At 38.6% G+C, this 144,179-nt stretch overlaps 4 protein-coding genes and 1 long non-coding RNA gene across 11 annotated transcripts in view; 3 read left to right on the forward strand and 2 right to left on the reverse strand.

The window, feature by feature from the left end:
- Window positions 1-529: 529 nt before the first annotated feature.
- Window positions 530-4,090, forward strand: cnr1 (cannabinoid receptor 1). The gene is made up of 2 exons (XM_084090146.1): window positions 530-643; window positions 1,429-4,090. Exon 2 carries the CDS (start codon window positions 1,453-1,455, stop codon window positions 2,881-2,883), a length of 1,431 nt encoding a protein of 476 aa, XP_083946272.1. The 5' UTR covers window positions 530-643; window positions 1,429-1,452; the 3' UTR covers window positions 2,884-4,090.
- Window positions 4,091-8,845: 4,755 nt separating this feature from the next.
- Window positions 8,846-61,891, forward strand: snx14 (sorting nexin 14). 7 transcript variants are annotated; one of them, XM_084092001.1, is made up of 31 exons: window positions 8,846-8,981; window positions 9,369-9,510; window positions 9,715-9,835; window positions 15,679-15,755; window positions 18,019-18,097; window positions 18,192-18,235; window positions 18,346-18,433; window positions 18,523-18,607; window positions 19,227-19,383; window positions 20,343-20,418; window positions 20,622-20,666; window positions 20,776-20,856; window positions 21,003-21,117; window positions 23,626-23,781; window positions 23,854-23,978; window positions 24,065-24,123; window positions 26,161-26,184; window positions 29,168-29,278; window positions 29,609-29,741; window positions 31,869-32,061; window positions 32,165-32,248; window positions 32,335-32,435; window positions 34,961-35,069; window positions 49,912-49,952; window positions 53,286-53,405; window positions 54,799-54,922; window positions 56,908-57,072; window positions 58,583-58,678; window positions 61,084-61,175; window positions 61,281-61,337; window positions 61,427-61,891. In XM_084092001.1, the coding sequence occupies exons 2-31, from the start codon at window positions 9,374-9,376 to the stop codon at window positions 61,466-61,468; spliced, it is 2,937 nt and encodes a 978-aa protein (XP_083948127.1). In that variant the 5' UTR covers window positions 8,846-8,981; window positions 9,369-9,373; the 3' UTR covers window positions 61,469-61,891. The 7 variants fall into 7 exon arrangements, with proteins under 7 accessions (XP_083948127.1, XP_083948128.1, XP_083948129.1 ...); XM_084092002.1 differs by having other exon boundaries at window positions 61,281-61,332; XM_084092003.1 differs by having other exon boundaries at window positions 29,198-29,278.
- On the forward strand, window positions 44,973-47,277 carry LOC311069078. The gene is made up of 2 exons (XR_014603471.1): window positions 44,973-45,376; window positions 46,712-47,277. It is a non-coding gene; the product is annotated as an uncharacterized lncRNA (long non-coding RNA).
- A 2,824-nt stretch (window positions 61,892-64,715) lies between the features above and the next one.
- On the reverse strand, window positions 64,716-88,658 carry nt5e (5'-nucleotidase, ecto (CD73)). Its single transcript, XM_084091593.1, has 9 exons — window positions 88,293-88,658; window positions 78,620-78,842; window positions 76,384-76,572; window positions 73,564-73,761; window positions 69,518-69,672; window positions 67,987-68,095; window positions 67,763-67,912; window positions 67,395-67,595; window positions 64,716-65,454 (listed from the first exon to the last, which is right to left on the reverse strand). The coding sequence occupies exons 1-9, from the start codon at window positions 88,617-88,619 to the stop codon at window positions 65,294-65,296; spliced, it is 1,713 nt and encodes a 570-aa protein (XP_083947719.1). The 5' UTR covers window positions 88,620-88,658; the 3' UTR covers window positions 64,716-65,293.
- Window positions 88,659-131,146: 42,488 nt separating this feature from the next.
- mei4 (meiosis-specific, MEI4 homolog) overlaps window positions 131,147-144,179 on the reverse strand; it is an 18,716-nt gene continuing 5,683 nt past the window's right edge. Inside the window, exons 4-5 of the mRNA XM_084090130.1 lie at window positions 134,071-134,202; window positions 131,147-131,409 (exon numbers count right to left, since the gene is read on the reverse strand). Coding sequence (XP_083946256.1) covers window positions 131,185-131,409; window positions 134,071-134,202 — 357 coding nt within the window. The 3' untranslated portion in view covers window positions 131,147-131,184. The remainder of the gene's footprint in view (window positions 131,410-134,070; window positions 134,203-144,179) is intronic.

Here is a 144,179-nt window from a genome sequence, read left to right on the forward strand (position 1 = left end):
TTCCATAATGGGTGGAGTCATTGAATTATGGGTTATATGTATCTTTGGAATAGACTGCTAATGTACTCCTTGCATACTGCACTAGGCAAAATGTTAGATATGAACTGCACAAAAACAATTAGTGATCTAATCCTACACTAATCCTTGAGGGCAGTCAAAAATTCACATGTTCATGTATGGTTTCATAAATAAATGAAACCATTTATTCATTAATACAATCATTCATAAATGAATGATTCAGAAAGAAAGTCATAATTCTGCATGTTAATTTGCAATAATAAAGAGTTCTGCACAGGAGACCAAATGATTAAAACCATTTATGCAGTCAATATTCTATGATATTGCAACATGAACAATTAGAAACTAGAAAAACAGGAGGTATGCCGAAAAAAACTAACCACCTCTCAACACACATACATTACACTTTTGAGTTATTTTCATTTTTGACATTAAAGATGCTCGTGTATGTGGGTGGTCATGTGACTCGGGATGCGTCATATAGGCTCTGATGCGCACTGAGGAGAAAAGCATCTCATTTCCACAAACCCAGAGCATCTGAACTCTCACTCACTCACTGGATCACTGCGAGATCATCTCATCTCTTCATACAGCGAGGAACACAGTCTGCGCGAACTATGTGAAGGTAAAACGGCATTTCTCAACTCTATCAACTTGATGAATTTGATCTTTTATTATGCGGTATTATAACGCTGGATAATAAGACATCTATGACATCGCTTATTTCAGCACAAACAGAAAAAGTTAGCTGTTTTTAAGCAAATGCGCCTCGCAGTGAGTATGTGCGATAGCCTATTAAAACTTAAATACACTAATTTGACAATAAATGAATCGTGATTCACGTGTTGCGATACACAGTGAATCCAGATCCGGAATTTAAACTTCTTTCATGGTCTGATCCAGCGCAATGATTCAAAACACAGTGAAATGAGCACACAGGTGATAGTGTGCATTACTATTAAATATTTGCAGTCTAAATATGTTTGAGTTTATAATGTATTCGAAATTCTAACTATATTTTTAATACTTTTATTTCATTTTCAATTGCATATTAATTTTTATTTTTATTTTTAATATTTTTTTTTTAGCTGTTTTCTCCCAAATATAAAGTTGCATCTTAAGTTGTTATCTGCTTTATGACTATGGTGCTTTAGATTGAGTCTGTCAGCTGCAGGAATCAATTATTCAAAGCCTGTCTCTTAGTGTAATAATCCCTAGGTGCTCATCCATGCAAGGAAAACAACAAGCGCAAAATACAAGAGCCGTATGAGAGGGCATTTATTTCTGTGCTCAGTGAAGCATCGATCGAGCTTTTGAGAGCTCAATATTCTGTTATCTTGAAATAATGAGGATCCATGTGCCTCAGTCAGTCATGTTTGAACAAAACATTCTCTCAATTCAATCCAATAGGTTTCCTTTAGAGCATCTTTGACCATGCTGTTCCCTGCCTCAAAGTCCGATGTTAAATCCGTTCTGGATGGAGTGGCAGAAACCACGTTCAGAACCATCACTTCTGGACTTCAGTACATCGGGTCGAACGACATCAGCCTAGATGACCACGTCATCGACGGCGACTACGCCAAAAGCGGATACCCGCTGCCGAAGCCGTTTGCCGCATACCGAAGAAGCCCTTTCGCAGGCAAAGTGGGACCGGATGAGGAGCTCATCGTGAAAGGTCTCCCCTTTTACCCCACTAACAGCTCTGATGTGTTCGGGAACTGGAGCCTGGGAGAAGATGGGAGTAGCCTTCAGTGCGGGGAGAACTTTATGGACATGGAGTGTTTCATGATACTGACTCCTAGCCAACAGCTGGCCATAGCAGTGCTGTCTCTCACGCTGGGGACGTTTACGGTGTTGGAGAACCTCGTGGTCTTGTGCGTGATACTGCAGTCCCGTACGCTGCGCTGCAGGCCCTCGTACCATTTCATCGGGAGCCTGGCCATCGCAGACCTGCTCGGCAGCGTGATCTTCGTCTACAGCTTCTTGGACTTTCACATCTTTCACCGCAAAGACAGTCCGAACATTTTTCTGTTCAAGCTGGCCGGCGTGACGGCCTCGTTCACCGCGTCTGTGGGAAGCCTGTTCCTCACCGCCATCGACCGATACATTTCCATCCACCGCCCGCTGTCGTACAGGCGTATCGTGACACGCACCAAAGCCGTGATTGCTTTCTGCGTGATGTGGGTGATCTCGATTATCATCGCCGTGCTGCCGCTGCTGGGCTGGAACTGCAAACGCCTCAACTCCGTTTGCTCCGACATCTTCCCGCTGATCGACGAGAACTACCTGATGTTCTGGATCGGCGTGACCAGCGTTCTGGTCTTGTTCATCATCTACGCCTACATGTACATCCTCTGGAAGGCCCACCACCACGCGGTGAGGATGCTGAGGCGCACGTCGCAGAAGAGCCTGGTCGTACACTCCTCCGACGGCACCAAGGTCCAGACCACCAGACCCGATCAGGTCCGCATGGACATCCGCCTGGCCAAAACCCTGGTTCTCATCCTGGTGGTGCTGGTGATCTGTTGGGGGCCTCTTCTGGCCATCATGGTGTACGATCTGTTCTGGCGGATGGACGACAACATTAAGACAGTGTTTGCGTTCTGCAGCATGCTGTGCCTGCTCAACTCCACGGTGAACCCGATCATCTACGCCCTGAGGAGTAAAGACCTGCGGAGAGCGTTCCTCACCACCTGCCAGGCCTGCAGGAGCTCCTCCAGCACGACCCTGACGCTGGACAACAGCCTGGAGTCCGACTGCCAGAGGAACACGCACCGCGCCGCCGAGAGCTGCGTCAAGACCACTGTGAAAATAGCCAAACTGACCATGTCCGTGTCGGCGGAGACCTCGGCGGAAGCCGTTTGATTGTACATTGCTGGTCATGGAAAGTTACGTGCAGAAAGTTCAAAACACAAAGCTGCTTAAGTTACCACTGGTTTGACGAAGTGTTGACTATGACGTTTCATTGCTTAAGTGCCAATCCCCCCCCCCCCCCCCTCCTTAAAAATAAGAGGTTCTCACTGAGTAATTCTGTTGGGGCTTTTTTGTTGTTGTTCTCCCTTATATTTAAGTGTAATATGTGTGGATATTGTGTGTGTGTGTGGTTTATGAAAGTTGACTATATTTTTATACTTTGAATTTTTGGTTTTTGAACTATGATATCTTCTCACATGGGAATAAGGGGCTAATGATCTTTCTAATATGAAAACCGTGTAAGAATGAATTCAAATGTGTGTGTGTGTGTGTGTGTGTACACACATTGTTATCTATGTAAATATGTTGTAAAGCTCTGTGGTGATTTAGTGTATCCAACATCCTTGTGATGAGCGATAAAAGATAAAAGTCTCTCTGTTTTTGAGATGTCTTGTTTTTCCAATGAAATAAATGGAAATGATAGTATTATAAGAGAGGAGGATGTTTTGTTGCTCCTCAAGGACATAAATAATGAAAGCAAGAAAAGTGTTAACGAATGCATTGAATCTTGTTTTTAGATATATTGTATCTGGTCCACATGATACTTTTCTGTTAATGTCGTGAGGATCAGAAAAAAAGACTATTTTCAATTATTATTTTTTACAAGATGGCCTGTAATCGTCACAGATAATACAGTGACAGAAATAACCGTGGTGGATTTAAGCCTTTTATTTTGTCATTCTGCTTATGTATTTCTCTGAGATGTGAAGTGAAACAGATTTTTACAACATGCACAAAGCCCAGAGAAAAAAACGCAGCGTGTTCATAAAAATTAGTATTTAATCTTGTAGTTAATTAACAAGCAGTTGAAGTGTAAATATCATAACTGTTCAGTGATATTCCTTAAACCGTGATATGGTGTGGTGGTGCTTTTTGTTTGCACTTTTCAAAAGTATAGGTATACATTTTACCTGAAATGAATCTACTTAAGTATTGAAGCATAAAAATCATAAAACGTCACAGTGGCTTTTGTCCCATAGTTTCTAAAAGTCTGTCTCGAAGTGAAGCTGCTTGCACACCTATGTATCTCAATTTCCATTGCAAGCTTTTTTCTTTCAATTTTCTTTTTAAAATAAAGTCAGTTCTGACCTAAACTGTGTATGCCGGGATACTTTTATTTAAAACTACATGTCACATCATTATGGAATCAAAGGGCACCTGATTTCACCAACATGCAACATGCTCCTGATCTAAATCAGATTTAAGGGACAAATTTACAGTTTATGTCAAGTTTAGTCTTCCAACCAGGGTCATGTGTTGATCTCATGAAAATGCGTCTCTATTGCACGCATTGTGTTTATCGTGCAATTTATACGCGAAAATGAGTTTTTGATACGCAGTTTTCGCGTGCATTTGATACGCACTTTATTGCGTGTAATACACACGCACCCCACACGACTAATCCTACCCATGCAGTGGCACCTCACTGCGCACGTACCCTACACCTACCCATGCGTATTCATATGCACGTAAAAACTCATTTTGGCGTATAAATTGCACGAAAAACATAATGCGTGCTATAGAGACGCATTTAGTGTGATCATTTCTCTCTGATTTTAAGGATAACTTATGGGTAGGGTTAGAGTTATGGTTAGGATTACATTTTTAGACAGGAATGTTGTGCCAGGATAAATTAATTATGTTGACCCAGGGACATCTTACTTGGCAAAATCACAGAGTGAAAGTCTGGCCAAATTGCACATGTTGGTGATGTCTGTTTCCCTCTTGTGGATAGTTACATTTTCATAGAGTCATTTTCTAGAACGGAAAGCAATTAACTTCTGAGGCAACACATTTCTATGAATAATTTTAACTTTCTATATGTAAGGGATAATGTATGATTACTTGATCTGGCACATTATCCCACTTTAACAGCATTAAGACAGCAATGAACACATTTTAAGATGAACATTTTAAACTTTCATCATGATTGCGGTTCTTTTTATTCACTGGAATCTGAGAGATGTGTAGTCTTATGATATACTATAGCAAGTAAAAACATTCATATTCATCTCATGAAGCTTCAGTCCATGTAACAGCAGGGTGTTCTTGGCTCCATGGCCAGTGATGGAGGACATACTAAACACCTCGGTTGGAAAACACTAACGTGACTTCATGTTTAATGTACCAGAACAACCACCGGGAGAAGCAAATTTCCCTCACAGTTGTCATAAACACATCCACTGCCACTATCTGCGAACGGATGACATAACCCAAGGTGGTTCTCTCTCTCTCTCTCTCTCTCTCTCTCTCTCTCTCTCTCTCTCTCTCTCTTTCTCAAAAACCATGGTAAGAAAACAGCCAAACGTGGCTTAATGTTCTGAGCAATAGCCTTGGAACACAAAATTTCTCTCAAACCTTAGTGGTCATAAACACTATCTACAGTTAGATACTACAAAATGCAATATTTGAAGTCCCCCCCCCACCCCCCCCCCCCCCCTCCCAAAAAAAAAACCAAACAAACAAATTGGACCATATATTTTCATCATTGAGAAATACCTCAAGGTAAACTTTCTCATTGGACTATGGTGTTTTTGCTTTGACAGATAGATATAAATATAAAACATAAAGCGATGTAAGTTCATACTCCATCACCTTGGCTGTCAGTTTAAATTTTTATCTAATAATGATGTATCTAAAATATCTAATACCTCTGCAGAATTTAGACAGACATCAGGCAAGTTATGGGCTGTCAATGATCATCAAGAGGATGGTCAATAGCACTTTCCAAATATATGGTAAGTGGTATATTATTATTATTATTATTAAGATGCACTGTGCATCTTAGCATATTCTGTTACATTTCAATATAACTGAATTGAAATGATTTGAACTCAATCCTCCTTGGTTTGCTGATGCCCCCTTGTGGGGTTATTGAGAATCTCCAGCCTACAGCACCCTTAAAGCAGAAGACAGAAATATACAATGTTCTTTGCTGAAGAAACAGAAAAGGAAAAACAACGTTAGATATGTAAGACTATTATTTAATATTAAATTAACATAGGCCTACCTTGACAGGTTAATTCAGGCTAAATCTGCAACCCTGTTACCTAGAACCTTGTTACATATTCTGGTGTATTTCTATTTTTAAGTACGTCATTAAATTTATTTCATAGTGTGCTACAAAATATCCAAATTACACAGATTGGGCTTTTAAAATTAATTCACACATGTCTCAAATATCCGTAACAGGGTTTGTAAGAATCCTCAAAAACGGCATATACAGTGAGGTGGGAAAATTAGATTTTCTGATGTGAATAAGCATCTCCGTTCATTTGAAAAAAATACTGAAAAATGGTGATGAATTCTTCATATATGTAGATATATTGAGTGTGGGAGTGTGACTGGAAGTGGTTCAAAGAAACAGTCTGATGAAGAGGTGGATGCTTTTATGGCTCGACCCACAGCGGGAACTTTACCAGAGTCAGATTTATGAGTTATGACCACTTTATGGATTATGGTCACTGATTCTTGAGATAAGGGACAAAACACATCTTACACACTAAAGCCCTCTTTATGTTAAAAATAAAAGAAATTCATCAAAATAAAAATACTTAAAAAGTAAAGGAAATTCTAAAGGAAATCTGGACACTCAGGACATTCATTGCTTTTATTTTTAGACAGTTTCTTTAGTTTTATTTTAAATACATGCTCTGTGTTTGGGAAACCTGTCCTCAGCATGAGGTCACAATGTAAAACTGCCATAAAGTGTTTAAAAATGCAACAAATTAAAAAATATGCATTTAAAATTGAAATGCAGAGATCTGTAATATATCAAACAATACAAAAAGTAACTCTTGAATTATATTTTCCATTAAAAACAAAAGCCAATTGAAGTTTCCTATGTGTCCTCAACTCCATCAGGATTTGTTATAATTCTGAATAAATCAGGCAATGTCATGGTCATCTTTAACTCTGAGGACCCCTTTCCTATTTCCTTAACACACTGAGTAACTACGTCTTAGATGTATAAATGTACATTTAAATAGTTTATTAATCATTCGTATGAACAACTGAGAACTCATAAATAACTGGTTTGTAAATAATGTAATACATAATTTAGAAATGATAAATTGATCATAAAGTTTGAAAATACAATTATTAAACACAATGTAGATATGCTTATAAATCAATAATGAAGCATTTATAGATGTATTTATAAACTGCTTATTATTAATGTTTTATAAATGATAAATTAACTATTTACTAATGCTTAAATAATTATTTATAGCATGCAGTTATTATAAGTGTTACCCATGTACTTACTATAGTAATAACAGTAAATTATGCATTACAAGTAGGCTACTGTAACTAACCCTAAACCAAACCCAATCCCTTACCATTACTCTATAGTTAGTATATAGTTAATTAATATTACTCAGTACAATGTAACCACGTCACCTTAAAATAAAATGTAACCTTTTTTTTTTTTTTTTTTTGCATATGGCAAATTATTCTAATGTTTTTTCATAATTTTATTTACATATTTGGCCTGATGTACATGCCTTATAATCTTACATCTACTATCACCATGAATTCAAAAATGATGATCCTTATTTTTTATGGAATATTGCAGTTCTTATTATAAATAATAATTTGTATTTCTTTACAACCTGTCACTCACATGAGATCACTGCAATAGCAAACCCTGATTAATGGACTAGATAATGGATAGAAAGCAAACATCAGTTTCCCACTGCTTAAGTCATGCAGGGCGGCACAAATGAAATGTACGTAACTAATGAAGTTAAAGACAGCCACAGATCCTTTACATTCACAGTGGGAACATTTCTGTTGTTCAACAGGGCGGCACATAATGCTCAGCTATTCCATTACACTCATACGCAGAATGAGATGGACCGCTAAAAGGAGAAACAAAGCACTGGAAGGATTGTTGTATTAAATGTAATATTATTTAAAAATGAGTTAGTTGTCTTAATTTGTTATCTTGTCAATCAGTTATTGTTACCTTCAGTTGGAACTTTGTCAACTCCGTCAGTTTTTGTCAATTCCCTCAGTATTTAACACCGTCAGATGAAGGTTTCTGTTAAATTTGAAAGAAATATTTATTCCTTTTTATTGTGTTAAAATATTAAAACATCAACTGAACTAGCCTATATGATACTATGTCTGATTTACCGAAGAACATTTATATATGTCTAATATTAAAAAGGATGGTAGAGAATTAAGGAATTTGAACTGGATTGTTCATAGATAATGTATTTCCTCACTATATAATTGTTATGTCTGTACTGGAAAGATTTCAATAAAAAAATAAAAAAAATAAATCCTCACTTAGCTGTAGGCCTACTAAACACCATTATTACATAATTGAAGACTTTACACTGTTGTTGGATGGACCAAATAAAATAGCATGCTTTTTAATGCGACTGACGGAGTTGACACAAATTGTTATGAGGTGAATAAATGTAGGCTACATTTTTAGAAAAAAATATTTTCAGAAAAACATGTTCAAATGGTTCATTAGCTGAGACCTTTTTCTACAAATATATCAGTCACTACTAATAATGTAGTATTAAATAATAAAAACTAACTTCTAAACATGTGGTGTCTCATATCTCAAGAATCAGTGGTCTGTTTTAATATTAGTCTTTTTGTTTTATACAGAGAGGAATAAAACCCAGTCCCACGAGAGGGACGCAATAACACACACAAGATCACAGTTTACCCTTTTCCTTTCCCAAAATATGTACCACACTACTTACCCCATATTAATGTATTATGATAATACAGCAACACTAACGTTAGTAACTGGTATTTTAATGGAAACAGTGTTAACTTGCGTTATTTTGTAAGGGTTGTCGTTCAACAGGACTTTTATTTTGAAACGGAATTTCGGGATGACGCCTTCATGTTAAACCCGGTAGTGCAGCTCAATAATCTGATCATGTGAAACGATCAAAACATTAGTGTCAGGATGTGTTGACATGTTTCTAGAGTTTATATCAGACCTGCGCATCATCTGTGAGGTGAGAGATCTACAACATCGCACTAAACTGACATTTAAGAGCAAATGTTTTCGTGTTATTGACACTGTTTACACATTTGCAGGTTAGCTGAGATTATCAGACTATCATCATCATCCACTGTAGTTTAACATCTGATATTATTGTCTTGATTTGACAGTAACAAAAAGTAAAAGTACCATGGCACTGTATGTGTGAATACCATATTACATTTTAAATTAAACTATTCATTTTAGTGTGTAACGTTATATAAAATATAGATGTATCGTGTGTTATTACAATGTTTTGGAAATGGCGTAGCCTAATTGTTTTGGAATTATACCATGTAAATTCATGAATCACCAATATGAATATGGAAATCATTCAGTATAGATGTATTCTCTTGTTTAGATATAATGTCGGACCCTCACTCATTTCTGGGGTGTGTGAGAAGAGGTCTGCGCTTAGATGTGTTTAAGGATGTTGCTCGTCAATATCCTGTCATCTTCTGTATCTTCACCTTTATGATCTCCTCCACCATCATCCTCAACCAGTGAGTAGCTTTCTGGAGCATGTTATCCCCCCCACTTATAATGTCAATCAAGGTTTTTGCTCCAAAAATTAATTTTGTACCAGTTTAGCTTTTAATAACAATTTTCCAGGAGCTCTATATGCAACTGATCCATTAAGTTTGGTGATTAACAAATATATCCAAATGCTTACAGTAAACATGCTTGCATCCTCACACTTTTTCCAGGTATCTCCATATTCTCATGGTTTTCTGGTCGTTTCTGGCTGGAGTGATCACATTCTACTGCTCCCTCAGCCCAGAATACCTGCTGCCGAATATCCTCATCTCTGTAAGGTCCAAGAGGAAAGTAAGTGTGTCCATTAGGATTTGAGAAGTGTCTAGTCAGGAGTGCAATAATTGAGAGATTGTTCAGTTCCACAAAGTGATAAACCTGAGTGAGATAAAAGGTTGCAGAGTGGTAGCCTTACTCTGGTGTTCTGTTTCAAGCATTATGTGAACAATAAGCAGCCCAAACAACCAAAATGTGGTATTGGTAAACAACCACAGAATACTGTATACACACTACATCTCCCTGCTCTTGATAATGCTTTATTATCACAGCATAGGCGTCGATTACGGTGGGGAAGATTTCATCATGAGTAATTTTGTACCCACCACTTTTTTGGTATTAAGTGTTACCTATTATTACTCATGTACATATTATTATGCATATTATTGCTCATCATAACCACTTAAAACTGTCAAAAAATCTAACCAGAAATTCGGTGATCACTGATCGTTGTTTAGGTAGCCTACATTAAACCGTTAAGCTTTTTCCTACAAGCCTCAATGAAGCAGAAACGCTTAATGTCAGATAACGTCCATAATAATTGGACTTTGGGTTAGATTTTTTGACGGTTTTCAGTGGTAATGAGGAGCAATATGAGAGAGAAAATTTGGTGATCGTTGTTTAGGTACATTAAACCACGTAAAGCTTTTTCACGTTAAGGACTTATATAAAGACCATGAGAACCGCGTGGAGTCAACCCACCGCCGCTCCGTTGCCCTGCTGAAATGTGAAGCAGAAACGCTTAATGTCAGATTACGTCCATAATAATTTGACTTTTGGTTCGATTTTTTGACTGTTTTCAGTGGTTATGAGGAACAAAATGAGAGAGAAATTTGGTAATCATTGTTTAGGTACATTAAAGGGATAGTTCACCCTAAAATGAAAATTCTGTCATCATTTACTCACCCTCAAGTTGTTTCAAACCTGTATGAATTTCTTTTTTCTGCTGAACACAAAAGAAGATATTTTGAAAAATGTCTGTAACCAAACAGTTGATGGACCCCATTGACTTCCATAGTATTTTTTTTCCTACTATGGAAGTTCATTTTTGGGTGAACTATCCCTTTAAACCACGTCATGTCATTGTCAACATGGTACTTATGAAGCAGAATAGTGGGTCATATGTCTAATGCTTTTGGAAAACTTAAGGCTTTCTTCTTCATAAAACGAGTCGGACATCATCACATTTTTGTATGCATTTTTATATATTTACATTAGTAAGCTACAGGACATCGTCTTTCAAAACATGACCTGCGCGAAAGAGAAAAAAAATGAATGTGTCATTGTACCGAGCACTTCTGAAAATGCACTTCCGACTGCGTCTCTGTCCCCAGCACATTTCAAACCAAACTGACGCCCATGTATCACAGAAGTCCAGGAAATGCCATTACAAGTTATAAAACGGATAGTTCCGGTCCTTGATTCTGATTGGTTGAGCCGCGTTTGAAGCCGTTGTAAATTACTCAACAAACACACACCTGTGACCGCATTACATTAGTATTAATTCACTGTAAATCACGGCTTCACAGGGCTTATTGCTTTAATAACCAACATTTTATGGAGTTTTCTTTTCATATGTGACATATACCTTGGTTTTTTTTTTTTTACTGAACTCATTTGGGTTTTAATAAAGCAATAAGCCCACTGAAGCCATGTTTTACAGTGAATTTAGAAGAGCTAAGGGGTGTTGTTAGCTACGACGCGGAGCGGAGCACTCATCTTTTCCTTTCTTGAACTTAGGAGGACATTATACAGGCTTTCCCATTTGTCCTTTTTTCCTAGCACTTTAATGTAGAGTCACTGCCCTGGAGCATATATATGAGTCATTCTTTCACTGCTCCCTGTTCTGCAGCTTCACTTCAATCCACAGACTAAAAACCTCTGCTTCTAGTAGAACAACAGAGAATATTGCATATGGGTCTGCAACAACAGGGATCAATTTGCCAATACACTAATAACCCAGTAATCTACAGAGAGCCATCAGGTACCATGAGAGTTTCTCATTGTCCACATGATGGCTGGCACAGTTCCTTTCTCCGCCTCTGTAATTGGTGGGTATTTTCGATTGCACAATGGGGAAGTGCCTGTAAATTACAGATGCAATATCTCTGTTCTGAGATAAACACCCAGAGGAGTTGTCTCTTGAGTTGGGATTTTTCACAGATTTTTGACCTTGCTTCTTTTTCTTCCTACAGACCTCCTCCCATTTCTCCTTTTTCTCACAATACAGGCTCTCACAGGGCTCTCACAGGGCTCTCTGACTAGCAGGGGTCCCCCTGAGTGCTGTAAGGCTATGCATCTGGATAAACTGACCTGCTTGTCTCTCACATAGGGTTCAAGTCACCACTGACACTAGTGCTTTTTTCAGATCATGGCTTAGGCCTTCTAGCCATATCCCAACAAGTGGTCCCTTGTTACCCTGCTCATCGAGGTCAGTGTCATTTCCATCCCAGAGTGCTTAATGTATGCTGACATCAGCCTCTCTGTTCAGTCCGCCGCGTCTTCTCCAGCCTTCTACTTAACAGAATTTACCTCGGACCAATCAGTTTTACTTTTGTTAAGGTCTTTCAGCAACTTTGAGATCACTTACTATACATTTATATACCAACTCCCAGATATCATTTTGCGTCATGGTCAATGAGCAAATGGATCTATCATCTCTCCAAGACAACCCATAGTCTCTTATGTAACTTCTCTTTTGCCTGGTGTCACTGAGTAGCACTGTCACCTCACGGCAATAAGGTCCCTGGTTTGAGTCCTGGCTGAGTCAGGAGGCCTTACTGTGTGGAGTTTACATGCTATCCTGTGTTGGCATTGGTTTCCTCCAAGTGCTTCAGGTTCTCCCACAATCCAAAGATTATCAGCAGTGAGTGTTAACACTCTAATGGACTGGCCATCTGTCCAGGCTACTCCCTTCCTTCAGGCCGAGACATCTCCTGCATCGCAGTGACCCTACATAGCACAATCTGTTCAGAGGATGGATGGATGCTATTTTGCTTGTTGTGGATTTATTTTTTTACACAATCACCTCCATCCTTAGCTCTTATGAAGAGTTCAGATGCAAAAGCCGCTAAACGCCTCCTTTGTCAAAAATGAGATCATGATATCAAGCGAATGTTCATTGGTTCATTGGCAGAAACCACTAAACGCCACTTCCCTTTGCCAACAAAATCCTCTAAGTCCACAGAAACGAATCAGAAGACGCGAATCAAATCATAAGATTTCATGATGAATCACGGTGTGCGAATGAGAAGGCTTTCAATTGCCGAGCTTGATTTCACGAGTAGCAAGTAAAACTCAACAGTGTTCCTTGTGCTGCTGTAAAACTCTGACAGAAATGGACGTGGCAGTCACATGCATCACAGCTGTGTGGATCAGTTTACATTTTGAATTCTGCTTTCATCATTTGCAATGTTTCCAGTTGCATCTTTAGTGATTTTGCCACTTTTTAATATGTCTTGTTGTTCAAAGAGGTCGACTTGGAGGTTTTTGCAAAAAAAAGCACACATGGACTTTTAGTTTAAGTTTAAATACCAATGAATAGACTAAAGTGACATTTTTTTTAAAAATAAGGCATTTCAATAACTTTTCATAGCCATTAAAATGGAATTACTGAACCTAAACATTGGAGCCTGATAAAAAAAAAGAAGCTCATTTCAAAGAAAACATATCAGACGGTCTTAGAGGTTTTTGCATCTGAACTCTTCATATATTGCGTGAGTTTAGGTCTGGTAATTAGTTGTAATAGATCTTAGCTTCCTCTCCATCCTCACACTTTTTAGTACTGCTACTAACCACGAGTGGGCGCTGTCGAGTTCCTCCTCTCACTCCTGGGCCATCAGACCCCCAGATGATCTCAGGCAGGAAGGCAGAGGCGTCCTTGTCCTCTTGCTGGTCAGCGTCTGTATCTGAGTTTGGCTTAGACTGCACATGCATGGGGGCTGGTTGTAAAAACTGCCAAGACTAGTCTTACAAGTTAGTCACATTTGTTCATAACTATTTTAAGTCAAGTATGTAAAAACGTGGATTGGTTTAATTTGAAACCAAGAAGTAACACTGATTTCCCCTTGACTAATCGTTAGTTGGTCGTACTAGTACTTAAGACACAGACACATACTGGCACATATTATGCAACTGGCAGCTGGATACTGAGAGGAAACTGGGGGAGCATTTCACACAGTAACTGAGCTAACTTAGCTCACTCACAAATGTTGTCCCTTGAGAGTCTGCATCTTTTTACGGCACAAGTGTAAGATTTGTGCTTGCAACATTAAAGCAGAGAGACTACTCACCCGCCTCCAGCTCTTCACAAAAACAACTGAGAGTACATTAAAAAGATCACCTCCCTTCCCTAACTCCCATGCTAATCCCAAAAAAACTTTTGAGCAACAACTTCAACAAAACCAGAAGCAAACAATGTGGAAAATGCAACATCTTAAGGCAGGAGAAAGGAGTTTGTTTGTATGCAGTCTCCACTGTCTTTATAATAAATATAATATATTATATAATACAAGTACTTACTGTTCTTGCTGCGGGTGATTTACGAGGACACATGGTGCACGTAAATCACTCGCAGCAAGAACAGTAATTGCTTGTATTATCTGAGCTGTTGAGGCATGTGAAATTCACACAATGGTAGCAGAAATCCTAAAACACACCATCTTGACACAAACACAACAAATAAATAAATAAAACTACATAATTATACATCCTTGGACTTAACATATAACATACAATTTACATCCTTGCTAACTCCTTTTTTTTTTCTGCTGACAGCTCTTTCAGTTTATCAGTAAGCCTCTTAATACGCCCCTTAAATTGGGACTTTTCAGGCATATCCTGGTCTTTCTTTTCTTTGTCTGTGTGTCTACGACACTTCCACCAAACTATAAAAGCCTACCTATGTTTTTTGCACTCAATCAACCAACCATAATTTTAAACATCTCTGTTGACCATTAGATCCCCCCACGTCACACGTGAACCCACCATTGGTATGATCTCAGCTTGCATCTTATCCATAACCGTAAAATCTATAATTTGGCTACCATACACCTTTTATTAATCTCTTCTACAGAAAGCTCAGACTCGAGATGACCTTCAGCCACTTTTTATCCTTATTAAGATGTAACATAAGTCACTGCACACTTATTTTGATGTGACACAACTCACATTTCTGTAGCTAGACTGAATTCATAGTTTCTTCATGCTGGCTTGGCATTGGAACTCTATAGAGATTTCATTCTCATTCTGTACTTGCAGGAACAGTGAAGATAATGTGGGACAAATATAATGTAATGCAATAAAAAAACTCCATGAGTGGAGCTCTGTGGCATGATGGGACTTTGAGCTGGCTTGGAAGTCTTAGCTGGGCTCCACCAACAGATCCCGAATATAATAAATAGCGATAAATGGGCAATATGACACTGGTAGAATATCAGCACATTTGTGAGGCCTCTCAGCTAATCAGATTCGAGGACCGGAACTATATATTGGATATATTGTGGACTGATATATTGGCCTGGGCAATACTTGACCAATTGGATAAGTGTTACCGCTGCTCAGTCAATTTCAAAATCTTCCTCTTTTTTTGTGAATTTGGAGCATTTATTGTCTAAAATAAGTGTTTATTTTTCATTTCATCAATATTGTGTACAATGCTGGTCTGCATTATATCGAATGACCTGCTCTCCTGATTTCAGCCAAAAACCTCTATTGACCGCTAATTTAAAGTAATGTAATTCCAAGTCAATGTAAATTCCAAGCACTTGGATAATATTGTTCTACCTCAGATGTCACTGGAGACTCTTTTAATGTCTGTACTGTATTTATGAATAATATACTGTATATCTGTGTATCTTTAGCCACAGGAACAGCAGGAATTATTCCCTCTGGGTCACAGCTGTGCAGTATGTGGGAAAAACCAGTGCAAACGCCACAGGTATGATAATAAATTATGTTTAGAATAAAAAAAATGAAAGTTTTATTTTTTGGACCATTAATATGCTTTTGGTTCACATTGTTACATTATTTCCCTCCTGATGATAATGAATTTTAAAAACTTTCTTTCAAGTTTTGCGATTTACACTATGGACCCTTTTCACATTTCTGGGGTTCTCGTAAGTGGAAGTCATCATAGTTTGGTAAACTTTTATAGTGGTGAATGAGATGACAGCAAATATAACTTTTTGTATTCCCGTTTGCTCCAATAGCAAAATATGGCGTTTCCATGACTTTCCAATAGAGGAAAAAATATAGAGAGATTGATTACTGCGGTCAGAAGAGAGAAAGATGTCAAATTTGCCGTCACTCCCTCCGTTGTATTAGAAACGCCCTCACAGCAGTGTTAATTAGTTTTTTTGTGACTTTCTGCCAAGGTGAAAGAACACAAATGTAGCGTTATAAATGTATATTATTATTATTTTTTAAATGAAAAAAATTTAAAACTTTGGAAACGTGTCTTCACAGTCTATCAAAAGCTTAAAATGCAAGAAAAGACAGTTCAACAGTAAAATTCTACAGCAAAAATGAAAGGACAATGTAATACCGTTCGTAGTGTGGGGAAGAAGGAGGTGAGAACCAGCTGAACTTTAACATAAATAATCTCGGGAACTTGGGTAGCAAAATTATGCTGCATTCACATGCAATCAGAATTATCATAAATACCAAATTCCTAGTTAAAAATTGGACATGGAAAAACTGGAATGCCTTCTCAAGTCGTATTTACCACTGGGAAGCTCAGGGATAATTTTCAAACCCAAGTTCCCGAGTTGGGCGGGCCATAAACCTTAAACATGGCGAAGAAGAGAATGATTGCTGCTGTGACTGCATGGTATTCTTTATTAGGTTTTTCCACAACCGCTGCATCACCTGGTCTTGTCGTTAAAGTAGTGCATGTTTACATATATAAATAATCATTTGAAGCGTATTGTTTGTTTTACATACAGCAAAAATAGCCTGTATTTGACCGAAATTCCAGAATCGTCTGCAAGCTGACTATATATAGCGCAAGGCAAGGCAAGGCAAGTTTACTTATATAGCACATTTCATACACTATGGCAATTCAAAGTGCTTTACATAGAGAGGAATAAAAATAATCACAAAATAAAAGCAAGGAAAATTCAAACAGTTATTCAAAAGCTTTACATAGAAAGGTATGATAATAATCACACTATAGCAATTCATAGAGCTTTGCATAGAAAATAGACACAAAATAAAAGCAGGGGAAATTAAAACAGTTATAAAAGGAATTAAAAGAGATAAATGATCAGTGAATCAACATTCACTTATTACAACTATCTATTACAACATTACGGGGACGCTAAATATTATTTTGGCTTTATTAAGATTTTCCCAATCAATAGGCAAGAATAAACCTGGTGTCCTCCATGATTCCTGTTATTTGCGACAACAAAGCACTTGAATGCGATGATCTTGTAATAACTTCAGAAGTGGGAAGTAGGAAATCTCCGATTGCACGTGAATGCATCATTATCCCCGAGCTTCCCAGTGGTAAATATGACTTCAGAGGGCATTCATGTCCAATTTTTAACTTGGAAACTCGCAGGTACGATAATTGCGATAGCACCTGAAGGCAGAATAATTGTGCGTTCAAGTCATGCTGGAAAGATCGTATTTACGAGTTGAATGCACATGAAATCATAAATACGAATGTGAAAATTGGGATTTGTAAGCTAAGTTAATGGCGTCACAGTGAGAAACATGGTGGAATACCACAATACTTACAGGTATCTAGCAGTGACATTGTCAGGCTTTTTTATTTATAATAATAAAAAAATAAAAAAACTGATTTGCTGCACAAAATATGATAGCATTGTAATATAACAATACGATAAAGTTAAAAGTGGCTTCTTTATTTAAAAACATAATAAAGCGAACACACACCTGATGCACATTATTAGTTCTTCATTTTCTTGAAGTAGAGTTTTAAAATGCTTGCTGTATTCTTGTGTAGTTAATTAAGGGGTTTTCACACTGGAAGTTTAGTTCGAAACGGGGTTTAGGTTGCATGAAAAATTGGTTCTGTGAGACCGGTGTTCTTAACCCAGCCTCGCTCTGTTCCCACGGCTCTCAGCCCCACCCTGCTCGCCACAGACAACATCAATCTTGCTTGTGAAACTTTTTTATTGAATAATGAAGATGTAATTGTAACTATATAAAGGATTTGTGTTTTTCTTCCAAAGACCGACCCTTCTGCTGGAGAACTATCAGCCATGGCTGGACTTAAAGGTGTCGTCCAAAGTGGATGCCAGTATTTCAGAGGTAGAGCCATAACTCCAGTCATAAGTACAATTATATATTATATAAGCAAATTCATAAATCTAACTACTAAATACTTCGCTTGACTGATCTTCAGGTTTTGGAGTTAGTTCTCGAGAACTTTGTGTACCCATGGTACAGGTATGGCTGCTTTTAATGCAAAAGTTGCTTTTATCACAATGTTTTAGCTGGGGAAATTAAAGAAGTTTTCAACTCACCTTTTTTCCTCTTTTTTGATGATCTGCAATCAGAGATATTACAGATGACGAAGCATGTGTGGATGAACTGAGACAAACAATCCGTTTCTTTGCTGCAGTTCTGGCTCACCGAGCACAAAGAGTACATACACCTTTACACAATCTATTGACACAGACATCACAATTGGCATACATCTGTAAAGTGGCACACTGACTAAAATTGTCTTGCAGGTGGATGTGCCCTCACTTGTGATGGACAAAATGATGAAAGCGGCTATGAAGCACATTGAGATCATGGCAAAAGCACAGCAGAAAGGTGCGTCCTGTGATGAAATCATAAAATATAAGAGATTAGGTCTAGAATTAAAACTAAACAAATAAATGAAAACGAAAAAAACAACCAAAAAGACGGTTCTTTAAACTTCTATTCCTATAGTCGCCTATGGAGCATCTCTGTCGTAACTCATGGTATAAACTTAGGAGTATAAATGACGTTTTCCATCATTTCAATTAGTTATTTTTCATAATATGTGACCCTGGACCACAAAACCAGTCACATGGGTCAGTTTTTTTAAATTGAGATTTATACATCATGAAAAAGCTGAATAAATAAGCTTTCCATTAATGTATGGTTTGTTAGGATAAGACGAGATACAGCTATTTGAAAATCTGGAATCTGAGGGTGCAAAAAAATCGAATCTCCTTTAAAGTTGTCCATTTATGTTCACGATTGTGCTGTATTCACTCACAAAAATAAATGTTTTATATTTTTACGGTAGGAAATTTATCTAAATATCTTAATATCCTAATGATTTTTGACATAAAAGAAAAATCGATAATTTTGACCCATACAGTGTATCACAAATATACCCGTGCGACTTGTGACTGGTTTTGTGATGCAGGGTCACATATGTTGTGTGTGTTTGTGTGATCAGTGAAGAACACCGAGAGCCTCCAGCAGGCAGCACTAGCCGAGTACGGTGCCGATCTGCACGTGGCCCTGCGGAGCCGCAAAGATGAGCTGCTGTACTTGAGGAAACTCACAGAACTGCTGTTTCCTTACGTCATGCCGCCGAGAGCCACAGACTGCAGGTACACCTCACACCAAATACAATATCCTTCAAACGTTTCGGGTCAGTGAGATTTTTAAAACGTTTTTGGGAGAAGTTTTTCTCTTATGCTTATCAAGGCTGCATTTAATCAGAAATTCTGTAAAATATTACTACAATTTTAAATAACTTTTTATATTCAAATATATTTTAAAATTCAACATATTTCAATGATGGCAAAGCTAAATTTTCTGAAGAAGTAATGCTGTTTTATTTTGCAAACGCGTTTCAGTGCACAGGCCTTCATCAGGGTTAAAAGGTGAACATTGGTTCCTTTAAATACAAACAAGGACAAAATTAAAACTTGCAAACAACCACAATGAAAAAATAAGGGATGCACCGAAATGAAAAATTTGGCCGATAACCGATAATTCTTGATATTTGAAAGCTGATAACCAATATATTGGCTGATAAATCTGAATCCAAATTTGTATATAATTTTTAAGAGCCTCTTTACAACAACAAAAGTCTCACCATTAAAAGCCATGTCCAAAGCACACAATTATATATTATATCTCATTATAATGTTATGTAGCCTATATGTTGCACTTTACTGTATTTTCCTTTTTCAATGTTGAAAACAGTTGTGCTGCTTCATATTTATGTGGAAACTGATAAATGTTTTTCCAAGATTCTTTGATGAATAGAAAGTTAATCAAATGACAGCATTTACTGGAAAGAGTTTTTTTGTAACCATGTAAAAGTCTAGTTACTGTCACTTTTGATTCAATTAAATAATTAATTTCTTTAAGATATTGTACTGACTCTAAATGTTTGAACAGCAATGTATAACAAAGACACGGCCATTTATAGTGATTTGAGAACCATCTTAATGATTTTACCACTAATGTTTCTAGGCGTGAATTACTGTGTGAAAAGTGTGATGAGGATCATTTGATGTTCCTCTGCTAAACTCATTTAAGCTCTGTGATTCACTCTCAGATCTTTGGCCCTGCTGATTCGAGAGGTCATGACAGGTTCTGTGTTTCTGCCAATAATGGACTTTGTGGCTGATCCTGTGAGTGTAACAGGTTACCTTAAAGAAGGACATTAAACCATAAATATTTTCTGGTTACAACTGTCCAAATTTTGCTTGTATGTTTTATGCAATAGCTGCATTTGTTATACATATAAACATATAAATGCAAATAAAAGTTGTTTTTTCTGTGTGTGAATCTTGTAGTTGTTTATCCAGTCTATAAATCACACATTTTTCCACAGGACACAGTAAATCACATGGTGCTCATCTTCATTGATGATAGTCCAGTGAGTGATTCAAACAAATCAATTACAAACTGTTCAGTCAGCCTTTCCTGCCAAGTGTGTTTTAATAATGTTTTTTTTTCTTCATATTTGTATGTTATTTTTCTGCTAGCCTGAGCCAATCTACGATCCTCCATCTGCACTGGTGCCCTTCCTGGAGAAGTTTGCAGATCCACGCAACAAGAAATCCTCGGTATGTACAGCTTATGTTATCTTAACATGGCCCTTTCATGTTTATCAAGACGTCTAAAGAAAAGGGATGTATGATAAGGTTGATGAATTTGAGTTTAGTAATTTCTTAACCCCACAGGTTAATGATTTTGTTTGTTATTCTGCCAGGTGTTGAAGTTGGATTTGAAGGAGATCAGAGAGCAACAGGATTTGTTGTTCCGCTTCATGAGTTTCCTGAAGGAAGAAGGAGCGGTACACGTCCTGCAGTTCTGCCTGACTGTGGGTGAGGACATGTACTTCACTGCTAACATCAACGCAACTCATGACTGTGCCATCACTAACTAAAAGGGGAGGTGTGGGTTTCTGTTACCAAAAGATGTGCCAGTACATCATTCATTAAGATAACAATAATAATTAACCCCTTAGATGGTGTTAATTTAACTAAATTGATTATAGATTAATCAACTTCAGCACAAATGTTTTCAGTAATCATACATGTAGATGGCAAAATCACAATATCTGCTAGCATGAAAAATACAAAGAGAGATCGGAGAATGAATTTCTGGGCATACTTTTGAATCTACACCTATTTCTTATTTGTTGTCTCTTGTTTTTTGGTTAAGAAAAAGTCACGACTCATCACTGGCGTCCAGGGCTGTGTAGATGTCGCTGCCTTTTATATTCAGGTCTGGTTGGGTTAAAAAAATGCGGTTCGGTCAGAATCGGGTCTAGTTTTATCGGATCTGTCTCTGGTCAGGTTTTTGTCCCAGCCAAAAGCGATGCGAGGCGACACTGCAGTCGGTTTTCGATGCTGCTAGTTCTTTGCTAGTTTGGTACTATGCATCTTCTTGCCCTCTAGAGGTGTCTGGCAGCGTTATCCGCTGGACATTTCTTTATGTTAGTCCACCAAGATCCATTCAAAAACCTTTCTCGCACTGTGCCCAGGAATGTCCTAGTGAACGCTGCCCACTACATATGCTGCTTTAATTCAAATTTGTGCATTTTAAATGTATTAGTTAATTTATTCTTTGACAGTCATAATTATCATAGTTATGATAAGATCAGTGCAGTTCGTTTGGCAGGATTTTATTCATTGCATCGGAAAAATGAACAACTTTTTAAGGATTAGTTCACTTCAAAATGAAAATTCTGTCCTCATTTCCTCACCCTCAAGTTGTTCCAAACCTGTTTGAGTTTCTTTCTTCTGCTGAACACAAAAGAAAATATTTTGAAGAATGTCTGTAATAGGGATGTCCCGATCCGATCACGTGATCGGAAATCGGGCCCGATCACGTGTTTTCAGACTCGATCGGAATCGGACGTTACCTCCCGATCAGGACTCGGATATATATGTATATATATTCTCATTATTTTTTAACACATCTATAGTTATGCGGTGGCACAGAGTTACGCCGGTTTCACACTGCACGCGTTAGCAGAGAGTAAGCAGCGCAGGAGCAGTGCATAGGGTGAGCAGGAGCAGGACACGCGCGTTTTGCTTTCACACTGGCAGCGTTTGTCACGCGCGGCTGAACCGCGGGTTGTGTACAGACAGAGTAGCCTACTCTATAATGGATAAGTTGGCATTGCTTTTTTTCGTTTTCAAATACATTTAAGAGAAAAGACTTGTCAAGAAGCTTATTTTATTAATAATTTCATATAACTTTTGGTTCATCTTTTTATTGTTATGGCAACAAGTTTGTTTTTGGACATTTGTTTTCTTTTTAAATTGCTGTTGGTCATTTGATTGACTGTTTAAAACACAATAGATATCATCAATGCACTTTTTGGATAAAACTGCGGTGTATTTTGGCCATGATCAATGTATTGTCACTTTAATTCAGCAAAAGTGGCGCAGCAAAAATAGACTCGGCGCCGAAACGATCGCGGCACTCCTGCTCTGCTCTGCTACGCACTGCCGCGCCGCCTCTGCGTGCGGTGTGAATGCTCTAAAGCCTGGTTTAATCTGTTAACATGGGCGGCGAAAAAAATACGCACTGCACGCTCTGCTAACAGTGCAGTGTGAAACCGGCATAAGAGTTAGGAGTGCAGTTCCTAAAAGCACATTACTGGCTTTGCAAACACTGTAGCACTTTTATTTTTTATTTGTTTACATGCCTGCCGGGTATTTTAAGTTGAGGTGCTATTTGTTTATATATTAGACTTTTTTTATATTTACTGTTGCACTAAAGTCCAAAAGTGAAGAATTTATTTATTACTTGATTGTTCAAGCTACCTCACAGAAGTGCTCTGTTTGTTAAAATAAGGTGAATTAAATAAAAAATAAGGAACATCCTGGATCTGTTTTTTCGCTCTTCTTTATTCTTTTTTTATGTATTAAGTATCGGATCGGGACTCGGTATCGGCAGATACTCAAAATCAAATGACTCGGACTCGGACTCGAGGGCAAAAAAACCTGATCGGGACATCCCTAGTCTGTAACCAGACAGTTGATGTGCCCCATTGACTTCCATAGTATTTTTTTTCCTACTATGGAAGTCAATGGGGTACATGTCTGGTTACCCACATTCTTCAAAAATATCTTTTGTGTTCAGCAGAAGAAAGAAACTCATACAGGTTTGAAACAACTTGAGGGTGAGGAAATTACATTTTCATTTTGAAGTGAACTAATCCTTTAGCTAGATAACTTGGTTGACAAAATTGTTCACATGTATTGTGAACGATGAACAGCAGTTGTTGAAAAGTTCATAATGCATAATGTTAACATGCACAGTGTTTAATCAATGTTAAAAATGTTAATGAATGTAAATGTGTGTTTTTGTGTGTGTAGAGGAGTTTAATGACCGGATCCTGTGTCCTGACCTGAGTGACACAGAGATGCAGCGTTTGCATGAGGAGGTGCAGAAGATCTATGAGACGTACTGTCTGGAGGAGAGCATCGACAAGATCAGCTTTGACCCCTTCATCATAGACGAGATCCACAACAGTCAGTGTCATCACAGCTTTCTGTGCAGCACCTGTGTTGTGTGCCACTGTCTCTCACTGTTCTCTCCCTCAGTCGCTCAGGGGCCGTACACCGGCGTGGTGAAGCTCCAGACGATGCGGTGTCTGTTCGAGGCCTATGAGCATGTGCTGTCTCTGCTGGAGAAGGTCTTCACCCCCATGTTCTGCCACAGTGATGAGGTAACCTCCAGAGATTGCTTTCTCAGAGCTGTTGAAGATGTTGTGTTTAAACTCTCCGTCATGCGCCTGTCTCTGTTCGTCCTCAGTATTTTCGACATCTGCTCTGGGGTGCCGAGTCTCCTGCTCGAAATTCAAAGCTAAACAGGTGAGCTTTCTTGCATTTGTGTGCGTGTGTTGCTACACTCACACAGCAGCAGAACACAGTTGGAATTGTTAAAAATAGTTCTGTTCATACATAGTTTGATTATGAAATGACTGACAACTAGGGGTGTAACGATACCCTCATATCACGGTACTGAACTCACGATACGATATTATCGTGATACTTCAAGGCATATGGTAAAAAGGTTAACAAAAAATGTACTGTCGATCAAAATGCAAAATTTGGTATTACATTCAGTAAATGAATAGGACAATGGAAAAATTAAAAAACAGAATTATTTTAGACAAATATACTTGCACTCCATCACTGACTGCATATATTTAAAGGGATACTTCAGGATTTAGCATTAAGCTTTGTATTAGTAGAAAACCTGTAGTATTTTCGAATTACCGTGCTTTCCACCCTCATATCCCCCTGAGACGAGAGATTTATGTATTTTTTGTCTGGAAAAAATCCTCCGATGATGCAAAAATCGTCATTTTGCGTCATCGGAGGATTTTTTGGCAAGAGGCTCGAGACTACAGCCAGTAGGAGGGGCTGTCCCGCATGTGTTCAACCCGCCCATAGAGGGTGGGATCTCACTCACAGAATGTACAAACAGTGTCAGCCATCTTTCTTTGGAAGCTAAGCTAGCAGGCTCTTGTTCTGTGGAGAAAGCTGAGTAGTAGGGGTTACCATCCTCTTTTTCCCGGACATGTCCGGCCGTCGAGATCGTCCAAAATGTCCGGGATTCAGCTTTTGCTTTCTGCAGTCGCCATTCATTGTTTACATGCACACCTTTTGTTTCAGTCTAACTGAATTCATTCCGATTGGTGAATCTGAATGTAGTGTTTACATGAACGCTAAACAAGTGATCGGTTGATGTGCGTTTTAACATTGCTAAGAAAATTCCCGCTCCTCCGTGAGAGATACGAGACCGGTGCGTCTCAGTAATCACACCACCGGCCTCGCGTCGTTCTCCCGCGCCCCTCAGCCTCGTCCTGCTCGCCACAGTAAACATAATGAATGGCGACTGTAGAACGCAAAAGCCGAATCCAGGACATTTTGGGCGGTCTCAAAATCCCGGGCAGACTCGTCATGGAGACTCACTAGTAGCCTAGTCTTGTTGTTTAACTGCTGCGCGCTCTTACCGGTAGGCGTGGCTTGGGAGTGGCCTCCTAGAGCAGCGAAGCAAGTGCATTCTGGGAGTTGTCAAAAATACATTTTCTGGCTTTTCTCAGTCTAGAAAGCTCCAAATTCAAAAATAAATTTCTTCTACATAAATGACCTATTTTAAATACACATTCATCTTTCCAGAGGTGAAGTATCCCTTTAAAATAATATAGGCCACTTTTTAATGGAACAAAAGACATTTGGCATTATCAGGACCCACAAATATTCCCCCATTGCATTATTATACAATATATTCAACATTATATATAGTAGTTTGATGTAGTACCGACACTAAAACTCTGTAAACGTGATTTATTTTCTCACAAAACTTTCATTTTGGGTTTAACTAAACACAATACAGATCACTATCCACGATACATATTGTTGCATTTTTGTATTGCGATATATTGAGACACAATATATTATTACACCCCTATTGACAACTGATTTGAATGCACAGAAGTTAAGACAGCCATGAACATTTCTATTGTAATTTTGCTGTTGTTCTAAATAAAATTATTATTATTAAATAACATTTTTTATTTTACAGTTCAATAGCATAATTACTAGTAATATATTTTTTTCTTTAGTTTTTGTTGTAATAAAACAAATAGTAATTTAAATATTGTATTGTCATGTTGAATGGGTTCCATAAAACTAAAAAAACAGGCTTTTTCATTTCTATTTACACCCGGTTAAATGGCGTCTTTCTTTGCTGTGTATTCTGTATGAGAGAGAAAGCTCATATAACATGAATGTGCCTCATTATCAAAGAGTGAGTATTATTCACTTCATATAGATGTGTACATGTGTAGCAGTGAGAGACTATGTGGGGTAGATGGTAACCCCTTTTGCCTGTTATTCCAGGAATTTGAGTTTGGATGATTTAAGGTAAGTGTATTTATGGAGGTTCAAGTGGCTGTTGTCCAGTGCTCTCACTGCATGCCTGATAAAGCTGCCTGAAAGCCATACAACGCATCTCAATGTCATGAGGAACATTTACACCGTTTGATAGGAGGGGCAATATATCAGATATTTACAATTTATTCAATACTGCTTTTGTGGCATTATGAATATAGTAAATATCATGATGATTTTAACAAAATATTTACTTTTTACTGCGTCTGAAGGTTATGGAATGTTACATTAATTGAAAATATTAACCCTTTTAAACCTTTTCTGAAGAAATGTTTTTCATAACAAATTATTGTCAAAATATATGTACAGTGGGTTCAGAGTCTTAGACCACTACTGAAAAATAATTAGTTTTAAGTTTTTAAGTAACATGAAATCTCTTCTTGTTTTACTAGAAGCATCAAATTACGCTGACATGAACTGAACCTCCGGTATGATCTGAGAATGTCTAGTGTGATTCAGTGGAAACAATGTCCAGATCCTAAAACTTTCTAATAATTTCAATGTTTACATGAATAAAATACCAGACTTCCCATGTGATCTCAGACTTTTGTTCCCCACTATATGAAATATTATCAGATGATTTTTTTTTTCCCTTCTCAGTTATATTGCCCAACCGTATTCTATATTTAAAGAAAGTTTAAAGAAAGTAAAAACACTTTTTTTTTTTTTTTTCATTTGGTTCTTTTGTTGTCACATCAGAAGGATTCTAGGAGATGGTTTTTACTTTTTTCTTCTGACAATTTTTCCAGCTGGATATCAGACTGCACACAGTGTGGAAAGCTTGCTGTTTCTCAATTTCTGAACTCAAAACACCCCAAAAATGGGTTGGAATATCACAACAATCAGTCTGACGTTGCTGAAATCTTGACACTGTAATTGAGGATGTCTCACACTGAACACTTACGGTAATATGGAAGATGGTTGATCAACTAAGCGACTGCCTAAGCGATTTTCCCACTGATCCCATCACGTTTTTAAATGCCCTGTTTTGGCATCGAATGTATGTAGAACAGGAGCTCACCGTGAAGACGATCTCCATCTTCCTGTAGCTTTATAGCACATCATACAATACAAATTGTTTCAAAGCAGCTTCACAGTTCTAAACCATACAATAAAAATGAATTATTTATGAAAAGACAAAAGACAGCTGCAAACGGCTCTACAGAAGACAGTAGTGTAATGATTCAGCTCAGTTTAGTTCAGTGTGGATTTCATTCAGTTCAATAACAGTGTCAATGTTGCAACGTCCGTCAGTTAAAAACAAACTCAGTTCAACTATAAATCATCTGTACAGAAGACAATAGTGTGATTATTCAGCTCAAGTCAATTCAGCAGTACAGGATTTATACAGTACTTATACTTCGAACTAAAACGAAGAACAAAATGTCATTTTGAACAAAATCAGGCCAAAATTAAGTCATTTGGAGTTCGTTTCTAGAGTTTGAAATAGCTTTCCAGAATAGCTCGCTCTGACTGGTAAACTCCTTCGAATTACCTTTGGTCTGTAATAGGTAGTTGTGGATCTGAGGCTCCACCTTCTTTGACATGGAAATATTCCCCGGTTAATTTCTTCTGTTGAGATAATCCATCATTCAACTGTAACCAGTCCATTACAACAGTTTGCTGTTTGTGCGGTCACTATGGTGGCTATTTTGTCCAGTTTTTATTTCATTGAGCTTCACGTAAACAGAAATCAAAGAGAAAACTTGAATGCAGTTCTTAAGTGTGTTGCATATTGTCTGTTCTTTGGTGAGTGTGACAGGCTCACTGTCTGAAGTGTGCCCCCCTAATCCAATTCGAGTTGTTTCAAGTCCGCTAGTGTGGCTGCGGCTTTTATCAAGGAGTTTGTGGAGCTGTTAACATTCACTCCCTGCCCCGTCTTGTGTAACCAGACCTTTGATTTCCTGTGGGGACATGAAGTCTTGATAATAGAACTGTCACAGATCTGTGAGAGAGAACTCACATGCAGAATGAGTTTACAGGTTTATTGACAAGTTGGCAGACAAGACAAGAGATGGCAGGAGAAGAGGTGGTCACAGCCCAAAAACAGTAGACGGGGAATGATGAACAATGAGGAGCACATGGCCAACTTAAACAAAGACCAACATTGTTGAAGAGAACAACAATCCAATCAGTTTGCCCGACTGCAACGTAATATCCATGAGTCAGAATAAAACTGTGTTGATGAAATAAGAGCTTGTGAGAAAGAAGGTGCTGGATTTGCCAAAGTTTAAAAGGTCAGAATCAAATGTTTTCCACAGATTTTTTTTTATTGAGGTTCATAGAAGCATGCAAACTACTGTAGATATATTCAAGGACTTTGTTACAAAAAAAATTCCCTCTGAGAAAAAAGAAATCTGTATTTTTATCTTTTGGACGGACATTAATTCTTCTCACAGTAAGTCTACATGCATTTCTGCTAGTGTTTTCTGAACTGTTCTCGGCCAGAATGAGCTGTTACTGTCAGGGTTCTCATCTGCAGTTCTGTCTGTCTTGTTTTGTTCAATGTTTTCTTTGTTTGTCTTCTGCTTGAGCACATGGCTCTGTCTTTGTTTAAGTTGGAAGTGGAAAACATTTGATTCTGACCTACTTCTTTCTCACAAGCTCTTATATTATCAACACAGTTTTGTTCTGAACCATGGATATTATGTTGTAGTCGGGCAGTCTGGTTGGATCAGTTTTGTTTGCAATAGGATTTAGGCGGTCAGCGAATGGCGAATGCCATCTGAAGCTGAAACTAACTGCTGACTTGCATGGCTACAGACACTAGATCCTTTTTTTTTTTTTAAATGTTCATGTAAACGAATTAGTAATGAATGATAATTTGATGTGCATTTGAATCTGTCTTCTCCCATCTCCAGGTGTCCTTTTAGAGCTGATGTGTATTGTTTGTTTTTTTTCTTCTTCTTTTTCCCCCCTCATTATTTGTGCTGGCATGCTTATTTGCTTCATTTAGACTTGACAGGAATTATGTCACTGGCCACAGGTCTCCAGTGGTCAATTCCAGAGCCTCACCCACATCTGTCATAACACGTCGCCCTACAGTATCACCAGCCCTCCCCAGGAAGTAAGTCTGGGGTGGAAGATGTTCCCATGCTCATCTTAGACCAGTTTGCCCGTCAGAAAGCATTTTCTGGAGGTAAAACTGGTCCGAGTTCTGCACAGGCAACAGGATTGCTGCATGGATTTACTGGACTGTCTGCATTGCCTTGCATTGTTTGAGCCTGTATCTGTATTGCTCATGTTCTTAGGTAAACCTATCATTTCCTGTGATTATGATTTGTTGAGTTATATACCCTGTCATTGGTCATGTGACTTTGGTGCAGTGTCGTGTGCTGTATGTCTTTTTTTAAGCAACCATTCAGAATTTGTGACCGCTGTGTGTTTTTGCGCACAGGAACACGTCGAAGCGTGGCGAGTCATTTGGGATCAGCCGAATTGGCAGCAAGATAAAGGGTGTGTTTAAGAGCAGCACGATGGAGGGCGCAATGTTACCACAATATGCCATGATTGAAGGAGAAGACGACACGGTGAGACAAAACATTTAGAAACATGCTGACATGAACAGTTTCAGAACTAGTGTTGTCACAATACCAATATTTCAGTAGTCAATACCAGTACCAGTAAAATTTCACAGTGCTCGATACCAATTTCGGTACCATAGCAACAACTGTTGGAACTATTTAAGTATTTTCTTTAACTATGTGAAAATAAAAAAGAATATTTTAAAAGGGTCATGACATCAGAAGTCAAATTTTCCTTGATCTTTTGACATAAAAGGTCTTCATACCATTAAAACATCCTGCAAGTTTCATTGCTTAAAATGTCCTCCTCAAAATCGGAGCATTTATTTAATCAAGCTCCAGCTAGTTTTGATATTGTGGGATCTGTGAAATCACCCAGGTAAATCACCCAGGTGAAAACACCCTGCCTCCAGAGCAAGACATTGATGAATAGTGATGCATCATTACACCACAGGCCCCGCCCATTGCCATTCAGGCGCTTCACTGCTGATATTTGCCTACACTGGATGTGAGCGTCGCGTCACATCAAAAGCAAATAAAACCCATTATAATGACTGACGCTTATCTAAACTGATACAGTATACAGATGTGTGTTCAGATTATAATGACTGACGCTTATCTAAACTGATACAGTATACAGGTGTGTGTTCAGATTATAATGACTGACGCTTATCTAAACTGATACAGTATACAGGTGTGTGTTCAGATTATAATGACTGACGCTTATCTAAACTGATACAGTATACAGGTGTGTGTTCAGATTATAATGACTGACGCTTATCTAAACTGATACAGTATACAGGTGTGTGTTCAGATTATAATGACTGACGCTGTCTACACTGAAATATATTCAGGGGAATGCTCTCCTTGGTACTGAAGCACTCAGGGGAACGGTTGCAGCGAACACAGACAGGAAATGTGCAACCTGTCGTGCGTTGTCTCTCTTCACGGCGGTCTTACCAGCCGTAAGAACGGCTATTCAGCGCTCTTGGTGCACCGTTACCAGCTGTGAAAACAGCCTTTTTGTTTTGCTCAGTAAAACAAAAACAAAAGAGAGAAAGAAAGTCGACCCCGCTGCCACGCTGTATCGCCCGCACCAGACACGAGAGATCCTCCTGAAGAGCTTGCTCGTTGTTTGATCACTCAGTTGATTAAACAGCATCGAAACGCTCGGCTCCTCAGCAAAAAGCTGAAGTGCAGTCGCACCTTCTGCTCATTAAATACCCGCGCTGCGTGGCTGAACAGCTGATGCAAATGATTGCATGCCAATGTGCATTGGTTCGTTTAGTTTCACTCGAAGTAGATTGGGCTCTCTAGCGAGATTCCTATCCGTCGGTCACAACGTACGTCGAGAATGACCGACTGATAAGGGAACAAACGTAAAACAAACACAACAGAACGACTGTATATAAAGGCTATTCATATGACCATGTTTAAATGAAAGAATTTATACTTACATTTTGATACGCTACTTCACATAGGAAGAACAGACTTGCCAACTTACTGACCTGATGCAGACACATAGCTGAAGTGGACTGATATCGTCTTAATCTGGGGTGTGGTTTACATGAGGTAAACGTAAAAATAAGCGGGGCAGTTTGTAATCTGCCCCAATGGCTTTTTGACAGATTTACATTGGAAACCTGTGGGGCGCTGTAGGGGAGGGATGGCATTTTTATATATCCTGCTCACTTTACGACTTAAAATAGTCTAGAAAATGCTGAACACAAACATATTTACAATTTATTATTAATTCAGTGTATATATAGGTCTATGTTTGGATAAATATTTAAAAAAATCCATGCCATGGCCCCTTTAAATAAGTTCATTATTAATGCTAATTATAAGTAAATATTATATTAAAGCATTTGCATTTAGCATGTTAGTCTGCTTTTATAATGTTTTGAATGGAATGAAGTGGATTTTGACAACCTTAAACCATTCTGATTTGCCATTGATTTCTCAAATTCAGCATTTGCTTTTATACTCAACACTTTAAAAACATATTGTAAAAAGAAACTTTTACAGAGTGTGCACACAAACACGCATGCATTTTAATTGGCACTGGAATCCATTTTGGTGCTAAAAATAATTGAAATGGCTGGCTGAACATTTGCTGTTCTTTGTGGTCAGGTGGAGGAGGCAGTGATGGTGTTTGAGGACGACTCTCCAGTGCCTGTGGAGGGGGTTGGAACTCCAGGATCATCCCGCAACCTCTCCGCTTGGACCATCTCAATCCCTTATGTGGATTTTTCTGAGGACGAGGTTAAGAAAGAGCGCAACCCAGTCTTCTGCATCGACGTGGAACGCCACGACAGGAAGAATGGTGAGTCTAAAAACTACATTTAGACTAAATAAATAAACATTTTTTTATACGTCAATATCCTGTGAGAACAGGGCCTTTGTTAAAGTTCTTGTTTGTTTTGCAGTGGGGCATGAGACCGAGAGCTGGTCTGTTTACAGAAGATACGTGGAGTTTTATGTGCTTGAATCTAAACTCACAGAGTTTCATGGTAAAGTTAATTATTGTCTCTCTTTTCATGACTGAGTCTACATGTTTGTGGTTTGTTTATCTCTGTAGTTTGATTTTGCATTACAGGCCCATTCCAGGATGCTCAACTTCCTTCCAAAAGAATCATTGGACCAAAGAATTATGAATTCTTGTCCTCCAAACGAGGTGAATTTGAGGAATATTTACAGGTAATTTACTTGACCTTGTACACTTGATTCATCTTATTAACAAAGTATAAACTTAATTCGTCTGCCATAATGTTACATCAGTAAAATCAGTACTTATAAATTTATAAAAGTAAATTACAGGCTCAAAGTCTCTAGCAGTGTGAGTTATAACATTACAACTAGTTAAATGCTAAATGGATATTAAACAAGGTAGAAAAATATTAACAATGATTTGCTGAAAGCATAATTTACTTAATGGCCTGGTTTCACAAACAGGGCTTAGATTAAGCCAGGATTAGGCCTTAGTTCAATTAGGACATTTAAGCATCTTTAATAAATGTGCCTTAGAAAAAACATTACTGAAGTGCACCTTAAAACAAAACAATGGCAGTGACATATTTTAAAGGTGCCATAGAATGTGAAATTGAATTTATCTTGGCATAGTTAAATAACAAGAGTTCAGTACATGGACATGACATACAGTGAGTCTCAAACACCATAGTTTTCTCTTTCTTATTTAAATCTCGTTTTTGAAAAACACCCCTGAAAAACGGGCGAATCTCCACATAACACCAACTGTGACGAAACCGATGGGATCATTAATATGTACGCCTCTAAAAATTTGCATATGCCAGCCCATGCTCAGTGCCAGGCGAAACTGCACAGCCGAATCATCAGAAGTTCTGCAGGTGAAGAAACAAGCAGGAGGAGGATCATAGGGAAAATGGCAGATCTATCTATAATCTATCTATCTATAATCGGATACCGCTACAGTTTAATTCGAAGTTGTTTAGTTGCTCTGCCCATTTCACCACGGACTGTTACAACAATATCAAGCAGCCAGGCTTCTCTCGGCGTCTCAAACGGACGAAGGGGGCAATTTCAACTAACGTTATATTCCCGCAAGCGGCAAGTAGGGATTTTATTAACGATAATTTACATTGTGTTATCTAGATCCAGCGCGATATTGTTTTTTCCTCGAGAGACATCATGGCTTGCAAACGAGCGAACGAAGCATGGCAGTTGCTCAGTGTTTGGTTGTACAAATGAACACAAAAATATTTTTTTGCTCCTTCATCCGAGCCTCTGGAGAACCAGTGGGTTATGTGAATTTCTGATGTGTAATTGTTCAAATTCAGACAGATAATCTTTCTTTCAAAGTCGTTCAACACTGTTTATGCATCAGTATATCGCGTTGCAGTGATAAGATCTTCATTCACGCGATCAACAGGCTGTCATCTGCTCAGTGCTCATCACTGAAACCTTTTATGTGATGGGAATAGATCTAAATACTTAAAAAAAAACTTCTCATGATTCGTTAATCCCGATAGCTGTAATAGTAAAAACATATAAAAGCTGTAATAGTAAAAGTTTTCCAGATAGCTCTACATGTAATGCCAGATATTTCATATGCAAGCATGTCAGCCAATCACAGCAGTGGGCAACAACACTGAAGTCTCACAGCAGACACGCCCCTTCAAACAGAGTGTTCAAATCAATGGATGAAATCAGGCTAGGAAATATGCCTTTTATTTCTAAATTATAACAAATTTTGATCTAAAAAACATACTAACATTATAAGGGCACCCCAGGAAACATTATAAAATAATAAAATAATCCATTCTATGGCACCTTTAAGATATGCTTTCAGTTAAAACAGCTCAAACAGATTTTAGTCTGGGATTAAGTTTAACCTTTGTCTGTGAAACTGGGGGAATATGTGAAAAGAAAAGGTAATCTACAATATTTACACAGAGATAGACACAAGAATTTTCCAAAGGGCTTTTCACACTGCGTTTAACCCCGGGTTATCGTCATGCTAAAACCTGATTTTTACCCCGGGTAAATTATCTATGCGGTGTTAGAATGTTAAGGCTAGATGCTAGCAAAAGACAACCAATCGTGTGCCTCATATTCATGTGCTTTGTACAGTCACAGAAACACTGCATGTTGTATAAAAAGTCGTTGCAGCATTTGATGAGAAAAATGTCAAATGGCAGTGGAAAAAAACGTCAATTGGAATGAAGAAGAGACAGTTTTTGTTCTTATGTTTACAGTCCGAAAGATCCATTCTGAAAAAAACATTGATAGTACAGTCTTGTCTGTTATTAAGTTATTGCTTAATAACTTAACATCCTTAACTGAAAATATACACAAGCTTAAAATAATAGTTCACTTAAATGAATTTAAAAATCATTTACTCACCCTCAAGTTGTTAACCAAACAGTTAATAGGCCCCATTGACTTCCATAGTATTTTTTTCTCTAATGTGTAATATGAGGATGCACAATACTAGGGCCCTTATGTAAACAGATCATCCAGTCAATGACACTGACACCTCGAATATGCAAATAAGGACGTTAACCTAGGATAATGTACAGTGTGAAATTTTATGAAAACCCAGGATTAATCGTTAACCCCAGGTATTCCATTTACTCAGAGTTTATAATGACCCAGGGTTAACTATTTCAAGTGTGAAAAGTCCTCAAGTGTGTTAATTTGATGTAATGTAATTTAAAACATTTTTTTCTGTGTGTTTTCTCCAGAAACTGCTGCATCACCCTGAACTGAGTAACAGCCAGCTGTTGGCAGATTTCCTTTCTCCCCACAGCATTGAGACGCAGTTCAATGATAAAGCGCTAGATGTCAACCTAGGTAGGCTGAACCTCCCTTAACCATATCTACATAATCTGCTTAACTACACTACAACTCTAGTGGTCATTAAATAAAACGCAAAGAAAAAAACCTATACATGAGAAATGGCTTAATAACTTAACATCCTTAACTGAAAATATACACAAGCTTAAAGTAATAGTTCACTTAAATGAATTTAAAAATCATTTACTCACCCTCAAGTTGTTAACCAAACAGTTAATTGGCCCCATTGACTTCCATAGTATTTTTTTTCCCTACTATGTACTGTTTGGTTACCGACATTCTTCAAAATATCTTCCTTTGTGTTCAGCAGAAGAAAGAAAATCATACAGGTTTGAAACAACGGGTCAGTAAATAATGACATCATTTCATTTTTTAAGTGAACTATTCCTTTAACAGAAAATATTCTGTTTTTTTCGTCAGGCAATAATTTGCAGACTCGCATTAAGATACGCAGTTGCGGGCTCCACTTGATTAAGTAGCAATGGAGGCAAAGCAGATCCAAGAGAATAAAAAAAAAAAAGAGAATAAAAAAAAAAAAAAGGAAGGAAAGAAAGAAAATTACAGTGTGGGAGGGTTTTTAGTGAAGTAGTTAACCAGGATGAATCAAGTGCTGGGTATGTGATATGTAATGGCTCTTAAGGGGTGTATCGGTCTGTATGACAAACAAATCACATCTGTAAAAATAAACATATCCAGCCTTTTCTTGGGCTGAACATATTTAATGTGTGTGTTTGGGAGGTTGCAGTGACGGAAACAGTGAAAATTTAAGTTGGAAGGGCTGAAGCCAGTGTTTAGGCTATTAAGGAAATGTAATTTTGCCAAACAAGAACTTTTACTTTAAATAAATGTTCATTTAAAAGAAGCCTACTTTAGTGTAATATATCATCACCATATCATACCATATCATCACGTGTAACACTGAGAATTAGAATAATTGTAATCCGAAAGTAATTTGAAGTTATTGTAATTTAAAGTTAAGAATGTAAAGATGAAGTTTGAATTGGTTATGTGATAAAATGGTGGACCGTTCACTGTATCAACTCACTGCAGCCAAATACTGTGCAGTAATTAGCAAACGTTTTGTAGAGAAATTAAAACAGGATGCACCTCAATTATTATTTGCACAGATACTACCAAATATATTCTGAGGTTGCACAGATTAAATTTCGGGAGCATGTGCGACCAAAATGTTCGCTATTTCGAGCTTTGCAGAACATCTGCACCCTTGTATGCCGTGTTAGGCCAGCTGCCTCTGTGCTTTACTAGAATTCATTCACATTTAAATTGACTGATTCGGGCATGTAACACAATTATAATTGAAAAGTATATTTTTACTAATATAATAAATTGGAAAAATCCTCACTAGGGATGTGCGATATGGACTTAAAACTATATCACAATATTTTCTGGTATTTATTGCGATAACGATTTCAATGACGATATAAATATGGTACCATTCACCACTGTTTTTGGCTACAAGACATAAGCCGCTTTCCGACCAAGTAGTTACAGGAACTTAGTTATAGGAACTGTCCACTTCTAAACAGTTCTATGAACTACTCTCCCTCAAACTCGGTTTTGCTGTTTGCGTTCGCACTGGCCAAGTGGCCATAGGAACTGGTAGGAGGGGTAAGGGAGTGACGCAAGCACGGTGACTTTTATTTTGACGGCGCGACGGACCTTTATTTTGGCGGCGCTGAGAACGCCAGAGCAAACAATGCTCGCATTCTCTGTTTATTAGTTAGCGATCTGTCTAACAGTACTGTTTAATATGTTATTAGATAGAACTGTTATAGAAAGTAGACAGGATATAAAAAAAAGGTTATTAGCCTATGCCGTGTGGTTGATGTCCAGTGTTGCTAGCTGGGCAGAAATACATAATCATGTTTGACTTGGTCCCCTCAAAGTTGCGTTGGATTTTCTCTTCAGCATAAAGGTTTAGAGACCCATCTATCACTGTTTTCCATGTTTGTATAGTTAGTTTCTGGAGTAAATATATAGGCTATAATCTAGGGTGACCATATTCCAGGACATGTCCGGCCGGGGTTTCGAGATCGCCCAAAATATCCGGGATACGGCTTTTGCTTTATCGTCGCCATTCATTTTGTTTACATGCACAACTTTTGATTCAGTAGGACTGAATTAATTCCGATTGGTTAATCTGAATGTAGTGTTTACATGAACGCTAAACAATTGATCGGTTGATGTGCGTTTTAGCATTGCTAAGAAAATTCCTGTGTTTTCGTCTCGATCGGGATCCGTGTGAAGCAGAATGCATGACCTGCAAAGCTGGCACGTACGTGTCAGTGTCAAATAATGTAATAATGTAAACATAATGAATGGCTACTGTAGAAAGCAAAAGCCGAATCCCGGGCATTTTGGGCGATCTCGAAATCCTGGCCAAACATGTCCTGGTTAAACAGGACGTATGGTCACCCTACTATAATCTGTGTGTTTACATTAGCCTATAGCTGTTTTAAAAATAGCGGGTGCTGGTGTTCCGCCTGCGTTCGGTCAATCAGCGAACACTAACGTCACGGGTAGTTCCTATAGTGCTGGTTTAGACCCTACTCTGAAGTAGGACCTAAATTAGTTCCTCCAAATGGAGTTCCTAGAACTAAAATCGTTCCTAGTTCCTGCGGCGCGAACACGCCGACATCCGGGTACTTTAGCCAATAGTTCTAGGAACTGTGAAAAGGTTCCTCTGGTCGGAAAGCGGCTATAGCTGCATGTAGTCTTGAGAGCCTCAGAAACACAAACACGGATCTAAAGTAAAACATACCCATCGTCAAATGGGCTCCTAATATATACCAATTACATAAAATAATTAATAAAAAAAAACAGTAAAAATCCAAACACCAGCCCTTGCAGATATAGATAAGTTGCAGATATACGTTTCTTCTGTAAAAGTGCAGACAATGTTTAAATAGTGCAGCTGTACTGAAAAACATCAGACAATAATCATTCAAATCAATTACAAGTTTGAAATGTAAAAAACTAACAATAATACTGATAAGATAATAATACCTACTACAAATTCTATTACTAATAACAATATAAATGGAACTAAGGATTGATGGGGTGGGTTCATGAATATTAATCACTTATGCGTTTGCGCATTAGTTTCTGCTTGCTCATAAAGGTTGAATAATTCTAAATTAACTCCATTATTTTTTACAGGAAAATACAACAAATAATAACGTTTACATGTAGAGCATTAATTCTGTTCAATGTGAGAAACACTGAGCGCTCTTAGTAAACCGGCAGCGAGTCGGGCGCCTCACACTAGTGTTTGCTGTGTGTCAGATACACTGTGCATTCATTAGGATGAACTGAAACAGTGCGCTTTACCAGTTCTAGATTGTAGAGGTAGTTCCTCGTTTAGCGATAAACTCCTACTCTGCTTCACGTACACCTTCCGCCATTTCGCTCTGCACGTGAGCTGCGAATGGGTCAAAAAAAGAAATACGTCATCAACTAGGCTTTATCGTTAATGAATAAAAATATGATTCTTTGATTAGAAAGTATAAAAAATATGATTCTTTGATTTATAGATTTTTTTGCAACACTTAACTGTCACTTTTGATCAATGTAATGTGATCAATGTAATGTGTCACTAATGAATAAAACTAATATTTTTCTCTACAAAAATCTTACTGACCTTATTTATATAGTGAAAAACAAAACAAACAAATAAAACACTGGGATTAAAATAATTTGGCAAAAAATTCAGCTTGAACTGAGAAGTTTACATGAACTGTGAAAATGAACTGTCTCACTAAATTGAATCTGATTTCCAAACACTACGCTACTTAGTGTTGGAGAGTACTGTAACTAACAAATCGCGGGAAGTCTAATTCTTATCGTGAGTACTGTGATACAAACTGAACTGTGAGTAATTTGAACCAATACACTTACTGAGCACTTAATAGGAAAACAGTCCTCGCTTTGCTCTCAAAACATCTTGGTTACTGTTGTAACCAGAGGCGGCCTTACAGTACCTATGTTTCACCCGTTTCAATTGAAACGGGCCCCGCCCTCCAAGGGGGCCCCCAACAGAACAGGAAAATCCCATTCATTTTCTCCCTAGGATATTTATTTTCAGACATAATGTCTAAAGTGGTCTCCAACACGTCGCTCGCGAGAGTAGCTCGTGGCCTGATTGGAGGTAGCTCGCCAAGGGCCGTTCACATATTGCGTCTTTTGCGCGCTCAAGTTCGTTATTTCAAATAATTGAAGCGACGCCTAATTTTTTCCATGCGCAACGAGTCAATATGAAGGATGGGGGTGCACCCAAACTACGGGTGTTTTTTTCTTCTCCGTAAATAAATCTTCTAGCAGAGCTACAGCAAGCGTTTTTCGGTGGTGGAAATCCATTAGCTATTAAAACTTGTCTGTCGTTGTGGAGAGCGCATGACATAGCAACGACAGACGCCATGGGAAAATCGGACCGAATTTTACTATTAATAATAAAAGATAAGCTTATGTGTAAATGTCAGTATTTTGTCTTTTTTGAATCATTCTTTTTATAAAAATGATTTAAAGGCTGAAATATGCGAGGTTTATCTTTTTATAAAAACTTTTTTGTCAAAACTTTATTTGAACTTGTACATGTTAGTAGCAAGACACTCCTTTCAAATTTGGCCATCATTTTTAATGTTACTATTTTAATGTTTATGTAAACAAAAAGTGCATGTTGATGGTAAGTTTATTTGTTATTTGCTGGTTTTCGACATAAAACTTGGTGAATTGATTTTATTGTGTAGTATTAGTACTTTTTGAACAGGATTATGTGATAACCATGCTCATTTTGTTCACTATAATCATGAAATTACATTTTCATACCATTTCATCTCTAGTTATGATGCACTATAAAATCAACAATAATTATGTGTTTGTACAGTATAATAAATTTTTTTTATATGTCAATTAAGGGTGACATATATAGGCCTACAATAACTCGTTTAGGTCTAAAACAGTTAGCATAGTTGTTAATATGAGAGTTATGAGACATTATTTAAGAGATTTAATTATTGCATATAGCTCTCGGCCACTTTAATTTTTAAAAAGTAGCTAAAAAAGGTTGGAGACCCCTAAACCATCCAAGTTAGATTGACCACGAGCTACGAGGTTGTGAAACGAAAGTTTCTGCTCCTATAAAAGCCACAAAGTATAAAAATCAACCTTGTTATTTGCGATCTTCTGGAGAAATACTACACTACCCATAATTCTAAGCAAAACACTGACGTCTCTGATTGGTCGAACTTGAGTCGCGCCGCGGTTACCATGGCGACGTTTACCGCCCCCGCGAACGGTGATCTGAAGTAAATAAATACCGGTAGTTTATGTGTTTATACTTTGCCTTTTTTCCGTAAGGTTAAAACTTTGTTTTTTTTGAGCAGGGAAATAATTTGAATAGGAAATGAAACGTACATGCCAGTGGTGCCTGTTCATGAAGCTGAAAGTGCGCGTAATAAAATAATATGATGCAAACCAACAAGAATCCTTGCTTTTTCTGCTCATGTTTACATTTTATGTGGGCAGGGCCCCATATTAGTTATTGAAACGGGTCCCCAGATGCTTAAGGCCCCTGGTTGTAACCCCTGTTCCCTGGTGGAGGGAACGAGACGTTGTGTCGATATACGGACACTTGGGGTCACACTTAAAAGCCCCAAACACCTCTGATACTTTGAGAAAAGCCGAATTGGCGAGTGGAATTTGCATGCGCCACTCCATCGGACATACGGGTATAAAACTAGATGGTGTGCATCTACTCATTCGGGTTTGTGCTAAGAAGCTGAGAGCGTGTCCCGGACATTCAGTGGGATTCTGGGAAATCACAACATATGGAGAATTTAGCTTAAGTACACGGGCTGACCTGAAAAGTCATACTTCACGAGTACTGGGCCTGGGCCTAACATAATAGTGTTGCCCATTTAAGTGATGACTGATTGGTGTTAATAGCCTGAAGTGTACCAAGACATTGGCACATTTCCCTTAACACCATTACGTCACCACTACCAGCCTGGACTGTTCACACACTGTAGGTACAGTTCATGGATTAATCCGTTTGCTGTCAAATTCTGAGATTCATCAGACCAGGCTGTTTTTCCAGTGTTTCTATTTTTGGCAAACCTGTGCACACTCATATTTCTGTTCTTGGCTGACAGAAGTGAACCTTACATGGTCTACTGCTGTTGTAGCATAACTGCCGCAAGTTTCCACATGCTGTGCATTATGTCTCAAGATCAGAAGGATTAACCGAAAAAATGGACCACCTCCCTACAGCTTTCAAAAGAAAATAAATAGAGAATCTCTTACAAGAGGACTGAAGATAATTTCTTTGGAATATTACAACAAGAAGTTAACACAAACACCAACATGAAGTCAACAGAAGGGACTGTTGCTCCAGTTCTCCACACTCCAAACATCTCAGCTCTGCCTTGTAACTCCAGACAACTCCTCCAGTGGACCAATCAGGATAGCAGGATAGGATCCTCAAATCAATCAATCAATCAATTAATCAATCAGTCAATCAATCAATCAATCAATCAATCAATCAATCAATCAATCAATCAGGATAGGATCACCAAATGATTGAACTCCACCTGATAGTCTTTGTTTTAGAGAAAGAAAACAAACAGAACAAAGGGGCTATTTACACAACACCGTTTTAAACTAAAAACGTAAAAAATTTGTATGCATTTTGGCCGTTCGTTTACACGACAACAGCGTTTTGGTTTCAAAGTGCAAGTTTTTGAAAACGGTCTCTGTGTAAACAACAAAAACCCGAATCTCTGAGGACGATGACGTCATGCACATGCGTATTACGTGTTCAGTCTGTAGTGTTTCATCGCCATCTAATGGCCTGGCAGCAGAATACAACGTTTGTAGTCGTTTTTTTGCGGATCCGTGTCGTGCCGCATCATTTTTTTGATGATGGTGTCGTCTGTGCGCAGAAAACTCAAAGGAAAAACTTCTCAGTTTTAAGCATATCGTTGTCGTGTAAACGTATCCAAAGAAAGCAGAGAAGAAAAAAAACACTCCCACTTATATACAAATCCTAGGATGTAACAAATGCTTACTCTGGTCACCACAGTCACACAGAGTGTTTATCTGAGTTGAGCTTTGTGGTCTGCTCGCGAGTGTGGATTTGGTTTGAGTGTGTCAAATCAAATCCACCACACATATCTTACCGTTTCCTTCAAATTCTGTCCTTCAAATACAAAAGTATTTTTCATTATATTGGGAAGAGCACGAAAATGGCTACCATTAGGCTCCTGTCTGTCTGCGCACGACACCAACAGCACCTGCGTGAGCAGAGGTTTTGTCTTTGTTGCTAAGCCATATCTCTTAGACGGAGCAAGTGCTCATCATTGATCATTATTCACACGAACATATTTTCTCAGAACACGAGTTCTGCTATTTAGAACACAATTCAATTGCGGCAAGCAATCATCGCTGTAGTTAAAACATTATAACACAGCATTCCACAGGAAAAGTGTTCAAAAAGTGCATTCCACAGGAAAAGTATTCAAAAAGTGCATTCCACAGGAAAAGTATTCAAAAAGTGCATTCCACAGGAAAAGTGCTTTCCTGTAGCTCAAACAGTAGAGCGTGGGAAAGCAAAAACTGATAAGAATGTAAATGTGTACCTTGAAATGCAATGTAAGTCCCTTTGGATAAAAGTGTCTGCCAAATGCATAAATGCAAAAGCAGCGCATCCACTACAAATATTTATATTTAAATTAAAATAAATATATATTGTAGCCTAACTTCTGGATAATTGCTTCATGGAATGTCAGTGCTTAACTCCATTTAATGAGAGTGGAATACTTGATCTAAATGTGTATATCAGATGTAAAGCAGTTTAAATCATTCTGTTTACTTCGCCCACTCCAGTAAAAGAGTGTGTATGCGCGGTCTAGAGTGTCCGTACGGTGCGCACACATTTATGCCTAGTTTATTTTTTATAAATCCTCATGTGCGTGGAAAATTGTGTACGCAACATTTATACATCAGTCCCCAGGGGCCTCATTTATCAACAGTGCGTAGAAAAGGTTCTATATTTAGACCTACGAATGTACAAATAAATCCATGTTTATCAAACATGTGCACGTGGTTCTTACCCACACCAGTAAGAAATCATTGTTGATAAATCCCACATTTTCTTAAGCACCATGCTTGTTCACGTTTACGGTCATTTGCATTCAGAAACGTCTCCAATGGACCATATACGGTCACAAACACCTCCCTTTATAAATCACGAGAATGTATTCACCAAAATCATGGCAAAGAGAGGCAAAAGAGAAACTTCTCAGAAACAGAAATTGACGTGCTGGTCAGCCAAGTGGAAGAAAACCACAAAGTGTTATTTGGGCCACTCATTTCCGACATAAACAAAAGAAATTTTTTTACCTGGGAGAAAATAACGGCTGCTGTTAATTCTGTTGGGTCAGAGGAAAAAACACAGCCAGAAATAACAAAGAAAGGGTTTGACATTAAAACCGCTGCCAAAAAAAAGGTCACAAATTGGAAATATCTACTACTGGAGTAGGACAATAAACACTTGAACTATGACATTAGTAATAGAGTATTTGCAATTAAAGGACACGCGGCAGCACAGCTGTGCTTATATTTACACACATTCCTACATGTAAGTTCAAGTTGGTAGATGGTACACTTTGTGTGAAACTGTTCTTGCGTACTCATTACGCACACATCTGTGTGTATGCACTGTTGATTAATGAGGCACCTGGGCTTTTACCATTTAGGGGGGGGGGGGGGGGACTAGATGGGAGATTAACATGTCGTTCTCTGGGAAAGGGAGGATCCTGTAAAAATTACTATCTTGCAAAAACATTATGTTTTCAGTCATGCATACCATTGCTTCCTTCTTTAGAAAACAACAGGAAGGTCATTACACATCTTGTTAATGCAAAATTATACACTGCAAAAATGCTTTTCTTACTTAGTATTTTTGTCTTGTTTCCTGTTTCCTTAAATCAAGATGCATTTACATAGATAAGTAAAATGGCAAAAAAAAAAGCAAGCAAGCAAGCAAAATCATCTGCCAATGGAGTAAAAAATATAATCTTAATTAAAACGGATTTTTTTTTTGGGACATAGTAATCTTCCTCTCCCATAGCAAATATGATTGGAATTGTTCCTCAGGGCATTTACACTGTATTATCTGATGTAATACTGTAGCTGTCGGTTGCATTGTCATAAAATGCTATCAGTCTTGTAAAGAAATTCAAGTCATTGCTGCTTTTGGGAAATGTCTGAACTTGTTGAAGCTCTATTTCTCATTACTTAAGCTATCGTATCAAATAAATACCAAAGGTTTTCTTTAGCAGTAGATAAGGTATAAAGTTGTTCCTTTAAGGGAACCGTTGTACCGCTAAACGTACAATTTGTGCACATTTTTTTTTCTGACAGTGCAGGAGTTCTTGCATGCATTACTTGGTTTAATGGAGAAAGTAAAAAAAAATGCCCCTAATTACACAATGCAGACACACTTTTGTGTGATCAGTTTGTGGAGAATGTTTGTATTTGTGCTCTTCATGGGGAGCTTAAGCGATTTGTATGTAATAAATGGGAATTTGAGGCAGTATTGTTAAGTAGAATTGTCATTCCTAGTGTTACACCTCTAGAATTGGTTGAGTTAAAGGAAATACCAAAGCAGCAACAGAGACAACTAGATCAGCTTACCCAAAATTGTTATTCATTATTTCAGGTTAAAGGACAAATCCAGTGAAAAAAAGGAACCTAGGGGTAATTAACACATGGTTACCGAGTCGATCGTTCCCTGCGATGCGTTTTCATGAAAATCGAATGTATAGAGTTTTATCTTTAAAATCAGATTAGCTCATAACGCTAGTATATGGGGCACAGAGTAAGTAAAAGTAAATCGCTAGTTAATACCACTAACAAGGCTCAAAATAGCCTCACACTAACACGGTAGCATAATGAGGGTCCTTACATACAAACCGAAGCATTGAGAACTTTGTAAGTGTACAGACAGTTTAATACACTCTAAAAAATGCTGGGTTGTTTCTGTAAACAAATTGTTGGGTTGATTGTGCTGGGTCAAAAAGTTGGGTTGTTTGGGGTACTGTAAACACATTATTGGGTTGCTCGTGCTGGGTCAAATGAGTTGTAAAGGGGGTCATTCACAAATAAACGCTGGTTGGGTTATTTTGACCCAGCAACTGGTTACTTTTTTCATTCTTTCCGGAACTTTCTGGATTCTTCACTTCTGACTTGAGGAGCACGCCACTCGGAGCAGGCAGTGTTTTATGGTAAGTTAATATGTTTACCTATATTTTTAATAAGTTGTGGTGGTAGCAGCAAGCTAATTTCACTGTTCAACATACAGTCCTTGATATGGAAGTGTGAGGGGTAACGTATTTATTCTGTGAAACATTAATTAGCCACAGCTAGCCGGTTAGAATTTTTGACAAAATGCCGCATGTTAAATCCTTAGTTGAAATTAAACCAGATATATCAGCAGCCTTTTTGAAAATTTTAATTCTAAATTTATCATGTAATTATCGTAGGCCTATTCATTGTGGACGTTGCGTATTTAAAAGTGAGAAAAGCTTTTGTATGAAATCCATACGCGCAGTTTCCCTCACAGGGCTCGCACGTAAAATCAGCGGGAAATGAGTCTCTAATGTAACTTACGTTAGGCTAGCTAGTGAGTTGTGAGTGAAAAGTCTGCTGGTGTAGTTTTAGAAATACTCGTCTGAAGAAGTGACTGAGGTAAGTTCCAGCACAGTCTGCATGTGTCTTGTCTGTAATGTCTCGAACCATCGTTTCTGCCCAAAAAAAAGGCTTTCAAGAGCCTTGATATAGCCTTTTTTAGTAAATGTATGACTTGCAATCTTTATAAACATCGACTGAGGAAAGGAGAAATAGCGCTAGTTTTGAGAAGAAAAGTATACCCGTTTAGTTGAACGAATGATCGTCAATATTTAAAACTTAAAAAATGTAAACTTACATGATAGCCTACCCTGTCATCTTTCATTTTATTGTGTGTAAGTTTAGTTAACATCTAAACGGGCGATCATCAGCGCTGCCAGTCAGGAGATTAACGAGCAGCTTTGAGGGTTTGTGAATTTTAATGTTAAAGACACTATATCAACATTATAGTAATATTTTACTTTTAATAAAATAATGTTTTATTTTAATGCCTTAATGTTGATAATATTTGTCAAAATTACTCTTTTATTAGCCTACTATTACTATAATTCAGTTTGCAATACTGAATGCACATTTTGTTTGTTTTTCACATTTGGTCATTTGGTAATGTTTGCAATAATTTTAATTGCATATTCAGTAATAAATTGATACTTCCACAAAAAAAGCTTAACTTGCATGTCAGTTTTATTGCAACACTCTAAGTGATTGTCCGGGAAGCACACACTCTGTCAGTTTAAATTTAAACTAAAACGCATCTCTTTGGAATTCATATAGAAAATTATACATTTCTGTTATTCAAATCAGTTAAATGATTATTAGGCTGCATAGGTCAGCCGGAACCGTGGACACTTTCCTATAACACCTGATGTACTCATTATTTAATAAGAAGAATGGCATCTATGCTAATGTATGTCTTTCTGTTCATTCTTAAGTTTACTGAAGTCAGCCGGATCCAGGCCGTATGCAGATCAGATGGTGGACCTGCGTCTGGACCCATCCATGACGCTTTCCTGAAGTGCCAGCCTCATCAGCCCTGTGAAGGCCTCATCGACACGACTGATCCTCAACAAACTCGTCTCCATACCGGTGTGATGACTCCGACTTCCAACCAGATGGAACTGGATAAATATTCTGAATGTTCTTATTCAATCTGACCTCTGACCTGTAAAGCTGCCTGGATCATAATCATACACTGTTCGCTCGATGGCCAGAGGAGAACTGAATGCCTGAGCCTTCTCTCAAGGTTTTTTTCTCCATTCTGTCACTGATGAGTTTTGGTTCCTTGCCACTGTCGCCTTGGCTTTTGGCTTGCTTAGTTGGGGACATTTAATATTCAACAATATTATTGATTTGCCTTAAGGTGGACGATGACGCAATTTTCTTCTAGAAACAAACTTTGTTGTATTATATTCATGTTACAGTATCACTGAAGCTGCTTTGATACAATCTGTATTGTAAAAAGCGCTATATAAATAAAAATGACTTGACTTGATCAACAGGTGAGGACCAACATGGTTGAATATTTACAAAATGAGATGACTGGTGAATTGCTGCACATTCTGTGCCTCAGGGATGAAATGAGGGGGACATGTCAGACCTTTGACATTGATTAACATTTGTATTTGATAAAGAAAAGTATTAAAGAAATGTATAAAATAAAATAAAAAATTAGATTGAAATCATACAGTGGCCTCTCTGGTTTATTGTATTACAGAGATAATAATTATTTTACATTCATAATATAACAAATATTTGTTTCTAATTTTATTAAGGCAATGAGACAAGAAATAACCCAGCACATGAGTAAGACTTAACCCAGCAAGAGGGTTAATTTCACCCACTGATTGGGTCAAATGAATGACCCAGAAATATGGGTCAAATGGCAAAAACCCAGCACTTGGGTCAAACCAACCCAGCGCGTGTTCTGTCCAATAGTGACCCAGCAGTGTGGTTAAGGTTGGGTTATTTTTTAACCCAGCAGTTTTTAGAGTGTAAGAAGATACTTTATAAAGACAGTACATTACGCGTTTACATGCAGGATCCATCTTGGAAAACAGTCTCGACTAATCGAGTCACGAACGCCGTGCTACGTTAGATTTCACTATGCGTAATTCCTATCGACCAGCTCACTTAGCACGGCGTTCGTGACTCGATTAGTCGAGACTGTTTTCCAAGATGACGCCTGTCTGTAAACGCGTAATGTACCTCATTATGCTACCGTGTTAGTGTGAGGCTATTTTGATCCATGTTAGTGGTATTAACTAGCGATTTACTTTTACTTACTCTGTGCCCCATATACTAGTGTTATGAGCTAATCTGTTTTTAAAGATAAAACTCTATACATTCGATTTTCATGAAAACGCATCGCAGGGAACGATCGACTCGGTAACCATGTGTTAATTACCCCTAGGTTCATTTTTCACTGGATTTGTCCTTTAAGCGTAATTGGCCAACTGGTTATTTGCAGGAGGTGTCAGAATCCTGGGCGTTATGCCAGTGATGGGGCTCCTTTGGGTCCTAATCATCAGATTGGATCTGGCACTAACAATCATGCACCAAAATGGCTTTGCATTGAAATTTGTTCAGGCTGGTGAAGTTGGGTCATAAACTTACAGTATTAGATAACAGTCAGCCGTGGGGGGAATGTGTTTGGAGAATTTTCAGGAAGCCCATGAATCATTTAGACAACACGAGTTAAACAGTGTTTGACACAACAACTGTGTGGCTGTTTCCCAGTGGAAAGAGAGAAAGTATTTGTAGCTTTGTTTTGTCCTTAAATATCTTTTTTTTAAAAGAAGACCCCATACATTTTTTGACAAATTATCTGGCACCTGGCACTTTGCACTTGTTTTATTTTAAACCCAAGCATTGATATTTATAATTTGTTATTTTTTACTCTCTTCTTATAAATTTTGTGTCTGAAAGGGAAACTCCTACAAACACGTGCAATAAAGGTCAGCCCAAAAATAACTGTGTCCACGCCTGCCTTTTCAGAGCTCATTTTCACTGCGTGTCTTTAGTAAATCCTGAGCGTAGTTTTTTAATGGTAAAAGAGGGTTTGCGCTGGTGCAAGCTGTTAATACTGTAAATCTGGCCCCATGTGTATTATGTGGCATTTTAGTTCATATTACTCTTGCCACATTCTGATTTCTCTGAGACGCATGGAGACAGCAACACAGCTTTGTGCTCAATTCATTAATAGAGTTTACACTCACTGACTTCACACACTCATTATTGCGTAGTGATTTTAGAGGTTTATCATGTTTTCCCCTGGCTCATCTGTTATCCAGCAAACACGAGGAGTGACTGTATCTGCCAAATTTATTTTATTTTTATTTTTATAGAATTATTCGTTATTCGTTTCGAAGCCATTATCCGAGCCTTTCCGAATAAGGTATTCGGCTTTGGCCACATACATCCCTATTGGGTAAATGCTGCAACAAAGGGTTTTCAGTGTATTAAAAGTTATAACAAAACTGACTTTTTTGAGAAGCCTGAAAGAAGCTTGTGTCCATGTCAGAGCTTGTGTCTGACACAATCTACAGTTTCATCATCCTTGGGTACAGCTTGACCTTATTTTATTTAGCTTTCCAGTGGAAAGTCTTCTCGAAGACTGAAGCATGTATGTTTATCTCCTCCTGTTCCTGTTTTATTTGGCTTTGCTTAAAGTAATTTAGAATGATACCAAAATCATTCTGGATCGTGGCCTTAAAACTACGGTACAGACCAAACTGTTGCAGCCCTAATATGTAATTCATATTTAAGAACTTTAAGAACTTGAAACATCTGTTGTGCTTTCTGGAGCTGTGCAGTGAGGGCTAGCCAAACACAGTTTTTTTTTGCAGTGCTTGACAGTGATATATAACACACAGATGGCTAGAGTGATTCTTGGTCCTTTAATTCCTGTCCGTGAGAAACTCAGCTCATTCACTTTAACTTCAATCCCAGACGCTTTCCTTATCTAGTCTTACACAACTTGACAGCATCTGTTAGGAATTGCAGAGGGAGTCCCTAAGTGTAATACTTACAGAGGCCAAAAAACTGTAAACACTGAAAAGTCTATAAAACATGGGAAAAGTGGACTCTGAATTAAATTAATTCACTTGATTTTAATTTTTTGTTTTCTCTGCAGGGAAGATATTTAAGTCTGTGCCAGGAAAACTAATGAAAGAGGTAAGAATTTGGATTTTATATTCTCAATGAATTTCCACTGTAAAGCGCACTGAAATCAAAACAAATTCCTAGTCTTCTAATGAACAGTTCATCATTTCACATTACTCCAAATGTATGTTGTCCAGCTGATCTTAAGCAGCCTTTGTTTGCATGCACATCTGCCATGCCAACTATAGCTGGTTTGAGCCCTGCACAGCTGAACCGGTCCACAAGGGAAAACAACATCTGAAAACAACTTTTTTGGCTGACTTCACTTCGTACTTGGGTCATGTTATTGCCAAATAGTCATTAGTTACCTTTACATGGACACTTTTTGTTTCAAACGCAAGGAAATCATTCCGATTGATGAATCTGAACGTAGTGTTTACATGAACGCTAAATAAAGTGATGGGGGTGATGTGTGTGCTTTTATATCACAAGCTTCACATCTGTTTTTTATGAGCTCACCGCACGAATGTGCTGAGTTTCCTGCGGTTGGAACATGCAAACCTGTGGGACGACAGACACGAGTCATTTTAACACTATATTCAACAACAACAGCTCGTTCTGTGGGTCATACCTCATTACACCATCTCTACTGTACACCATTGCACACGCACAGAACTTTCCAGTTTCAGTTTTCAATGCGATCCAGTGTTTACATGTCCTATCGAACAGATTAAAAAAGGTTTAACGTTCCAAATTGCCAATTCAATCCAATGGAGTTGGCTACATGTGACTCTTTTGTTCCGACTGTTCTAAAAGGCTAACCACAATCGTATTATTAGGGTTCATGTAAACGCTTTTGTTTAGGCTACTGTTGTGGGAAATATGGCCTTTCTAAAATATTGCCTCAATAGTTAACTCAAAAATGCAATGGCAGTTAACTTCAATAAAAACTAATTACGATTGGGATACATGGAGATGTTCTGTATGGTAAACTCTTCAGTAAACTTCAGCCTCCATGTCCATGTCAAAGCCAGTGGTGCAGTCGACTAACTGGTTCGATGTTCATGTTTAGCTGGGTGCTAATAACATTTGACACAAGTTAGTTTTACGGGTGTTGCCTTCCTGACATTCTGAATGTGGGGTGGTGAATCAGTGTTAAACTCACAATAGATGACACATATCCCTGCCTGTTCAGGAAAGCTGTCCAACTTGTCTTTTGTTACCATTGTGACATAAACGGTGATTGGTTCCATTTTATTTTACTGTATGTGTACTTACTTGTTCTTACTTGCCTAAGAAAGAACTGAGAAAAAGTAAGGGTTAAGGTTTGGAGGTTTAGAGGTAGGTTCAAGGTTAGTATCTAGTTATTACCCAGTTATTGTAATTGCTATAATAAATACAGAGTGTGCACATGGGGAACAGGTAGGGATGGGGACCGAAACTCTGTATTAAATTAACCCCGGGGCTAAATTATGAAAGGCCTCGTTTACACTGCAGGTCTTGATGCCCATTTTTTCGATTGTCCGTTTACACGTTATTTCAGTTGTGACCCATATCCAATTGATGTGTTTACACTTGCCATACTATCTGAAACATCGTGCATGCTTAAAGTGGGTTCTTGCACAGATGGACAAACGCGAAATATGCTTGATCCTAGCGTTGCGATATAGGCCTATGCGAAGTTCGCCAAACATCACCATGATTTTGAGGCGGAGGAGGACGAAAAGGGCCATCATCATTGCGCATATACTTCAGTTATTGTGTGCGAGAGAGTTCTCAGAAATGGTGGGAGCATATTGTGGCGGGCTTTAACGAGGAGCAGCGGGTCCGAAATTTTAGGATGAAAAAGCCAACCTTTGATATGTTGTGTCAATGTCTGTCCACATTCCTCTCCTACGACGACACGACGTTGCTCTCGTCATTAAACCGCAGAGATAGCTTAATGCCTCAGAAAATCCGAACTGCCTGTTTACATGACAGTCGCATTGGCACATATCTGATTTGTATCTGATTGATCTCATTTTTGCTATTCGCAATCCAGAAGAGACAGATCTCTCACGCCGAGCTACAGCGCACACAACACGAAAGTCCCTGCTTAATAACTGACGATGACAGAGAGAAATAAACATTCAAAGTATGGTTACACTTTAGGCCTATGATGTTAATATAATTTTATTTTTGATTTTGCGTGTTTGCGTGTTTGATTAATAAAAAGAGCTATTAAAAGCACAATAATCTGCGCAAGAGACACTGTTTCCAACTTCAAGGTGGTTTATGTGTGTGCGCTCCGAAACTGACAGCAACTACAAGCAAATTATACTTATCACTAATTATACTTATCACTAGCTTCGTGTGCACGTCTAAATGACCAAATAAACACTCAGATATTTCAAAATGACCGGCTTGGAGAGTATTTACTTAAATACAGTTTATGTCTTAAATGGGTGTAAATAGTTGGGAGAAAATATGATGTGTATTATCTGCATTCAGTCTTAAAGTGGCGTCAGCCTAATAAACCTGCTGACGACTGCACCATTAATGTGAATCAAACAACACAAGGCAAAGAGAAAATTACTAACAGCTCTTGAATGCATAATTTTAGCTTTAATAAGCATTACTATATCAATTTATACAGTGAAAACTATGAAGTGTTATTTTACATTTGATTACCTTATTAGATTTATTTTGTAGGCCATATTCTTACCTGATCAGTAATGTTAGAAGACCTTCCTGAAATTAAAGCACTGTATTTCATTTGTATCTTTGTTCTATTGTAAATATTTATTTGACCATTTGTTTGTACCTTGTTTCTGTGTTGTTATTGTATATTATCTTATGCAAAAAATGCCTGCACACTGGTGCATTTACAAAAAGATTTTACATTTCAGAATATAAAGCAATGTTAACTATGTTCTTAATTTGTTCCTTTTCTTTTTTAAATAATAAATATAGCAAAAAGAACGATAAGAATACCGTTAAAACCTTAGTGATACTCATCCCTTGGAACAGGACTGTAAAATAAAGTGAAATTACTCTTTCAATGCCGCTGTACCATTGAGTGCTGCCATTATGTCCAAATGATCTCTTTTTCCAGATGTACAGTTTAAGGCTTTGCTTATTATTCTAATTTCTTTATTACTTTATTGGGACAGGACTGTCACGATTGGTTACGCAAAAATTATACACTTTACATAAATTTCTCTTTGTTTTGATATTTAAAATGTCAGATTTACTAGTATTTGTCTTAATGTGTTAGTTCGGTTACAAATGTGACTAGGAAACAATGAAGTAAATTAAATTTCACACATCTATTTTCTGATGAATAACTTTTTTTCCACAAAATTTGACAAGCATAGAATGATTTTCATATGACTTCATGATGTCTGTTCTCACTGATTTCTGTAGAAAGGGCAAAACCTGGAACCATTTATCCAGTCTTTCTTCAGTTCCTGTGAATCTCCTAAACCCAAACCCAGCAGGCCTGAGCTCACCATCCTCAGCCCCACTGCAGAAAATAATAAAAAGGTATGCTTGCTACTCAAAAAAAAAAAAATTCTTTCCATAACCCCTTAAGTACTATTAAGTATTGATTATGTGGATAATTTTCTGGAAAATGTGTTATTTGTGAACAAAAAGTTTCTGTGGAAAATGTTATTTTTAATGTCGAAAAAGACGCTGTATGAAGCAGGGCTATTGTTGTTAACTAAAACTAAAATGATCTGGATTTAAAACTGTTCATTGAAATAAAGCTGAAATAAAAGAAAATATAAATATTAGTTGAAAAAGTTAAACTAAATGAAAATTAGAAATGTTTCCATGGCAATAAATTGAAATAAGTTTATGCTGAAACACTAAAATTAATAAAGACAAATAAATAAATCTACAACTACCTAACTAAAACTAATACTGAAATAAAAAATAAATAAACCTAAATAGCAATATTTAAAAAAGAAAGTAATAAAATGACAAAAGCACAAAAAAAAAAACTAACATGAAAACTAAAAATATTAATATTTTAAATATTAATACAACTATAATAAAACTAATATATATACATATATATTTAATTTCTCTCTCTCTCTCTCTCTCTATATATATATATATATATATATATATATATATATATATATATATATATATATAGTTATATTTATAGTTTCAATAAATGCATTATTTTTCTTTCTTTCAGAAAAATTACATTCTCAGAATTCAGATATAATATATCCGTAATGTATTTGAATATATTATATCATGTAATTTATCAGAATCCTTTACAACTGAGAATTTGATATGAACGAAAATACTTTTCTGGCTGCTTTATCACAATAAAAAATACATTTAAAACTATTGTAGCACATGTATACTCTACAAAAATTCTGAACAGCTGCTTAAAAGCCCAGTTTTTCATAATTATCTGTCCTTTTAATAGACTATCACTGGAGTTGTGTACCAAGTTTGAAAAAGGCTTCTTTACAGCAAGGAAAGGCAAATTTAAGTCTCAATTAAATCTTTACATTACTGCAGTACAATTCTTCATGAAATTTGAAATGGTTATTCTTAGATTTTCTAAGCATTGATAATATTTTACTAGCCTTATAACTGATAAGAACAAAATGTTTTCACTTTTTTACATTTTTTTAATTATTACAAAAAAGTGAAATATTACAATTTTGAAATATCTGAAGGTGAAGTTGAAATATTATTTGGGCTAAACCTTGTTTTGTACAGGTCACTGGTACACTTTCACTGAAAGATTCACTATATAAACTGTATTCTTCAGTAAACAAGGAATAGTCTTGGACATCCATTTACTGATCACAAATCATTTAAAATGAGTAAATAAAGAAATCAAACTGTCATATTGTCTGTGTATCTTTAATATCTTTAATAAATACAATTTCTCCTCATGTCATTTTAGCTGTTCAATGAGGTGTACAGAAACAATGCCAATCTGCCTGAAGGCGTAGAGAGAAAACACAACCAGAACTACTTCATGGAGCTGATGGAGGTTGATGGTTCATATGACTACATGATGTTCATAGGTGAGTGTATGTAATTCAAACAAACTTGAGTTTATTCATCCAAACGCAAAAAAAAACAAACATATATTGTGTAAAACATTTGTAGAGCAAATACAGAAGGTATACACATCCTTTTAGTAGTTCGACAACTAATGAAAATGTATTCACCTGTTTGATGTTACTATTATTATCATTTTATTTTACAAAAAACACAAAAGTAACAGTTCATAGTGACCATGTTTGGATCATGAAAGTGTATTAAAAGTAGTCCAGATGACTTTTCTCCAAGTCTCCTGAAGTCGCATGATTGCTTTGTGTGAATAACAGACTCAAGATGGCATTGGTTAATCACATATGTAGAAACCAAATGAGACGTGACACTTTTTAAAGGGGTCATGACATGAGAAATTAAGTTTGCCTTGATCTTTTGACATACAAGAGGTCTTTGTACCATTAAAACATCCTGCAAGTTTCATAGTTTAAACCGTCCTTCTCATTATAAACAAAGCATTTATTTAATCAAGCTCCAAAAACAGCTCGTTTGCATATTGTGGGATCTGTGATGTCACATGGGAAAATACATTTACATATGACTGCCTCCAGAGCAAGACATTGGCGAATAGGCATTCAGGCACTTCACTGCTGATATCTGCCTACACTGGATGTGCGTGTCATGTCAAAAGCAAATAGAGCCCATTATAATCACTGATGCTGTCTACACTGGATAAAGTATACAGATGATTGTTCAGTTTCTGACATGCTCCACATGCTTGAATCTGTCGACAACAGGACAAATAGACGAGTGAAAGAACTTTTGCTTTGAGGCGTTGTTTAAACAGCTTGGGCCCTGTTTTAACGATCTGAAACGCAAGTATCAAACGCGAAACGCAAGTAACTTTGTGGGTGGATCTCTGTTGCTATTATACCGGCGGGATAAATGACTGTCGCGCCCGACGCAAATCTAAAATGGGTTGGTCTGAAGTAGCTTCATTACTCATAGGTGTGGTTTGGGCGTAACGTGAAATAAACCAATCAGAGCGTCATCTCACATTCCCTTTAAGAGCAGGCGCGCTTGTTCCATGGCGGATTGCTATTATAACGGCGGATTTGCCAGACGCACGCCAGGAGCGGTTCACAGCCGAGGAGACCGACGTTCTCGTCAGGGCCGTAAAACACAGAGAAGTGACATTGTATGGGGATGAAGAAACCCACCCAAATTAGCTTCGGTTAAACAGGCGTATAATAATTTGGGTAAATGTGTAAGCTAGATTTAAGCCTATTTTCACATCTTCATGGACACCATAATGATTTCCCTCGTGTGGTAATATTTTTCCTTGTAATAATGTATGGTTTGCAAAAATGAAAACTGCTGCATCTGTGTGTAGAGTAGAGAAGCAAAGTGTATGCGCGTTGTGCACACGCTACATTATGGCCAAGCATGCGCCCTTAGAATAGCATCTGAATAATGCGCCACTGACTTTAGACTCGGTTTTTCCTGGTCAGTGGCGGAATTGTTTTCTAAACCTGCAAAATAGCACCAGGGAACGTTTGCGCCGGAACACGCCTCCTCTTTTCACTGAACCGCCCCCGGGAGCTCAAGTTCATTTCCTAATTTACAGACGTGCGTCTGTGGAGGGAAAAGTCCGCTGTGCGTCGGTTGCAAAATAGGAATGATACATGCGTCGGTGTACAAAGTCAATTGCGCTGGGTGCAAGATAGGGCCTCATGACTCTGTACAGACTTCAGAAGGGTCTAAGCATTAAAGGAGCCTCCCGTTAAAAATGGATCATTTCAGAAAGAGGGTTGAAAATATTTTTTTGTTTTGTGCAAAAAATGTATTAACATTAAGTGAACCTCAAGAAACATTAAAATAATAATAAAAAATCCATGTCATGACCCCTTTAATTCCTTAAGCACTGAGGGACGAGTCAAAGATCTTTTCTTTGGAATCACCAGTATGTCGCAGTTGTTAATGGATCATTTTATGCTGCTGTTTTTTGCCACAGGTCGCGTGGTGTTTCGCATGCCTGATTGGCTGCATCACTTTCTTAGTGGAGGTCGTATTCTCTTGAAGAGGACTCTAGAGGCGTACGTAGAGCATTATTTACAGTCCAAATTAGACCAGCTCATGCAAGAGCATCGCCTCGTCTCCCTCATCACTCTGTTGCGAGGTTTGTATGCTTAAGTCCACCTTTATAAATGCATTTCTTCAAGTTTTTAATGCATACTGTAATACCTGTATCTAAAAACTACAAAACAAATATTGCCTGAACGTGTCATGAACAACATTAAACCAGAACTTCTACCCGAACAGACAGACAGAATGACGTTAGCTAGTTCCTGGAGGCACACCATCAGTATCTGACCCATGCATTTCAGACAGCGCCCACTTAACTTTCAACATCCACTTAATGACTTCCCTTTGCATTTCCCCTTTGTTCTGTGTTTTCTTGAAGCTCAAACGGTAGAGCATGGCACTTAGTAGCAACGGCAAGATCTTGGGTTTGATTCCCAGCAAACTGAACATACATTACATAAAATGATAAAAATATACACCTTCAATGCAATGTAAGTTTCATCGGATAAAAGCATCTGCCAAATGCATTTATGTAAATTCCCTCAGAGGGTAAGTGAAATACTGACATAGCAAATTACATAAAAAAATATTTGCACTTTGCATGGATGTTCATGACCCTAAATGAGTAGAATTTAAAGAAAAAAATATAAAGAAAAACATCATGGGTTACCAGTAATTCCCAGAAATCAAAAGGGATCAAATTGACCCACAACATAATATAAGGGATAGATTCTTCAGGCAGCTCCATATCCCAAAATGCAATTCGACTGTGACATCACAGCAAATTGTGCTTGTGTAAGTTTTCCCCAACAACTCAAGCATACCTATAGGCCTTCAGGATGGAGCATAAAACAAAATCCTAAGGAAAAAAAGGTAATTAATAAATCAGCCGGTCCGTGTACTTTTTGATCATTTCATTTCCTGTTTGGAACGGAATAAAGAGAAATGAAAACCAGCTCGTTTATCCGTTTTTTAGTTTAGTTAAAAAACCGAAAAATTAGATTTTGGCTTGATTTTTCATTTTTCGTTTGTGGTTTACAAATCGGTTTATGGGTTCAATATTTCATTTACACATGTGGGCGGCGACAGGGTAATAAGTCTTTTCTACTCTCTTTCCCTGTTTGCATCAGTTTTAATGACAAATAAATGCATGAATTTCATTCATAAATAGTCCAAGTCTCAGCAGCACGAATTACGTGACCAGCAACATATTTCTGCTTCAAATATTGTGCGTAGATGTAATTTGCTATATTCCGTTCCAAACAGGAAATGAAATGATCAAAAAGTACACGGACCTCAGTCCCATAGTGGATTCAGACTCGTGATTTTCTAGTGATCAAGGACTTAGGGCATTAAAACCCATTGCACTGCATTCTGCCAGTAGCAACATAAGCACACATACATTCCACAAGTTAGTGAGGGAAGGGCATAAACATTTGAAGTGGAAGGCAGTGCAGTCTCTACAAACAACTGATAAGGTTAATCAAGTGTGTTTTAGGAATGTGCAGTGTTGGTGTACCTCCAGAAGCAGTTCATTATTGTGCTGTACTGTTGATCATGGGTAGATTTGTGTACTTTAACTGATCAGATTATCAATACTGCAGATGCTATTTTCTGTGAGAGCACAGAGGAACGCTCTCCTGAGGACAAACAGAGACGAGCCAAGAAGACCTTTGAGGAGATGATGAAATACCTACCAGGTACCTCATAGTACCCCGCAGTTATCATTTGTTTGTGACATCTAGTGTTTTAAAAAAAAAAGCCTATTCATCTTTTTTTTTTTTTTTTACATGTTCATCTTTCTTTAGTGTGTAATGTTGCTGAGCATGAAAAAGATCTGTAGTTTCAAAGCACAAAGTCACTCCAAAGGGAGTTATTTTATATATCAGTAATCACTGTTTCTGAAGCATTATTCTGAAGCACTGTTTCATTAATCACTGTTTTTGAATTTCCTGAAACGCCTCATTTGTAGTCTTAAGTTCATATTTAAAAACAAATGGGAAAGGCCTGGCTGAGTTCGTTAGGCTGTGTTCAGACTGTCAGTCCAAATCAGTTTTTTGTGCATATTTATTTGAAATTCGATCGGATTTAGAAAGTGTGAACGGCAGAAAATTACATGAAATGCGATTTTTACAAATCCGTTTCAAGCTTCATTCATATGTGGTTTGAAATCCTATTCAAATCATATTTCTGGAAATCCATTTCAGTCTGACCGCTCTGATCGGTTTTCACGTGGTTTGACTTTCTCACGCCACGTAAAACGTAAACATAACGTTATAGGAAACATGCTAAAAAGTCACTGCTAAAGGGTGTGTTGTTGCAAAGTGCAGAACGAGCAGGAAATGAGGATATGTTTTGTATATGTAACGGGGACATGTTTTGATATTGGTGGAGAACAGCACGAAATACAGCCACACATACCAGCCTCTGTTTCTGCTGCTGCTTCATTAGACACAGTAGTCCAGCGCGGCAGATACACATTATCATGCTGTAAATAAGACAACATCTATATTGCAAACCCATCCATGTTGCGGTTGTTGTTTTTCCACGTATGCCTAACATCACAACGTCACTGCCATAGAAACCAATGCAGATATTCTGGAAAATGAAAGAGCGCCACGGGACACACAAATCTGAACAGTTGAGATACACAGTCTGGACATCAATCATTTTTGATCAGATTCCAATCGGATATATAAATAATCGGATATGACTGACAGTGTGTACGTAGCCTTAGTAGTGTGCTTAAACTCGTGGTTATGGTAAGGGGTGTGACATTTCCGTTACACGCTCGAAGCAGTTGACCAATCACAACACACTGATCCAGCCGACCAATCAGAGCACATTGTGCTTTTCAGATGGAGGGGCTTCGAAGAGACGGGACCTAAACAGGGTTGTGTTTCCCGTACAACGATGTAACTCACTGATTAACTACCATAGTACGATGCATCGTTGGAGACAAACTAGTCACAACTGTTTCGTAAAACTGTAGTAACATGGTCGCACCTCTGTCGTTTGAACCACATTGGCTCAACAATATAGGTGGAGTAATAACTTCTGCTTATTAATCTGCAGAAGTTTAATTAACTAATCTATTCGAGATCTCCAAAATGCTGCTGTAACGAACATGCCATCTAATGACTACTTTGCTGTTTTTGTTCCATGTCATTTTGCTTTATTTAACGTTTGATTCATCGCGGGATCTCTCATCCGTTGGATATATATATATTTAAATAGAAAGAAAGATATAGAATGTAATGAATGTTAGCTTGCCTATTGTGCCCAAGAGCACGATCTCTTTTAGGCCACATGTCATTTAACAAGAAACTATGCTTCTAAGCACAGCTCGAGTACTTCCAACCATCTAAGTTTGCGATGCTGTTTGCGAATGTTCGTTGGAACTATGGTTTCGGCAAATTAGTCCTGTGACGTAGGACTGCGCAGTCCCAGTTGAAATGAAATGCTGTGTGGAGTCAACCAATCAAAATGTGGCATGAACTCAACTCAATCAGTGCCCAAGTCCCACCCCCAAAAGTTCCTGAACTTTGAAAAAGTACTACCTCGCAAGCAGGGACTTTCAGAGGGGGAATTTTTTACCCGAAACTTGGTTCCTGCGGTGGAAACACACCGAGTACCACCCCAAAGTTCCTAGTTCCTGGGGAAAGTTCCTGCGGTGGAACCTCGGCTTATGTTGATAACGACGGAACTTGAGACCATAGTTGGCTAATGATGCTTTCTGGAAACGTTTGACAGACTGAGAAGAGAGGTGCTGCAACAGTGTCAAATATATTAAAAACAATGTGTTTTTGAACATTCAAGCATGAAAACCTATCCTAGTAGAGACCCAAAACAACAAAAAGCTAGACCTGCATGTCGAGATGCAGCAGATTTGGTTATGTGTTGTCATTTGAAGGTTTATTTGTACCAGTGATAAATGCAAATAATAAAATGCAACTAACCATATAGTTTAGTTAGGAGAGTCAACATTTAAAAGGGGGGAGAAAACACATATTTCTGCAAATATTGATATGATTTAAATATGGATTAATCAGCATATCATTTAATTTGATCATATAATCCCTAACTGATGTGCGCTGTTTCTCAGATCTAGTTGGGAAATGTATCGGCGAGGAAGCAAAGTATGAGGGCGTCAAGATGCTTTTCAATGCCATTCAGCAGCCTCTGCTAAACAAACAGGTACGAACTGCCAGATGCTTATCTAACATACTGTTGCCATTTCATCAAATGCTCCCACTTTCTGCTAATCTCTTTCATCTGTTACTTCCTCTGGTTTGCTAACAGATGACGTATGTGCTGCTTGACATCGCTCTCCAGGAGTTATTCCCAGAGCTCAGTAAGGTAACGCTCTTCTGAACCATAGTCACGCTCTGACACAGAGCTGCTCATGATGTTTATTAATGGAGCTTCTGTTGTTTTGTCTTTTGTAGAATCAGAAGGCATGTCTCTCCGTCTCCTCTAGATGGATGTAAAACATTATCAATGTCTCGACATCAACATTATAAAGCATTTTATTGCACTTCTAAAACACAATTATTTATTGACTTGTATGCCATGATTATTTCATTGTATCATTGGATCCCTGCCTTATTTTTCCAGTCTTGTTTAAATTTTAACAGCATTAAAACATCAGGAGTTTGAATCGAGTATAAATCTACTTCAACTCACATAATGTCATGAAAACATCCTTCAGACCATTTTACATTCTAGACTGTCACTTAAGACATTATGAAAAACAAAAAAATACAGAAACAAGTAAAAAAAAAAACATTCAAAAATTGAATTGAGACATTTCATATAATGTCATACAGTTAAGAGAAGTACAAGTCCTGGGGGAAAAAGAGTTTTGTAAATGTTCTGGCTTTGCTCTTAGTAAATAAAAATGTAATATCCAACTCTTTTGTCCCTGGTCATATGTATTAGAATGAATGAATGAATTTGATTTAAATATATATCTTGTACTGTAGTTTAAATAAATGCTTTATAGGAACAAGAATAGCAACTCTAAGAAAAGAGACTGGTGATTTCTTGCCAGACAAACAAGAAATCACAATCACCATCTATAATCTTCACAAGTTGTGCTAATTAATTGTAATCATATATATATATATATATATATAAAAAAAAAACATATGTTAAATTCCCATAGAGGCAGGCAGATTTTTATTTTTAAAGGCCAGTTACTTCATGGATCCAGGATACTATGCATCCTGATAAAGTTCCCTTGGCCTTTGGAATTAAAATAGCCCCACATCATCACATAGCCTTCACCATACCTAGAGATTGGCATGGAGTACTTTCCATAAGATCATCTCTCAATGCAAATCAAACCAGCTATTAGGCTAACTGAAATAAAACCATGCCAAACTCTAGGTATGGTGAAGGCTATGTGATGATGTGGGGTTATTTTAATTCCAAAGGCCAAGGGAACTTTATCAGGATGCATAGTATCCTGGATCCATGAAGTAACTGGCCTTTAAAAATAAAAATCTGCCTGCCTCTATGGGAATTTAACATAGGGGTGTCCAGACTTATGCACCCTGTATTTTAAGGAAGAACATTTATTTATTTACGATACATAAATAAATGTATTTATTTTTTTTTCACAAAGAAAATTGGTGTCCTTAAAGGTTGGATTTTTCCTAATTTTTTTAATTAAGGCATTAAGTTCAATTTCCAAAAGATGATTTTTTATTCCTCTTTTTAGTCAACTTTAGCATGGGTGTCTAAACTTATGCATAGCACTGTATGTATGTATGTATATATATATATATATATATATATATATACACAGTCGTGCTCAGAATTAATCATACCCCTGGTAAATATAATCAAAAATGGCTGTAAAAAATAAATCTGCATCGTTTATCCTTTTGATCTTTCATTAAAAAAAAAAAGTACTTTCATTGAAGTAAAAGAATTGAAAGTGGGGTGGAAATCACATTATGAAATAAATGTTTTTCTCCAAAACACGTTGGCCACAATTATTGATACCCCTCGAATTTTTTATGAATAAATTATCTCTGAAGTATATTCCCATTAATATTTACCTTTATTTAGCACACCAGGGTGACTAGGAACATGAAATTGTCCAGCTATGACTTCTTGTTTCACAGGAGTTTAAATATGACAAATACACAAAGGCCAAATTCCCTTAATCATCACAATGAGTAAAACCAAAGAATATAGTTCTGATGCGCAGCAAAAGATTGTTGAGCATCACAAAATAGAAAGTGGCTGTATGAAAATAGCTAAAGAATTGAAAAACCCAATTTTGAGCATCAGGGCAATAATTAAGAAGTTCCAATCAACTAAAAATGTTACGAATCTGTCAGGAAGAGGACGTGTGTCTATATTGTCTTAATGGACGGTGAGGATGAAAGTTTGAGTGGCCAAAGACTCTTCAATAATCACAGATGGAGAATTGCAGAGATTAGTCTTGGGGTCAGAAAGCCTATAAAAAAAAAAAAAAATCAAACAACCCCTACAGCCCCACATGTTGTTTGGGAGGGTTTCAAGAAAAATGCTCCTCGCTCATCCAAAAACAAACTCCAGCATATTCAGTGGTCAGACACGACTGGAACTTCAAACGGCCCAGGGTTCTGTGGTCAGATGAAACTAAAAAAAGAGCTTTTTGGCAGCAAACACGCTAGATGGGTTTGGTGCACACAAGGATAAAAAGTACCCCATGTGTACAATTTAATATACCTGGACTTCTTATTCAGATACATGGTATTATGGATTCTATCAAATATCAACAGGTAAAAAATCAAAACCTGACGCCTTCTGCTAGAAATCTTATAATGGGCCGTGGTTGGATCTTCCATCAGGACAACGATCCAAAACAAACATCAAAATCAACACAAAAATGTGTTCGGGAGCACAAAATGAAGCTTCTGCCATGACCGTCTCAGTTCCCTGACCTGATGAGTGGAGTGAACTGAAGAGAAGAAGCACCAACATGGATCTGGACAGATTCTGTATGGAGGAATGGTCTCTGATCTCTGGTCAGGTGTTCTCCAAACTCATCTGGCATTATAGGAGAAGACTCAGAGCAGTTATCTTGGCAGAAGGAGATTGCAAAAAGATATTTAATATAAGGGTATCAATAATTGTGGCCAACGTGTTTTGATTTCAGATTTATTTTTTACAGCCATTTTTTTTAATCATATTTACCAGGGGTATGATTAATTCTGAGCACGACTGTATGTATATATATATATATATATATATATATATATATATATATATATATATGTTACCGGCAAAGTGTGAAATCCTGGTATTGTATAGAATGCCTAGGCAATGTATACAATTCCTGATGTTTTTTGCAAAAAATACATTACCTAATTCTATACATTACCTAGGCATTCTATAGAATGCCGGATTACACACTTTGCCGGTAACATATGTATATGTGTATATATATATATATATATATATATATATATATATATATATATATATATATATATATATATATATATATATGTATATGTATGTATGTATGTATAAAAAAATATATATATATATATATATATATATATATATATATAAATATATATATATATATAAACTTCACCCGAGAAGAATCTCAAGAAAATATGTACAGGTCATCACTGTTATACGGTACGGGTCGCTATTACGCAACTTCTGAAAGAGTACAGAAACTCTGGATCAAAACATTGGCAAAAAAGAAGCATCGCTTATGCACGTGGAAAGAGTTACAAATAAAACTGTATTAATTGTGTATAAAATGTATTACTAAAATACAAAATGATAAAAATCATCCGGCTAAGAAAGTCAGCATGAATTAAATCATACTACCATGATGTATTTCTGCTTTACACCTTAGTTTTATTTTCACATTGTATTAATGAGAATTTGAATGAGTTATGAATCGTCATAAATATCGTTACAAAAATTTCTTAATGGACTTAAAATAGGTATTTTTAAGCAAAAAAATTATTCTGGGTTGATAAATGACCTGGACTTTTCTTGTGAGATTTTTTATAGTATACCCTATGAAATATACCTTATGGATTCTGTGACTTATCTATGAAGAGGTGTAGTAAATGCCTGTATAGAAGATCTCTATTGCTCTTATATTGCTCTAATAACAACTCGTGCGACAAAACGAGTGACATTCTTTTATCCTTACTAGATCACAGAGTTAAATGTCAGGTAATCTGAACTGTTTTCTTCTGTGAAGGCAACTAATCTTTGGGTTAAAGGTTTCTTGTTATCCTCTGACGCTACATGTTGTTACACAAGTACATTGAAAGTAATCTGACTGGCTAAACAATCATGACCCAGAGAGCCCACACCAGCAGAATGATGGGCATGTATCCTCGATGTCCAATGCAAGAGCTGGAAAACTGAATACGTCCTTCCACAACTGGATGAACTCTCTTTCTCTCTGTGATGTAGCTCTCAACAACTGCGATATCCAGGTCGCCTGTGGAATACAGTACATAGTATATTGTAATACTAAATATATGATAAAATATGCAGTTAAATGTGCATATACTGTATGTTAGGGATAATCCACGGCTAGCTGTGCAATAAATGATTTTAATGTACGACCTGGAGGCAAAGTGGATTAAAATCGTTTATTACATGGGTCTGTGGAATACTTGATTCTGATTGGTATATCGTGCCATTCAGCGGTGTGTTATTCCCAGATAACAACCTCTGAAAACAGAAACACAGGCTCATCCGGGTTACTGAAGTCAGCAGCGCTTTACGCTTGCTAGAAATGTTTTTTCTTTGTGGAAGTTTTTCGTTTGGTGAGCTAACAAATCCAGTATCGTGGACTCGCTCTCTCTCGTTTCATACAAACGAAGCTGCTGCCATTTTGTGACTATTGTTTTGTACACTGTTGGATTATAGGATAACAAACAGGTACGATTTTAAAACAGTTTAATCTCAAATCAATATCTCTTATCCTCATAATTATTTCTGTGGTGAAATGCTGTGTAATAAGTGGTATGACTGTATACCGTATCCCTAAAATGTCCGTCTAGTTTGAACTTGCCGCGCTGCAACTCCTCTCTCCGCGGAAGCTTTGCGTTAAAAGAGCTAATAAAATATTTAGTCTTAGATCAATATTTCGTGTCTAATTATTTACTCATGTGTCAAGTAGCCGTTTAATAAGTGGGATAATGTACATCCAGCCAGTTGTTATCTCAGAATAACCCCCTTCAGGCTGATGAAGACCTGATCCTGATCACCCTGTCTGGGTTTATTCTGAGATAACAACAGGCTGGATGTACATTATCCATTTATCAATGCACAGCTAGCCGGAGATTATCCCACTTATACCACGGTCTTTTGACAGCATTTACAACTTAAAGCTGTTATTGATGTTTGCAGCGCAATATTTGACCGGAAGGATAAAACTGGCGGTTATTTTCGTCAGTTACGGCTCGTTAGATCTAGCATTCTGTCCGCTTTGAATCAGACACAGAGATAGAGTAGTGCGTAAGATTAAGTCACATTTATTTATATAGCATTTTTTACAATACAGATTGTTTCAAAGCAGCTTTACAGAGATAACAGGAAAATAATTCAACAAAGTTTGTTTCCAGAAGAAAATAGCGCCACAGTCCAGCTTAAGTAAGTTCAGTGATGTTTCATTTTTGTTGTAAAAAAGTAATTAATTTAGTTCATTTATATATATAGCCGCTCTGGAGAAAACCTGCATGACATCGTCCAGCTCAGTTCAGTACTCATATAATGGTGTCAATGCAGGCAGATCAATAATATTGTTGAATATTAGCAAAAAGCAAATGGCTACAAAGGTGAAAAAGGCAACAGTGGCAAGGATCCAAAACTCCATCAGGAGGCAGAATGGAGAAAAAAACCTTGGGAGAACCCAGGCTCAGTCGGGGCCAGTTCTCCTCTGGCCAACGAACAAGCAGTGTATGATTATGATCAGGCAGCATTATAGGTCAAATAAATTACATTTATTTGAATGAATTAATTAATATAGCATTTATTTGAATTACTTATCAATAGAGAGCGATTCGTACCTGCATCTGTTTAGCATCTCACTCTATTAGCTATGAAGCTGTGAGTTTAAGTACTTAAACTTAAATTACGTAAACCAGCGATATAACCCCCTCGTTGCTGAGAAATATAATGTAGCAATTCAGTAGCAAAGCTATTTAATTACTAAAAGTCACGGGACAGCGTTGATAAGTTTCCGTGCTCCTGAATGTTTGTGTGTGTGTGTGTGAGTGAGTGACGTATGTGCATGCTTCAATGAAAACAGCGCATTAATATAGAACGGTGACTTGAACTACCTGTGCATTAGATGGTGTTATTGCACGCCTTTCAGCCAATCAGAATCGAGTATTCAGACAGACCATGTTATAAGCATACATGATGACTTACCACTGTCATGTTTGAGTTTCTGGTTTTTGATCATAGTGTATCCATCTCCTCCGTCCACTAGGTAAGAGGGCATCACCACTTTATACAGCTTCTTGGGGTTGAGCGGTTCATAACGGGGCATTCGACAATCAGTGCATAGCACATTCACACTTTTAACACGGTTTCCAGGCAGTTTTGATATATCATACACCAGCTGAAAACCTGCGGAGGAATTATAAACAGTTACATTGCTTCATCTGAATTAACGCACAAGTCATATGGACTAGATTTGTGGTGTTTTTATGTCATTTTGAGCAATGGTAACAATGGTATTCCAGTGCTCAAATTTTAAGAGTTTACAAGAAGTTCACAATGTACGGTAACAATACCTGACACCTGTAGGAATTCTCCAGTGCTTCCTCCGTATCTGTGAACTGAGTGCTCAAAGACCTCTCGCAGAGCAGATCCATTCATTTGGACCAGGTCGAATGTGCCTCCAAATGGCAACACAGCGATCAGGTCCTCCATGGTGATGGAACCTTCAATCAAAACATGCATTAGGACTGTTTCAATATTATTTCTTATTTGCACTGGAGATTTTGAATAACCATACCATTTCTGTTTCGCTCATCAATAGGTGATCGAATGCCTCCACCATTCAGAATACAAGAGCTGACATGGTTCCACTGGGTTTCATCAGCATATTTAATATTATGATGGACCTGAAATACAAGCAGAGGGTAATCCTATGGGTTTAAGGGCAAAATTAACAGCAAATCTATTGCTTTGTTTTACCTTTAATAAAATAGCAGTTCTGTTTAAGGCTGAAAGCACACTAACTTACCATTTACTTAGATTTTCTATTTTCACTCTCCCACTGGTTCAAATTTTGCTCTGGGTTCTTAGTTTCAATATTTGCCTTTGAGACCGCTGTTTGTGGTTTTAGAGCTGGGCATTTTGGTTTTAAGAGCTTTACATTTTTTATTTGACCGTTTCATGTACAAAGATTGTTTTTCAATGTGTGTGTTTTTGCACCTGATAGTAACAACTGTGTAACAATCATTCTTAAGAATGTGTGTGAAGTTTTAGCATGTCTGGCGGTTTTTTTTTTTTTATGTTATTTTATTTTAAAGCTGTTACTGGCAGGGTTCTTGTTCAGCTCAGTGGTTGACTGATGAGGTAAGTAGGTGGTCCTTACAAATGTGTTGTACATGCCTCCAGATTTGGGTGATCACAAAAAGCTTTGGACTAGGGATGCACCGATACCATTTGTTCAGAACCGATCCAATCCCAAAAATTCTGAGTATCGATCCGATACCAGCGCAGTTGTTTTTTTAAATCAAGTAGAATTTCTATAACTCTGTGTGTTGAACTGATACTCACTATTTTGTGTTAAACACAATCTATTAAATACAGACAACTTCATTGTAAATAAAAAAAAAAAAAAAAAAAAAGAGATCATAATCTATAACAAAAATGCTATTGTAAACTAGATTAGTGGATAATTCAGCAGTAAAATTTACTCTAAAAAAATCACGAGTGCACAATAATTGTATAAAATCTGAATATTTAGTGAAATTATATATATATATATATATATATATATATATATATATATATATATATATATAAAAATTATATATATATATATTTTTTTTTTCTTTTTTTCTTACACAAACTCATTGTTTTGCTTCAGAAGGCCTTTGTTAACCCTCCGGAGCTGTGTGGAGCACTTTTTTATGATGGGTGGATGCACTTTTTTGAGCTTCAAACTGATGGTTGCAATGGTTGCAATCCACTGCCATTATGAAGCTCGGAAGCATCAGGATGTTTATTAATATAACTCCGATTGTATTGAAAGAAGAAAGTCATATACACCTAGGATGGCTTGAGGGTGAGTAAATCATGGGGTGATTTTCATTTTAAAATTAACTACTCCTTTAAGTACTGGTGTCCTCTACATTGGACATGTATGAAATCAATGCCCTGTTCTAAAAGACCAAACAGAAGTTGGTGTCATGGCGAACCCTCCAAACATCTAGAGTAGTCCTTATGAAGAACAATATGCTAAATAATGTTGTCAAAAAATTCCAACAAACTTTAACAGCAAATTTATCTTTAAAATCATAGACCTATTCACTCACCATGGCATCACAGATTAAATTTCCCAAATTACATTCACGAAATCGACATTCCTGAGAAGTTCCATTGAGATAGACAAGAGTCTGTCCTACATACTGAGAAGAGTAATTGGCCAGATTCTTCCTCCAATTGTCCACTTCAGCCTGAATGTATGGATCTAGACAAAGTCGGATCACAGGTTGACAGGTTGAAACTGACATATCAAAAGGGCAATCCACAACAGTAATGCATCTGATTGGTACATTGTAGTACAGGCAGGGTGCGATTTGCCGGGGGGGATGCGTGGGATTTCCCCCTTTCTGGTCAATGTATCCCTGCCTCTGCTTAATAATTTTTATCCCCGGTGGGGATAAATTTATCCCCCCCTCAAAGTGATCAGCACTACTACACTAGTGGCGAGACTGATTACAAAACTTATCACGGATCCGTGGTTTGATTAAAGTAAATTTTATTTTAAAATGCGCTACTTTGCCTGGCTCTGATATAGCTGCCGCAGCCTCTCTGTAATCACCAATCTGTAGAATTGCTCAATGTCCCGCCCACGGCGCTATCTGATTGGTTACACCTCACGAGTAATAGCCTATCAACACTTGCGAGACGCCACCCACTTTTCAACAGGCCCACCCAAAACTAAAAAAAAAACAAAAAAACCTTTTAATATATTCTAATTTTGTCAAGAATTATAAAAAATCGTCAATAAGCTCATAATGTGTACTAAAATAGTCTAAATGTTTAGTTTTAAAAACAATTTTAAAAAGCTGGTTATGTCTATTTTGATGTTTCTGCGCAAGTTCAGCAGACAGTGAGGTTCGGGTTTGTTCCGATCAGAGCTCACTCATTCCGCAGGGTCGCTCGCTCAACCCAGAATGGCCTGCTGGTTCGAAAATATGTGGAATAAAGGCAATGCGGACTCGAACGCCAGAGAGAAATGCACATTTCATATGGATTACATAATCAGAGAGTAGCCTATTTCTTTTGGTTTGAATATTTTCGTTTAAAAGTAGACATTTCAAGCTTTCTGTAATAGATAGCCCATATTTCTCAAATCTGTGAGGCACAAGCTGAGTTTCGGTGCCCTCCAGTTCACGTGCAATGCAAGTGATTGTGCTGGCGCCTTATTACATTGTCTGCAATATATTTGCTTCTTATTTATTAAATACGGGCAATTGGTTGATAAAACATTGATCAAAATTAAGATACAATTTATACAAAACGAAAATCTTTTAAAAAGAGTTTTATACAAAACCAAACTTAATGAAGTGGTCAAAATCATGTTTTACCAAAAACAGCGCCGTTGCTAGGAGGGCGCCAGCGCCTCTCGCGAGTGGATGATAGCCCTGAAGACGCCTAGCAATACCTTTAGTGGTAGTATACCTTTAGTTAAGTTATTCGTAGCGCGCTAAGAGACAACATCAATGGAAAATGCAGCCCAGGTATGATGCGTAACGGAGATTCCAAAGCGCTCTTCTTTGGTCAGAACCATGGAGAGCAATCGCGGATAGGTCTGTCCTATGCACCGAAACTTTTAACTATGCAACAAAATATTTAAAGAGCATTAAGCTATTAAAATCTAGATTATGTATACGCACAGATAATATAACAGTAGGCTATAGGCCTATTAGTCAATATTTTTTTATTAGGTTAAACAGTGATTGGATAACGTTTTTAATTTAACGTTTTTAATTTAAGGCCCACCCGCAATTGGTCTGGCCCATCCAAAACTGGAATCCTGGCGCCGTGCCTGGGCTAAAGCAAAGGTTTTTTGATTGCTCACTCACTCTTGAGCGTCTGGCGCGAGTGATTTCAATGTTAAGTCAACGTAAAGACGCGTTTACACGCGTCAAGAGGTCCTGCGGCGCGAATGAGGCGTTTAGCGCGGAGCGGTAGACACGAATGAGGCGAATTGACTAACACAGATAATGCATCTGTCTTTTCTATCATTTCACTGTATCTCAGCATCGCGATGTAAAGTTAACGTTATTACTTTAACAGCAGCAGTAAAACTTTCTACTGTGATGGTTTAACTTTGCAATCAATCCGTGGTTCAGCAGAGGCTGATATATGACAATAGATGACATTGCGGCTAATTTATCTGATCCTGTCCATTAGCTTTGATCCATGTACGGCTTTTCAGAATGTCAAATATTCATTAAATTTTTTTACAAATATTTATGTAATATTTCAGCGCGAAAACGCTAGCTGGGAACAATGAAAAGGGTCCAGAGTAGCATATCATATTTTACAGGACCGTCACAAAAAAAAAAAAAAAAAAAACTAAAACTGCAAATGAAAATGTTACTACAGGTAGGATGGACGGCAACTCCCAGCTTCAGCAGATCTCACAGTCCCAGGTTGACTCAAATGAACAAGGACCACAGTGTTGGGAAAGATAAGCTATTAAAAATGTTGTGTTAGGCTACTTCATGAGTTAATAAGAAAAAAGATTTTACAATTCCTGCAAATGCAGTGATGAAGTTCATGTTCTCATGATTTATTTTTATGAATAAAAATGTTTCAAAACATCCCCCCGTCTGTTTTTTTCACAAATCGCACCCTGAGTACAGGGGTGTCCAATCCTGCTCCTGGTCGGTCAACGTCCAACCCGCTCCAACACACCACCTTGGTAGTTTCTGGGCTGCATCCGAAAACTGAAAAATGCTGCTTTCAGAGGTAGCATTCTGTAGGAAGGCATCAAGGCACGTCTGAATGCAATGTTAGCTTCACTTTCTGTCTCCTAAGAGACCTTCATCTAATCGATTTTTTAAAGCAGCATACAGTAGATGTATCCTTCACTGCCTTTGATATCCCACAATCCTGTGCTTTCCATTCTGTGACGGTTGTCAAATAAAGATGCCATCTGAAAGTTGCGGTTGGTGGTCAGTTTGTGTGTAAATGTACGTTTTTGACCACCGTTTTCCACTTTTGATGTCATTTTGAGGGTCATAGCATACTTGCATATTGTTGTCCTATTGTTAGTTTAACTGCTTCTATTGTTCTCATTTGTAAGTCGCTTCGGATAAAAGCGTCTGCTAAATGAATAAATGTAAATAAATGTAAATTTCTAGAGAGAAATTACTATTTAAGTAATTAAATATTAGTTCAGTTTTCACCAAAGCTCTCTCTATTTTGCTGTACATCATTAAAGCTTGTCAAAAAGGTGCCTTCGTCCGCAAACGCTGCCTGCAAAGTCAATGCCTGATAGAGCAGCGAAGCAACAAGTCAGCTAAGTATTCAGACGCAGCCCTTGTAATCCTGAAGACCTTGATTAGCTGGTTCAGGTGTGTTTAACTAGGCTAGTCTAGGGTTAATCCAGGAGCAGGACTGGACATGCCTATTATAGCAGTTTACTACAGCAGTTCCCAACTCAGTCCTGGGGACTCACCGCTCTGCACATTTTGTATGTGTCTCTTATCTGACACTCAGTTCAGTTCATGGAGCTCTTTAACAAACTGATGATCTGAATCAGGTAACAAGGGAGATGTACAAAATGTGCAGAGTGGTGGGTCCCCAGGACTGCAGTTCAGTGCCCACATATTCAGAAGTATATTTCCAGTTATTCTCCAAAAGGATTTAGAAAAATTCTTCAATCAAGAGTTCTAAGACTTGAACTAAACCAACCAGTTCCAAAATAAATCACAACATTACAAACTTGAAGCAAGATCTGGAAAAATCCAGAAAAACAAGATATTTCTTGTATTCGGGCAGGAAGTTATCTTCCCATGAAGCACTGCATATAAAAATAAAATAAAACAATATAAAACCACTGACTTGTAGTCATTAATTATGAAATGATATATCTGTTGGTAAAGACCGACTCAATAACATCATCGGCAAAGCTTTGTGGGCTTTGAAGGCTGCTGCTCAACTCCTTTGTTACAAATTTTATTTTCATGCGAGCAGCAAATTCTTTCTCAGACTTCAGCCATCGAGCACAGAAATTCTCCATGGTTGAATTTTTACTTCTGGAAGCCTAGTGTCCTGTATGCTCTATTGATTTACCATGTGCCTTAAATTCCCTATCTTGTTTCAATGTTTAGAGTTTCCTTACCTGGTGCTACTGAGCTATTCAGAAGAATTGGGTTGCCTGAACAATCCTTAATATTTCCATTTGAATCAAAAGTCACTTTTAGGAATCCCAGATATTTTCCAAATGCAAAGGCCTGGACCACAGGAACCCGACGCCCATCCTCAGAATCGACCATGAACGGGTATGATCCTGCAGGAACCTCTTTGGATGGTGGATCTCCTACAGGGATGAGCACACAAAATGAATGAGTAAATATGTAAATCAAATACAGTATTGGTGTGTGCAAAAGTCTAAGGCACGTTAGATGGTTCACAAAAACATTTGTTTCAAGGTGGTTATTTATATCTTTTGCTTTAGTGCGCCGTTTGAGTTACACTTATTTAAGATGTCCTTGTTGCAATGAAATTACACATTTAAGTAATATTAATTAACAACATGTACTTATATGGTTTGGTTTAAAATGTGTTGTATTATTTTCATGTTATCACTGTGAAGTTGCTTTGATACAATCAGTATTGTAAAAAGCGCTATATATATATAAAGGTGACTTGACTATGATTAGTTGCTTAATTGTGTATAATTTACTGTTATTATGAAGTACATGTAAGGTGTAACAAGGACTACAAAATGAAGTGATACTACACAGAATAATCAGCATTTTGGTTGTTGTAGGTAACAATCAATAGCAATGCTAACTAATATTGTTATAATTTATGTCCACCCATACTTTCAAACACTGTGTTTTATAGATTAAAATGTGAAGATTGTTTGTTAAATTTTATGCTAACCACATGCAAAATTGTATTCTCACTAATAACAACAAAAGTCTCCACCTCCATGTCTCAAATATATTTTGCTGTGTAGAAATGACTTGGGTCTCAACTTTAATGTATGTCTGTGGGATTTTTTTAATAATTTTTATTTTATTTTGCCCAATCTTATCAACCAGGTGAAAGTCTTAAAAATATAAATTAATAACACTATCTTCTCAGCAAATCATATGATTTGCATCATTCATGCCCAAAGGACAAACATGAACACCCAGGTATAATACTTCGGTATTATGTGGTATTAGTGGTTTATTCAGAATGAACAGTGGTAATGGTGATGCTTGCATAGACAAGACAAAGGTTGCAACAGAGCTGAGTAAAATGCTAATGAGCATTACTTGGCAGCCTGACCAGTTTCTGGAGTCAAAGGAAACTTTCATGTCAGCATTGTCCTGGTTAGCTGTTTGGGTCAAAATAAAACATAAAATGCACTTTCACCTTTAATCCATCCAGTGCCCATTGTGGTCACAAAGCTCATGTGTTTTATCAATACACAGGTTAATCAAATTTAAAGTCCGCGTGAACCGGAAGTTGCAAACGACTTTTCTCCAGTGTTGTGACGTATTTCCCAGTGAAAAGGAATATTGAACAGAGGGCAGGGTTTTACTCTAGCGCTCCTCCTCTCCATCTCTCGCTCATAACAGACTAACGGTTTGAGGGGAGTGGTTAAGCATTTCCCAACCCAAGTCCTCAAACCTACGTCATCAGGGAAGGTCCTCCAATGCAGAGGGGAGGGGCATTTTCAGATTTTGATTAAAGATTACGAAGCCAAAAAATTTTTTTGTGTGGATTGACTTGCATGGATGAATTGTTCACCACAAAACGATCAATTTAGGCAAACAAAGTAAATATGGTCAATTTTGATTTCATGTGGACTTTAATGACAGTTTAAATAGAGGTGTATAGGCGCCACTTTGTTTGTTGTGAGATCAGCATAGCTAATTCACCTGTGCATACATAACCACTGTAATTTTTGAGGAACTGTGCATAAATACAAGATCCAAGAGACTGCGGCCCTGATCCCGGCTACTGTAATACGCAGAATTTACTCACTTAGAGCACATTTAAGAGACTGGAAATGGATAAATGGAATCATGAGTGGGAATAACAGCCCCACACCTTTAACAAATAAACACACAAATTACCTTCTAATTTGTGGATCTGGTGACACTGTGTGGACCTCTTTCTTTAGACTATATGAACATTTAACTGTACAACAACAACAAAACAACACAATTCAGCTGAAAATTTTCCTCAGTGGCTAATCATAATATGTGCAGTGCTTGAGGCTATGGTCCACAGCATTTACACTGGTGTGTGTGAGTGTGTGTGTGTGTGTGTGTATATAATATATACATATTATATATATATATATATATATATATATATATATATATATATATATACACACACACACACACACACACACACACACACACACACATATACATACTGTATATTGCCAGTCACAGGTGAAGCGAATATCGTTGATCATTTCCAAACAAGGCCACATATTAAGGTTTGTGTAGACAAACCATCAGCAAACCATCAGTTCTTGTAATCCTTCAGAAATCATTCTAATATGCTGATTTGCTGCTAATTTATTATCAATTATTATTGGTGCACAGTTATTAAAAATGGTCTTTATTACTAATGTAACCTCCGTTCCCTGATGGAGGGAACGAGACAATTGGATGCAGGAATAAAGATCGGAGCGACTTTGACAAGGACCAAACTGTTATGGCAAGGCGACTGGATCAGTCTCCAGATCTGCACCCTACTATTGTGCCCCACAGAAGAAAGAAAAACATCAGCGCACTTGCACACAATAATAGGGTGCAACGGGGCTAAAGGCACACCTTAAGGTAAATATGCTTTTCACTAATCCCATAGTGTACAATTGCAGAGAAACTGATGAGAAAATTACATAATAAGTGTAACCTGGCGTTCTTGGATGAGTAATCAATATACATATAACTCATGCACATTGCGGCAATTATATGATACATACCTGTGAACAAGAATGTATTGGTGTGCCCTCCAATCACAACATCCACTCCCCGAACTTCCTTTGCAATCTTTTTGTCCATTGCGAAGCCAGAATGTCCAAGGGCAATGATCTTATTAACACCCGAAGCAGTGAGCTTGTCCACTTCAAGCTGTAAAGCAGTAACCTCATCTAGAAACTGGAGTTGAGGGCCTGTAAAACCGTATAAATGTGGGAAAAACCCATCATATTACTGCAGGGTGTAACATAACCTGAATATCAATATATCCACCCTAATATGTTTAAATGTGCCATCAGGCTGGTCAATCACTCTCAATTGAACGTGATCAACAGATATGGGCTGGATTAACGGAGGTAGAATGTTAGAATGTAAGAAAAGGAGATTAAAGCTTTATTTGTTGGTGCCATGGCTTTGGATAGAAAGAATATATATATTAAAGTTTCAGTTTAATAAATAGAAATAAATGCACAGTATATCATTGTCCCAACACTCTTATATCTATGTATTAGCTGATGATATGCTGCATGTTGCTTTATTTAAAAAAACATGTAACTGTATTGTAGTGATTTTTTATTTTGAAACTTTAGTCATTTAAGTTTCAGACATGCATGTTTTTGCAGATTATTAAATAGAAATAAATGCACCATCTATCATTGTCCCAACACTCTTAAGTCTTTGAATTAACAACTTACAACTTTGAGTAAAACATCCTTCAGGAATTTAAGGCAATAGTTTTCCACGTTTTCTAAGTATACTCATCTAATTACATTTTACAGTGTATTGTAAATAATATATTTGTCAATATACGAAAAGCGGCAATTCCTTAAGTATTATTCAAGATATTCCTTTTCTCAGATTGATGACAGCAACAACTGCTTCTCTAATATCATTGCTGATTTCTTTCCTCCTTGGCATTGTGTTAACACACTCAGACCAGCAAACTGCCCAAACTTCTGCTTTTATGGAGGTGATCACAGTTGGTGATGATCAGTTAATCAAATACATTTGATTAGCAGTGTCATGTGATCCTTCAGAAATCATTCTAATATGCTGATTTGCTGCTAATTTATTATCAATTATTATTGGTGCACAGTTATTAAAAATGGTCTTTATTACTAATGTAACCTCCGTTCCCTGATGGAGGGAACGAGACACTGTGTAAAATGAAAGACACTAGGGGTCACACTTCGGAGACCCAAACCCATCTGATACTTCAGAAAAGGCCAATGAGAACTGGCGAGTGAAATTTGTTTTACTTGTACTCTTGTACCACAAAACCAATTTTTTATAATGACATTTTATATATTATCTGTAAAGCTGCTTTGAAATGTTATGTATTGTAAAACATGCTATACAAATAAACCTGACTTAAATGACTTAATTCAGCACCTTTGGGCATGACAGTTCCTGTAGCAACCAAATTACGTAAAGAAAATATATTTCCATATATTTATGATCAATATTTTAAATTGTTTAATATACAGAATAACATTGTGTTAATATATTACAATATATTGAATAACACATAAGGAATTGCTGCTTTTCATATATTGAAAAAATGTGATGATATACAGTATATAGTACTATGTTATTGTAATATGCATTCATTTGAGTTATTTTCACGCAACTGAGTTATGTTTTTGCTACAAAAAGTTTGTGAGGAAAGTTGTACTGGTATTACTTAAGGGTGCATGTTGAAAATTAATTAATTGAGTTCAAAATACTCACAATTCTGATGCAAATAGTTGCATAAATTAGTTGAGCTAAACCAAGGCAGTATTTTTTACAGTGTGTGGAAACTGATAGACTTAAATATATCAAGCATGTTTTACACAAAGTTGTAAGTTGAAGTTGTAAGTTTGAAGTCACCATTACTGTGATTAGTGTTTGTTTTAGTTTTGACCCTTGACTTTTTTAATGTTAGTTTTTCTCTGGCTGCTGTAACTGTGTGTAAGGCACATTAGGAAATGTCTATGAATGATCTCTATGAATTTTTAGCATTTTGAACAACTAATTTGTGTTTGACCAATCAGACTTTACATGTTTTCAACATGCAACCTTAAGTAATACCAACACAATTTTCCTTGTGAATGCAACTCAGATACCTTGAATAGTAGAAACATAACTCAAATAAGTGAAAAAAAACTTGAATACACATTATATGCTATACTGTCACATATTTTTAAATAAATTAAAAGTGTAAATAAATGAATAACTGAGTGTAATAAAGTATCTTACCTGGTTGAGACAAAGCAGGGGTCTCCACTGATGTGTAGCCAACAACACCTACTTTCTCCGAGCCAACAATGAAGGTTTTAGATGGGAGAAAGTAGCGGCTGATCTGAGGAGCAATTGTCTGATCGGCTTTAATATTTGCGCTGAGAACAGTGCAGTTCACTTTCTGAAGAAAAGGTTTCACGAGGCCGTCCACTCCATTGTCAAACTCATGATTTCCTAAGGCCTAAAGCATCATACACAAAAACAATTTTTTATGCAGTAAAATGTCATATACAATCAAACCAAAAATTATTGAGACACCAGATATAATTTGATGTTTTTTTTTTACTAGTGGGTGCAGGACACTATAGGTTCCTTTCAAAAGGGAACTCGCACTGTGTCGATGACGCTATAGGGAACACCCTCCACGTGAACCGGTGTCTGAAAAGCTATCCAATCACGGCAATCGAATTTGTCCGGCGACAGCCTATGACGTCACTACTAGTGCGACCCGGAAGTATAAAAGGGGTGCCTAGAGAACATGTCATCCTCTTTTCATCTTCAGGGACTGTTTTGTACAAAGGTAAGAACAATTATGGCAAGTGATAAGCGTTTCAAAAAGTGTGTGGATCCGTGTCTCAAGTATCTTGACTTCCGGTGTATGAGAGGACGCTGACGTGTTTGTTGCCGCTTCTCATCTCCGATCTAATTGATGTTATTGTGAATTTAATGCTCTACAACCAGCCTAAACACGTTGGTTACCCCAAACATCAGTGTCGGGATCATAATTGCGGTTGTTCGGTCCTGCTGTGTTTGTTGCGGCTGTCAAACGCTGCTTACCGCTTTTCAACACCATCAACCCATCAGATGACACCTGTTACTGAAGTACAGTAACCTCCCGTGGATCCCCAGTCAGGTCCATTTCTGCTGGTAACGGAAACTGCTATCCAAAAGACATTTTTCCTTCGCTGTGCTGTGGTCTTCCTGGCCTCCTGTCACCGTTATGGAATTAGCAAAACGAGCTGGGATGCTAGCAACTGCTTGCTACCCCTCGACTATGACATTCATCAAATATACCGCAGTGGAACTCATGAGTTTTAGCTCTAATACATCTCCAAGTTGCCTTGAGGTGATAAAATCTTCTGCGTCGTTCCCCCTATGTTCATAGGGCTACCCGTCATAAGTTTGTTTACTCTCACGAAACTTTGCCTGTCCCAGCTGTTTGGTGCTATGCGTCACGGTGGCAATGTCATCGGCGCAAACCACACCCATCACATGCAAATTCGCGATCTTTGGTCTGTGTGGACAACACTGTCACACCTGACAATGTAATAACCAGTACATCATTTATGCTGCTTAACATTCGCTCATTAAATAACAAAGCCCTCCTTATCCATGACCTCATCTTGGAAAAATCACTGGATTTTTTATGTCTTACTGAGACATGGCAGAAGTTCATAACTCTCAATCATGCCACTCCCCCAGGTTATGGCTATATCCAGAAGCCTTGCAGCCTTGGCCGTGGTGGCGGACTTGCTGTTATGCATCGTGCTGACATTCTGGTCAAAGAGATTCCAGTGAATACTACCTTTGAGTGTGTTCACTTCATGTTGACTGGGTCCATGCAGCTACAGGTTGTCCTAATCTACCGCCCCCCTAAAGCCTCTGCCAACTTCCTATCGGAGCTCACTGAACTTCTTGCTACTGTCTGCCCAAAATAGCAGTCTTGACCCAATGCCCACCACCCTGGTCAAGGCCTGTCTTCCCATCCTCTGCCACCCAATGCAAAACATCATAAATGCATCTCTTAACTCTGGTGTGGTACCATCCAGCTTTAAAATGGCGGCAGTCATCCCCACTCTCAAAAAGCCAGGCTCAGATCCAGACGACCCCAACAACTATCGTCCAATCTCCAACCTCCCTTTCCTCAGCAAAATCCTGGAAAGAGCAGTGGCTGCCCAGCTTCAAGATTACATGTCCCACCATAAGCTCTTCGAACCCCTCCAATCTGGTTTCAGAAGACACCATAGTACTGAGACCACCCTCATCAAAATCACTAATGACCTTCTGCTGGCTGCTGATAATGGCCTCATCACTGTCCTCATCTTCCTTGACCTTTCTGCAGATTTTGATACAGTTTCTCATACCATCCTTCTTCACCGCCTTTCTGAGCTCATCAGCCTCAGTGGTACAGCACTGTCCTGGTTCCAGTCCTACCTCACTGACCGGAAACAATTCATCACCCTAAATGGCTCCAATTCTGATCTAGCACCCACCAACCATGGCGTACCCCAGGGCCCTGTGCTTGGTCCGCTGCTGTTCACCATTTAGATACTACCCCTAGGTCATATCATCCGTTAACATGGACTCAACTTCCACTGCTACGCCGATGACATTCAACTTTATATCAGCACAAACCCCTCCTCCCAGCCCCACCCACACAACTTGTCAACTTCCTGCAGGAACTCAAATCATGGATGACCACAAACCTACTTAAACTCAACAGTAATAAGTCAGAACTCATGGTGGTGGCCCCTGCACCATTGCTCAGAAAAATTGGAGACCTGGCCCTGGTTGTGGATGGCTGCTCCATTTCCCCATCTCCTGAGGTGCGCAACCTGGGCGTCATCCTGGACTCCACCCTCTCCTTCCGGTCCCACATCAACAGCATCACCAAGGCTGCTTTCTACCACCTCAGAAACATCTCACGACTCCGGCCTTCACTCACAGATTCAGTGACTGAGACACTCATCCATCCCTTTATCACCTCCCGTCTGGATTACTGCAATGGTAGGTAACACTTTATAATAACTGCATGCTATTAATCATTAGTTAAGCATTACTAAACAGTTAATTCATCATTTATAAAGCATTAATAGACATTAATAAGCAGTTTCTAAATACAGCTATAAATGCTTTATTCTTGATTTATAAGCACATCTATCATGTGTTTAATAATTGTATTTTCATACTTTATTAATGATCAACTTATTTCTAAATGAAGTATAGCATTATTTATAAACCGGTTACATTATTTACCATTATTTACAAACTAGGTGTTGTCATTGATTAATGAGATCACTTAGAAAGTGGAAGTAAATGTAGTAGATTCAGGCAGTAATAAAGCATTTAGTAGTTGTTAGTTAACTATTTTTGTGAGCTCATCTAAAGTGAGGACTAGTTATGGACTTGTAAAGCGTTTATAAAGGAGATTTAAAGACTCAGTTATCTTCTAAACAGATAAAGGAAACAAACACAACACAGTGATACAGAACATAGAAATATTAACAGCCTTTAAATCTCCTTTATAAATGTTTTACAAGTCATAACTAGTTCTCACTTTAGATGAGCTCACAAAAATAGTGAACTGACCACTACTAAATGCTTTATAACTACCTGAATTAACCATGAATTACAGTAGAAATACATGTTAATAAAGCATTTATTGACACACTAAGTAACTATTACTATATGTCTGAATAATAATATGTATTTAAACAGTTTAATAATCATTAGCTTACACTTTCTAAGTGATCTTATGAACCACTGACAACTCGTAAATAACCAGTTTGTAAATAATGCAATACTTAATTTAGAAATGATGAATTAATCATTAATAAAGTATGAAAATACAATTATTAAACACATTATAGATATGCTTACAAATCAAGAACAAAGCATTTATAACTGTATTTATAAACTGCTTATTAATGTCTATTAATGCTTTATAAATGACAAATTAACTGTTTACTAATGCTTAACTAATGATTAATAGCGTGCAGTTATTATAAAGTGTTACCTCCATGGACTCTCACCAAAATACCTCACAGACCTCCTCCATCCCTACACTCAGTCACGTTCTCTGCAGTCCTCTGACAAGGACCTGCTGGACACCCCCTGCACCAGGTTGCGGACTTTTGGGGACAGGGCCTTCTCTGCAAATGCTCCAACACTCTGGAACAGTCTACCACTCCACGTTCGTTCTGCCCCATCCCTGCCCATGTTCAAAATGCACCTTAAAACATTTCTTTTCATGAAGTCTCTTGACCCCTGACCCCTCCCCCACCCACCCACACATTTGTTAAGCGACCTTGGGTACCATGAACAGCGCTATATAAGTCTAAGATATTATTATTATTATTATTATTATTATCTGACACTAGATGACACACACAACTTATGCGTTTACTGTTTGGGCGAAGAGCACGCATGATCAGCTCTTGAGAGACCTGATTGTGCAGAATGTTAGAGTTTTCCTCAAAGAAAACTCCGCTCTCGTCTGGCCCTCTTCTCGAGGGAAGAGGGGCCGGCATCTGGGCCCAGTGGTTTGAGTCCCGCTCGTGCTGAGCCCTTGAGCAGCCTTGGTAGGCTTTTCCTTGTTTGGAGGCCTCTTTGAGGCTTATAGCTTAGGCAGTGACCGTAGGGAATAATGTCACCGACAGCCTGTATGTGACCCGAAGAGGGAGTGTTTTCTTGCCATTTCAGACGTTTGCCATAGCGCCATCAACGTAGTGTGAGTTCCCTTTCGAAAGGGAACATCTAGGTTACGACTGTAACCTCTGTTCCCTTTACTGTATGCAAGTGAGGATAGCACAATAAAGTAAACTGTGACATATTATACCCAAAAATTCTTCATACAGTGGACTACCAGTAAAAAAAAAAAAAAAGATTATTCACAAATTATTCAGACACTTTGACCTGACCATGTTTTGCTTAAGTGTTTTTTCTTTAATTGCTAATGCAACCTTTTTACACCACATACTGAACAAAATGAAGCATTGCTTGGTAATCTAATTGTGTAGTTACATTTAACAGCTGACATTCAACCTTATTCATCTGTGAGACAGTCTAACAGAAGGATGGACAAAACCAGTGAAATATCAACTGATTTGATAACTCTGAGTTCTTGTCATATTTTATTACCATTTTATAAACTATAGCGAATAAACTGTGATAATGTGAGAAATGTTGAAGGTGTCTGAATACATTTTGGTTTGAATGTATGTCATGAACATAACATCAGCTTAAGGCACAGGTTAGTATTTATATTTTTTGTACAATTTGTATGCATGCACTAGTAATTAAAACTATTTATGACCTTTTTACAGCAGAAGTGTAACTGCAGTTTGGTCATTACAGGTTAAAATAGTGTTGAACATGTTCTTTTCTATGCACATCAAATAATTTTCTGTAAGGTGCTAGATACAATTTTGTCATTAACCATAAGAAAAAAAGGATGCTTGCACACTTACAGTAGAATAACAAAGGCTAAATAGTAAAAAACATTAACGCATAACCTTTATAGTTATTAATTAAATACTATGTTTGAAGCATAAAGTAAAGTGTGAAACTCATAATGATCTACAGTATAACAAATAATAAAAACAATAACAATACTTAACATGAGAAAAAGGTCAGAAATAATCTGGATTACTGTACTATAAACTAATAAAATATGATAACACCACTAAAGATCCATAGTTTCCAGTCTTATGAGCTTCATGAGGCATTTTTCAAAGACTCTCTATAATCTCTATAAATCAGACCAAACAATAAATAAAAGGGCTTTCCCGTCTCCTTTTTCCCATTTTTCTTGTGAGATTTTAAATTGTTCTGTTTGTTCTTATTGTGTTGTGTGATCATAGTGTGTTTGTTATCCTGATGGTGTTTTGTCTTCATTTGGTAAGATTTCAGGTATTTGCCCAGTCACTTTTGGACCATTACCATTAAATTAAAGACACATTTGAAATTGCAATAACTGTAGACATGATAGTAAATTCAGAAGATTGTATTCCTGAGTTGTAAAAACATGGTGAGTTTTACTCTAGATTTCCAATTTAATTTTCCAATAGAATACAAAAGAACTGTGTTTTTCAATCCTGCAAAATTTGTAAAAAGCATGCATCCCTGGTACTACTGATTTTTAAACTTAGAAATTTCACTGTAAATTCTTTCCAATGTATGCATTTAAATTTGGCCATATGTATAAGTTCTATAATTCTGTTCTATTAAAAATATAAGTCCAAAATGATCTTCTTTTTTTTGCCCATCAAACACTCTGTTTGATGCATTCCTCATCTACAGCACTTTAAATGAATCATAGAATGAGAATAGAAGAATTCACCCAACCATATCTAAACTTTCTTTGACAGTGGGTGATGTGGTACCATTTGGGAATCTACATTTGGGAAACACCTTTTCTGTTTATGTTCCACAAGTTTGAATCCCACTACACCTGAACAGGTGCTCTGTCCACTGTAATGAAGACTCCAGTGGCTCATGGGCACCTGTCCAGTACGCCCTGTCCACTTCTGCTCTACATTTCGTCAATAATAATATGAGGAAAATATCCCTTTGGCACCTATGGTGATGGAAAAACTGTCAACACTTTTGATGCCTGGATGAATCATGAGTCACTGTGATGAGCAATAAACTAAAGTTTTATTTTATGTCTGAATACTAGAATGGGTTCTGTAATCTGTCCACTGTGTGAAAAAATGAACTGGAACTAATTTTACACGAATAGAACACACTTTTACAAGATGTTGCATTTGGCCCTCATGTGACCTGTATACAGTTGCGATCAAAATTATTCAACCCTCTTGACCTGAAAGACATTTTGCTGCCGAGAACAAAGTTTTACGAAAACAATTCAACAAAGGCATCAGTAAACTATTATAGAACATTTATTAATACACATTTGAGGGATTCAGAGAAAGTAAATTTGATGAAAAATGATAAATAAATAAAAAAATCTAATTGGCTCTAAACATTAATGTAGAAATTATTCAACCCCCAAAAGTCAAATTTAGTGCAAAATCTTTTATTCTTTATAACCTCCAATAAAAGCTGCCTATAAGTGCTTACAAGCTTCTGTCAGCTCTCTACTGCAATCTTGGCCCATTCCTCATTTTAAAAGGCTTCCAGATCACTGATAATCTTTGGTTTTCACGTTACCACTGCTTTCTTCATATTTCCACCAAATATTTTCATTGACATTTACAGGCCACTCAAGAACATTCTATGACTGATCCCTGAACCAAGCTTAAAGGGATAGTGTCTTTTTTTCCGCAGTAGTTTCAATTTTGATATTTTTAGGTCAAACCGTTCTTGTCTGTCAGTCATATAATGCAGGTCTATGGTCACCACCTCAAAGAGCATGCACAGAGTCCAGATTAAAACAATTCCCCATCGTTCAAATTAAACAATTCCCCATCGTAAGTACACATTGATGGCCTAAGACACGAAATGAGCGGTTTGTGTGAGAAAACGAACAGTATTTATATTGTTTTTACCTCTTATACACAGCCACGTGTTTTGAAAATCTTGTAGCCATAGACTTTCTAATGTAATAAAACAATTTGTTCTCTATAGCTTTTGTGAGAGCTCTTTTGTCTTGGCCATTTTTGCAACTCAACTTTAGCAAATGCATGGGTTAAATGTATCTATGTGTAACTAACAACTCAAGCTAATTCAGGTTTGTTATAGAGTTTCCAAAGGCTTAATTGTGTTTTGACACAATTTTGTACCATACCATCCAAATAAGTGACTTAAAAACAGCAGAGTTGAATAGGGGTTGAATAATTTTGATTGCAACTGTACAAGATTGTATAGTGAGTTTAATTATATATTTTAAAATGAAAATCAACACTGTGTAACAGTGACAGAATGCTGGACCTAAAAAAGAAGATGAATATTGTGTTCAGTAACATCCCACCTATAAACTTTAAAGGGCAGAAGGAAGAAAGTTTTATTTTTATTTTCCAGAGTGGAAACGCCTGAAAAGATATGTGGAGTTTATTAGCATCTGCCACTGTGATGACCTCGCCATAATGAAGGGATTTTGTTGCGGGCTGGACAATGAGATATGATTCGTTGGTTTCATTTTCATGGACTTTTAGTTTGTATTCCTCAGTTACCCGTTTCCTTTGATCTAGTTTCCCACCATTATCTTTTGTCATGGAGTTTAATTCCACAAGCACAGCTGTCTTCATTTAGCTCATTATCTCTATGTATTTAATCCCTCAGTTTATTTCAGTCCTTGTCCAGTATTGTTTGTGTTATGTTTGATACATGCTGTCCCATACTGTTTGGAAGCTATACTTCTGTTTATTAAATATCTACTTTATTTTGTAAATCTAACCATTTTCATCTTCATTGGACCTGAAGCATGACACACTGAAATATAATAATGCTTCTAAGAACTTCTGTAAAGCTTACAGAACTGTGTGTTTAAAGGGTTAGCTCACCCATAAACAAATTTTCTGTCATTAATTGCTCACCCACTCGTGTCGTTCCAAACCCGTAAGACCTTTGTTCATCTTCGGAACACAAATTAAGATATTTTTCATGAAATTGGAAAGCTTTCTGTCCCTCCATTGACTGCAACATTATTACCATTTTCAAGGCCCAGAAAAGTAGTAAAGACATTGTTAAAATGTTCCATACAGTGGTTCAACCTTAATGTTATAAAGAGACGAGAATACTTTTTGTGCGCAAAAAACAAAACAAAAATAGCGATGAATTTATGGGTTTGGAACGACATGAGGGTCAAGTCCCCTTTATTTATATAGCACTTTTTACAATACAGATTGCTTCACAGTGATTGCTTACAATCACAGTCCAGCTTAAGTAAGTTCATTGATGGTTCATTTTTGTCGTAAAAAAAGTTATTCATTTAGTTCATATATATATATATATATATATATATATATATATATATATATATATATATATATATATATATATATTCGCTCTGGATAAAACAGTGATGTCATCGTCCAGCTCAGTTCAGTTCTCATATAATGGTGTCAATGCAGGCAGATCGATAATATTGTTGAATATTAAATGTCCCCTAACTAAGCAAGCCAAAAGCCAAAGGTGACAGTGGTAATTCATTAACAGGTAAGAGTAATTAATGACAGAAATTTCATTTTTGGGTGAACTAACCCTTTAAGTGCATGTTGGAATATATTCTTATATATATATTTGCAAATGGCAAAGTATTTTGCATCAGACCTCAGTGTCCTGCCTTTATGCTTCACTATGTTTGCTGTTAACAATAGAACAGAGGGACACCCCTATTCTGCATTTCTTCTCTTGTGGCATACTGAAAACACACACAAAAAAATAAAACTGATTGAAATGACTTGACTTCACAATTATTTATGAAAACAGATTAGACAGCATGTAAAAATACTTTTTTAACTATAAATAATTTTTTTCCAGAAGGAATGGTTACATGTGGATGCATTTTACTAGGAAGGAAGAGGGGTTAACAGAGCATGTGTAACATAAATATCTCTCTCTAGCTCAATCCTGATTGCAACCATCCCCAGTCTCCACTAATGATGCTGAAAATGTAGCTTTGTAATCACAGGAATGAATTGCATGTTTATATGTATTAAAATAGAAAACAATCATTTTAAATTTACAATATTTCCGTTTTTAATTGTATTTTTTGATTAATTAAATGCAGCCTTGCATTTACTTTTTTTACGGCATCCTCAATTGCATACTTTTTAAACTGTTGCTCCATGCACAAGGACACACACACAGGACAATGTAAAATTAACTTTCAAAAAGCGCATCAAGCGTTATTGTCTTAGTTCAGACGTTTTCAATTATTTAACTACAAACCAATTACCCTAAGTTTCCGTGAACCCGATTATTAATGTGGGCATAATATTCTTACCATCGCATCGTATCCGAGTTTATTCATGAAATGCGCCGCTTCTTCGCCTTTGTAAAAGTTAAACCAGACGGTCCCTTGAAACTGATCCCCCGCGTCCAGCAGCAGAACATTTTTCTCCTTGGTACGAACTTCCTTGATTTTCGTAAATCTCCGTGCAACTCCAGCGAAACAAGGCGCTTTACTGCATTTGCCCGAGTCTTCGCTGGTCTCCTCCACTCGTGCGTGGACATCATTAGTGTGGAGTAAAGTCAGCTCAAAGTCTGTCCTGCAAATCTGACAGTGAATCCAAATGAAAAATAATGAATTGAGCCACTGCATCATCCTCATCTTCTCTGCCTTCGCTCAGTTCGCTGTACTGAGAGTCTCATCAGTGGCGTTCAGCGGGCTTCAGTCTGGAGGCGGGGTTAGTGGTCAGCACCGAGGATGTTCTATTTCAAAGAAAATTACATGCAGGCCTATACATAGTTAGCATGAGTAACTTGTTTACCAGGAATCAAAGACGCGACATCTGGATTGGACAGAGCTACGTTGGACTGTTGTGATTTCTGTTTCTAGAATTTTTGGTGAATTGAAATTTTGCAGTAGCCTAGAAGAAATTATCTTAATCTCCCATTGTTGATAATGAAACAACTTATGTAGACCTAGAACTTTTTATGTCCCTTACAGAACGAAAATACATTTCCATATTTATGATCAATACATTAAATGGTGTAAATGTATTTAGGGAAAGATAGAATGTTTTTAGAACGTTTTTCTTGATAGAATTTACAAACAGTGAATTGTTGAATGGAAAAGAAGCAGATAAAAAGAGAACAGAGTCGATGCAGAAAGAACTGGCATGTACTGTAAGAGATAGAATTCATGGAACTATTTATGAACGCCTGTTAAGGTAAATTAAGTTGAAATGGTATGAAAAGTGAGTTTTAGATAAAAATAAGGCATTGAGTATGATTAACAGGGATTAACATGATATAAAGATAAGGAATGTTTCATTAAGTAAAACGATTGTCTTTTGAACCTAAAGGGTCCAGCTATGCTGGGAGTACAGCAACAGCGCTTGCTTGTTCAAACCAGCTTCTGGATGTTAAATGTATACTTGTTTTGTAATCAGTGTTGTTGATGATAATATCAAATTAGAAAATGTCCAAAGATTGGATATTTTGTTGATATTAAGCCATTTAAGGAAATATATTGTTTTATAAAGGAAATTATGGGTTGGAGATAATTTCCCTAGACACGTGTGACTAAAGTTAATCAGAAACTTTGTGAAACCCATTTAGAATATTTAGATTTTCCGTGTCGCTTATGAAAATTAATGTTCTGCCAATAATAATGATGTGAATGTGCTTTATTGTATTAATGTTATGAAAACAAGGGTATTTAAGAATAGATTGCCATATTTTTGTAACAAGAGTTGAAGGTGCAAGCGGCTAGGATAGCTGTCTGTGTAATTTAGAGACTGAGAAGATTTAGAGAATCTTGTGGTTTCTGTGAAACAGTAGAGATAAGTGGGACTGAATAATTGTAATACAATCTTGTGATTTAAGTTGAATCTGCAAACTAACCATTTGATAGAAGAATAAGCTTTTAAACAGTGTTGATGAAATTAATGACACGTTGAAGTTTTAATACTGTATTGTTGGATTATAAATTTATTAAATGTTTAATTTAGTTTGCAACAGTAAAAGTTGAGTACATTGAAGTTAGCATTTTAAGGTTAGGTTAGGATAATGGTATCAACAGTTTCTGCCAGACCTGTTTTCTCTATTATAATTCACCCTATTGTCGTTAATGGCTCGAGCCAGTAGCCCCAAGACGCACCTTTTGTCTTAAATGGCTCTTCGAGTCCCAGTATCACTCAGACTGATGGGATTAGCACACGAATGATTCGTCTATGCAATTTGCAATGCAATAGACTGTTATGCTGACTGAATTAGGATTGGCCAGACATTCAGTCATTAAATGGTGTAAATGTACTGAAAAATATATGAAATAATATATTGTGTTAATAAAGCAGGCTTGTTAATATATAATATTTACAAGATATGGAATAATACATAAGGAATTGCCACTTTTCATTTATTGAAATATGTGACAAATATATGTACACTGTAAAATGTAATTAGTTGAGTGTAGGCCTACTTAAAATATCGGGAAAATGAGAGCAAAGAAATAAACCAGACCTGGACCTTATCTGAGCCACAAAATCTGTGTATATTAAATACACTGTAAAAAATTAAACCGTGATTTTTACGGTAAAAAAATGGTAAAAAAACAGTATTCATTACTGATATGGCGCAGTAATATCATCACTTCTGAAAAAATCCTCTCCCCCTCTCCCTCTCACTTCTATCATTAGAACCAACGTGACTTTTTACTGCGCCGAGTCGAAGTGCTCCAAAGTGCTATTCCGCCATACATTATAGTTATGTTCAATTTGTTGTGTTGTAACACATTTATTGTGTTAAATTTGACACAACATGCGTTGTCCCTGAGCACACTCAATACATGTGTTAAAACTGGCACAACATGTGTCATTTTTAACACGTCTCTTTTTAGAGTGCACGATTGCATACAGAAAAGCTTTAAAACTGCTAGATCTGCTTTTTTCGACTCTCTTAGAAGAAAACAAACATAACCCTAGGTATTTATTTGACACAGTGGCTTAATTAACAATAAATAAAGCTTCAACTTCTGAAGTTTCAAAAGAGCATAGCAGTAATGACTTTATGAACTTCTTACAAGATTGATAACATTAGAGAGAAAATTATAACTATGCAACCATCTACTACAGTATAGCATCTGGCAGTGCATTGTAGTCTCCCTGAGGAAAAAATTTCATTCATTTGTTGCAGTAAGAGAGGAAGAATTGTCTAAACTCGTTAAATCATCTAAATCAACAACATGTATGTCAGACCCTATACAGACTAAGCTACTGAAAGAAATACTTCCAGAGGTCAAAGATCCTCTTCTTAATATCATTAATTCATCTTTGTCACTAGGATATGTACTGAAAACTTTTAAGCAGGCTATTATTAAACCTCTTATTAAAAAAACACAACTTGATCCTAGAGAATTTGTCAATTACAGGCCGATCTCAATTCTACCCTTTTTGTCAGAGATACTAGTGTTGTGGAAAAAAATTATCTTTTCTTTGTATTTTATTTTCAATGATTTAGCAAATGAATGCCATGCGTTCTTTGGATGTATTTTGAGTTTCTTTTATGATGCTGATACAGCTGGAAGGTGTGTGTGAGACTTCAGAGGTGAGAAGACCCCCGGGCTGGGGAGGGTTCAAGGGGGGGTCCCTTTTGTTATTTTGTTTAGTGGGGGCTGTAAGAGATAGCCTTTGAATAGAACACTATAAAGTAGCTGGTCAACCTCTGCTCTGGGTCTCACTCCGCCTGCAGCTGGACTGTGGATGGACTGGGAACTATTCTTGCAAGAATAAATACCTTTTAAGGACAATTTGAATCCTAGTGTCTCTTATGCCTGATGCTGTTTTGTTAGTTATTTGTTTTTGCCTCAACAAATTGGTGTCAGAAGTGGGATCCATGAGGTTTCTTCTGGCCCTGAGAAAGCGTATTGACGGACTGATCACCCTAAAGCACAAAAGGCTTTAGTCTTACCTCGCCGAATTGAGAGAGAAGAGCCAAAACTGCTATCAGGGCCAGGAGGAACCCACTGGATTCAGAAAGAACTCGGAGGCAGTAAAAGCATCTCGGGTAAGAGACAGTTAAATTATTTTGATAATTGTGAGTGAACATGAACCATATTGGCTGGAACTATCTCTTTGGTACGGGCAGAGAAGGTTTTCGAGGGGGAGATTGTAACAAGCAGGGCTCTACAGTGCGAGCATTTCTCTCGCATTTGCGTTTACACCTTTATGGACAGACAATGAGTTTAAGTCTTTGTTAAGAGAGCACATGGACTCAGTCGTGACTGAGAAAGTCAGATTGAAATTAACAAAGAAATTTGGCATTGATCCAGACAAAGTCAGAACAGTCTAAGCGCAACTCAGAGCTAGAGAAACAGATCAAAGAGCTCCGTACTCATTTAGGAGTAGGCCTACATGTACTCCTTGAAAAAAAAAAAAAAAAAAGTTAGTGTAGGCCCTGTCAAGTCAATTTTATGCCGAAAACTAGCTCGTAAGTGGACGGAAGAGCCACACGTGGACGGAAGAGCCACACGGACGGAAGAGCCACACCTGATTAATTAGTTTTACTCAAAATCTCTGTAACCTGAGGAAGTCTTGTAAAAGTGGACGGAAGAGCCACACCTGATTAATTAGGTGAACCAGAATTAATCGAGCGCTAGAAAGTGCTCACGGAAAGATTGAGTAGACCGTAATTACAGGAAGCATATTTGCTAAACCTTGCCGATTTGAGGTGACAAAATCGGATCTGTTGAAGACGTTTAACAGATTATTAGACGCGCGTCGAAGGAAAATCCAGGAGAGATAGAAATCAGCCAATATGGGGTCATCTCAAAGCAAGCTTGAACAAAATTTTATAGGCTACACCAGTTTTTCTGTAAAATGGGGAAAAATTACAGCCAGAAATGCATGCAAAAAAATTGGGAAACGGAAAATTGTTAAACAAAGGGTTGTTGTAGTTTTGTTCATGAGTGTAAAACTGTGAACAGACAGTAGTTTGTTGAACTGAAGAAGATAGAAGAAAACGAAAATAAATGCTGAAAGGATTAGCATTTAGGGAAAGATAGAATGTTTTTAGAACGTTTTTCTTGATAGAATTTACAAACAGTGAATTGTTGAATGGAAAAGAAGCAGATAAAAAGAGAACAGAGTCGATGCAGAAAGAACTGGCATGTACTGTAAGAGATAGAATTCATGGAACTATTTATGAACGCCTGTTAAGGTAAATTAAGTTGAAATGGTATGAAAAGTGAGTTTTAGATAAAAATAAGGCATTGAGTATGATTAACAGGGATTAACATGATATAAAGATAAGGAATGTTTCATTAAGTAAAACGATTGTCTTTTGAACCTAAAGGGTCCAGCTATGCTGGGAGTACAGCAACAGCGCTTGCTTGTTCAAACCAGCTTCTGGATGTTAAATGTATACTTGTTTTGTAATCAGTGTTGTTGATGATAATATCAAATTAGAAAATGTCCAAAGATTGGATATTTTGTTGATATTAAGCCATTTAAGGAAATATATTGTTTTATAAAGGAAATTATGGGTTGGAGATAATTTCCCTAGACACGTGTGACTAAAGTTAATCAGAAACTTTGTGAAACCCATTTAGAATATTTAGATTTTCCGTGTCGCTTATGAAAATTAATGTTCTGCCAATAATAATGATGTGAATGTGCTTTATTGTATTAATGTTATGAAAACAAGGGTATTTAAGAATAGATTGCCATATTTTTGTAACAAGAGTTGAAGGTGCAAGCGGCTAGGATAGCTGTCTGTGTAATTTAGAGACTGAGAAGATTTAGAGAATCTTGTGGTTTCTGTGAAACAGTAGAGATAAGTGGGACTGAATAATTGTAATACAATCTTGTGATTTAAGTTGAATCTGCAAACTAACCATTTGATAGAAGAATAAGCTTTTAAACAGTGTTGATGAAATTAATGACACGTTGAAGTTTTAATACTGTATTGTTGGATTATAAATGTATTAAATGTTTAATTTAGTTTGCAACAGTAAAAGTTGAGTACATTGAAGTTAGCATTTTAAGGTTAGGTTAGGATAATGGTATCAACAGTTTCTGCCAGACCTGTTTTCTCTATTATAATTCACCCTATTGTCGTTAATGGCTCGAGCCAGTAGCCCCAAGACGCACCTTTTGTCTTAAATGGCTCTTCGAGTCCCAGTATCACTCAGACTGATGGGATTAGCACACGAATGATTCGTCTATGCAATTTGCAATGCAATAGACTGTTATGCTGACTGAATTAGGATTGGCCAGACATTCAGTCTAGGGTGGTAACTGAACAGTCCTGATAAATAGTGAGATAAAAGAGAGCAGTTCTGCTCAGCTCTGAAGAGATTTGCAGATGATGTTTTGTAAAAGTTTGATTGTGATTGGAAATATAAACAATAACTTGGCTCCAAACAAAGAAAGTGCCAAAATGACACAAATTTAAAGAAAAGTCTGTGTTAATATGGGTTAGAAAGTAGATCAATGTTAATATGATGAAGATTATGATTTGGCTATTGTAATTGAATTTGCAACTGGGACTGTAAAAGAAAATTCAGAGAACTGCTTATCAATGGCTCTGTTTTGCATTTCCTAAATAGAAAACACTGTTTCAGGGGTGTAAAGTAGGGTGGAGGTGTTAGAAAGATCACAGTGATAAGATTGTTGGCAGAATAACAGAGAGTGTTTATTGCGGTCAGCGGGGTCATTCAGTGACTGTAAATGCCATGACTGATAGATGGAACTTTTGAAAGTTGTAAGAAGATTGAGTGTAAGGAATTCCTTTTGAAAGGAAAGAACTATAAAAAGTACCGGTTGACGTAAAATTATGGATAAGACTAAATGAGTTGCAAAATATTTTAAAAGTATCGGTCACTAAAAGGATGATTGTGTTTTGAATGAAACGCTTTGATAAGGTTTTAGATGATATAGAGAGACAAATCTAATGAATGATTTATAATGATAATAATAAAAAAAAAAAATTATCACAAGCAGAGAGCGCAGCCTCAAAAGTTGAATCATAGAAGCAGATTGATAAACTCCTAGAGAAAACATTGAAGTCAGGTATTAAATTATGGCAATTGAAAACCTGACAACTAAAATTGAAATGAAATTTTAAACGTTATTAAGAACTAGAATAATTCTTATTATTTCTTTAAGATAAAATAAACAGAAGCAGTGTTACAGGATTAACAGTTGCTAAATGTAAAATGTGTAAAAGGCATTTGATTAAACAAAGGCTTGTTAATGTTGATTTTAAAAGATAAGATTGTGATTTGGCCAAAACAGGTTTGCTTATCTGAATCTGGCATGTGCTGTGACTGAAACTGCCACAGTTTCAGTGCAACAGAGACTCATTCTGAGTGGATATTTGTAATGTCTAAATTACAATACATGTAATTTATGGAAAAGATGCCTTAAGATGGGCTACAGTTAAAAAGATGGTAGATAAAGTCTGAAGTTAAAGGTTTATGAGAAATGCAGTGTACCAGTCCTGAATGCCTCAAGAGTCTCTCTCTCATTCAATGTCAGCTGAAAGCTGTTGTCTGAGGCTGTGTAAAGCACAGGGTTTCAGTTGAAAATCATAGATGTGGAAAAGCTAAAACAAATCATGCTACAGGCAGTTCAGATTTGACAAATTTAGAGGACAATTTGTAAATGTTTTAAAAGTAAAACTGAATGACTTTAAAGAAGTCTTTAAAATAATGCTGTTTAGGACTTGTTTATTTTAGGACCAGAGACTTTTAGCTCTCATTTTAGCTTCCACCATAAAACAGGGCCGATGGCTCCGGCTACAGAAGTAACAGTACACTGAATGTACGATTGTGATCTAAATTCACTGACTATAATCTAAGCAGCTAGGTTGCTACCTTTAAGATGATTAATGAATTTAAGTGATTAAATACTGTTGTTATTAACCTGTCTCCCTGTGAACACTATTAGGTCCGAATGGCTCTGATGACTCTTGAATGTGCCTTTCCTAAGCTCCAGAAAACAACAGATTATGTTGAAGAAAATGGGCACAGATTCTGTGACGGGAAAGAGCGGTAACCAAGTGTGTACGAAGTGATTACCCCAAAGACGGGTAAGATCCTTTTGGCCAAAGGGCAACCTAAGACAGGGGAAGTCACGCCACAAACACTGGGCATCTCCTGATGGAGGTGTTTTTATGTGAGATGGGTATGAGAGTGGCGCTGAATGACTGGCAGAGGCCACCAGCATCAGCAGATCATTGAGAGGGGAGATGAGCTGTAAGAAGTTCAGTCTGCCCCAGAAAATGTGAGTCCCTCTATGCACTCACGAGAAAACCGCGTTGATTATATGGCTTGTTTTTCATCGTGACAAGTGTCTGCAACTATGCCAGGGGACAACACCCTGAAGAAAAGACAATTATAGCTTAAGAGCTGATCTGAATGGGCATTTAAGAGCCAGCAGAGACCATTGAACTAATAATTATCTGTTGTGGAGACCGTAACAAAAAACTTCTGTAATGTTAGTTGCCTGATGGGCAAGGGAAAAAAAATGCAGAGATTGTGTTGATGTTGAACTAATGTGTCAATTCTGACTCCTGCAGATCATTAGACATGACAAAGGACCATTATAAGATATGGTGGTGGCTAAAGATGAGAACAGCTTGTGATGAGTCAAGAGAATTTTCTGGAAAACAAAGGTTAGGTAAATTGGGTATTTAAACTAAAGATAACCTTAGAAAAGATCATAGCATAATGTATTTTAGATTGTTGTAATGGTTCTAATTTGAGTCAAACATTTGTATTTTGACATGTGTGAACTATTAAGGATTGACTATGACTATGATTATTTTAGTTACAGTCCTAGGAGGCTGTTGAAAAGATTATTCGCTTATAGTGAGAGAGAAAGAGACTGCATGAGTGGAGGAAGGGATGGTACTCTGTCTGTCTTTCTGTTATCAGTCAGCCAAAGAAAGCTGAAGCAAAGTAATAATTATGTACCAAAACAATCCAGCTGACTTTTCTAAAATCAAATGAATAATGAACAGACATGCTTTGAAATTGGTTAATAGGCCATAAAACATTAGATAAAAGATACAGGAAAAGGTTAGAATGTCACTTAGAATTTAAATCTTTTTAGATAAAAGATATTAATAAGAAATATGAGCGGTTCATAGTCAGGGAAGAGTGTGAGTGTGAATTCATGTGTTGTACAGTATGTGTTAGTTTAGGACAACTATTCTGTCTGAATAGTGTGTATACATGTGTCATTAACCTCTGGAAAGAGTGTTTTAGCATTATAGATGGGTTAAGGCAAATGACAAATTTGAAAGTAAGCTGAGGATTGTGAGTCAATCTGATGAGAAGACAACACAGAACATAGGACAAGCTTTAAGTTGATTGATCATCGAGCTCTGTCTGTTAGATATTACTTTGGTAATTTATGATGTACAGTAAATTTGATTTACTTTCTGGACAGGTTTAAGTATTGATGTGTAAATTAGAATTGTGAAGTCGTAGATAGCCGTCAGTCATGTGTTGAGAAAAAGTTATAAATTTGACAGCAACAAACACGTACAGTAGGCTAAGTAAATATCAGATTATCCAGAGAGCCCTTAACAGTTATGTATTGTAAAAAGGGGAAGATTGTTATTCGACTGACGTTGACGAAGTGTACTGACGTTGACAAAGTGTACACGACCTGACCTGACCAATTGATGACCTGGAGAATGTTCGTAGATGACAGTTGATTAAGAGACCAAACAATAGGCCTGAAAATCAAGAAACGCTGTGAGACTAGGGGCCGTTGCCTTAAAAAACAATTTGATAAGAAGATGAAATTGTGGCTTTAAGTAATATTTTTATTTCAGAGGCAGAGAAAGATGGGAAATTTGGCTGAAGGACAACGTTTGGGTTAGCAAACTTTATCCAAACAAATGTTACCAAATAAATATGAACAAATATTGCAGTTTTCCTTTAGCTCAAACATTAGAGTTTGGCACCTGTAACGCCAAGATCATGGGTTTGATTTCCGAGGGAAAGCAAGAACTAATAAGAATGTAAATGTGTACCTTGAAATGTGGGTCGCTTTGGATAAAAGCGTCTGATAAAAGCAAGAGAATTGTATTATGATGCACGAGATGGGTCGTGCATCAAGAGGAGGATGATAACAGTTTCCAAATATGGTTTACTAAGGGGTTCAGATTTGCTAAAAGCAACCGCACAGGTGGGATCTGTCTGTAAGTGTGCAAATAACAAAGATTGTTTCAACAGGAAACGCCAGGGCAGATGTGGCAACAAAGGCCACGGCATGACAGCCGACAAAATCAGGGCAGAATGTGCCCAATAAAATAATGGCTACAGCTAAACATCCTAGCCTGGGCTATTATTGTGGCAGAAAGAAACAGTGCCTAACCTTGCGCAGCGCTTAACTTAAAATTTTAATTTTGCAGGATGTCAGGATGGATTGAATCAAACAGAACTGATTCTGTATTGTTTTGTTAACATGAGCAATGTGGGTTGAGTGTTTTTTTCAGGGGAAAAGGACCCTGAGTGCTATTCAATGAGCAAGAAATTATCAGATGATATGTTTCAGGTTGAAAATTCCACAGGTCACAACCAAAAGGGACGACAAGACAAGCGGTCACTAACAAAATCACTTAAGGTCTGCTTTCACAGGTGACAGCAGACAGTAAATGACTCATTCCAGTGGGGGTGCGATCGTGATCTAAGGGAAAATCTTGTAAGGATTTGAAAATGATTGAAGAGTGTTAGACCTGAGTCCAAGCATCTCACCTTAAACTACAAAACCAACGTCAGCAACCCCACACGCCAACGCAAAGAATAAAGTGGGGGGGATCAATGATATGTGCTAGAAACATATCTCCCCTGCCTACGGTGGAAAATCCTCTCTACGGCATGCAAAGTGTCATATTGGTGAAAACGGAAATGAAAGCGTAAGCGAAAGTTCTACCGGAAAGACTTCTCTGCCACGTCATTAATTTACAATTCCACGCTTCCAATCACAGCCTGACATCAAATATAAAAGACTGATCTTACCGTTCCATTTTATTGCCTGCAGGTGTCGTAGTAAAGTTTTAGCTGCCATTTACGCTTCCTTTCAGTTCGCAGAAACAGACGCCGGCGTTCACTTACTCGCGTTTCGATTCCAAACATAACAACAAAAGTCACATCGTCGATTTGATCTCAGCAACTTTCGCGATGCACGAGTGCGACACACTCGTGTAAGAAACAAGCGTGTGACTGTGGCAGCTTTAAATCTCATGAGAGTCGATCTCCATACAGCGTTTCTTTCAAGTTCAAGTTCCACTTTCAAGGCTTTTACGTAGGTACGCGTTTCCAGCGGCCACTGCTTACATGTCCCTTTTTTACTATGAATAAACTTCATTCAGGTAAGTATATTAACTTGCTACTCTACTGTTTAAAAAAATAAAAATAAAAACTGCCGATACATACTGCAGTCTGCAACGCAACATTGTAACGCTTTTTAAACGGGGCCGGATAGCTCGCTGAAATGATTGTAGCAAGTGTATACAAAGATTCACGTAACTGATATCCCACAGCGCAGTGGTAATCTATTTTCAGAGTCGTCGATCCCACGCACTCATGGGCAGTTGCAAAAAACTAACAACTGGGTTACTGAATAGAATTAAAACAAAATAAGTGCAACTAAGATATTAAATCGGCTTTATATGTTATGCCATATATTACAGCTCGCGCTCCTCATCTGCTCACTCACCATTGTGAGAGTGCCTTCCATCTTAAAGGAGCAGTAGCCTACCTATTCAACTTGTTTTACGCCCTTCTCTGAATTCGTTATTGTTTCGGCATTTACGGAGATGTTTTTGTCATTCACTTCCCGACCGCCGGGAAGATCTCGATTTATACAGACTTCGACCAATCAAAGGGGGCATATATTTTACGTAGGCCTATATCTCAGCTCGTTTTCTGTAATATAACTATCTATTTTTCAAACATAAAACAACAGCAATTAATACCGTTAAATTATAACTTTACAAAAAAAAAAAAAAAAAAAATTGTAAATGATACATGTAAATATGACCATATCATAAAGTAAGAAGCTGACCTTAAAGGAAGCAAGTTGGTCGTTGGATGTTATGCGTTTGCCGTAGTAGACATGGTTATGAAGGGTATATGTAGGGCTTATATGGGTATATGTAGCAGAAGTATACAATACAAAGGAAGTAAATGATAAATTTACAGTGCTGATAATTCTCTATAAACCGTTCCACACTCCATATATTTATTATTATTATTATTATTATTATTTTATTTTTTTCTTCATATCATCAAGATCTTTTTATACTTACATCTAAGTTCTTCAGTAACAGAAATATGGTACAATCACTGTAACACAAATGTTCTTGGCGGCTACTTTAATCCACCAATATGTGTCTTAGAAATATTTATGTAATGGGTATTCGATATTAAATGTACAAGGCAGACTAAGGATGCTCAGGTCAAAGGTCACAGACTTTGCCAAAATGTGCTTCACACAGTAGAACTAACAGTTATAAGTTTAGATTATATAATTCAAACCAATCACCAGACAAATCACAGTCAAGAAGACTCGAGTGACATTATATTTACTCATCTGTATGATTTAAATGTTCACATATTTTTCTACTCAAGGGACTTACTTGGTTGCATGGCCAGCGATCTCTCGGCCGTGAATAAACTTCATTTCTACAAGATCAACTCGAGAGTAATGTCAGGTGTTCGCCGTGCAGCTGAGAAATAGATTCTACGCTCAAAAGTTAACAACAGAATATCAAGCATGATTGAGGTTGTATCTTATCGGTATGCCGTCACCTTACTTCAGGTAAGTATTGTACTAAGATTAATAAGATTAAGATTTAGTAGTTTTTATATATATATATAATAATAATCATAATAATAATAAAAAAAAAAAAAAAAAAAATCACGCTTCACAGAAATTATCCTATAGCGGCTGCTAACATCCTTTTGGGTTCGAAGTGGTGGCAAAACTTATGTTGTATGTGCTAACGAAGCTAGGTTCCATCACTAAGGCAGATCTTGTTAGATGATCATGCTATTCTTGAGACGTTTATCTGGCAATCAGTAGTCTCCAATTTCATGATTAAGGTCGCGTGAGCACATTCCTGAAAAACTGCATTGCTATAGCTACGCACTTTAGTCTTCAGGTGGCTCTGCCCTTCAGCAACCCTTATCCATCATCCTGCCCTCCTCTAACAGTGATCATGTAAATTAGTCGCTCTGCTCAATCCAGATAGACTGTATATCACTGAAGGCGTGGCTCCCTACACCTTAAAAGCTTATATTTCTGCAGTATTTGTTTATAATGTTTCGCTTTTCTTTTCAGATTTCTTTATTTCCCATCCTGATCACGGCCTGTTGTTCCTTCCTCGTCTACAATTACGAAATGTGTGGTGGGTCTCCAGTGTCCCCATGGTGTGTTAGGGGTTTGGCTTGGAATGTCGTAAATATATTTTCATATACTATGCTGGAATTGTCATTGAGGGTGAGTAAAGCGCATAGTTTTTGTCTGCCCCTTTGGATGCAGTCGGGCTGCTGCTCCCGGCACAGGGCTGAAGTTTCAACAGCTCGTTTTGTAGCTTCGATTACCTCTCACAGACCATTTCAAAACTTTTAGCTTTGTTCAAACCCGAGTTGGACAAGGATGGAGAGACTCAAGAAGCGTCAAAATGTAGACCCCATTTCCGGATGGTTGGTTGATGAATTATGTGGTTGTCTTCAAGTCATTAATTGGCTCATTCTGTCTTGATATGCTATAGATCATATTTCGGGAGCTGGATTTATGTGACTTTGGGGTTTGTGATGCCACTAATCCAGAGGGAGTGCCGCGCAGTCCCTCTCAGCGTTGTTGCAGTCCTTAAAAAGCATTCTCTTTAAATTAAGTCTTCCATGCTTGAGTTTGTGCGTTGTAACTTTGCAGATGTTGTTTATGCTTTAACCGCAACATTACAGAAAAGTTAAATCCATTTAACCCTTCTTTTATGACTTCCCATCCGTAGTGGTCTCTACTCTTCCTATTTTCATATTCAGATTGTAGCCTACTAAATGCTCAACAAGCCCTCTCAACCCATAATCGAGGTAATTTTCTTCGCTAGCTCCTGGTGGTGGTTAACGATCCATACATCTATCATACGTCTGCTTTTCGCTGCTAAATCTGTTTAGTTATACACGCAGTCAATTTCTTTATCTCGTTCTTTACCGTCAACTCAGCCCATAATTGATTAATGAAGCAAAGCTTTGTGAAAATACCATAATAACAACGCTCCAAGGTTATTCGTATCCCTGCTTGCTTATGTCTATCGTGACTTTCTTTTGCTTGCTTTCTTTCTTTGGCTTTCTTTGGCTTGCTTTCTTTCCTTGGCTTTGGCAAGCCTTTGGCTCGCTCAGTTGGGGATATTTTGGGGATATTTAATTAAATTTTATCAATCTATAAATTCCTCTAGAAACAAACCTAGTTGTATTATTTTAATTTAATACTGTGAAGCTGCTTTGATACAATCTGTATTGTGAAAAGCGCTATACAAATATACTTGACTTGACTTTCGTTTCTGATAGCTGCAATAATTCTAAGCCTATCGCGGCTTCTGAAATTCTATGATTACTGCCATTTTTTTTATGGCCAATCGTGGCCTATTTCATTAATGCTATCGAAGCTTTCGACTTAATTTTGTTCTCGACGCATGAACTCTGCCTATCGAGGCATCACTTGTATGAGCTTTCATGATTGTACTCTAAAGGCAAATATTTCATGGTCGATCGCAACCTTAGTTCATAAACGCATATCGTAGCTTTCCTGATTGTAATCATCTTAATGTCATATCTCTGCCTATCGTGGCTCCTCGGAAAAGTCGCCCTGGCTTCAGCCTTTATCATTATAAATGTAAGGTCAATCATGGGCCTATTTTACGATCACTGGTATTGTTTCATGGCTAAACGTAGCCTATTATATTAATGCTATCAAAGCTTCCGACTAATCTCGGTTCTGATGCATGTACTCAGCCTAGAGAGGCATCAGACTAGCGAGGCATCACTATTGAACAAGCTTTCATGATCGTACCCTAAAGCCAAATATTTCATGCTGATCGCGGCCTTCATTCATAAACGCAAATCGTAGCTTTCCTGAATGTTATCATCTCAATGTCTTATCTCTGCCTCTCGTGGCTCCTCGAAAAGTCGCCCTGGCAACAGCCCTCATCATTTATAGATATATGGTCAATCACGAACCTATTTTATGATCACTGTCATTGTTTTATGGCTAAACGTAGCCTATTATATTAATGCTATCGAAGCTTTCGACTAATCTCGGTTCTGATGCATGAACTCAGCCTATCGAGGCATCAGCCTATCGAGGCATCACTATTGAACAAGCTTTCATGATCATCGCAGTCAATCGTGGCTTTCTTGCTTTATTTCGATCTTTACGTCAACTCAGCCCATAGCTGATTAATGTAGAATAGCTTTGATGAAAATACCATATTTAACGCTTCAAGGTTATTCGTATCCCTGCTCGCTTATGTCTATCTTGACTTTCATTTTTGATAGCTGCAATATGTCTAAGCCTATCGTGACTTCTGAAACCCTACGATCACAGCCATTTTTACGGCCAATCGTGGCCTATTTCATTAATGCAAATTACATTTAATCTTGGTTCTGACGCTTGAACTCAGCCTATCGAGGCATCAGCCTATCGAGGCATTAGCCTATCGTGGCATCACTATTGAACGAGCTTTATGATTGTACTTCAAAGTCAAATATTCATGGCCAATCGCGGCTTTTACATTAACGCACATCGTAGCTTCCCTGATTGCCATCATCCCAATTGCCATCATCCCAATATGTTATCTCAGCCTATCGTGGCTACTAGGAAAAGTCGCCGTGCGACAGCCTTATTTATAAATATAAGGTCAATTGCGGTCCTAATTTTAAGAAAGACGGGGACTGATGCATATGCTATTTCATTTTTTTCTTATTTATATTTTATCTTCTCTCTATCTTCAAACCCCGGATGTATGCATCTTAAAATCTCAGCCTATCGAGGCTTCGTTTAAAATCTCCACCTCAAGTTTCGCGGCCAGACGTGGCTTGTTCATGTTTAAAAGATAAGCTCAGTTCACATATATAGTGACATTCCCACACTCGATCTTGTTTAAGTTTCTAATCAATTATCTTTATCTCAGTATATCTCGTAATTTCAATCTCTCACATACGGATACTCACTTTAGATAAGCAATAAAGAAGTCGTCTAAATTGTCTTTCCTATTTTTACTAATTCTCCTGCATGCTTTTCAGAATCCTTATAGGTATGTACGGAATTCATCTCATATTCCTTACTTTTTGGGGGTAGGCTCCGCCCCTGCCTCTATCATCAGGCAGGACCTACAAGCTAACTTTCAGACCCGGACGGAGGACGGGGCCTACGCCAAAGAACTCTGAGACGGAGCTTGTCGGGCATCTACTTTGTCTGTATAATCCTTTCATAAAATAAATTCTGTCATTCGAGAATCCTTCTGAGTCTTTTTGGTAGAACATCCATGGGGCAACGAGATGATCAACATATCTGGAGAAAATGTTGACCAATTAATGGTTGAAGAAAAGTTTTGTGATTTTATTTGATTGAATCAAATTAGGGCTTAGTATAGATATAAATCTAATAATTTGACTTGTGCAAAGAAAAATGTGTTTTCAGGTAGAAGATCTATTAATTAATGTGAAGTATGGTGATAAGAAAAAAGACGGTATGTAATGGAAAAGTCAGGGATAATTTCAAACAACGAATGATCAAATTATAAAACTTTTCTGGTTAGATTTTATTAAATAGATTTTAATTAAATATAGCTTTAGAAGTAAAACCATTTCCTGACAAAATATTGTGATTAATTGAAAAAGGCTGAATACATAGTGTTATGATTGTATGTTATTCTGATAATTTTGTTATCAATGGGTACGGTCTATCCTAAGGGTGAACAAAATTATGCAGATCGTACGAGTAACAGAAGTTGAAATTATAATCATTTATGTTTTTTCGGTATTATAATATCCTTTATTCTTACTATACTTTAAGTTATACTGGAGTGACTGAGGGTCCGATTTATCGGGAATGCGGTAGCAGTGCTTATCCATTTAGCCCGGCTTCAGATAAAATGTTTACTTGCTTGCTGCTAAATTTTATTTTTTTTATTTTTATTATTTCTTTCAAGGTTCAAGTAGAGTGATCAGGTATATGAAAATCAGATATGAAAGGTAACTGTGATGTAAAGACTTGAAACAACTCTTATCATTTATGGGTTTGATGCAGAATTAGAAACAATCGTTTTTTTTAATTTTGAAATTTTTTTATTTTTTTTTTAAGTTGTTATGACCAAACCTAATGTTAATGAAACCAAATTGTTTATCAGAGAATGATAAAGAGGAGGAATTGTTGTGGAAAAAATAATATAATTATCTTTTCTTTGTATTTTATTTTCAATGATTTAGCAAATGAATGCCATGCGTTCTTTGGATGTATTTTGAGTTTCTTTTATGATGCTGATACAGCTGGAAGGTGTGTGTGAGACTTCAGAGGTGAGAAGACCCCCGGGCTGGGGAGGGTTCAAGGGGGGGTCCCTTTTGTTATTTTGTTTAGTGGGGGCTGTAAGAGATAGCCTTTGAATAGAACACTATAAAGTAGCTGGTCAACCTCTGCTCTGGGTCTCACTCCACCTGCAGCTGGACTGTGGATGGACTGGGAACTATTCTTGCAAGAATAAATACCTTTTAAGGACAATTTGAATCCTAATGTCTCTTATGCCTGATGCTGTTTTGTTAGTTATTTGTTTTTGCCTCAACACTAGAAAAAGCAGTATCCTCACAACTATGTTCCTTTTTAGAAAGAAATTATATCTGCGAGGATTTCCAGTCAGGATTTAAACCGTACCATAGAACTGAGACTGCTCTAATTAGAGTTACAAATGATTTGCTCTTATCATCCGATCGTGGTTGTATCTCTCTATTAGTGTTACTCGATCTTAGTGCTGCATTTCATACTATTGACCACAACATTCTTTTAAATAGACTCGAAAATGATGTTGGCATTAGTGGAATTGCATTAGCATGGTTTAAATCATAAGTTTGTAATAAGTTTGTAGCAGTAAATGAAGAAATGTCTAATCGGTCACAAGTTCAGTATGGAGTACCACAAGGCTCAGTACTAGGACTGTTGCTGTTCACTCTGTACATGCTACCCTTGGGAGATATCATTAGGAAGCATGGAATTAGTTTTCACTGTTATGCTGATGATACTCAGCTCTATATCTCTTTGCGCCCCGACGAAACTTACCAATTCAAGAAATTAACGGAATGCATAGCTGATATAAAAATTTGGATGACTAGTAATTTCCAATTATTTAATTCTGAAAAAACAGAGTTTCTAATGATCCTCTAAAAACCTCTGCACGTACTAACCTAGAATACTGTGTAACACTTGATGGATGTTCTGTCAAGTTTTCGTCGTTGGTTAGGAACCTGAGTGTACTCTTTGATACCAATCTTTTGTTTGAAAGCCACGTTTCTAGCATCTGTAAAACCGCATTCTTCCACCTTAAAAAAATATCTGGCAGACACACTCTGTCAGTTTAAATATAGACTAAAAACACATCTCTGGCAAAATTAAACATTCCTATTATTCAAATCAGTTAAATGATTATTAGGCTACATAAATTATGTCAGCCGGAACAGGGAACACCCAATGTTCTCGTTACATCATAAGAAGAATGGCATCTACGCTAATGTTAGTCTTTCTGCTTAATCCGAGGTTTACTGTAATCAGCTGGATCCAGGTTGTTTCCAGACCAGATGGAGGACCTGCACCTAGACATGACAACAATGCGTCCCTGAAGTGTCAGCAGAGATTGTGTCAACTAAACTTTTATCAAAGGCCTCATCGACACGACAGCCATCAGAACCGATCACCGGTGATCACCGTGAGATGCATGGCGGTTAGAAATGTGTCTGAGTGTGGTCCAAGGCGCACATGTCGGATTCTGCAGTCAAGCGCAGTTGCTCTCCACCGACTGCCCCAGCCAACATGTATATGTGGGCCCCACATGGTTTATACTTGGGCTAAGTGGGTACCAAGTGGACATGGTTCCAAAATGGGCATCTTATCTGGGGCCCACTTGGGTCAGCTAAGTAGGTTCCACATGGGCAAAAACAGGTGGGCTCCCTATGTGGGTCCTAGTTGGGTCACTAATTGGGTCACAAATCCCCCTGCAAGTGTACTGGCCTGCTCAACAGAAAACCACATAAGAAATTTTCACAAACACTACCCACAGTTTCCATCTGGGGACCTTTCTGAGGCGAACGTGATAACCACTACACTACAGAAACCTGTCTTCAGGTTGCAGACAGAAATCTTCTGGTGCACGCTTGTTAAAAAGCGTTGTAACTTTTCTCTTTTTGTTCTTCGATTTAGTTACTAACGAGAGTTTGTCACATAGATCAATTATTGTTTAATGAACTTGAGCACATAATCTACTATATTTTAGGTGATTTATTCCCCCAATTCTGTGGCACTTTATAACAATAATCCAAATGAAGGACTAGAGAAACAGTGTCTTTGATTTCACACACACACACAAAAAAAAAAATCAAATGAAGGTTCTTATCTGAGATGAAGTTTTGTCCTGAGAAAAAGATGAAGCTATGCAACCTGAAAAAAAAAACATTGAGTGCATTGAAATTGGTTTCCATGAAGAAAAACATTGAGTACGTTGAACTTCTTCTCTCTTCTTTAGAATTGTCCTTTCAGGCTGCAGAAAACAAAACAAACAAATCCACTCCACCACAAAATCCTTTTGAACCAATAGGCTTCCCAATTCACCATAAAACGCATGGTAAATGAATAGTTCTTAACATTGAGCTTAAAACCCTACGGTTTCTCAATGAGTCCAAGTCTTCTAAGGTAGCCTCCAAGAAACATGTGCACCCACTACCCCCAAACTGACTTGCTTCTTCATGCCAGCTTTTCCTTATATGCCATACAGGTAAATATCCATAGCACCCTCTAATGGCTTGTAGTATCTCTACACCTTTACATTCTTTCATTACAAAATAACTGTTACAGATATTTCACTCTGTTACAGCGTATAAAGGAAAAGAGAGCTGAACCCTCCTAGCATGGCCAAAAGTTTCTGTAAAAATGCAACCACTGTCTCTGCTTGGTTTCGAACTGAGAACCTTTCACATGTTAGGCGAACGTGATGACCACTACACTACAGAAACCTAATGAGCCTTTGCGTATGCTTTTTCAAAGATGGCTCCGTCCCATAACCTGCCCTGCAGGCAGTGTGACAGTCTGTACATTCCACAAACAACAGAACAAACCTCATTCGGCATGGCAGTCTGCCTACAGCTCCTTGGTACGATGGCCTTCACCGGTCTCAAAAGTAAGGACTTTGTAGCGAATTTCGGCAAGTATATTAAAAACACCTCCACTTGTTTCCGCCCAGTTTTGAACTGGGGACCTTTCGCGTGTAAAGCAAACGTGATAACCACTACACTACAGAAACTTCAGTTGGAAAACAGTCCGACCTCCTCTAGCGTGCGCTTGTTCAAAAGCGACTGAAATGATAGACTGCCCAGTGTTCTTAAAATGGCAAAAAGCAGCTATTTTTGTTGGCAGACCAAAACATGTTATTACGCTACAGGAAACCTCAATGGTCATTTGTTTTATTTTTGTCCTTTTCTAAAGAGTTTACACTGCAAATCCCCCTGCAAGTGTACTGGCCTGCTCAACAGAAAACCACATAAGAAATTTTCGCAAAAACCACCCACAGTTTCCACCCAGTTTCGAACTGGGGACCTTTCGCATGTAAGGCGAACGTTATAACCACTACACTACGGAAACCTGTCTGCAGGGTGCAGACATAAATCTTTTGTCCATTGTGTGTGCTTTTTCGAAGATGGCTCCGTCCCATAACCTGCCCTGCAGGCAGTGTGACAGTCTGTACATTCCACAAACAACAGAACAAACCTCATTCGGCATGGCAGTCTGCCTACAGCTCCTTGGTACGATGGCCTTCACCGGTCTCAAAAGTAAGGGAAACTAGGTAGTTCGTGGGAATTTTCCCATTCATTTAAGTTGCCATTGTCAGCCTAGGCACTCGAAGGTCCGCGTGCTCGAAATGGACGACACGAGCTGCTTAACCTAATGGTGGCGTGGACGTTTTCTAAAATCGCATATAAAGTGGCCAAAATTACCATAAATTACCATAGGCCCTGTGTGGACGCCTCTGGGGGTGCCAGTGCACTACGGGCAGGTCCACCAAGTGCTTTTGGGGTCCGCCAACTACCTACTCTTCACCATAGTCCTCCTCAGTGCCACGAAGCCCCTATTTTGACCCCTAACCACCTATCCTCTTCTTCATTGCCACAAAGTGCCTATGGGGTCCCCTGACCACCTAAACTTCACCATAGTCTTCCTCATTGTCCACGAAGTGCCTATTTTGACCCCTAACCACCTATCCTTTTCTTCATTGCCACAAAGTGCCTATGGGGTCCCCTGACCACCTAAACTTCACCATAGTCTTCCTCATTGTCCACGAAGTGCCTATTTTGACCCCTAACCACCTATCCTCTTCTTCATTGCCACGAAGTGCCTATGGGGTCCCCTGACCACCTAAACTTCACCATAGTCTTCCTCATTGTCCACGAAGTGCCTATTTTGACCCCTAACCACCTATCCTCTTCTTCATTGCCACGAAGTGCCTATGGGGTCCCCTGACCACCTAAACTTCACCATAGTCTTCCTCAGTACCACGAAGTGCCTATTTTGACCACTAACCACCTATCCTCTTCTTCATTGCCACGAAGTGCCTATGATGCCCCCTGACCACCTAAACTTCACCATAGTCTTCCTCATAGTCCACGAAGTGCCTATTTTGACCCCTAACCACCAAGTGTTTTTTTGTGAGTGTGTGTAGACGTTCCCCTCTCTGTATGTTTTTGGGGGCTGTGTGACGCAGCTTTCTATGAAGTTTCAGTGTGGTCCGATTGCCCCGAAATTTACACATACGTCCCGTCACGGGCCCCTGGGACGGTGTCCAGAGTTCCATGTCCCTCTGACCTTTTTTTGCGCTAATTGGCCACCAACAGTCCAATAGAATAAGTTGCAGGTGGGACGTCAATCAAACAGGGGCCAAAAGGGGTCAAAAGGTCGCAGTAACCCCAAATTCGACACGGTGGTAGTTCAGGGGCCCCCGGTTCTAGATCCTGGATTTCGTGGTTCTAGATCGGTTCTAAGTATGTGTTTCAGCAAAACGACTTGATGGAAAGGCCCGATCGGCCCGAAACTGACACATGCGTCTCGTCACGGGCCCCGGGGACGGGTTCTAGAGTTCCGTGTCCCTCTGACCTTTTTTCATGCTAATTGGCCACCAACAGCCCAATAGAATAAGTTGCACGTGGGACATCAAATAAATAGGGGCCAAAAGGGGTCAAAAGATCGCAGCGACCCCAAATTCGACATGGTGGTAGTCCAGGGGCCCCCGGTTCTAGATCATGGGTCGCGGGGTTCTAGATCGGTTCTAAGTGTGTGTTTCAGCCAAACGGTTTGAAGGAAACGCCCGATCGTCCCGAAACTGACATATGCGTCCCTTCACGGGCCCCGGGGACGGGTTCTAGAGTTCCGTGTCCCTCTGACTTTTTTTCGCGCTAATTGGCCACCAACAGCCCAATGGAATAAGTTGCACGTGGGACGTCAAATAAACAGTCGCCCAAAGGGGTCAAAAGGTCGCAGGACCTCGAAATTCGTCACGGACGACCGCCACGGGCCCCCGAGTCGGGCCCCAGAGTTTTGTGGCTCTAGATGCTTCCTGAGCCTAGTAGGCCCTCTAATCCTAACTGCTGAATTAACCCTAGCAGACACATGCTCCCATAGAGATCAATGGAAGACAGAGAGGTGCATAAAAAATAGCAAAAAATAAACCGGGCACGTCTCGACCTAGCCCGCTCGGTATGTCGCAGAGGGCCACGTGACACAACTTTTTGCCAAGTTTGGGGCCCCTCGGACCCCCAGGGGCGCGCGGGAGCCACTGACACGTGCAACTTATCCCATTCATTTTCATAGGCGTTTGGTGAACATCCCATGGAATGGTCCCAATAGCTCAGAATGACTCCAATTTGAAATCTGTGGCCCCTCAGGGTCTTCTCAGACGGCACGCAAAGACTGGGGTCCGTAGGACCCCGTTAAGTGCTTAATTTGCTAAGTTGGGGATGTTCTGGACTGATAATTTTCCTTGAATATTTTTTCAGATTTTTTTTAGAATACTTGCCCAACTCTGAGGGGGGCGGGCCTCGAACATGTGGCACGAGAGTGCGTGACGGACGAGTGTTCGACGCCCAGGGGCTTTTGCACAAAAACAAAGGCTGATTTGACCAACTCAAACAGGAAGCGCCCAGGAGCAACTTATTTGACATGACCCAGATTTCTGTGGACAAAGCATTTTTATGCATATTCATCATTTTTATGAGCTGACATGTAGATGAAACAGTTAAATGGTGTTTCCTGTGTGGTTTACAGTAGGTTTTACCTAATTAAACCACTGTGATGATGAATTATGACCTATTAATGCATTGACCACAGACAGCCTAAAGAGATCCCGTCAAATAAGTTACAGGTGGGCACTTCCTGTGGTCTTACAGGAAGTGCCCACCTGTAACTTATTCAACAGGGTTCCTGTAAGCTGTCTGTGGACATGTCATTTTAAGGCTAACTATGCATAATTATGAACTGTAAAGAGCCCCAACATGTTAGATTGTCTTTCCTGTGCACTGTACTGCATATTTTAAGTAATAAAACATTAATAATCATGAATTATGACCTATTAATGCATTGACCACAGAGAACCTAAAGAGGTCCCGTCAAATAAGTTACAGGTGGGCAATTCCTATGATTTTACAGGAAGTGCCCACCTGTAACTTATTCAACAGGGTTCCTGTAAGCTGTCCGTGAACATGTCATTTTAAGGCTAATTAGGCATAATTATGAACTGTAAAGTACACCGGTCAAAATCAGCATCCCACCTTGTAACTTAATAAGTTACTCACTGGCCTTCCGCATATGTGTTGAAATCCCCAATTCTTTACAGGAATTCACCCGCTGAAAATTTCTAAGTCAAAAACAGCATCCCACCTGTAACTTAATAAGTTACTCCCTGGCCTTCAGCACATATGCTGAAATCCCCAAATCGTTACAGGAATTCACCCACTGAAAATGTCTAAGTCAAAAACAGCATCCCACCTGTAACTTAATCAGTTACTCACTGGCCTTCCGCATATGTGTTGAAATCCCCAATTCTTTACAGGGATTCACCCGCTGAAAATTTCTAAGTCAAAAACAGCATCCCACCTGTAACCTATTTGACAGGTCCCCTATAGGCTGTCTGTGGACAGTTGAATTTTATGCAAATTATGCATAATTAATGGCTGTAACATGTTGGATTGTCTTCCCTGTGCACTGTACTCTATGCAGGGTTCGTACACTTTTTCCAAGGTCAAATTCAAGCACTTTTCAAGCACTTTCCAGGTCCATTTTAAAGCTTTTCCCAGCACCTTACACTACCGTAAATTACATACCAATACATAGTTAAAATTATTATTTAGTGTTTTTATCACATTAAAAGAGATAAACAGCCAAATGTTTCATAATAGCAGAGGGCTGCACGATATTGAAGAAAAATGAGATGTGCGATAACTCATTAAATAATGCGATATTCAATATGCGATACGATAATGCTTAAAGTGTGTCAAATTAACTTAAAATATCTTTAAAATGATATAACCTACACATACGTGTTTCACATTCTTTTTGTGATAAGAAAATATCCCTACAACTTCTGACAGTGAACATCAGTGTTTTACTATAGCATAAGAAGTGTTATTTTAACATCACTGGGGTTTAAGGGTTCAGGTTATCCTACATTAGGTTTATTTAACAACAGAAACTGATTAATCAAATGTAAAAATAAACACTGCTTAGTTTTCACTGCATGAATTAAATATACTGATTCTTATTAAAGCTACAAAAGTTAGCCTATTCAGCCAAAAGCAGTGAGTGATTTTCTTTGTCTTTTGTTCATGACCCCAGTTATTGCAAGCCGTTGCGATATGCAATTATGCATATTGTAATATATACATTTGCAATATTTCGATATATTGTGCAGCCCTAATATTTAAGCCAATCAGAAGTTTTATTCTTCAAAATGTATCACTAAGTATATAGCCTAAAGCAGGGATAGACAACTCCGGTCCTGGAGGGCCACTGTCCTGCAGAGTTTAGCTTCAGCCCTGATAAAAACTCACCTGCCTGTATTTAGTAATCCTGAAAACACTGATTGCCTTGTTCAGGTGTGTTTAATTAGGGTTGGAGTTAAACTCTGCAGGACAGTGGCCCTCCAGGACCGGAGTTGTCTATCCCTGGCCTAAAGCATATGAATAATATACTTTTCATTATATTAATGTCCAAATATTGCTTATCAGATAATGTGATTTATAGGCTGTAAAACTGAATTAATTTCAAATATGAAGACTTAATATTTGAACAGAAATATTTGACAGGGCTTCCCGTTTTGGGACACATTCTTGATATAGACAAGGTTTGAACAATATCTGAGTGCACAGGCACCTGCCTGATAAATGTATTTCATTGCCAAGATGTCTTGGGCCAAGACATAACGTTACCTAATACATTTACTGTAATAGAGCAGTGTAAATATTGCATAGGGCCATCCTAAACCTTACAGTAACAGTATAATACTTATGACACTGACTGATTTCAGTTCAGCAATCAACGACTGTTGTTATGCACTGGGCTAACGTTTGCAGGTTAATTTGCACGTTACAGTTCTGTAATTTTGGCAATGTTCACTGCATATTCCACAAATGAACGTGACATAACGGACATGCAATACTCACATTACATTATCACACCAAGTACTCTCAGTCACTAATGGCCCTTTCAGATAGGACGCGGACCGCGCTGCGCTATGAAATGAAACCGATATATTTCAATGGCTTGCGCCGCGCGACTCGATCCAAAGCGGAGCTCAGCGAGCTCGCGCGCACGCCGCGGTCAAAGTTTAAAATAGTTCAACTGTTGCTACTGCGTGGCCAATAAAAACGGTGCATCCAAACAACCGCGGAAATCAAAATGAAAACTCCGCCTACTTTTGCTCTGGCCAGCGTAACGCAAATCAATCTGTATCTGATTCTGAAGGGCTACATTTTTTTTCTCCATTTAATAAAGAACTATTTCGTCAGAAAGATATTTCTTGTGAAAGAAATACAGTTACAAATTCAAGCATTTTCAAGCATTTTATCCAAAATTCAAGCACTTTTCAAACCTTGAAAACACAACATCAAAATGCAAGCACTTTCAAGGATTTCAAGCACCCGTACGAACCCTGTCTATGATTTAAGTAATAAAACATTAATAATCATGAATTATGAGCTATTAATGCATTGACCACGGACAGCCTAGAGGTCCCGTCAAATAAGTTACAGGTGGGATGCTGTTTTTGACTTAGAAATTTTCAGCTGTTTCAGGGTACAATTCAGCACAAGTGGACCCATGGACCTATGGAACTCAAGATATTGGGGGGCTCAACTCAGGAGGGGCACTCACCCGTATCTTCACGAAAACTCACCCGCATCTTCCCGAAAACTCAACCTGTGTCTTCCCGAAAACTCACCCGTATCTTTCCGAAAACTCACTCAGCCTGGTGGCTATGATTTAAGCAATAAAACATTTATAATTATGAATTATGACCTTTTAATGCATTGACCACGGACAGCCTAAAGAGGTCCCATCAAATAAGTTACAGGTGGGCCCTTCCTGTGCCCACCTGTAACTTATTTGACAGGGTCCCTGTAAGCACTCCATGGACATGTCATTTTAAGGCTAATAATGCATAATTATGAACTGTAAAGTACCCCAACATGTTTGATTGTCTTTCCTGTGCACTCTACTGAACGTTTTAAGTAATAAAACATTTATAAGTATGAAATATGACCTATTAATGCATTGATCACGGACAGCTTACAGAGACCCTGTCAAATAAGTTACAGGTGGGATGCTGTTTTATATTTTGATGCCATGATTGATTAAAAATTAATAAAATTGATTAAATATCACTTTTATGTTAATCTCTGGGCCCCCCTGAGCAATCTGCAGCCTTCAGAACCCAGAAATTCCACTGTCCACGAACAGCCTACATTTTTGAATGGTATAAGTTGTAGGTGGGACGTCCAGATCTCAGCCTCTGGACAGAATTTGGAGATGAAACGCTCCTGCGCTCATCTGGATGTGCCCAGACAGCGCTGTGAATTTCAGGGAGTTTGGAGAAACTTGAAAATATGACTGAAAAATTCTCCAAGGGGGTACTTTGAGATTTTTTTGGTCGAATTTTCAAGTTTCTCCAATCTCTTTGAAATTCACACCATGGACAGGGCATGTCCAGATGAGCACAGGAGTGCAGGTTTCATCTCCAAATTCTGTCCAGAGGCTGAGATCTGGACGTCCCACCTACAACTTATCCCATTCAAAAATTTAGGCTGTTCGTGGACAGTGGAATTTCTTGGTTCTGAAGGCTGCAAATCGCTCTGGGGCGCCCAGAGATTAACATAAAATTGATATTTAATCATTTTTATGAAATCTTTTCAATAATGACATCAAAATAAAAAAAAGATCCCACCTGTAACCTATATGACAGGGTCCCTGTAAGCTGTCCGTGGACATGTCCATTTAAGGCTAATTATTAGGGGTGTGACGAGACGCTTACTCCACGAGACGAGACGAGACACGAGATTGGGTTCACGAGAACGAGACAAGACGAGATTTTTACAATTTTTTTAAGAAATCCTCAATGATGAAATATATGAATGGAAAATGGTCTTTTATTCAACTGAAAATCACAAAATGCAAAACAATTTATGTGCATTTTGAAATCAACTTGTAATGAATGTTATTTTACTTCTATTTTAATGAATTCTATGCAGTAAAGGACATGCAAACACTGCAAAATGTTTTGCTATAAACTCTACCGTCTGGCTTCTCCCCTGTATGATTTCACATGAGAAATCTAACTCCTTTCCACAAATCGAACATAAAAAAAATAAAACAGTATAAATAAAATAAATATAAATAACTGAAATAACACTTTAAATGCAAACAGTAAGTGTGTATCCCTAATCAAAGTACTGCTCTCTCAAAACTACAAGTTCAAACAGAAACATTTTTTTTCTTCAAACATGAAAAAGAGATAAATTAACTACACAGAACAGCCTAAGATTATGGTCATGTTCTTTTTCAAGAATATAAGCATGTCGACGATTTCTGCCAGCAGTTGAGACCATACTTACTGTCTATGGTTGAGACCTTTGGGCAGTAACTAGGGCTGCACGATATGAGGAAAAGCTGCGATGTGCGATAACATTGTTTAATATTGCGATGTCGATATGACTTGTAGCCTAATATGTGAATGTTAGCTATACTGTTCCCATGTCTTAGTGCTTTAATAGGTTCTTTGCGTGATAGGTCAAATGTTTATTACCTGCCTGGTTCAGATTACACTATTTTAGCGCGATTTTGGCACGATCCGTTTCGTGGAGATTCGTAAAGGACGGGCGTCGGGGCGCAAGATTCGATCGTTTCATTTCGTATAGTGTGTCATAGTGGGCGACAACGTGTTCACCCTCACGCTCCATCACGCTGACATCACAACAACTCACGAGACAAAGTTTCACCTCGACGAGAAATCTCGTCGCGTTTTAATCTCGCGAGATCTCGTAACACGAGATCTCGTCACACCCCTACTAATTATGCATAATTATGAACTGTAAAGTACACCAACATGTTGCATTGTCTTCCCTGTGCACTGTACTGCATGTTTTAAGCAATAAAACATTTACAATATGAATTATGACCTGTTAATGCATTGACCACGGACAACCTAAAGAGGTCCTGTCAAATAAGTTACAGGTGGGATGCTATTTTTGACTTAGAAATTTTCAGCGGGTGAATCCCTGTAACGATTTGGGGATTTCACCCAATGTGGTGAAGGCCCAACTGTAACTTATTCAACAGGGTCCCTTTAAGCTGTCCTTGGACATGTCATTTTAAGGCTAATTATGCACAATTATGAGATGTAAAGTACCCCAACATGTTGGATTGTCTTTCCTGTGCACTGTACTGCATGTTTTAAGTAATAAAACATTAATAATCATGAATTATGACCTATTAATGCATTGACCACGGACAGCCTAAAGAGGTCCCGTCAAATAAGTTACAGGTGGGCCCTTCCTGTGCCCACCTGTAACTTATTTGACAGGGTCCCTGTAAGCTGTCCGTGGACATGTCATTTTAAGGCTAATTATGCATAATTATGAACCGTAAAGTACACCAGTGGACTTATGGACCTATGGAACTCAAGATATTGGGGGGTTCAACTCAGGGGGGGCCACTCACCCGCATCTTCCCGAAAACTCACCCGTCTCTTTCCGAAAACTCACCCGTATCTTCCCGAAAACTCACCCGCGTCTTTCCGAAAACTCACCCGTATCTTTCCGAAAACTCACCCAGCCTGGTGGCTATGATTTTATTGATAGTCCGTTCGTGGTCACATAGGCGGTCAGGGGGACGAATAGGCTGTTTGTGGTCAGTGGGCAGGGCCACGGGCTGTCACATAGATTGGCCGTGGACGAATAGGCCGTTCGTGGTCACATAGGCGGTCAGGGGGATGAATAGGCTGTTTGTGGTCAGTGGGCAGGGCCACGGGCTGTCACTTAGATTGACCGTGGACGAACAGGCCGTTCGTGGTCACATAGGCGGTCAGGGGGACGAATAGGCTGTCCGTGGTCAGTGGGCGGGGCCACGGGCTGTCACTTAGATTGACCTTGGATGAACAGGCCGTTCGTGGTCACATAGGCGGTCAGGGGGACGAATAGGCTGTCCATGGTCAGTGGGCAGGGCCCCGGGCTGTCACTTAGATTGACCTTGGACGAATAGGCCGTTCGTGGTCACATAGACGGTCAGGGGGACGAATAGGCTGTCCGTGGTCAGTGGGCGGGGCCACGGGCTGTCACTTAGATTGGCCATGGACGAACAGGCCGTTCGTGGTCACATAGGCGGTCAGTGGGACGAATAGGCTGTTCGTGGTCAGTGGGCGGGGCCCCGGGCTGTCACTTAGATTGCCTGTGGACGAACAGGCCGTTCGTGGTCACATAGGCGGTCAGCGGGACGAATAGGCTGTTCGTGGTCAGTGGGCGGGGCCACGGGCTGTCACTTAGATTGGCGGTGGACAAACAGGCCGTTCGTGGTCACACGGGCGGTCAGGGGGACGAAAGGGCACTTCGTGGTCACACAGGCGGTTAGGGGGACGAATAGGCTGTTCGTGTCAGTGGGCGTGGTCAGGGGGCGGTCACGGGCGGTTAGGGGGATGGACTGGCCGTTCGTGGTCACACGGGCGGTTAGGGGGACGAATAGGCTGTTCGTGTCAGTGGGCGTTGTCAGGGGGCGGTCACGGGCAGTCAGTGGGACGAACGGGCGCTTCGTGGTCGGTGGGTGTGGTCAGGGAATTTCGCGAAAAGGCGGTCAGGAGGAGGCACGTGCGCTCCGTGGACGCCCGCCTGCAACCTATTCGGCGCGCGTCGAAACGATTGCAGGTGGCCCCCTGTGGCCGCTGCCCAGATTGCGAGCGAGGGGGCCGAATTTCGTTGAGCTCCCGCGGGGCCACCGAGGCCCCTGGGCCCGAGGCGACGCCTGTGGCCCGCCCCGCCGGGCCCCCCCTCGGGCCTGGCGCGGTCGGCCAGTCCCCGAAAAATCATCTAGGGGGCGGCGCGCAGCGATCCACTTACCTCCTACCACGGAGTACCTAGCAGGCTGTTTGGGACCCCTTCCCTTATGTGGCGGCCTAAGGCGAGTAAGGACTTTGTATTTATATTACTCTACAGGAAACCTCAATGGTCATTTGTTTTATTTGTGTCCTTTTCTAAAGAGTTTACACCGCAAATCGCCCTGCGAGTGTACTGACCTGCTCAACAGAAAACCACATAAGATATTTTTGCAAAAACCACCAACAGTTTCGAACTGGGGACCTTTCGTGTGTGAGGCGAACGTGATTACCACTACACTACAGAAACCTGTCTTCAGGTTGCAGACAGAAATCTTCTGGTGCACACTTGTTAAAAAGCGTATAAAGGAAAAGAGAGCTGAACCCTCCTAGCATCCTGCACCAGACGTTACCCTTGCTGAGCATGGTGGCGTGTGCGTGGGAGCACATTGTCCCAACGTCTCATAGGTACAGCTCGAGTTTCTCTTCATTCACGCATAAATCTTTCGCCTTTTACTAAAGATTTCCGTGGAGGGGAACATTTACGAGTTCCTGGTATTTTTGGATGCTCTGCTCACAGCAGAGCTACATGCGTTTGTTAAAGAACAGAGGACTTTTTGCGGCTTGCTCCGAAGAACCGCAGCAGGTTGGGCCAGCAGGTAAGGACTTTGTACGGCTGTACACTTGTTCAAAAGCAACTGAAACGACAAAATGGCAAAATGGCAAAAAGCTGCTCTTTTTGGTGGCAGACCTAACATTTTTTATTACTCTACAGGAAACCTCAATGGTCATTTGTTTTATTTGTGTCCTTTTCTAAAGAGTTTACACCGCAAATCGCCCTGCGAGTGTACTGACCTGCTCAACAGAAAACCACATAAGATATTTTTGCAAAAACCACCCACAGTTTCCACCCAGTTTCGAACTGGGGACCTTTCGCGTGTGAGGCGAACGTGATAACCACTACACTACGGAAACCTGTCTCCAGGGTGCAGACAGAAATCTTCTGGTGCACGCTTGTTAAAAAGCGTATAAAGGAAAAGAGAGCTGAACCCTCCTAGCATGGCCAAAAGTTTCTGTCAAAATGCAGCCACTGTTTCTGCTCGGTTTCGAACCGAGGACCTTTCGCGTGTTAGGCGAACGTGATGACCACTACACTACAGAAACCTAATGGTCCATTGCGTGTGCTTTTTCGAAGATGGCTCCGTCCCATAACCTGCCCTGCAGGCAGTGTGACAGCCTGTACGTTCCACAAACAACAGAACAAACCTCATTCGGCATGGCAGTCTGCCTACAGCTCCTTGGTACGATGGCCTTCACCGGTCTCAAAAGTAAGGACTTTGTAAAAAGGTGTAAAAACACCTCCACTTGTTTCCACCCAGTTTCGAACTGGGGACCTTTCGCGTGTGAGGCGAACGTGATAACCACTACACTACGGAAACCTGGCTTTAGGGTGCAGACAGAAATCTTCTGGTGCACTCTTGTTAAAAAGCGTATAAAGGTAAAGAGAGCTAAGCCCTCCTGGCGTGGCAAACAGTTTAAAGTTTCCATCACAATCCGACAGCTGTTTCTGCTCGGTTTCGAACCGAGGACCTTTCGCGTGTTAGGCGAACGTGATGACCACTACACTACAGAAACTTCATGGTCCTTTGCTTTTTAAAAAAAAAAGAAAAGAAAAAGAGCTGGGTGGGAGGAGCCTGCACCAGACATTACCCTTGCTGAGCATGGTGGCGTGTGCGTGGGAGCACATTGTCCCAACGTCTCATAGGTACAGCTCGAGTTTCTCTTCATTCACGCATAAATCTTTCGCCTTTTACTAAAGATTTCCGTGGAGGGGAACATTTACGAGTTCCTGGTATTTTTGGATGTCCTGCTCACAGCAGAGCTACACGCGTTTGTTAAAGAACAGAGGACTTTTTGCGGCTTGCTCCGAAGAACCGCAGCAGGTTGGGCCAGCAGGTAAGGACTTTGTACGGCTGTACACTTGTTCAAAAGCAACTGAAACGACAGACTGCCCAGTGTTCTTAAAATGGCAAAAAGCTGCTCTTTTTGGTGGCAGACCAAACATTTTTTATTACTCTACAGGAAACCTCAATGGCCATTTGTTTTATTTGTGTCCTTTTCTAAAGAGTTTACACCGCAAATCGCCCTGCGAGTGTACTGACCTGCTCAACAGAAAACCACATAAGATATTTTTGCAAAAACCACCCACAGTTTCCGCCCAGTTTCGAACTGGGGACCTTTCGCGTGTGAGGCGAACGTGATAACCACTACACTACGGAAACCTGGCTTCAGGGTGCAGACATAAATCTTCTGGTGCACTCTTGTTAAAAAGCGTATAAAGGTAAAGAGAGCTAAGCCCTCCTGGCGTGGCAAACAGTTTAAAGTTTCCATCACAATCCGACAGCTGTTTCTGCTCGGTTTCGAACCGAGGACCTTTCGCGCGTTAGGCGAACGTGATGACCCCTACACTACAGAAACCTCATGGTGCTTTGTTTTTTAAAAAAAAAAGAAAAGAAAAAGAGCTGGGTGGGAGGAGCCTGCACCAGACATTACCCTTGCTGAGCATGGTGGCGTGTGCATGGGAGCACATTGTCCCAACGTCTCATAGGTACAGCTCGAGTTTCTCTTCATTCACGCATAAATCTTTCGCCTTTTACTAAAGATTTCCGTGGAGGGGAACATTTACGAGTTCCTGGTATTTTTGGATGCTCTGCTCACAGCAGAGCTACATGCGTTTGTTAAAGAACAGAGGACCTTTTGCGGCTTGCTCCGAAGAACCGCAGCAGGTTGGGCCAGCAGGTAAGGACTTTGTACGGCTGTACACTTGTTCAAAAGCAACTGAAACGACAGACTGCCCAGTGTTCTTAAAATGGCAAAAAGCTGCTCTTTTTGGTGGCAGACCAAACATTTTTTATTACTCTACAGGAAACCTCAATGGCCATTTGTTTTATTTGTGTCCTTTTCTAAAGAGTTTACACCGCAAATCGCCCTGCGAGTGTACTGACCTGCTCAACAGAAAACCACATAAGATATTTTTGCAAAAACCACCCACAGTTTCCGCCCAGTTTCGAACTGGGGACCTTTCGCGTGTGAGGCGAACGTGATAACCACTACACTACGGAAACCTGTCTTCAGGGTGCAAACAGAAATCTTCTGGTGCACGCTTGTTAAAAAGCGTATAAAGGAAAAGAGAGCTGAACCCTCCTAGCATGGCCAAAAGTTTCTGTCAAAATGCAGCCACTGTTTCTGCTCGGTTTCGAACCGAGGACCTTTCGCGTGTTAGGCGAATGTGATGACCACTACACTACAGAAACCTAATGGTCCATTGCGTGTGCTTTTTCGAAGATGGCTCCGTCCCATAACCTGCCCTGCAGGCAGTGTGACAGCCTGTACGTTCCACAAACAACAGAACAAACCTCATTCAGCATGGCAGTCTGCCTACAGCTCCTTGGTACGATGGCCTTCACCGGTCTCAAAAGTAAGGACTTTGTAGCGAATTTCGGCAAGTATATTAAAAACACCTCCACTTGTTTCCGCCCAGTTTCGAACTGGGGACCTTTCGCGTGTGAGGCGAACGTGATAACCACTACACTACGGAAACCTGTCTTCAGGGTGCAGACATAAATCTTCTGGTGCACTCTTGTTAAAAAGCGTATAAAGGTAAAGAGAGCTAAGCCCTCCTGGCGTGGCAAACAGTTTAAAGTTTCCATCACAATCCGACAGCTGTTTCTGCTCGGTTTCGAACCGAGGACCTTTCCTCGGTTCCCCTCGGGACCTTTCCTCCTTTCCTTTCCTCGGTTAGGCGAATGTGATGACCACTACACTACAGAAACCTCATGGTCCTTTGCTTTTAAAAAAAAAAGAAAAGAAAAAGAGCTGGGTGGGAGGAGCCTGCACCAGACATTACCCTTGCTGAGCATGGTGGCGTGTGCGTGGGAGCACATTGTCCCAACGTCTCATAGGTACAGCTCGAGTTTCTCTTCATTCACGCATAAATCTTTCGCCTTTTACTAAAGATTTCCGTGGAGGAGAACATTTACGAGTTCCTGGTATTTTTGGATGCCCTGCTCACAGCAGAGCTACATGCGTTTGTTAAAGAACAGAGGACTTTTTGTGGCTTGTTCCGAAGAACCGCAGCAGGTTGGGCCAGCAGGTAAGGACTTTGTACGGTTGTACACTTGTTCAAAAGCAACTGAAACCACAGACTGCCCAGTGTTCTTAAAATGGCAAAAAGCTGCTCTTTTTGGTGGCAGACCAAACATTTTTTATTACTCTACAGGAAACCTCAATGGTCATTTGTTTTATTTGTGTCCTTTTCTAAAGAGTTTACACCGCAAATCGCCCTGCGAGTGTACTGACCTGCTCAACAGAAAACCACATAAGATATTTTTTCAAAAACCACCCACAGTTTCGAACTGGGGACCTTTCGCGTGTGAGGCGAATGTGATAACCACTACACTACGGAAACCTGTCTTCAGGTTGCAGACAGAAATCTTCTGGTGCACGCTTTTTAAAAAGCGTATAAAGGAAAAGAGAGCTGAACCCTCCTAGCATCCTGCACCAGACATTACCCTTGCTGAGCATGGTGGCGTGTGCGTGGGAGCACATTGTCCCAACGTCTCATAGGTACAGCTCGAGTTTCTCTTCATTCACGCATAAATCTTTCGCCTTTTACTAAAGATTTCCGTGGAGGGGAACATTTACGAGTTCCTGGTATTTTTGGATGTCCTGCTCACAGCAGAGCTACACGCGTTTGTTAAAGAACAGAGGACTTTTTGCGGCTTGCTCCGAAGAACCGCAGCAGGTTGAGCCAGCAGGTAAGGACTTTGTACGGCTGTACACTTGTTCAAAAGCAACTGAAACGACAGACTGCCCAGTGTTCTTAAAATGGCAAAAAGCTGCTCTTTTTGGTGGCAGACCAAACATTTTTTATTACTCTACAGGAAACCTCAATGGCCATTTGTTTTATTTGTGTCCTTTTCTAAAGAGTTTACACCGCAAATCGCCCTGCGAGTGTACTGACCTGCTCAACAGAAAACCACATAAGATATTTTTGCAAAAACCACCCACAGTTTCCGCCCAGTTTCGAACTGGGGACCTTTCGCGTGTGAGGCGAACGTGATAACCACTACACTACGGAAACCTGTCTTCAGGGTGCAGACATAAATCTTCTGGTGCACGCTTGTTAAAAAGCGTATAAAGGAAAAGAGAGCTGAACCCTCCTAGCATGGCCAAAAGTTTCTGTCAAAATGCAGCCACTGTTTATGCTCGGTTTCAAACCGAGGACCTTTCGCGTGTTAGGCGAACGTGATGACCACTACACTACAGAAACCTAATGGTCCATTGCGTGTGCTTTTTCGAAGATGGCTCCGTCCCATAACCTGCCCTGCAGGCAGTGTGACAGCCTGTACGTTCCACAAACAACAGAACAAACCTCATTCGGCATGGCAGTCTGCCTACAGCTCCTTGGTACGATGGCCTTCACCGGTCTCAAAAGTAAGGACTTTGTAGCGAATTTCGGCAAGTATATTAAAAACACATCCACTTGTTTCCGCCCAGTTTCGAACTGGGGACCTTTCGCGTGTGAGGCGAACGTGATAACCACTACACTACGGAAACCTGGCTTCAGGGTGCAGACATAAATCTTCTGGTGCACTCTTGTTAAAAAGCGTATAAAGGTAAAGAGAGCTAAGCCCTCCTGGCGTGGCAAACAGTTTAAAGTTTCCATCACAATCCGACAGCTGTTTCTGCTCGGTTTCGAACCGAGGACCTTTCGCGCGTTAGGCGAACGTGATGACCCCTACACTACAGAAACCTCATGGTGCTTTGTTTTTTAAAAAAAAAAGAAAGGAAAAAGAGCTGGGTGGGAGGAGCCTGCACCAGACATTACCCTTGCTGAGCATGGTGGCGTGTGCATGGGAGCACATTGTCCCAACGTCTCATAGGTACAGCTCGAGTTTCTCTTCATTCACGCATAAATCTTTCGCCTTTTACTAAAGATTTCCGTGGAGGGGAACATTTACGAGTTCCTGGTATTTTTGGATGCTCTGCTCACAGCAGAGCTACATGCGTTTGTTAAAGAACAGAGGACCTTTTGCGGCTTGCTCCGAAGAACCGCAGCAGGTTGGGCCAGCAGGTAAGGACTTTGTACGGCTGTACACTTGTTCAAAAGCAACTGAAACGACAGACTGCCTAGTGTTCTTAAAATGGCAAAAAGCTGCTCTTTTTGGTGGCAGACCAAACATTTTTTATTACTCTACAGGAAACCTCAATGGCCATTTGTTTTATTTGTGTCCTTTTCTAAAGAGTTTACACCGCAAATCGCCCTGCGAGTGTACTGACCTGCTCAACAGAAAACCACATAAGATATTTTTGCAAAAACCACCCACAGTTTCCGCCCAGTTTCGAACTGGGGACCTTTCGCGTGTGAGGCGAACGTGATAACCACTACACTACGGAAACCTGTCTTCAGGGTGCAAACAGAAATCTTCTGGTGCACGCTTGTTAAAAAGCGTATAAAGGAAAAGAGAGCTGAACCCTCCTAGCATGGCCAAAAGTTTCTGTCAAAATGCAGCCACTGTTTCTGCTCGGTTTCGAACCGAGGACCTTTCGCGTGTTAGGCGAACGTGATGACCACTACACTACAGAAACCTAATGGTCCATTGCGTGTGCTTTTTCGAAGATGGCTCCGTCCCATAACCTGCCCTGCAGGCAGTGTGACAGCCTGTACGTTCCACAAACAACAGAACAAACCTCATTCAGCATGGCAGTCTGCCTACAGCTACTTGGTACGATGGCCTTCACCGGTCTCAAAAGTAAGGACTTTGTAGCGAATTTCGGCAAGTATATTAAAAACACCTCCACTTGTTTCCGCCCAGTTTCGAACTGGGGACCTTTCGCGTGTGAGGCGAACGTGATAACCACTACACTACGGAAACCTGTCTTCAGGGTGCAGACATAAATCTTCTGGTGCACTCTTGTTAAAAAGCGTATAAAGGTAAAGAGAGCTAAGCCCTCCTGGCGTGGCAAACAGTTTAAAGTTTCCATCACAATCCGACAGCTGTTTCTGCTCGGTTTCGAACCGAGGACCTGTCCTCGGTTCCCCTCGGGACCTTTCCTCCTTTCCTTTCCTCGGTTAGGCGAATGTGATGACCACTACACTACAGAAACCTCATGGTCCTTTGCTTTTTAAAAAAAAAAGAAAAGAAAAAGAGCTGGGTGGGAGGAGCCTGCACCAGACATTACCCTTGCTGAGCATGGTGGCGTGTGCGTGGGAGCACATTGTCCCAACGTCTCATAGGTACAGCTCGAGTTTCTCTTCATTCACGCATAAATCTTTCGCCTTTTACTAAAGATTTCCGTGGAGGAGAACATTTACGAGTTCCTGGTATTTTTGGATGCCCTGCTCACAGCAGAGCTACATGCGTTTGTTAAAGAACAGAGGACTTTTTGTGGCTTGTTCCGAAGAACCGCAGCAGGTTGGGCCAGCAGGTAAGGACTTTGTACGGTTGTACACTTGTTCAAAAGCAACTAAAACCACAGACTGCCCAGTGTTCTTAAAATGGCAAAAAGCTGCTCTTTTTGGTGGCAGACCAAACATTTTTTATTACTCTACAGGAAACCTCAATGGTCATTTGTTTTATTTGTGTCCTTTTCTAAAGAGTTTACACCGCAAATCGCCCTGCGAGTGTACTGACCTGCTCAACAGAAAACCACATAAGATATTTTTTCAAAAACCACCCACAGTTTCGAACTGGGGACCTTTCGCGTGTGAGGCGAATGTGATAACCACTACACTACGGAAACCTGTCTTCAGGTTGCAGACAGAAATCTTCTGGTGCACGCTTTTTAAAAAGCGTATAAAGGAAAAGAGAGCTGAACCCTCCTAGCATCCTGCACCAGACATTACCCTTGCTGCGCATGGTGGCGTGTGCGTGGGAGCACATTGTCCCAACGTCTCATAGGTACAGCTAGAGTTTCTCTTCATTTACGCATAAATCTTTCGCCTTTTACTAAAGATTTCCGTGGAGGGGAACATTTACGAGTTCCTGGTATTTTTGGATGCCCTGCTCACAGCAGAGCTACATGCGTTTGTTAAAGAACAGAGGACTTTTTGCGGCTTGCTCCGAAGAACCGCAGCAGGTTGGGCCAGCAGGTAAGGACTTTGTACGGCTGTACACTTGTTCAAAAGCAACTGAAACGACAGACTGCCCAGTGTTCTTAAAATGGCAAAAAGCTGCTCTTTTTGGTGGCAGACCAAACATTTTTTATTACTCTACAGGAAACCTCAATGGTCATTTGTTTTATTTGTGTCCTTTTCTAAAGAGTTTACACCGCAAATCGCCCTGCGAGTGTACTGACCTGCTCAACAGAAAACCACATAAGATATTTTTGCAAAAACCACCCACAGTTTCCACCCAGTTTCGAACTGGGGACCTTTCGCGTGTGAGGCGAACGTGATAACCACTACACTACGGAAACCTGTCTTCAGGGTGCAGACAGAAATCTTCTGGTGCACGCTTGTTAAAAAGCGTATAAAGGAAAAGAGAGCTGAACCCTCCTAGCATGGCCAAAAGTTTCTGTCAAAATGCAGCCACTGTTTCTGCTCGGTTTCAAACCGAGGACCTTTTGCGTGTTAGGCGAACGTGATGACCACTACACTACAGAAACCTAATGGTCCATTGCGTGTGCTTTTTCGAAGATGGCTCCGTCCCATAACCTGCCCTGCAGGCAGTGTGACAGCCTGTACGTTCCACAAACAACAGAACAAACCTCATTCGGCATGGCAGTCTGCCTACAGCTCCTTGGTACGATGGCCTTCACCGGTCTCAAAAGTAAGGACTTTGTAGCGAATTTCGGCAAGTATATTAAAAACACCTCCACTTGTTTCCGCCCAGTTTTGAACTGGGGAACTTTCGCGTGTAAAGCGAACGTGATAACCACTACACTACGGAAACTTCAGTCGGAAAACAGTCCGACCTCTTCTAGCGTACGCTTGTTCAAAAGCGACTGAAATGATAGACTGCCCAGTGTTCTTAAAATGGCAAAAAGCAGCTATTTTTGTTGGCAGACCAAACATGTTGCATACCCTTGCTGAGCATGGCAGCATGTGTGTGGGAGCACATTGTCCCGACATTTCATAGGTACAGGTCGAGTTTCTCATCATTCACGCATAAATATTTAGCCTTTTACTAAAGATATCCGTGGAGGAGAACATTTGCGAGTTTCTGGTATTTTTGAATGCTCTGCTCACAGCAGAGCTACATGCATTTGTTAAAAAACAGAGGACTTTTTGCAGCTTGCTCCGAAGAACCGCAGCAGGTCGGGCCAGCGTTCGAGTGTGGCCCGAAAGAATTGGCCGTTTTGTCCATGTCTGGAGCTGGGTGGTCGTCAAACCATCGTCACTTTCCCAGTTCACAACTTTAAGTCTTCAAAACACAAACACCAAGGTAGTGTGGTAATTTAATTAAACAGCTATACAAAAAAAATTAGATCTGGGCATGATTTTTGGGCATATTCGATTGAAATCCAATCATCCAAGTGTGAACGGCGAAAAAAAATATCACGTGAAAATCCGTTTCAAGCTACATTCATATATGGTTTGAAATCCTATACAAATGCTATGATCGGATTCCACATGGTTTATGTGACTTTCTCATGGCACGTAGCGTAAACGTCAGACATTGTTATAGGAAACATGCTGAAAGTCACATATACATAGTGTAACGGAGTTCAGATGTTACGGGAAGAAGGAGGCGGGAACCGGCGAACATTTAAAGACTTTTAATGACAAAAATAAAACAAATACAAAACGAAAGTAAAAGCCAGCAGCCCCTCACGGACGACTGCTGGCAACACAAAACATAAGATAAACACAGGCCTGTTCCTCTCTCGCTCTTCACTGTCGTCGCTCCTCCTTTATGCTTCCGCTCCTCCGTGAGAGATGCGAGACTGGTGCGTCGCGCACGTGTCGCTCATTATCAATCACGCCACCGGCCTCACGCCGTCCTCCCACGGCCCTCGACCTTGTCGTGCTCGCCACATACATACATATATATATACAAATTTAATTGAACATAAATCTTTTAATGACTTCTGCAGTTTCAAAATTATTCAACCCCCTGAATAGAATCCCTCACAACAGCACAAATCTGCAAAAGGTGTTGTCTCAAGCACACCTGATGCAACTAATCAAGGGCTTCATTAGTTGCACCAGGACTGCTTGAGGTAGAACACATGAAATATCTGAACTGGGGTGCGTTTCCCGAAAGCATCGTTAGCCAACTATGGTCGCAAGTTCCGTCGTTATCAGCATAGTTCAACGATTTGATGTTTCCCGAAACCATCGTTCCAACGAATGTTCGCAAACAGCATCGCAAACTTGTGTGGTTGGAACGTTAGAAGCATAGTTTCTAGTTTACATGAGATGTAGACTGAATAAATCCTTATCTTCAGCAAAATAAGCAAGCTGACATTCAGTACAACCTGTGTTATTTATTTAGAATACATACAAATGTAATTTACGTCTTTTAGTTTGTCAAGAGATTTAAAGCACCGTTTTTGAAGACTGCGCATGTGCGAACGTGCTCTACTATGTAAGAACGAGCCAAATATTGAGTCTGGTAATAAAGCAAAATAACTGAGAAAAATTAGAAATGGTCTTCAGATGCCATGTCTGTAACTTATATGACAAAATCTAGCATTAATTCGATCTCAGACAGATTAATTAAAATAAGTTATTAGTCCACCACATGCGAGACGTCATAAACCGACGTGGTTGAACGATACTTTGCGACATACGGTTTCGGGAAACAGTCGTGACTAGCTAGTTGATTTCTCCAACGATGCATCGTACTATGGTAGTTAAGCAGCGAGCTATAGTTGTACGGGAAACGCACCCCTGGCTAGTTTTATTGAGTGTCACGTTTGACTGCATGTTAGAAATATGGCAAAGTCAAAAGAATGGTCCAAAAAGTTAAGAGAAGGTATCATTGTCCTTCACAAACAAGGAACAGGATATAAAAAGACAGCGAAGGCACTAAATGTTCCTAGAGACACAGTTGGAAGCATAGTTCACAAGTTCAAAGTTAAAGGAACAGTGGTTACACTACCTGGACGGGGCAGAAAAAGGCAGCTATTAACGGCTGCAACCAGATTTCTGAGAAGGCAGGTTCAGAAAAACCCTTGAGTGACTGCAAAAGACTTGCAGCAAGACTTGGTGGCAACAGGCACTGAGATTTCAGCTGCACAGTTAGGCGCATAAGCGCATGCCAGAACTCCAAGACGTATACAAATACTGACCCAAAAGCACAAGAAAGGTCGGCTCCAATTTGCTCAAAATCATATAAATAAGACACAGCAAATTTAAGATTCTGTTCTGTGGAGCGATGAAACAAAACTTGATGGAACTTTTTGGTCCTCTGGATCAGCGGTATGTCTGGTAGAAGAAGAATGAAGCATATGCTGAAAAGAACACTCTGCCTGCAGTTAAGCATGACGACGGTGATGCTCTGGGGCTGCTTTACATCCTCTGGCACTGGAAACCTGCAGCGTGTGGAAGGCAAGATGGATTTATCAGGGTTTCTGCAGGTATCTTCAAATTAAATTTAATGCTTTTTAATGCCTTTTTTAAATGGCATTTTTTTTATTTTTAATGCCATACACGGCCAATGACTAACCACGGATATTATATATATATATATATATATATATATATATATATAAAATTAACTAGATTAATCACATATGTAAAGCACTTTGAATTGCCATAGTGTATGAAATGTGCTATATAAATAAACTTGCCTTACCTTGCCTTGCCTTACCTTACACGCAACAGTTAATTTTTTTTCAGATGATGTAACGGCTGTCATAAAGTCTGTATCATAGAATAGTAACTTGTCATTCACTGACAGTAATCCACAGTGAATGAATCAATATCTTCTGAACCATATACATTTTCTTCCATAGAAAATGTGCCTGATGTAAACGTAAGCGTGTTGTGAACATTCATGGAAGTCTTTTTTGTCACGTTATTGATCAGGTGTCAAACTCCGTTCCTTGAGGGCCACTTTCCTACAGAGTGTAGCTCCAAAACACCTGCCTGGAAATTGTGAGTTTAATTAGGGTTGGAGCTAAACTCTTCAGGAGTTTGACACCCCTTCTATAGATGATTTATAATCAAGCATTCATCAACACTAAACTTCCAAAAAGCAAAACAAATTTTTTATTATTTATTAATAAACAGTTAATTCATATTGTTTTAAGACAAGGCAGTTCATGTAAAGTGAGCTCTTAAAAAGAAGCAAAGATTTGGAATGACAGCAGCCCATGTTGGTTCACTGGTGTCCCACCCTGAAGAGACCACAGATCCGCCACATATACAGAGAGAACAGGGGAAACTCATCTGCGAGAGTGAACGCTTTAGTTTCCAGGTCGATCAGAAGCTCCTGATTTACATTACAATTAGTGTCCTGTGCAAGTTGTTCCAGCAGCCAGAACACATAGAAGGAATTCTGATAGTGGATCCAGTCCATCGGATGCTGCAGCTCCTCTCTGGACCTCTGCACGAGACAAAACCCTAACATTATTGAGCCATTATATACAGTATGCACATGCACATGAATGTGAGCATCATTGTTTATAAAGCCAGATTAATATACAGGTTTATGGTCACATAATGATGGAAAAAATTGTAGGCAATCTTGTCTGCTGCAGGAATGGATCTGCGGAAATGGACGACCAACTCCTCAGACCTGAGATCGAGATGGTTAAAAGACGAGATTGACTGCACAGCAGATTCAGAGACACAGAGCATTGTATGAAAGTGGAAAAAGATGGAAATATAGTCAGAGGTTGTTGAATGGATTTTGGACCGGTTGGCGCAGGGACTACTTGATGAATCTAAGATCCGCTCACCATTGTGTAAACACCGCGGCAGAGGCACTGAAGGTGGGAGATGTCGTCTTCATAGGAGAGGATAAGATGCCACGGCAGATGTGGAAGGATAGGAAAGATTGAAGGTGTTTTTCTTGGAAGAGATGGATTAATATGTGCATGCTTGGTGTGCACGTCCCTGGGGGGGGGGGGGGGGGGGGGCGGGGTGGTGGGGTGGTGGGGGGTGGGTTGTGGGGGGGGGGAGTATGTTACAATTTATTTGTCTTAATTGATATTGATTTATACTGGGTAATGGTAAATATGAAATTATTATGTTTGCAACCTTTGTTTATCATCTAATTAATTTAATTAATAATTCCTTAGTTTGGAATTATTTTCGTTGGTGAAATAGAGAAAACAAACTTACATTGTTGACAAATTGTAATTCACAATATTTACATTTTTTGATTATTGATCTGTATTAAATTAATAGGCTATCACAAAATGTGCAAAAAACAGCACTCTTGCTTGTGTGCTTAAATATGCCATATTATATAAGACAAAAGCTCATGCAGGGGCATTGCCCCTATATCTGGAATTTTAGGGGCATTATAACTGCATTCTAATCGTGTTTTTGTTTGTTTTTTGCAAAGTGAGTGACATACTCAATAATGTCAGCTCGAAGCCTGCACATTATTAAAAAAAACTATTATTATCGTAGACGATACAGCTCTAATATTTACACATGCACACGCAAATCGACTTTCTCCTGCTGCAGTACTTTCTGCATGTCTTGATTGACAGATGTCTCGTCCAATCAGCGGTCAGTATTTTCAGTTTTGTCTGAATTGTCGTTGTGTTTTCTGACTTGCTATTGTGTTTTCAGATTTGTCGTTGTGTATTGTGATTTGTTATTTTGTTTTCGGAATTGTTATTGTGTTTTCTAACTTGTTAATTTGTTTTTAGTCTTTCCATTACGTTTATAAATTTGTTGTTTGGATTTCAGAATTGTGGTTTGTTTTGCACTTCTCAGCCACCGTAGCAACCCCATAAAGTTTTTTTTCCCTTTTTTTTTCTGTTTGTAACAGAACTGCTTTTGAAATTATGATTGGAATTATTATACAAATGTAAATTCAGTCATTCTGTTGGATACTATTTGTTCCTTAGTGTGAAATGGAAATGCATGGTGGTCATTTTATTTTATAAATATAAGCAACAACAAAAAAACTATATAGTGTAACAGTTTTAGAACTAGACAAATCTCTTTGCATTAATAAAAAATAAATCTCTTTGCATTAATAAAAAATAAATAAAATACAGCAGCCCTTGTTTGTTCGGGATTTGAACCTGTGTCATCTAAATCATTGAAACTTAAGTTCTACCACTCAACCACGAATTTACTAAAGCCCAGAAGTTCGGTTGTTCAGCAGTCAGTGTGTGCACGCTCACACGAGAGAAAAGCACTCTTCATTCGTATCATTCCTGAATAGAATAGTAAAAATAAGCAGCGTCATTGCATCTAATTTATTTACACAGACTGCGAGATAGGCCTATGATGGTCTTTTGTATTTTTTATTTTTTTGTTATCGTACTGCTCACCCGATGAATAGGCTTCTGTTGCCCACCGACGTCTACAATATGAAATATAAACAAACAAAACAGAATAGGACAAACTTTAGAACAAAAAATATACATATAAACAAATAGCCTATCTATTCGTTGATAGCTGTTCGTTCAAATAATAGTCTATGTATCGTTTGTTTAAACAACATTAACCAAATTTTCTTTCTTTATTTAATAATAAAATGATTACTATAACATGCAGTTTCAACTGCACCAAATATTAGGTTGTTTCATTATTGTACAGCAAATGTCAATAGCTCTTTTTTTTATTTTTCATGTTTGTTGTAGGCTTATTTGGAAATTACCATAGTTGTAGTATTACATCCTTAGGCTACTGTTAATTGATATTAGCCCCACTTACGTTTCAAAATGCGGCAATTGCAACTGTTTTGCGAAATGTCCCTTTGCGCCACCTGGCGGTCATTTCGCAAACAACTTTTAAATGCGACTGGTTTATTTTTGCCGCGGTGACTTTGCCCCGCCAGCCAGCGCGGCCGTAATAGGCATTCTGGTTGACTACCTACTGTACATACAATTTTGTTTTAAAATATTGTCATTAATATATTTTAAGGTGCTTCAGTAATACGGTCAATACTGTAACTTACTGATTTCAGTTTCATTAGAAAAATGCATTAAATTAAAACACTAAACTTTTCCACTAACAAACAAGTCCCTAAATAGGAAGAATGTTTTGATATCTATATGTGTAGTGTGGTGTAACTTACCTCACAGGTTTCACATAGCTGCTGTGCTAGCTGAAGGATCTCAGACATCAGGAGTTGAATAAATGGAGTTCTCAGGACACAACTTCCTCCCAGAGCCAGCAGACACTCTGACAGCACTTCATGGACTGAGAACTAACAGCAGAATGAGACCACATCAGACTGATCTGTCTCTCTCTAGATCAGGGGTATCACCCAATCCTAGTGAGCCACTGTCCTGCAGAGTTCAGCTCCAACACTGGAACTCACATGCCTGTAGCCTTAGTAATCCTGAAGACACTGATTAGCTTGTTCAGGTGTGTTTGATAAGGGATTGGAGCTAAACTCTGCAGGACAGTGGCTCTCTAGGGGTACGTTTACACGACAACAATATGCTTAAAACAAAGTTTTTCCTTTGAGTTTTCCCAGTACAGACGACAGCGCGAAAACGGACGACGATCCTCGAAAACGACTAAAAATGCTGTATTCTGCTGCCAGGCCATTAGATGGCGATGAAACACTACAGACTGAATACGTAATGCGCATGTGCATGACATTATCGTCTTCAGAGATTCACGTTTTTGTTGTTTACATGGAGACCGTTTTCAAAAATTGCACTTTGAAACCCGTTTTCAAAAGTTTGCGTTTTCAGGCACCCAAAACGCTGTTGTCGTGTAAATGAACGGCTAAAACGCATAAAAAGTTTTACGTTTTTTGTTGAAAACAAAACAGTGTGTAAACAGCCCCTAGGACCGACATTGCCTACCCCTGCTCTAGATGATACAGACCCAGAACACACCTCCAGAACATGACAGAAAAAAATCCCATTAATAATGAAATAAACAGACTGGAATAACTGATTATGATTCATATTATATGGGAATTAAAATTAGGTTTAGGATCATGAAAAAGCTGCTGGAAAAACTGTGCAAAACTTTTGATACTAATAGGCTCCAGCAGGGGCGTAGCCAGAATTTTATTTTGGGGGGGGGGGCAATCTTAAAATGAGGGGGCAACTTCCTAGTTTTCCTTCTACTTTGTGATCCACAAAAAATTAAATAAAATACATAATAATATAATTTTGACGGCACTGGTGACCCTATGGTGGTTTCTGCGGTGGGGAAGAAAAAGCCATCGAAATCTAATAATTTAGGCTATTTGAGGAGATTAAGAAGATGAGGCACGAGGGAGGAGGAAAAATCTCGACTGTTGCTTGTTCTCACACGACAGCATCAAACTTCTGTCACGCTGACATTTTGACCCCAGGGGATCTTTTGAAAAACTTTCAATTGTTTTACTCAAAGTCAACGAAAACCAAGCAGGACCATGCCATTTTACAGCTGATCGCCGTAAAAAAAAAAAAAAGTTCAGGAGGTATTTCTTAGCGATGGTGATTTAATGTCGGCTATTTTTAGTCCAGTGCCTGTAAATTCCTATATAAGATTAGTATTGACCAAGTTCAGAGGCTGTCATATGTGGATCAACTTACTTTGTTGTATTTCAACAGTTAAAATATGAAAAATAATTTTTATTTCATTTTGGGGAAAAAAGTGTCATGAATTTATTGCATTTTGAGGGGAAACTAATCCTTTATTATATTTTATAATATTTTAAAATCAAAATATGGATTTTAAATTTTTATGTTATTATAACCTAAATATGTGTGAAAGTTTGAAACAAAAAAATAGTGGTTTTCATCTTTCCACTCTCTTGGTAAAGAAAACACATTAGCCTATTTCTCAAAATAATCACAATTTATCGCATTTTGAAACCAAACTCTTCATATAGCCTACAACAGATATAGGCTATACAGGAAATGTGGTCATCACTGGTTGTAAAGGCGGTTCATCAATTGCAAACAAGTCATTGCGCATTGTGCCGATCTGAGTCGAAGTCTCACCGCTATTCCTGTGATGAAATTATGTGCGTTTCTGTCTCCTAGCCGCTTCACTCGCTGTCGTCTTGTAGTAAGCTGAAGCAAGCTCAGATGTAGATGACTTATTTTCTCCTTCTCGCTCATCTTTTCGTGCGTAATATTGTACTTTGCACAACGCTGACATTCACCGCATGAGCTCTCACGCGAAGATGACAGCATAGGTTACACACAACACGTCAAATCAAGTTTGAAAACAGCCGCATTTTACCGCGCAGTATTTTGATTGGTCAATCTATCAATTAGACTAACACATCAACAATTTCTTATTTTTATTATTTTATTTTAAGCAATCAGAAATCTGAGGGGGCCGGACATGTAAATGAGGGGGCCTAGGCCCACCCAGGCCCCCTCGTGGCTACGCCACTGGGCTCCAGTCTTATACCGAAGGCCAGGCCTACTGAATGTGTGTCCAAAGAAATTCCCCTGAATTTGAATGTCCATCATCACAAAGCTGCCATAGTTGCTGTTTGGCACTATACTGTCACATTTAACACACTGTTATGGAGCAAATTTCAATGCTGCTACGACCGATGCAGTAAATTAAGCAATGCTCCAATATTAGATTTCTAAAGGACTATGAACGCTGTCACACACAAACATTTTCTAGGTCAACGGCACCGCTCTCCCGTTCCTGTAAATCCACGGTCAAACTAGACTTTGAGCACAGAAAATTTCTACGGACAGTCGGACACTGCAACGGTCATAGCATTTATTTTTATAATACAACATGTAATTCATCTAAAATGTAAAACTATGCACTGGCAGAGTTCACCAAACATGAACTTTGTAACACAGCAAAATTTGCATGAGCATGTGTTTCTCGTCTCCTGTTTGCGTGAATGAAATAAAAAGTGTAATAATAATAATAGATAATTAGGAAATCATCAAGCAAATGAATGATGTAAAGGATTGCATGATAATTAGACAAAATCAAACATACAGCTATAAGCAATGTCGATTTTAGCAAGTCAGGCGCCGCAACCTACGTTTTTTTTATCCTTGAAATTGCTTGATCAACGTTGTGGTATTGAAGAGAAAATTCTTCAAGAGAGATAATGCTATTTATGCTTGGGAACTTGGAGATGACAGATCGATTATGAGGTGTTTTTTTTCCCTGAGAACTTTCTAATAGCCACTCCAATAGGGCTGATGCGAAAGATTTCAAAAGGGGAGTTCACGAGTTCACACTTACAAATAAGTCAGATAGAATAAATGCGTATTTGGCGTGCTGTCCGAGGAGAGGGCTCCGGGCTCGGTATTTGGCCCGAACCCAGAGTACTCCCCCCGTATTCCTGGCTGTGAAGAAAGAGCCAAGAGTGAGGAGTCGGGGTGGTGGAGGGATGCTGGAAAACTGTCAAGGAATGTTAGGTGAGTTGACAGAGTGGATATATATATACGTCTTGTCATGCTGATTAGGGTAGACGTAATTGTTTGATGACAAGTAGATTGGATTGATTATCTGATCGTGCTCCTCCCGAACTTTGTTTATAAAACATCATTTGTCGAAAGGTCCAATCATGAATCCTGATTCGACTTCTTTTTTTGATTAAATTATCTTCTACGTCTGGTTCTGAAAGAGCGGATTGAAGATTGTCACAGATAATTTTAACCCATGTTCAAGACCAGACAGCAGATAGTTAGTAAAGTTAACGTCTGGATGATGAGATAATTCGATAGACAGACAGGAAATATTCATGGGAGTAGAAAAATTATTTTGTACGGCGGAGGATCGGTGGAAAGAAATGATTCATCATCAGATGGATAGAGTTCGAGTTCAAACATGGCTGCAATTGAGCGGGGGCCGAATGCTGGAAAACTGTCATAGAACAGAGGTAAGTCTGCTGCATACACCTGATGCTAATTGAGTTGATTAACTGAATGTGCTTCTCCCGTGTTAATTAGGTTGATAGGTTCATTATCTGAATACTATATTTTGTGCAGATAATTAGCTTTTGCTGTTGTCAATAAAAAGCCTGACAATGTCACTGCTATATACCTGTAAGTATTGTGGTATTCCACCATGTTTCTTACTGAAACGCCCCAAACTCGGGGTTCAGTGAAAATCCTGTGCTTCCCATTTAAATGTATGACTTTGTGGTGCCGTTCATGTGCATTCAACTCGTAAATACAATATTTACGACGTGACTTGAATGCACCATTATTCAAAGAACAAGTTCTTTATTCACCCTGGCACTGCAAACAAGCAGAGATGGTCCAAAATGTGTGCGGCACCTCATTCAAGATTGAGATGGGGTGGAGTTATGCGGTTTCACTGAACAGTTTGAGGGTCCAATGGAGTTACAAGGTTTAGTCACAAGCTCTTTTTAATACTTTTACAGACAGACATAGAGGGTGACCAAAAGTAATGATTTATGTGGAGAAATAAACGAAATATGGAGATACGATGCTTCCGCCCAACAGCGATGATATAAAAAAATAGAATATGGAAAAATAGATCATATTTAACATATGTACATTCATTGTAATGCCAGAGGGAGATGGGTCATTTAATGGTTGGTCCCACTAATGAGAAAGAACCAAATTGCTTACACTGCAAAATCCCCAGTGTTAAATTGACACTGTTTATATAATCCACACGTAGAGTGTTATAAGTAACACTGAAGCAGTGTTAAAGTCAATGAGATAATTAAGTGATTAATTGAGTGATGATTGAGCATTATTGAAGACACCTAATGTTAACAAGCAGAGTCACTGAAGGAGAAAAATCACAAATTGTAAGTCACCATTATGAAGATCTGTGTTTGCTTTAGTTGGGCTCTTGACCCTTAAAATTTTAACTTTAGATTTAGTTTGGCTGCAGTAATTCAGTTATAACAGCCAGATGAACAAAGAGAAAAAGTGATCTGATGGTGTTGGTTGTGTTTTAACAATCATTTTTGACCTGAATCACTGAACTCATTTAGAGCCTAATATCTGATTTAGGTTTACTTCATTGATTATAACAGCACTGTTCTTGCATACTTTTTAGCATTTTCAATGTAATCCAATGGATTTCTTAAAGTTGTTCTGAAACCAAAAGTGTTTTTTTCTCTTCTTTTTTTTTCATTTAGACACAGACATCAAGAATCAGCCTGTGAATCTCAACAATGTTGCCAATTATAAAGCATGGTGCAGTGCATTCTGGGTGCATTAACTTCAAAACTCATTCATGGCTCCCATCATGCATTGCTTGAGGTTAATTTTCTTGTTAATTTTCTTTATTCTTACTATTTTATTTTATTAGGGGTTCAAGCACGAAGTGCTGAAACCCTATTGTAATTGTGCTGATTTTTATTATTTTTCTTCTGCCGTAAAACGCACCGTGCAGCCCAAACCGTAAGACCTGGAACCTTGAAACTTTGCCAAATGGTAGTACAAAAATCGAGGAGAGGTTATCAAATTATGACCTCGATTGGCCCATAGGTGGCGCTATAGCGACCAAAAGCGCGAAACTGCTCATAACTCCTAGACCATATGTCGTAGACTCAAGTGTCTTATATCATTGGAAAGCTGGAACCCTCAAGAACAAAACGTATATCTCCGATTTCATTTCCGGTATGCAAATTTTTCCGCCATTTTGAATTTTGTCAAAAACCTACTTTTGCGAACTAGTCCTAGGTTTTTCGTCCGATCGGAAGCAAACCAGTGCAGAAATGTTCTCTGGAGTCTGAATATCAATAATTATCGAAAAAAAGTTGAAATTTCGATTCACAGTCGCTAGGGGGCGCAAAACTAATGTTGTGGGAGGAGCCTATTTTACTAAAAGGGCTATAACTCAAGATGTAAATGAGGTATCTTCACCAAACTCGGTCCACATGTGTAGGAGTTCAATCTTGGGTCACAGTAAAAAAATCGTGACGATTAAACTCTAGGTGGCGTTATAACATGAAAAAAACATGAAAAGGGCTATGACGACCTGACCGTTAGTCCGATTGACTTGAAAATTGGTATGCAGTGTCTTGGTCCAAGGTGCCTTGTATGTCTATGAGGACATTGGCGTATCTCAAAAAACATGGCCGCCATCGGCCAATGAAATTTGAGCACCTATTAGACAAGGTTAACGGAGGCTGATCGGAACAAAACTCGGTGGGCATGTTCGACTCATGGCCCTAGAGGTCTGTAAGAATTTTGAAAGAAATCGGCCACTAGTTGGCGCTAACGAGTTTTACAGCTCCGTAATCACGTGGTGTTACAAATATCCACACAATATGCATATCATTTGATAGACCTTCTCATGGAGAACAACTTTGCCTCAAGAACCATTGCTGTCAATCAAACCGTTAATTAAATATTCGTAATTATGTTAAAAACCTACTTTTGCGAACTAGTCCCTGGTTTTTCGCCCGATCGGAACCAAACGAGTCTAAGACAATTCTATGGACTCTCTAGATCAATAATTATAAAAAAAAAGTCGAACTTTTGCATTTTTCGCATGGGTATATTGGGTCATAAAGAAAATGGGCGTGGCAAAATGCACTCAAAAGCCTATAAATCCTAAACGAAAACACAGAACTTCACAAAAATTGATGCGCATATTTGTCGTAACATGCTAAAGAAGCCTGGAAATTTGTATGGAGATCGGACCAAAGGTGGCGCTATAACTGTTAAAACGCTTTAAAACCATATATTTCCTATGGTAAATTGCCTGTATTGGCTGTGAATGGTCTTTTCCTAGGAAAAATTCCTATTCCTATCTATGTTCATATAATTCTCATATAATAATGTTCATGACTCTTAATAAGCATGAAAAATTTCAGACAGATCAGACAAAATTTGCCTCTATAACAGTTAAAAAGTTAAAAATTATATAACATGTCATTAAGCCAATAAGTGGTATTTTACTGCCCCCTGCTGCCATTTCATCATACTGCTCCCTAATATTGTCATATAATTCATATTTAGACTTTATAAAATCATTATTTTAACATTTTAAATCATATTTTGTCAAAACTCATCTATTGGAGTATTACTTGACAATTGTGTCACACTGAGATATTGAAATGGACGAAAGTAAATGAATGAAATGAAACGAAAGTAAAACGGGCATTTAAGCCACGCCCCCGAATACAAATTCACTAATAACTCAAAAACGGAAAGTCGTTGCACGTTCAAATTTTGATGGTAAGGTCCTCTCCAGGCTCTTGATCGAAACGTGTTGTCGCGGGCCTCCGTGGGCCTCCGTCGAGGGCTCCTCGAGCACTATCTATGCTCTGAGATTCAGAATTTTTCGCGTTCTGGTTACCGAGATATAATTGAAAAACCAAATTCCCATTTATTCACTCATTCATTCAAACACTTCAATTGTAAAATGCAAGCTATAATACCACTTTTGTCCACTTGAGGGAGCAGCAGGATTGCACATTACCTTTTCATTAGCTTTCAGTATTGGGAAACAAACAAATGCTTTAAAAAGCAATCTTTTTTATTATGATAGGGCTGTAGCTATCGATTATTTTAGTAATCGAGTATTCTATTCAAGTAATCGGATAAAAAAAATTGTGGTAAAAAATAGATTCAAGTTAACAGCCTTTAAAATGACTTAAAATACAAATATATAATAACAAGCAACAATAATTGGTTCAAGTAAAGTATCAAAGTAAGTAATTATATTGGTTTTATTGAAGAACACTGTTAAAATATACCCTTGTAAAATAAATTAAATAAACTAATATAAACATAACTTATGTACATAAATAACAAATGCCTGCAGAGGGCGCCAGCGGCCTGGTTGTTGTCACACTAAGCCTGGCATTATCAAATCCTTGTTTAATATTGTCCAAACAATTAATTCAAATGTCAACTTAACCTTTAATATTTGGCCACTTCTGTACGATAGAAATGTTACAGTCACTGTAATTTCTTGAACGAGAACATGTGCACATCAAAACATGCAAACTCAGAGCAAGAGTTTAAACTTATATTTTGAAATCGCAATGTTTAAACTTTTATTTTGAAATTGCGATGAACAGCAGTTTGAGAAACCCAGATGTGCTCCACAAATGATAACAGTGCAACTATGAAACACAAACTGCGTCCGACTTGCGTTCCCATATTTGCACGTTATTGGAAACCTAAACAAACAGCACTGCAGAGACTGAGTTTGCTTGGAGCAGCGTTTACTGTGGACGGAGCTGAGGTAATTTTAACATGTAGGCTAATCTGCACTCATGTGATTGAAGCGTCTTCTCTGTGAAAAAAACAAACAAACAAAAAACAGAGGATATATTTATTTAACTGAATCACAGCTTTTGTGATTTCACAATGGCACTATGCTATATTATGACTGTAAATGGTGGGCTCCAGACTGCGACCAATTGGTCGCATTTTGCGACCATTTTTCCTGCCGGTGCGACCAAATATTTATTTAGGTCGCGCTGGCGCGACCACAACGTTGCCGAGCAGCGAATCCAAACAAAATGAAAGCGGAACGAAAATGCGCTAACTTACTCCTTTATGCTTCACAGACCGTTTATTAGTTCGAATCAATAATAGACAGCGCAGCCCATAGATATAATATATAAACGCGTTTATATATGATATCTATGGCGCAGCCTATGAGCGCAGCAGCCCGAACTTGCCAGTCGCGGGCCGATCTCGATCACGCGACACTGTTACTAGGAGATCCAGACTCTGGAGATCCAGTGAAGAAATCCATTGAATTCGCTTCAGAATTAATAACATAATCGCTGCGAGATCCAGTGAGAAACATTCCGATTCGGCGCAGAGTTCTCTGTTATAAACCATAGATATCAGATCAAACAGCGCTGATGTGGAAACCAGGAGAAACACTGGGCTTTCAGACCACAAATCAGCGACATTCACCATGGATTTAATGTAGTAACTGTAACCATAATGTGACAGAAATAGTCAAACACTTACAAGTACTAACTGTTGGGCTACACATCTTTTTCCAGCACTTCAAAACTATCATATATAAATGTTATTTTTAATGTGATGACCAACACATTTTTTTTGTTCATCCTTCAAAAATGGTCTTATTTAAACTCTTATTTATACACTTATTTAAAAATAATAAAATAAATAAATTACCATAGTAAACAGTAGGATGCTTATTGACTGAAAAAAAATTAAATCCAATCAATTTCACCCATGGATCATTTTGACGCTCTCACATGTTTGAAACGAACAATTGATGGATTGTGATGAAATTTGTTTTGAATTGGGACTGACGAATCCCTGTCCATAGAGCTAGTAAGTCCCGCCCATCCGTAAAACCCCACTGGACCTCTAGGTTGAAAAATCGTCAATGCAAGTGAATGTGAGAAAATAATTCTTTTCCGGTCCAGTTTGAATTGTGCCATGAATGTGAACATAAGTTGTCTGTGAATTTTTTATATAATTTTTCATGTTACGAGTTTGACAGTATATTGTATGATTCTTTGGCTAGCAGTTGTGGAAAAGACATAATGAGAAAGACTACATGTCGCCTATGTGACGTCACCCGATAACACATTTTTCCTTCCACTTGTCAAATCACGGTGCTAATGCTGCGATAATCTATGGAGACAGATCGAGATGCCTGTGTGTTTTGTACCCAAATGTCACCATTCAAACCAAATGGGCTGTTCTTTCTTCAGATTCCCGTCTGATGTAAAAACTAGTTGTAGTCCACAAAGTGCTCTCACACAAAGTCTAACCGTATCAAACTTCTACCCGCTAAATTGTAGCATTCTTCACACGAAAAATTATATTAAAAATTCACAGACAACATATGCTCACATTCATGGCAAAATTCAAACGAGACCAGAAAATAATTATTTTCTCACATTCACTTGCATTGACGATTTTTCAACCTAGAGGTCCAGTGGGGTTAGCGGAAGGGGCGGGACTTACCAGCTCTATACTGTCAATGACCGTTTGCAAAGACCCGCCCACTTTAGTTACTGTTGCTATGTCTGACAAGCGACGCCACTCTCACACCACACCAAGTTCTCACGCAGTGAAAAATACATTGCGGATCAGAGAGGAGACTGCGCGCTGACAGACAAGTACTTTTGATATGAAACAAAGTCTCACCTTTCAAATGTAGTAATTTTTTAGAGACATTTAAACAATAAATACCGTTTTGTGACTCTTTAATGTGTCTGACAGATCGCTGTAGACTCGAGGCTCAGTTAAAGCTGCTCGTGAACCGATCATCTCTTCCTTCTAGTTAATTTATAGCATTAAAATAAAC

Source organism: Abramis brama (assembly GCF_963993115.1).
Source record: "Abramis brama genome assembly, chromosome: 18".
NCBI lineage: Eukaryota > Metazoa > Chordata > Actinopteri > Cypriniformes > Leuciscidae > Abramis > Abramis brama.

What these genes read in the sequence shown, in the direction of transcription:
- nt5e (XM_084091593.1), bottom strand. Translation starts at nt 88,619, where the DNA reads ATGAGGATGATGCAGTGGCTCAATTCATTATTTTTCATTTGGATTCAC. An exon ending in CCCTGCTTTGTCTCAACCAG is followed by an intron (nt 76,573 to 78,619) that starts GTAAGATACTTT and finishes ACGGTTTTACAG; the next exon opens with GCCCTCAACTCCAGTTTCTA. An exon ending in AGAATTCCTACAGGTGTCAG is followed by an intron (nt 67,596 to 67,762) that starts GTATTGTTACCG and finishes ATTCCTCCGCAG; the next exon opens with GTTTTCAGCTGGTGTATGAT.
- snx14 (XM_084092001.1), top strand. Translation starts at nt 9,374, where the DNA reads ATGTCGGACCCTCACTCATTTCTGGGGTGTGTGAGAAGAGGTCTGCGC. An exon ending in AACCAGTGCAAACGCCACAG is followed by an intron (nt 15,756 to 18,018) that starts GTATGATAATAA and finishes TTTCTTCCAAAG; the next exon opens with ACCGACCCTTCTGCTGGAGA. An exon ending in CAGGAAAACTAATGAAAGAG is followed by an intron (nt 49,953 to 53,285) that starts GTAAGAATTTGG and finishes TGATTTCTGTAG; the next exon opens with AAAGGGCAAAACCTGGAACC.
- cnr1 (XM_084090146.1), top strand. Translation starts at nt 1,453, where the DNA reads ATGCTGTTCCCTGCCTCAAAGTCCGATGTTAAATCCGTTCTGGATGGA.